Source organism: Microcaecilia unicolor, chromosome 7 (assembly GCF_901765095.1).
Source record: "Microcaecilia unicolor chromosome 7, aMicUni1.1, whole genome shotgun sequence".
In the NCBI taxonomy this organism is placed as follows: Eukaryota; Metazoa; Chordata; class Amphibia; order Gymnophiona; family Siphonopidae; genus Microcaecilia; species Microcaecilia unicolor.
This window is the reverse complement of record NC_044037.1, coordinates 308,186,182-308,330,360: the sequence shown is the minus strand read 5'-3', so window position 1 is coordinate 308,330,360 and position 144,179 is coordinate 308,186,182. Positions and strand designations below refer to the sequence as shown.

General features: G+C 45.1%; 2 protein-coding genes across 3 annotated transcripts; both read left to right on the top strand.

Moving 5' to 3' along the window:
• The first annotated feature begins 2,646 nt into the window (after positions 1 to 2,646).
• LOC115473722 (tubulin alpha-1A chain-like) lies at positions 2,647 to 17,799 on the top strand. Its single transcript, XM_030208774.1, has 4 exons — positions 2,647 to 2,752; positions 6,069 to 6,291; positions 14,754 to 14,902; positions 16,422 to 17,799. The coding sequence occupies exons 1-4, from the start codon at positions 2,750 to 2,752 to the stop codon at positions 17,403 to 17,405; spliced, it is 1,359 nt and encodes a 452-aa protein (XP_030064634.1). The 5' UTR covers positions 2,647 to 2,749; the 3' UTR covers positions 17,406 to 17,799.
• A 10,427-nt stretch (positions 17,800 to 28,226) lies between these two features.
• Positions 28,227 to 143,490, top strand: DNAJB2 (DnaJ heat shock protein family (Hsp40) member B2). 2 transcript variants are annotated; one of them, XM_030210590.1, is made up of 11 exons: positions 28,228 to 28,718; positions 65,966 to 66,059; positions 66,646 to 66,755; positions 68,409 to 68,462; positions 68,912 to 69,031; positions 78,059 to 78,151; positions 91,422 to 91,536; positions 100,641 to 100,711; positions 132,826 to 133,044; positions 140,039 to 140,091; positions 141,222 to 143,490. In XM_030210590.1, exons 2-10 carry the CDS (start codon positions 65,995 to 65,997, stop codon positions 140,065 to 140,067), a joined length of 876 nt encoding a protein of 291 aa, XP_030066450.1. In that variant the 5' UTR covers positions 28,228 to 28,718; positions 65,966 to 65,994; the 3' UTR covers positions 140,068 to 140,091; positions 141,222 to 143,490. The 2 variants fall into 2 exon arrangements, with proteins under 2 accessions (XP_030066451.1, XP_030066450.1); XM_030210591.1 differs by lacking the exons at positions 132,826 to 133,044; positions 140,039 to 140,091; positions 141,222 to 143,490 and adding an exon at positions 115,175 to 115,363 and having other exon boundaries at positions 28,227 to 28,718.
• The last annotated feature ends 689 nt before the right edge of the window (positions 143,491 to 144,179 follow it).

The following is a 144,179-nucleotide window of genomic DNA, read 5'->3' as shown; positions in this document are numbered from 1 at the left end:
AATCGGGGACAACCTCCCCTTACTCCCCCAGTGGTCACCAACCCCCTCCCACCCAAAAAAACAATTAAAAAAAACATTTTTTGCCAGCCTCAAATGTCATACCCAGCTCCATGGCAGCAGTATGCAGGTCCCTGGAGCAGTTTTTAGTGGGTGCAGTGCACTTCAGACAGGGGTACCAAGGCCCATCCCCCCCACCTGATACACTTGAGGTGGTAAATGTGAGCCTTCCAAAACTCACCCGAAACCCACTATACCCACAGGTAGGTGCCCCCCTTCATCCCTAAGGGCTATGGTAGTGGTGTAGAGTTGTGGGTAGTGGGTTTTGGGGGGGCTCAGTACACAAGTTAAGGGAGCTATGCAGATGGGAACAATTTGTGATGTCCACTGCAGTGCCCCTTAGGGTGCCCGGTTGGTGTCCTGGCATGTCAGGGAGACCAGTGCCCTACGAATGCTGGCTCCTCCCATGACCAAAAGCCTTGAATTTGGCCGTTTTTGAGATGGGCGTCCTCAATTTGCATTATAGGCAAAAACCAAGGCCGCCCATCTCTAAGGTCGGCGATCTCAACATGTAGGTCGACCTAAATGTTGAGATTTGGTCTGCCCCGACTGTATTATCGAAACGAAAGATGGACGCCCACCTTGTTTCGATAATACGGGTTGCCCCGTCCCTTTACGGAGCTGTCCTTAGAGATGGGCACCCTTATAGATGAGCGCCCCGTTCAATTATGCCCCTCAATAGCTCACGGTCAACTGAGTCAAAGGTACCTGAAATGTCATATTGTGAAAGTAATAATTGTTTTTGCGAACAACCGACGTCAGTGTTAATAAAAGGGTTTTTATGCTGTGCTGGGTTCGAAAACCAAATTGTGAAGGATGCAAACATGAAAATAGCTGTATATACTGAGTTAGTTGCTTACTGATAAAAGACTTCAGTAGCTTAGGCCCCCTCTTATCAAGCCCTGCCACGCAGCAATGCCAACAGAGCCCATTCAAAGTGAATTGATTTTGTCGGCCGTACCACACTGGCAACCACTATGGCGGCTTGATAAAAGAGGGCCTTAGTAAGTAAAGGAATCCCTGCGATAGGCCTGAAACTAGAAGTAAGGGACAGATCTGAACCTCTTGATTTTGGTACGAGAGTGAGTGCAGTGTGTCCTATCTGCAAAGGAAATTTAACAAGAGCTAGTAAATTGTTAAAGAAATACACACAGCCAATTAACAAGCCAAGAAATTATTGGGCCCTTTTATTAAGGCACGCCGAAAAATTGCCTAGTGTAGGCGCATGTTTTGAACGCACACAGGTCCATTTTCAGCACGCCTGGAAACAGGGCCTTTTTTTGTGGCCGAAAATGGACACGCACTGGTTTTAATTTTGCCGCACGTCCATTTTCGGCCTCAGACCTGAGTTAGCGGTAAGGTCTCATGTGCTAACCGCTCGTAAACTGCCAATTACTGCCGAGTAAGCGCCACGCGGTAGAAAATATAAAATATTTTCTACCGCGTGTTTTGAACGAGTGTCAAAAATAGAATTACTGCCCGGGGCACGCGGTAGCTGGGCGGTAGTCCCGATTTGACGCGTGTTGGACACACATAGGTGCCTCCTATATTAATTGGAGGATGAGTTAATAACGAAGAAGGTCCAGTACAGAGCAACGGTCGGTAAGTTTGGGCAGTAAAGAGCCAACATCCTCAGCAGTAATAGAAGCAACATTTTTCCAAACTTGATTAATGGGATCTGATGCAGATGTACAGGACCAAACTTTTAAAAGAACGCCACAAATTCTTTTTACAAAAAAACCCAGCAACCTCTTGAGAAGAAGGTTGGCATTTAGTAATAGATACAGGTGCTAATAAATTATCAACAATCTGAAATAACTTTTTAGAATTTCCAGGACCAACATCAATAATTTTAGCATACAAAACTTTCTTTGCTTCTGCAAGACAAAACTTATACAAATTAAAAACAGCTCTGCAATTCCATTTTATAGAAATATCTAAATGTTTCCAGCAGCTCCTTTCTGATCACCTACATTCCTGTCTCGTCTTTCTCACTAGCAATCATGAAAATGACTCATTTGAATTCTTTGAACAGTATTTGGAAGCTCAGAAAGCACCTCAAATGGCAGATATTATTATATTTTACAAGGCCTTTGTACTCTGCTTCCCAATCTCCTGGTGATGTGATTGTTGTGACTTGTATCTAAGTGCCTGGACGGATACACTTTTTTCTTTTAATGTTCAAATCAAGAGAGCAGTGGCTGAATTAGCTAATACAATCAGAGCAATATTTTGCTTTTTAGAACTTGTGGGTTATAGGAGTTCCAAATAAATCCTCATTCTTATTCCTCTGCTTGCCTCCTATTTGCAGGCTCTTTCCCTCCTTCTTCTCTCTTTTGTTCCTGCAGGTGAGACTCCTGGCAGCCTTTGCTAAGTGCTGGGCAAACAAACAGGTCACACAATGGGGAAGAATGTGGTGGCCCTGGTGAATCTGCAGCAATGTTTGAGGTATCCAAGGCCCTAAGGGGCCGCCTGCCCTGCCTCCCGGGGAGGAGGATGCATGGCCCAGGCCCAGGCTGTGGGCTAGGGCAAGCAGTGACCTGCACCCACCTCCTCTGCTGGTTTCTAACAACAAAACGGGGGCCCTTTTCTCCACCAGCTATAAAGAGAAGCAGCTGCGGCTGAGTTTTCATAACAGGATCTTCGTTTTCCGAACCCTTCGTCATCGGACCGAAGTCTAAGAACCTACAAAATGGTGAGATTCCAACAATGTATTTAAACTCTTTATCCTGGAACAGGTGTATGTGCATCTCCATACTCTGAGACAGGTTTGTGAGTGTGTTTATATATTCTTATCAGGTGTCTATAGATGGATCTGTGGTTTGTGTCACCTGCTTTCTTTTGTCTATTTATCTGTGTATGTACACTCTTTCCTTCCAATGGGTGCATGTGTCTATCTATCTATATATACCTGCTCTCTGGTGTCTAGATATTTATCTGTGTGTATATACGCTTTTGTGTGTGTGTGTGTGTGTGTGTGTTATATACACTCTGGGTTTCTGTGTGTATATATGTATTCCTTATCCCTGAGGCAGGCTTGTGTGAACGTGTGCATTTGCTTTCCTTATCTAGAGACGTGTTTGTGTGTATTTATATCCCTTATCCTGAGACAGGTGTGTATGTGTGTCTGTGTATTCCTTATCCTGAGACACATGTGTGTGTGTGTGCTTTTTTATTTTCTGATCCTGAGACAGTTTTCTATAGGTGTATCTGTAGGTACTGTAAGTGTCTATACCATACCATCAAGGGCCTTCTTATTCCGCCTATTTCACAGGATTCTATGCAGATTACGAAAGAATTACACCTCAACAATTGAGGGAATTACAAAAGACTTAAAACACCATTTATAAGACTCAAAGATCAATCAGAAAAAGATACTTCTAAACAATGAGTAGGGAAAGCAGTTCTGCAGCCCGGCACCATATAAAGAGTAAGATTTGACTCCTTTCAAGGAGGAACATTTGAGTTTCATCTTGTGAATCATTCGAGTAGATAGCAGATTGCCAGGAAACTTTAAAATCTGAATGAGCCCAGTGGAATTTGACCCATAGAATGAATTCAAAATTAAACCCAATTTAAAAATTGCACATCAATTAACAGGGAGCCAATGCAATGCGGTATATATATATGGCTATACAGTATTCCCATTACCCCAATATTGTGTGTCTGTTCTCTTTGTCCTGATAAAGTTGTGTGTGTGTATTCTTTATCGAGACAGGTTTCTGTAGAATCCTCCACAGGCACACTCTGTGCGTACACCTTATCTGCCTTCAGAATATGTTTGTATCTTCCTCTTTCTGTGATCTCTTGTTCTTTATAAAAGCTAACCTCTTTTTCCTTACCTTTCCAGCTACTACTTTTCAGAACCAAGGTGATCTTCTTTTCAAGTTTATTTAAAATGTACTGTCCACCCTAACAGACAAACCATCTGAGCGGCTTCCAATCTGAAATAGTGTAGTAAGATTGACGTACTAGATGAGAGAGGGGAGGTACAATATTTGTCAGGATAGCGGGGCTGGGGAGGAAGTTAAAGGTTGTACTTTGTCTGTCCTGATTAGATTCAAGCTCTTTAAACTGCCTCTTTATAGTAACATAGTAACATAGTAGATGACGGCAGAAAAAGACCTGCACGATCCATCCAGTCTGCCCAACAAGATAACTCATATTTGCTGCTTTTTGTGTATACCCTACTTTGATTTGTACCTGTGCTCTTCAGGGCACAGACCGTATAAGTCTGCCCAGCACTATCCCCGCCTCCCAACCACCAGCCCCACCTCCCAACCACTGGCTCTGGCACAGGCACAGACCGTATAAGTCTGCCCAGCACTATCCTCACCTCCCAACCACCAGCCCTGCCTCCCAACCACTGGCTCTGGCACAGACCGTACAAGTCTGTCCAGCACTATCCCCGCCTCCCAACCACCAGTCCCGCTTCCCACCACCGGCTCTGGCACAGACCGTATAAGTCTGCCCAGCCCTATCCCCGCCTCCCAACCACCAGCCCCGCCTCCCGATCTTGACTAAGCTCCTGAGGATCCATTCCTTCGGCACAGGATTCCTTTATGCTTATCCCACGCATGTTTGTATTCCGTTACCGTTTTCATTTCCACCACTCTTTATGTTCAAGTGTATAGCGCTGCGTACGTCTAGTAGCGCTATAGAAATGATAAGTAGTAGTAGTCTTTGGGATTCCGGAATCTTGCTACTCTTTGGGATTCAGGAATCTTGCTACTCTTTGTCCTTATCCCTTGTTTGTCCTGTTTGTCTGTCCTAATTAGATTGTAAGCTCTGTCGAGCAGGGACTGTCTCTTCATGTTCATCCCATCCCCTTCATCATTTTCATTGCCTTTCTCTGCTAGTTCATAGAGTGAGCAGAAGGAACAGTTGCAGGGCTTGCTTTGTCTTACAGGGTTCTCAGCTCCAGTGGCGTACCAAGGGCGGGGCGGTGGGGGCGGTCCACCCCGGGTGCACGCTGCTGGAGGGTGCAGAGAACAACCGCACGCCTGTCAGCTCCACTGGTTCCCTGCTCCCTCTGCCCTGGAACAGGTTACTTCCTGTTCCAGGGCAGAGGGAGCCAGTAGAGCCGACAGCTGCGTGGCTGCTCCCAGCAGCTAAGAATGCACCTGGAGGGGGGGGGGGGGGGGGCTTGATGCATCGGGGGGGGGGTGTCATTGTGCCGGGGGGGGGTGTCATTGCACCAGGGGGGGGTATCATGCTGTACCCGGGGGGGGGGTATCATGCTGTACCCGGGGGGGGGGGGGGTACGCAGTGGCAATCCACCCCGGGTGGCAGCCAACTTAGGATCACCACTGCTCAGCTCTCATTCACAACTCACCGAGATGAATGATGACCAGGGGTTATTTTCCAATTGCATCAAAGTCTTTCTCCTTGCAGCTTCTCTTTCTCTAGCTGTATTTCTGGGTGTCTTGCTTTCTTTCCCTGTTTTCTTGGATGTATCTCTCCCCTCAGTCCATATATATGTGTGTGTGTGTGTGTGTGTCTTTGTACTTTTCTCTAAGGTTTCATGTCTGTTCTTTCCAGTGCTTTTCTTCTAGCAAAAAAGGTGCCAGTACTCAAATGTCAGGCCACCCTTCAGGGATGAGGTGATCACTGAGGGACTCACCCCACAATAGCCAGGCCCCCTGCAACCAGTCACAAAATCTATGACAAGGCAGAATTGGTGTGTAGAGCCTGAGCTCTTTCATTAAAACTTGGGGACCATGGGCCAATTTCAGCACACAATGGAAAAGGTGCCGGTACTCAGTACCCCCAAGTACCCCCTCAAAAAAAGCCCTGGTTCTTTCAGAATAAGAGCACATCACATTCCTCTGTCAGTGTCACCCTGAAGGGTAGGATTTAGGATTATATCACATTATAGCTAGCAACATTTCTTCCAATCTGTGTATGAACCCCCAGCCACATTCCTGCAGCTTAGAGGGACTGCTGATAGGTAGTAACGATAGACAGTGCTAAACATGTCTCTCATGTGATATTTCTCTGCCTTTCTGTAGCGTGAGTGCATTTCTGTCCACGTGGGCCAAGCTGGGGTCCAGATAGGCAACGCATGCTGGGAGCTGTATTGCCTGGAGCATGGCATACAGCCTGACGGGCAGATGCCCAGTGACAAGACCATCGGAGGAGGGGATGACTCATTCAACACCTTTTTCAGCGAGACTGGAGCTGGCAAACATGTGCCCAGAGCCGTCTTTGTGGATCTGGAGCCCACAGTCATTGGTGAGTATGAAAAAAGAGTGAGTGGCTGCAGACGGCAGGACAGAGTAGGTCAGAGTAGGCAGTAGGTGGTCAGTGACTCTGATGTTTGGGGAGGCTAAAGTGGGTGGGGCTAATGTAGGGTGGAATGGGGTATGGTGTGGGCACTTTTGGACATAGCATGGAAGGGCCCCTTCACTGTGCTGCTCAGGCACCAGCTGCCTCCTCCCACCCCCTAGTACCTATTAGATTGTAAGCTCTTTGAGCAGGGACTGTCTTTCTTCTATGTTTGTGCAGCGCTGCGTACGCCTTGTAGCGCTATAGAAATGCTAAATAGTAGTAGTCTCTTGTAACCAGAGCTAATATTGTGATGTCATAATGCCTCAGGCCACCAATAAGAGCCAACCTCATCAGTGATGTCACAATGGCTTGATTGTCCTATACTTGGCTCACTTTTATTACATAGCTCTTTGAGCAGGGACTGTCTTCTATGTTTGTGCAGCGCTGCGTACGCCTTGTAGCGCTATAGAAATGCTAAATAGTAGTAGTAGTAGTCTCTTGTAACCAGAGCTAATATTGTGATGTCATAATGCCTCAGGCCACCAATAAGAGCCAACCTCATCAGTGATGTCACAATGGCTTGATTGTCCTATACTATGTTTGTGCAGCGCTGCGTACGCCTTGTAGCGCTATAGAAATGCTAAATAGTAGTAGTAGTAGTCTCTTGTAACCAGAGCTAATATTGTGATGTCATAATGCCTCAGGCCACCAATAAGAGCCAACCTCATCAGTGATGTCACAATGGCTTGATTGTCCTATACTTGGCTCACTTTTATTACATAGTAGTAGTAGTAGTGTTACTGATAGTAATATGTACACTGAACCCACTCCAGTGAATCATGGGCCACAAAAATCAAAATAAAGCACCAAAATAGAACACTTTAATATTTGCAGCATTCAAGAAATATATGCCGATATTCTTAACACTCCCAGTCAGCTCTAGCTTCCCAATCCAGCATCTTCCTTTTGGACATGTGAACAGTTTATCATTTATCATGTTTAACTAGCCCTTGAGCCCGTTAAAACGGGCTAGTATGGGGTTTTGGCAAGGCCCCCTCCCCTCGCTGCTGCCCCTCCCCCCACGAGGTCGCCGCTACCCGGGCCCCCCCCCCCCCCCGGAGTCACCGCCACCACCCCTGCACCCGGCCTGGGCCCTCTCTTCGGTATTGAACTTACATCGGCGAAACGCAGGCAGCACGCAGATCAGCTGAGCTCCCGTCGGCCTTCCTTCTCTGCCTGTGTCCTGCCCTCGTGTGACGTAACGTTGGCAAGGGCGGGACACAGGCAGGGAAGAAAGGGCGACGGGAGCTCAGCTGTTCAATACCGAAGAGAGTGTTCGGGCTGGGTGAAGGGGGGGGGGGCGGTGGTGGCGGCGACCTCACAGTTTCGCGCAGTTTCCCTCTCTGTCCTGCCCCCCTCATCACGTATTGACGCGGGGGTGGGACAGAGAGGGAAGTCTCTACTGCGCATTTGCAGGTGAGTACGGTCACTCGCCATTTATATGTTTGATATACTGTTTCCCATTGAAACAAATCAAAACGGTTTACAATAAATATAAAATTTGAATATAGGAAAGGAACGCCATAATATTAAAGGAAAGCATTCAGTCACTCAAGGCACAGATAGACAACAAACAGACATCCAAGCAATCAGGCCATCAAATTTAGAGAAGAACAGAACTCATCAGAATTTATATACACAACATTAAAACAATAGTTCCAGTGATGTTCAACACAGAAATCCAATGGTTACTGGCAGTGATAAAATCATTTGCTCATCAATGTCTAAGTAGGTTACCAAAAGGCCACCAAGTTTCCGAACTGCTGCTCTATATTGCTGAGTTACCAAATATGTTTGGATTATGTATTAGCTGCATCTTATGGTTAGAGCAGCAGGCTAAGAACCAGGGAAGCTAGGATTCAAATCCAACTGCTGCTCCTTCAGATCTTAGAAAAGTCATTTAACCCTCCATTGCCTCAGGTACAAACTTTGACTGTAAACCTCCAGGGACAGGAAAATACGTGGAGGGGCATTTTTGAAAGGGACGTCCAAGTTTTGATTTGGACGTCCTTGCAAAATGTCCTGATCCAGGGGCGGGGAAACCTGTATTTTCGAAACAAGATGGACGTCCATTTTTCGTTTCGAAAATACCGTCATGGACGTCCAAATCCTTAAATTTGGTTGTCCCTGGACATGGATGTTTCTGATTTTCAGCGATAATCAAAACCAAGGACGTCCATCTCAGAAACGACCAAATGTGACTGGATGGACCGTGCAGGTCTTTTTCTGCCGTCATCTACTATGTTATTTGGTCATGGGAGGAGCCAGCATTTGTAGTGCACTGGTCCCCCTGACATGCCAGGACACCAACCGGGCACCCTAGGGGGCACTGCAGTGGACTTCATAAATAGCTCCCACATACATCGCTCCCTTACCTTGTCTGCTAAGCCCCCCCCTCCCCGAAACCCAGTACCCACAACTTTACACCACTACCATATGGGTTTCTGGTGGGTTTTGGAGGGCTCGCTGTTTCCTCCACAAGCGTAACAGGTAGGGGGGGGGGTGGAGCTGGGTCCACCTGTCTGAAGTGCACTGCACCCATTAAAACTGCTCCAGGGACCTGATTATGACATCTGAGGCTGGCACAAAATATTTTGAAAGATGTTTTTTGAGGGTGGGAGGGGGTTAGTGACCACTGGGGGAGTAACGGGAGGTCATCCCCGATTCTCTCTGGTGGTCATCTGGTCATTTCGGGCACCTTTCTGTGCCTTAGTTGTAAGAAAAACAGGTCCAGGTGAAAAAGTCCAAGTGCTCATCAGGGATGTTCTTCTTTTTTTCGATTATGCATCAAGGACGTCCAAGTGTTAGGCACGCCCAAGTCCCACCTTCGCTACGCCTCCGACACACCCCCTTGAACTTTGGCCATCCCTGTGACGGAGTGCAGTTGGGGACGTCCAAAATCGGCTTTCGATTATACCGATTTGCACAACCCTGGGAGAAGGACGTCCATCTTCCGATTTGTGTCGAAAGATGGGCATCCTTCTCTTTCGAAAATGAGCCCATTAGTGCACCTGAGCTACTACCGACACTGCTATGAGCTAAATCCAAATTCTAATATTAGGCCTATTGAAAGTGTAACAGGATTCTCAGCTAGTGAATCAGGAGACAAGAGGCAACAGGTTCCAAAGGCAAGACAGCTTTTATTGCTAGCAATGTACAGCACTGAGTTCAGTCTCAGGATACTGTGTGTCAGAAATCAGCTGACACTCACATTTATACCTCTCCTATGGGCCTGCGCATTAGGCCCCTTATACATCTTACAAAAGTAATACAAAACCTTAAAGTTACTCAGGACCTACAAAGCAAATCTACTGTAGCATAAGAACAGCCATACTGGATCAGATCAACTCTCCATCTAGCACAGTATTCTGTTTCCAACAGTGGCCAATCCAGGTTGCAAGTACTTGGCAGAACCCCTAAGAGTATCAACATTCCATGCTACCAATCCCAGGGCATGTCTAGACTCTCGACGTTTCCTCTAGTAATAGGTGTGTGTGTGTGTGTGTGTGCGCTCTCTCTCTCACTCCACCCGACTCTGGCCTTTTCCTCCAGGAACAGCACTCCACCAGGATCTCTTCTCTGTCTCTCTCTCTCTCACCATCCAACAATGCACCTGTCTCTCCCCCTATGCCTCTCTCTTCACTCTACCATCACCCCTCCCCCCCCACCCAATATCCAGTTTTGTCCCTCTGTCTCTTCCCTCCCCTGTCATCCTCTCTCTTTCCTCCCATTTCCTATCTCCAGCATTATCTTTTCTCTCTCTTTTTGTGTATGTTTCTGTGTCTCTGGTGGAGAGAGTCTCACAGACATAGAGCTTCCCTTCGAAAATCTGGGCTAGATTGGAGAACTCCACTGCTATAAATGTACCTGTGCACATACTACGGGAAGGGAAGTTTTCAGCCCAGAGAATTTACCCTGCTCTTAAACTACCTGGGCAAAATTCCTTTCAACACTGTTGTAACACTGACTCCACTCTATATTCTTTTTAGAAGCACCAAAGAAAGCTATCTGCCATCTGTTACTAAACGTTTTGTCTTCTTCCATTTGTGAACCTTTTTTCATATGTATAACTTTGTAAATGTACACCTCAGACATACTGCCCTTAAATCACACTCTTTGGTTCAGTTCACCTTTGGCATCTCTGGTTTGTACCAGAGGCAATGGAGTGTGAAAATTAATTGCCCTGGTTCCTGGTTCTCATCCCATTCGTTACTGAAGTAGTTCCAGGAAGGAGACTTTTTTTGGCCAGTCCTGTTTTTGAACGTATTTTAATATCCCACGTCAGTGTGCTATTTGTACTCCCTGATACCAGCAACTGAAATCAGCACTTCAGGTCTCATTGGGAACCAGCATAGGGTTCTCAAACATTGAGGACTAGCTCAGAATTTCCCTTCTGGGAACTAGGTCATCTCTCTACCTGTAACAAATAAGTGACTGCACGTGAAGCAAGTGCTTGCATAGTCTCCGTGCTCATGCACTATTGGTGCCACCGTGTCCGCTGCTAGACTCTGCACTTTCCTTTGCTGCTTATGGAGAAGGAAAATATGCGTGTATGGAGGTGGGGGGGGGGGGGGGGGGGGAGGGGGGGGAAATGGTAGGGGGAATCGCAAATATATGTCGCCAAGGGCTGAATGTAGTGTTCATCTGTCCCTACCCATATCTTCCTTTGAGACTTTGTTGGAATACTTTTAGTTTCACTTATTTATTCTGCTATTATCTTTTGGCCATAATGTCCTGACCTGAGAAAAACTGTCAACTACTGCTGGATCCCAGTACACGGGACAGCTAGTCAAAAAGAGTAATACGTTATTCAAGAAAAAGGTATCATTGTTTTTGTTTTATTTTTATTCATTAAATTAAAAGGAACAAATTTTGGCAGCTCCTGCTTACTGTTCGAGGAGTTAATTTTATCCAAGGAAGTGCCTTTGAAAATTGTCCTAAAAATGCAGTGCACTGCTTCTACAAAACAGCTGCAAAGGTCTCACTTTCTTACCTAGTCTGAAAATCAGTTTTGTTTCCTCAGTGACTCTTCTCATCTCAGCTTCTCTCTCCTTTTTCTCAGTCTGGCCTTTTCTTCTTTCTCTTTCCATTTCACTACCAACTTCTACTACTACTACTATTACTACTATTTAGCATTTCTATAGCGCTACAAGGCGTACGCAGCGCTGCACAAACACAGAAGAAAGACAGTCCCTGCTCAAAGAGCTTACAATCTAATAGACAAAAAATAAAGTAATCAAATCAATTAATGTGTACAGGAAGGAGGAGAGGAGGGTAGGTGGAGGCGAGTGGTTACAAGTGGTTACAAGTCAAAAGCAATGTTAAAGAGGTGGGCTTTCAGTCTAGATTTAAAGGTGGCCAAGGATGGGGCAAGACATAGGGGCTCAGGAAGTTTATTCCAGGCATAGGGTGCAGCGAGACAGAAGGCGCGAAGTCTGGAGTTGACAGTAGTGGAGAAGGGAACAGATAAGAAGGATTTATCCATGGAGCGGAGTGCACGGGAATGGGTGTAGGGAAGGACGAGTGTGGAGAGATACTGGGGAGCAGCAGAGTGAGTACATTTATAGGTTAGTAGAAGACGTTTGAACAGGATGCGAAAACGGATAGGGAGCCAGTGAAGCGACTTGAGGAGAGGGGTAGTATGAGTAAAGCGACCCTGGTGGAAGACGAGACGGGCAGCAGAGTTTTGAACTGATTGGAGAGGGGAGAGGTGACTAAGTGGGAGGCCAGCAAGAAGCAGATTGCAGTAGTCTAAACGAGAGGTGGCAAGGGTGTGGACGAGGGTTTTGGTAGAGTGCTCAGAAAGAAAGGGGCGGATTTTACGGATGTTGTAAAGAAAGAAACGACAGGTCTTTGCGATCTGCTGGATATGATCAGAGAAGGAGAGAGAAGAGTCAAAGATGACCCCAAGGTTTCGAGCTGAGGAGACAGGGAGAATGAGCGAGCCATCAACAGAAATAGAAAATGGGGGGAGTGGGGAGGTGGGTTTGGGGGGAAAATGAGAAGCTCGGTTTTGGTCATGTTTAATTTCAGGTGGCGTTGAGACATCCAGACAGCAATGTCAGACAAGCGCGCTGAAACTTTGGTTTGGATGCAAGGTGAGATATCAGGGGTAGAAAGGTAGATTTGGGAGTCATCAGCATAGAGATGGTAGGAAAAGCCATGGGATGAGATTAGTGTACCAAGGGAAGAAGTGTAAATAGAAAAGAGGAGGGGACCAAGAACAAAACCCTGAGGTACGCCGACAGGCAGAGGGATAGAAGTAGAAGAGGATCCACCAGAGTGAACACTAAAGGTGCGGAGGGAGAGGTAGGAAGAGAACCAGGAAAGGACAGAGCCCTGGAATCCAAGTGAGGACAGGATATTGAGGAGTATGCTGTGATCGACAGTGTCAAAAGCAGCGGAAAGATCAAGAAGGATGAGGATGGAATAGAGACCTCTGGATTTGGCCAGTAATAGGTCATTGGAGACTTTAGTAAGCGCAGTTTCGGTTGAGTAGAGAGGGCAAAAACCAGATTGTAGTGGGTCAAGAATAGCATGTGAGGAGAGAAAATCAAGGCAGCAGTGGTGAACAGCACGCTCAAGTAATTTGGAGAGAAAAGGGAGGAGGGAGATGGGTTGGTAACTAGAGGGACAAGTAGGGTCGAGTGAAGGCTTCTTAAGGAGAGGTGTGACCACAGCATGTTTAAAGGCAGTAGGGACAGTTGCAGTGGAAAGTGAGAGGTTGAGAATGTGACAGATAAAATGAATAAGAGCAGGTGAGATGGCATTAAGAAGGTGGGTGGGAATGGGATCAGAGGAACAGGTGGTACATTTTGAAGAAGAAAGGAGAAATGTAGTTTCCTCTATAGTAACTTCTCCACCTTTCCCTCCCCCTCCATCGAATCAACATATAGTTTTTTCTCTCACCTCCCTTTCTCTCTTCCCTCCATCACCATAGTGTCCTGTCCACCCCTTTCTTTGCTCCACAACACCCCACATCTTTTCATCTATCCCACCCATCCAATTCCTCCCCACACCTTTCTACCCATCTTCTCATCTGGGCTGTGGTTTGAAAAGGAAATAGTTTATGTTTATCTCAACTTTAATTATGTGTCTCACCAAACCAGCTCACGGGCATTACAATAAAATAAAACATTACAATATAATAAACACAAAAGGTTGTAGATACAATGCCACTTAATTCCACCTACCACTTTATCTCCAACCCCACCCCTCCAATTTCAATGTTTTTAATTAAAATGTGCAATAATGCTTTATTGCAGCGTCAGACATTATATACTAATGTGCGCCAGGGAGGAGCTAGAGTTAGAAGAAACAAAGATTGAAGGTGCATTGAGAAAAGGAGGGGGAAGGGGTAGTGTAACGCGGATATACCAGGCCTTACTACAGAGGGGGAACCCTCAGAGATTCTATACAAATAGATGGGAGGACATTTTGCAATCCTCACATGCACAGCAACACTGGGTAAAATGTTATAGATTCCTATTTAAACCATCTTTAGCGCAATCCACGAGGGCGAATGGGTTCAAGATATATTACTGGATAGATTGCAACGCATATATGGGGGAACATCTGCTGACTGCTGGTGGGCGTGTGGTGCAAGGGGTACATTTATACACATATTTTGGGAGTGCCCAAAGGTGCAGGAATTCTGGAAAACAGTGTTGACTCAGATTAATAGGGTGCTGCAATGTGTATATCCCTGTAAGATAGAACACTGTTTGCTGCACTTCCCTCCCACAGCGATTAAAACAATTCACCATAAGCTGGCGACTCAATATTTGGTGGCAGCAAAGTTAGCAATAGCAAGAGCTTGGAAGCAGCCGAATTTGCCTGACATGAGTGTGGTAACTCAAAAAGTGGGATATTTATACCAGATGTCAAAACTAACAGCATTGAAAAGGGGTAAAATGGAAACGTTTATGAAAATGTGGCAACCATATGAACAATATATAAATGGTGGTCAGCCTCGCCAGGATGGGGGAGGGAAGGGTGGGGGGGCAGCAGTAGTAATATAATGTATTAGTATAGACGATCTAATTGTTGAGCATTTAGTAGAAATCAAGAGACTGTAACGCTAAACTTAGCAAGTGAACAAAGTTGGCATTTCTTGTTTGTAATTTGAGATCTTTTCAATTAATAAAAATACTTTAAAAAAAAAATGTGCAATAACGCACCTTTCAGTTACCAACCTGGCTAAACTGCATGCCTTGGCTTTTTTTTCTGACATGTTAGATAATTCTTTCCTAACGCTATTCTAGCAGTAATGAATTATGATACGCTAGATTGGTAATCTCAACATGAACAGAACTGAAATATAATGTACAGCAGGATAACAACCATTTCAAATTGTCAATTCCTAGATGAAGTTCGTACAGGCACATACCGCCAACTGTTCCACCCAGAACAGCTCATCACAGGCAAAGAGGATGCTGCCAATAACTATGCCCGTGGGCACTACACCATTGGCAAAGAGATCATTGACCTAGTGCTGGACAGGATCCGGAAGCTGGTAAGTGGCTTTCTATGCTAAAATGGGTCTTACTGAGTAGAGATCAGCTCTATAATTGAGAGTGCAGCAAAGATGATGCTGAGTTCCTGTCTTATCATTCTACGAGTGCTTCCAGTATAGTCTGAGGAATGTTTCCTCTGTGTCAGACATGAATGTGAGACACCTACTGGACTTTATAGAATGAGGGGCTTTTATTTATATGTAAGCCACACAGAACCTGAGCTTGTTCGGGATGATGTGGGATACAAATGTCATAAATAAAAATAAATAAATAAATAAATATGTCTCTAAAATGCTGTAAGCGTAGAAGTGCTTTACAAATGATGATACTAATAATATTAAAAATAATAATCAGAATAATGACCATGGCATATGAAGGTATCTTGTGCACTGGGATCCAGCAGTAGATGTCAGTTTAAGACAGGCTTAAAATAACTTTCTCTCTGCATTACCTTGGAAAAAAGTCATGGTAACAGCCATAATGTTATTACATAGCACCTATGCAATTTCCCTTAGGTGACCCTGGGTGTTATTCAGCAGCACCATCTAGATACTGCCACAAAACGTGTTTCTAAACTGCCTCAGCATTATCTGTATAGTGCTAGAATGATGTTTGGGCAGAGCAGGCCATTACCTGGAAAGACGTGAATCACTTGTTTACTCTTTCCAAAAATGCTAGGACTAGGGGGCACACGATGGAGCTACAAAGTAGTAAATTTAAAACGAATCGGAGAAACTTTTTCTTCACTCAATGTGTAATTAAATTCTGGAATTTGTTGCCAGACAATGTGGTAAAGGTGGTTAGCTTAGCAGGGTTTAAAAAAGGTTTGGCCAGCTTCCTAAAGGAAAAGTCCATTGACCATTATTAAAATGGACTTGGGGAAGCTCCACTGCTTATTTCTGGGATAAGCAGCATAAAATGTATTGAGCTTTTTTGGGATCCTGCCAGGTACTTGTGACCTGGATTGGCCACTGTTGGAAACAGGAAGCTGGGCTTGATGGACCATTGGTCTATCCCAGTATGGCAATACTTATGTACTTAAGTGATGACATCCATACTGATATCTGGATAATTGCCCAAACGTAGCACATAAAAACTGCTTTCTGGATAGTAATGTCACTCAGTGCTGTACCCAGATTTGCAATATCAAATCAAATCCCAAAATCAATGTAGGCATCTGAAGATGCAAATGTTACATGTGATGTTTATTTTGACCTAAATGTAACTCCTAGAGTGCATCTTTATAATGACACTAAAGGTATGTGCACTATGCAAGCTCACAAATACATTTGTCTGCTCTGGGTAGTTAGGGGGGGGGGGGTGGTGGTGGTGGTGGGGGGGGGGGGGGGGATTTTCAGCTAGGGCAATCTAAGTAATTTTTTACTCTGCTAAAGTACTTTGCACATAGTAAGATGAGCCACAAGGGATTGTAGAGCCTGGTACTTGGTACGGATGTGCAGTCTGGATAGCTGTATGGTCTTTAGCTGCTGTCATATTCTACATTTTTATTTTCCACAGGCTGATCAGTGCACAGGACTTCAAGGCTTCCTCATCTTCCACAGCTTTGGTGGTGGCACGGGATCTGGTTTCACCTCCTTGTTGATGGAGCGTCTCTCTGTTGATTATGGCAAGAAATCCAAACTAGAATTCTCAATCTATCCAGCTCCTCAGATTTCCACAGCTGTAGTTGAGCCCTACAACTCCATCCTGACCACTCATACCACACTGGAACACTCTGACTGTGCCTTCATGGTAGACAATGAGGCCATTTATGACATTTGCAGAAGAAATCTGGACATTGAGCGCCCAACTTATACTAACCTGAACAGGCTGATAGGTCAGATTGTGTCCTCTATCACTGCCTCCCTCCGGTTTGATGGTGCTCTGAATGTGGATCTGACAGAATTCCAGACCAATTTGGTACCCTACCCCCGGATCCATTTCCCACTAGCTACTTATGCCCCAGTGATCTCTGCAGAAAAAGCCTACCACGAGCAGCTTTCAGTAGCTGAGATCACCAATGCTTGCTTTGAACCAGCCAACCAGATGGTGAAGTGTGACCCACGCCATGGCAAATACATGGCTTGCTGCCTGCTGTACCGTGGGGACGTGGTGCCCAAAGATGTCAATGCAGCCATCGCCACCATCAAGACGAAGCGTACCATACAATTTGTCGATTGGTGCCCAACTGGTTTTAAGGTTGGAATCAACTACCAGCCACCCACTGTGGTGCCTGGAGGTGATCTGGCCAAAGTGCAGCGTGCAGTGTGTATGCTGAGCAACACCACGGCCATTGCTGAGGCCTGGGCTCGCCTGGACCATAAGTTTGATCTGATGTATGCTAAGCGTGCCTTTGTGCACTGGTATGTGGGAGAGGGGATGGAGGAAGGAGAGTTCTCCGAGGCCCGGGAGGACATGGCTGCCCTAGAGAAAGATTATGAAGAAGTGGGTACAGACAGTGTGGAAGGCGAGGGTGAAGGAGAGGAAGGAGAGGAGTATTAAAGATGATACCCTAGTCCTCATCGTGATAAATATGGCTGTCTAAAACTTTATTCCCCCATGAATAACAAAGATCCACTTTTCAATAAAATACCTCAGCAGGTTTTTCTTTTTAAATGTTCTGTTGTTCTCATTGAAATTTGACAAAATAATCATGCTAATAGCCAGATATTTCTCATTGTGTGGGGTTTAGTGGATCAGGAACTTTGTGTCCATCTCTGCTTTTCATGGAACATATTCCTAATGTTTAAGCAGGAAGATAGGGGAGAGCTACCTTATTGCACCCTTTCACTTGCCAGCATGAAGAGAAGGAGGGAGAAGGATGAGGTCTAATCTGCACATTACAAATCTTCGTTAACAAAATGCATGCTTCTATTAAAAAAATAAAAACCCTTCTCAAAAAATGGTGGGTGGGGAGGGAGATCTTCTTTATTGAAACCCAAACTTCTTAACACTTATACCCCCATGCCTCATTTTCTGTTACTGCTCCTGATCATTTCTACAGTGCTGTTGGATGAACAGAGTTGTCCTTTAAAGAGAACCAAGCCACTGACTGATCTCAACTAATTCATTGTACTTTCTGAAATGGAACATCTAAGTCTAAAGGAACCGGGCTAATGGACAGTCTAGCAAATTTGTGCCTCCTCAGGAAATTGTAAGCACAATAATATTAAAGAATCAATCATCTGCATACCTTCTTGGTCCCTGAGCAGTCCATGTCTTTTCTAGTTTTCCTTGCAACCTCTTTTCTTAGGATTGAAGCTAACGGTTTCTGGGTACCAATATGGCATTCACTGTTCAAATAAGCCCTGCCTTATTATTCAGATAGTGCCACTGAATATCCTTTCAATCTGCCTTGGCAATACACAGATATTCAGTGCCATTCAGAATCTGGATAGTGGTACTAAATATCTATATTTATTTAGCAGCTGTGGCTAGTATTTAATAATGCTGACCATGCTGGCTGAATATTGATGGATAATGCAAAATTTTTTTAATGCCCATTACATGCAAAATACTGGCTTGTTTTAGAAAAGTATTTAAGATAGGCACTTGGGGCTAGATGCACTAAACTTAACGAGCCAGCAACGTCGTTTTTAAACTGGTTCTAGCCAGTTTAATGCGCAAGTAGTAAACCAGGGCATGCACAAAAGGGCATTGTCCTGTCAAGGTAGCAGCTAACGAAAACAGAATGCAGATGAGCAAATTAGTATTATAATGCGTATAATTAGCATTATAATGAGATGCACTACCGTTTTCCAATCCCCTTACCGTGGAAAACCTAACGGGAGGTCTGCACCTCTTGTTGGGGCTGCTGTGAGGGAATCTGAAGGAAAAAAAAAAGAGAGGTTAATTGAGGGGGGCTTCGCACTCTCCACAACAGAAGATAAGCAGTGAGAACATTGGAAGTGTGAGCAATTTTTTTAAATTCTTTATTTATTAAATTTTACATTTATATCTATACAACATAAATGTGATGAAATACAGAAAATAAAATACAATGGAGTAAAACATTACCCTGAATATAACACAAAAAGAATTTTTTTTTTCAACATTTGTCCACAAACTTTTGGATCAAGAACTAAGAAATTCTAACATAGGAACCCCCCCCCCCCCCCCCCATGTTTAATAACAATAAAGAGCGGATGGGAGATAAAAGCCCCCACAGCCGATTTTTCCAGGATAATCATCATTATGGGTTCTGTTCTAGGGATAGAGCATTCCTTTCCTTTGCTTCAATGAAATCTAATAATTTCTTGGGGCTAAAGAAAAGGTAGTTTATCAAATTCAAGGTAATACAACACTTGCAAGGAAATTTCAAAATAAAAGTACCACCTAACTTTAGAACCCTAGCTTTATACATCAAAAATTCCTTTCTTTTCCTTTGAGTAGCTCGCGCCAGATCAGGGAAAACTTGAATTTTATATCCCATGAATAAATAATTTATATGCCTGAAATATGACCTTAAGATGTTATTGCGGTCAAGTTCAAGTGCGAATGTCACCAGCAATGTAGTACGTTCAGAAATAAGTTCAAGGGAGGATTCCAGGAATTCTGTCAAATTCAAATCAGTAGAAGGGGCAGCTTGAGCATTATCTTTAGGCAATGAAGATATCCCTGTGATATACTGGGTTCTCGTTATAGGAGGATATGCCTCCTCAAGAATCCCCAGTACATCCTTGAAATATTTTTTCAACATATCCAACGCATTTATTAAAGGAGACTTTGGGAAATTCAAAAATCTCAAGTTGTTCCTTTGTCCGTTATTTTCAAGGTATTCAAGTTTTCTATCCTGGATATCCCGTTCCTTGACTAAAACCTCTGTGAGATTTTGTAATTTCACAATTTGTTCTTCAGTTTTTTGAGATTTAACTTTCTGCTCCTGAATTTGTTCAGACATTAAGTAATTAGACTTCTTTAAATCAGTTATTTCATTTTTTTAATGAAGTACTTAGCAAAAGTAAGGTATTGTTCACACCCTGAATGGCGTCCCATAAGGCATTCATAGTTACCACTGCAGGTCTCTCTAATACTCCGGTACTCACGGTGCCGATCTCCAGGGCATTTAGTGCAGATCCTCGAACCGAGTCCTGCATCGGTATTCCTTTGCCCGGGGTAGAAGTACTCGCGGGTCCTCCTGCAACAGACACTGAAGAGCCGGGAGATTCCACGGCGTCCAAAGGGTGTAACCCCGCATGCAACAAATCGGCTCCAGGTCGTGGAGGTGCAGTGTGAGAGGGAGGGGTGAGCGTAACTCCCTCAATGCTGCACTCGGCCCTCAGCAGGGCCGAGTTAATCGAAGTGGGTGACTGTTCTCCGGGGATCCCAATCCCAAAATTATCCAAGGTCGTTTGGCGTGTGGAGGAAATTGATTGCGGGACCGCGGAGGTAGGAACCGCTATCTTTCCTTTTCTCTTCCCCATCGCTAGGTCAGAGAAACTTCTCACTCGCCAATTCGTCGGTGAGCAATTCGGGAGCTGGTGAACCCGACTTCCGCTCACGTCGCCATCTTGATCCCGGAAGTGTGAGCAATTTGGATTCTTTTTGTCTCTACCTTTCGGGCACCCTTGAGTTTGAAGAAAAGCCTATCCTGCTCGTCAGGGATGTCCTTTTCTTTTGTTGTTTTTTTGAGTGGACGTCCATAAAGGACGTCCTTGGCATTCATAGAGCAGACAGCATAACGCTTGGCTGTTCTGCGCATGCTCAGCTAGCCGACTGGCTTGGAAGGAAATCGCATGCAAATGAGCTAACAGCGAGCAGCTAATTTGCATGCGATTTCCTTGATGCATGCCCGTTTCTTACCGATTCGCTAAGGAATCGGTAAGGGAAGGGCTTTAACGTTTTTGTTAGTGCATCTACCCCTTGGTAGGCTTTAGAGGTCTTACTTCCAATATCCAAAAGGAGGTAAACAGAATTAGTCATTTAATTATGCAAGCTATTCAGTGTGCTTTGACTGATGTTCATGTCAATGTAGCAGAGATTAAAAAGTGGTTTGAAAGGGATGGCTTAAAGACAACATTTGTAATAAAGAACTTTGCTTTGGCTCATATGTGGAAGAAGGTAAAATTTGGTTTCCTTTTCTTGATTCATGCTAGACTAGTCCAGACCAATGAGTTACGTTACCCTCCCACAAGATGGAAGCAGAGGTGCTGAGAAACATCGAGTAATATCATAGATGCTCCATATTAGTGTCCCCAAGCCTCTTAGCCCCCCACCTCAGCCCCAACCACAACCTCCCTTCCTGTGTCAACTGACAGGCAGTAGTGCTATTTACCATACCTACCATTTTGATGTAGCATCAGTGCTAAAAGGTTCCTAGCCCTACAGTCCATCATCTTTATCTTCTTCCTTTCCATTCAATATTTTCCTGCCCCCTTCCAATCCCTGCACTGCTTCCCAGGACCTGAGGCACTGAAAAAAAAAATAAACAGCCAAAAGGCACAGAACCATTTTCTACAGGAACTGCTGATGGCTCTGCTGGTCCTGTCCCTTCTATATGACTTCCTATTCTTGAAGGAGCAGGACCATCAGCAGTCCAGCAGAGAGAGTAGCATCATACATACATGCCAGGTCCTGGAAGCAACATGGTGGAGAAGGAAGTTGCTGGACTGAATGCTGAGGGCAAAGATGCTGCACCAGAGGAGGCAAGAGTTGCACAGAGGGAAGAAAGGAAGACATTGGACCCTGAGGCGAGGGGATGGTAATGATGCTGGACTAGGGAGAGTGGACGAAAGGAAATATGGTGGCTTGAGGAGGGGAATATGAACACGGGGGGGGGGGGGTATTAGGCAGCTTGCTGGGGTCATGAATAGGGTGACATGCTGGCTTGGGGTGGGGAAAGGAAGGCAAGAGACACAAATGGGGATGTGGAGAAGAGATTACTATAAAAAGGGAGATACTAGACATGGGGGGGGGGGTGAGTACAGACAGAGGGTATATGCTGGACACAGGGAGACAGAGGGAAAATGCAGAATACAAGGAGTAGGGAGACATAAGATAGTTACTGGACACAGGGGGTGTAGGGAAGACAGAGGAGAGATGCTAGACGTAAGAATGAGTAAGAAGAAAGAGGGGCAATACTGGAGGAAAAGGAGGAAGAAAAGATGCTGGTAGGAGGACTGGGGAACTAGATGGAAAGTTGTAGATAGACGCAGTAAAAAGAAGCTTGAAAAGTGGATAGAAAGAAGGAATTAAATCCAAGTACACAGAGGCAGAAAATTTGGAAGAAAGTTGAAAGGGAAAGATCAAATGCCAGAAATAGATTTACAGTAGGAAGTGAAGGAGAGGAAAATGAAGAAGTGAACAGCAAACTGAAAAGAGAGTTAAAAGAAGATGGAGGAAAGCAGAAACCAGAGAGCAGTACCAACACAATCAGAAAAATGATCAGATAAATTTGTTTACTTTGTGATAGAGTCACATTGGGTTAAGGCAGTTTCAGTCTGAAATACAAGTCCCAGAAGGCATTGCAGGCAAGGAGCCAGGGGGTGAGATGAAGAGCCCGGACTGGATTCCTAGCTGCAATAGGGGAAGACATGGGTGTAAGCTGGCAGGATGTGTAGATTGGCTGCCACTAGGGGGAAAGAGATAGGAGACCCTGTGTGCAGGAGCTCATCATTAGTCTAATGCTTACCTCAGCTGGTATGGGTGTGGGGGAAGCTAATGGAAGGAGAATGATTGGCTGTGGTAGCAGACGCCAGGGATTGATTAGGCAGGTGGGAAGGAGTCCCAGGGAAGGGAGAAGAGAGAACAAGAAGAGAGAGCTGAACATAGTGGATTATAACTAGAGAATATGAGAGAGCAAGAAGAGAGAGCTGAACATACTGGATTATCGAGTCAGCAAACTTCAAACATATTACGTTCACCCACCCATAGAGCTCCGGTGTCCCACTGAGGAGTATTCAACGGTAACCAGAAGATCACATGGCACCAGCCCTAAGCTAAGTACTCAATTAGAAAAAGTAGATACGTTTGATGTCTACTTCTGTTACATCTCAAAGATACACTGTACGTATATATAAGGAGAGAGGGAGGGCTGAAGTGCAATGATGTTAGGTACTACATATTGCCTATCAGTTGACCAGCCAGAGTGATATATGTTTTACTGAGCACTTTAAAGATTACACATTAATAGATTTAGTGTTTATTTTCACAGCAAATTGAAAAATGTATAAAAAAGATAGGGCAGCAAACAAAACAGTTTCTAATAATTTCATATGATAGCATAATTTTGAAACCAGGACAACAGGTTACCCTAGGGTTGGCACAGTATTAAATTTTAACTGCCAGAACCTCGACCATTCTTCTAACTTTTGGAGATCCCTTCTCATCCTTTCTACTCCCTCCAGGGTATCCACTCTATTGGCTATCTTCATGTCATCTGCAAATAGGCAAACCTTTCCTTCCAACACTTCAGCAATATCTCTCACAAATATATTAAACAGAATAGGCCCAAGCCCCTGAGGAACTCCACTGCTCACCTTCCTTGTGCTCCTCCTCTGAGCAAGTCTGTCCATTGCTCTCGCTTAACTCCATACATTGCTCTTTTGCATTGACTCTTCTTCCTTCCCTGTGCACAGAATTATCCTACCTGAAGTTCAAAGAATCCTTGAAAACTAATTCTTTTCTTTGGCCTTCCCTGTCTTAGCAGCGGAGTAAACTATCGGTTTATCATCAATGATAAACCTACGTTCCTGTGCCCGCTCTGCTGAACGCCTTTGGCTGAAATTCCATGCCCATGCTGACTTCATACATTTCAAATTCTTGCTGACCTCCTTCCAGTCTGCTCTTTTACTTGTCAAACAGGACTATTACATCCAGTTGACAAATTCTCTTGGCTCAAACCCTCAACGTCTCTTTGCCACACTGAACTCTCTCCTCAAAGTGCCTTCACCTCCAACTCCCCCTTCACTTTCCTCCAGACTCTGGCTGAGTACTTTCATGATAAGGTTCACAAGATTAAACTTGCATTCTCAACCAGGTCACCTCCACCTCTCCTTCCCTTAGTCCACTCTCTCAACCCTCCAACCCCTGCCTCCTTTTCTTCCTTTTCTGAAATCGCTGAAGAGGAAAGTACACATCTTATTTCCTCCTCGAAACTAACTACGTGTTCCTCTGATCCTATTCCCACCCTCTACTTAACACTATCTCTCCTCCTACTGTCATCCCTTTTATCTGTCATATCCTCAATCTTTCACTTTCCACTGCGACTGTTCCTGATGCCTTCAAACATGCCGTAGTCACATCACTCCTTAAAAAACTTTCATTGGACCCTACCTGTCCTTCCAACTATCACCCCATCTCCCTCCTCCCTTTCCTATCCAAGATACTTGAACGTGCTGTTCACCGCTATTGCCTTGACTTTCTTTCATCTCAAGCTATTCTTGATCCACTTCAATCTGGCTTTCGCCCCCTTCATTCAACTGAAACAGCACTTGGTACAGTCTCCAATGATCTGTTCCTGGCCAGATCCAAAGGTCTCTATTCTATCCCCATCCTTCTCGATCTATCTGCTGCTTTTGACACTATTGATCACAGCTACTCCTTGATATGCTGTCCTCACTTGGGTTTCAGGGCTCTGTTCTTTCCTGGTTTTCTTCTTATCTGTCCCAGCGTACCTTTAGTGTATACTTTAGTGGCTCCTCCTCTACTTCTATCCCACTGTCAGTTGGTGTACCTCAGGGATCTGTCCTGGGACCTCTTCTTTTCTCCATCTATACTTCTTCCCTTGGTACTCTGATTTCATCCCATGGTTTTCAGTATTATCTTTATGCTGATGACTCCTAGATCTACCTCTCCACAGCAGAAATCTCAGCCGAAATCCAGGCCAAAGTATTAGCCTGCCTGTCTGACATTGCTGCCTGGATGTCTCAGCGCCATATGAAACTAAACATGACCAAGACTGAGCTTCTTATCTTTCCCCCTAAACCAACCTCTCCTCCTCCCCCATTCTCTGTTTCTGTGGATAACACTCTCATCCTCCCTGTCTCATCAGCTCGTAACCTTGGGGTCATCTTTGACTCCTCTCTCTCCTTCTCCGCACATATTCAGCAGACTGCTAAAACCTGTCATTTCTTTCTCTATAATATCACCAAAATTCGCCCTTTCCTTTCTGAGCACACTACCAGAACCCTCATCCACACTCTCGCTTAGACTATTGCAACTTGCTTCTCAGAGGTCTCCCACTTAGCCATCTCTCTCCTCTTCAATCTGTTCAAAATTCTGCTGCACGACTAATATTCCGCCAGTGTCGTCATGCTCATATTAGCCCTCTCCTCAAGTCACTTCACTGGCTTCCTATCTGTTTTTGCATACAGTTTATTTTTAGCATTTATATCCCACATTTTCCCACCCATGGGCAGACCCAATGTGGCTTACATCAGTCTGAAAAAAGGCATACAGTAATCCGGCAAAAGCAATCAAGTACATGGAAGGAGGAGAGATCAGTAAGTAATTACAGAGAAGGGAAAGGGGCAATAAACTTAAGCATGTCATTAAGATAGTTACAGTTCAGCAGTTATGGATGCAATGGTGGGACATTTGCGTAAGCAATTCCAAATAAGGTGGTCTTGAGGGTTTTCCTGAAGGTCAGATGATCGGGAATAGTTTTAACAGATTTAGGTAATCCATTCCACAAATGAACACCAACAAAGGGAAAGGTGGATGCGTAAGTGGCTTTATACTTGAGGCCAGAACATATAGGGTAATGGAGAGTTAAGTAAGAACGAGATGATCTGTGAGAGTTCCTTGGCGGTAAGTTGATCAGGTTATCCATATAAGCTGGAGCTTCACCGTAGAGGATTTTATACACCAGGGTGAAATCTTTAAAAGTTATCTGGTCTTTGACGGGCAGCCAGTGTAATTTCTCACGTAGTGGCCTTGAACTTTTGAACCTCGATATTCCATAGATCAGCCTTGCAGCTGTATTCTGGGCAGTTTGTAATTTGTTTTTAAGTATTTCTTTGCACCCTGCATAGATTCCATTGCAATAATCAAGGTGTCGTAATACTAATGTTTGAACTAGATTGCGAAAAACATCTCTAGGGAAATAAGGCTTTATACGTTTCAGTTTCCAAAGAGCGAAGAATGCTTTCTTGGCGGTAGAGTTTGTTTATTGCTCCAGTGTTCGGTTTCTATCTACTATTACTCCTAGGATTTTTAGAGTCTCAGAGATTGGTAAGGCAAGCTCAGGAGTGATTAAGGTGGATGGTTTGTACTTGTTATGGAAAGAGGAGAGTAGAAGGCAATGAGTTTTCTCAGTGTTGAGTTTCAATTTGAATGAGTTAGCCCAAGCATGGTGTGCAGCCCCAGTCTGATTTCATTATGTATTTCGCTTAAATCCTTTCTGAAAGGGATATAGATTGTGATGTCACCCGCGTAGATGAACAGGTTGAGACCAAGTTTGGAAAGAGCTTTCGCCAGAGGAGTCAACATTAAGTTGGAGTGTTGGGGAAAGAGGTGAGCCCTGAGGCACACCACAGTCTGCCGACTATGGAGGCGATAAACTTGTGCTGGATTTAACTTGGTAGGTTCTTGATGTTAAAAAGCCTTTCAACCAGGCAAGGATGTTTCCACTGGCTCCAAAGTAATCGAGTAGCTGTAGCAGGATTGTATGGTTCACCATGTCAAAAGCACTCAACATGTCAAATTGTAAAAGTAGAATGCTTTTTCCTACAGCTACTTCTTTTTTGAAGTTGGACAGGAGCGTGCTATGGTGCAGGCAGAAACCCGACTGTGAGTCATGCAAAATATTGAACTGGTTCAGATATTCGTTGTTTGTTCACCATGCTCTCCATCAATTTTACAAATAGTGGAATTGATGCAATTGGTCGATAATTGGTAAGATCAGTGCTTTTTTTCTTGGCATCTTTTGGAACTGGGGTGAGTAAGATGATTCCATGGTGTTCAGGGAATATTCCATTAGTAAGCAGGAAGTTAAAATGTTGCGTGAGATCAGCAGCGAAGCAGGTTGGAGCGCACTTGAGTAAGTAGTTTGGGAAAATATCCAATTTGCAAAATTTACTTGAAAATCTGCGTATCTCCTGTGTTACAGAATCTACTTTTAGAGGTGTGAAGTTTGAAAACATTTGGTCAGCTGGGTGCTCTCCAGGACTAGGATCCAGGCCATTGATAGTGTCATTAATGCACAAATTGTTCTGTGATAATGAATTCTGCAACCTTATAACCTCAAGTCATTTCACTGGCTTCCTATCCAATTTCGCATACAGTTCAAACTCCTCTTATTGACCTATAAGTGCACTCATTCTGCAGCTCCTCAGTACCTCTCCACTCTCATCTCTCCCTACATTCCCCCCCTCCCTCCCCTGGGAACTCCATTCACTGGGTAAATCTCTCTTATCTGCACCCTTTTCCTCCACTGCTAACTCCAGACTCCGTTCCTTTTATCTTGCTGCACCAATATGGCTGGAATAGACTTCCTGAGCCAGTAGGTCAAGCTCCATCTAAGCTAAAAGCCCACCTTTTTGATGCTGCTTTTAACTCCTAACCCTTGTTCAGAACCCTTATTTTATCATCCTCACTTTAATATTCCCTTATCTCTTCTTTGTCCTGTTTGTCTGTCCTAATTAGATTGTAAGCTCTGAGCAGGGCCTGTCTCTTCATGTTGGAAGTGTACAGCGCTGCGTACGTCTAGTAGCGCTATAGGTAGTAATTTCCTTTGTTTTCCTCTCTGTTGTCTTCCTAGATGGCAACTTATCCTTTTGTCTGAACGTTACATACTATTGCAGCTCTTATTTTTAAGGATTATTGAACTGCTTTGATCTCCCTCAACTGAGGTAATGGCTTCCCCCCTCCCCTTCCTAGGTCTGCTCACTTCTCCGGCGTTCACTCCAGAGAGTGCCTGTGCCTCCCTCTGCTCGCTTCGCCTCATCAACCGAAATAACGGTTTCCACTGCTAGGCTCCTCCCCCCCGATAGCTCTGCTCGCTCTTCTCCACCAACTAAAATAACGGTTTCTACTCCAGAGCTCCTCCCACTGCTCGGTTCTGCCTTAAAATTGAGGTAACGCCACGGCTTTCATTCCCACTAAGCAAACCTGACCAGGCTCGCGCCAGTGAAAGCCCGCCTTTTCTAGTCCGTAGCTCCTCCCTCAAGTCGCTCACTTTCTATTCCTGCGGTCCGTGCCTGCCTCCTTGCATTCTTCTTATTGGCGCATTCTGTTGTTGTTCTTCGTGAAGAGGCGGAGCGGAGGAGCGTGCCGGAGGTGGAGCTGGGTGGGTGGGCGGAGTCAGGGACGCGATTGGCTGCGCCGCCGCCGGTGACGGCACCCTTTCTGGACGTTTCTCTCAGCTGATTGTGACGTCAGCGGAGTCTGTCTCTGCAGAGAGAGAGTCAGAGAGTGGTGAAGCTGAGGAGAGACAGACGGAGAGAGGAGGTAGAGCTCAGAAGAGAGTGCACGAGAGAGACACCCGGGGTGGAGGTACAGCTCAGAGAGGAGTGTATGGAAGAGAGACAGCCAGGGAGAGCTCAGAGTGTATAAGAGACTTCACAAAGAGACGGCCGAGAGAGAAGCCCGGGAGCAGAGAAAGAGACCCCCCCCCCCCTAGGTCGCATGTGATCAGCTCTGGTGAGACTGACAGAGATGCTGCCCCACTGGGTTTGAGTGAGAGAAGAGATAGAGAGAGAGAGAGAGAGAGAGGGAGTACCATCGACAGGTCACGATGATGAGACAGTGAGAGACAGAGTGTCCAGAGCACAATACTCCACTCCCGGCCTAACCCCCCCCCCTCCCTGATATTTACAGAGACCTTGTGGCGATCAAGAGCTCCTGAGCCAGGCGCAGTCCAGGAGAGACCATCAGGTAAGGGGGGGGGGGGGGCGGTGGGACTGAAGATGGCAAGTGACTGACAGCAGGCAGTCTCTGCAGACTTCCTCAGCTAAGAAATGGGGGGGGGGTCTCCCCTCTTCTCCCCTCTTCTCCCCACCCCCATTTTCTTTTCAAGTCTTTTTATCTGTAACCCATGTTCAAATAATGCATAGAGATTATGTTTAGGGTTTCTGCCACACCTACCTGATGTTTGCCCCAGGGTATGTATCAGAGTTAGTATGTATGCTGTGGGGCAAAAGAACAGCTGGTGATGACTAGTATACTTCTGAACTCCATTTCCTTTAAAAAAATTTTTTTTCCCCTACTTCACTACCTTTCTGATTCTTGGGAGCGGTGTTTTTCTTCTGTTTTCTTACGCCATGCTTCTCTGGTTGATGCACTAAACTGCATCCAAGACTGCAGGAATGACCAGGTATTTACAAGAAGTTTCTCACCATCCTGAGTAGAGAGGTGTGGAAGCCGTGTTAGTCCACTTTTAAAGGTAATCAATAGAAATCAAACAAAATAAAACATGGAAAAGAAAATAAGATACCACCTTTTTTTATTGGACATAACATAATACATTTCTTGATTAGCTTTCGAAGGTTGCCTTTCTTCGTCAGATCGGAAATAAGCAAATGTGGTAGATGACAGTATATATAAGTGAGACATCAAAGCATTTCATTGACAGTCTAACAGGGTGGGGGTAAGTAGGAGGTATGCATGGGAACATCAAAGCATTTCAGAGATAGTCTAACAGGATGGGGGTGGATAGGTGAGAGGAGGGTGAAAGCTAATCAAGAAATGTATTAAGTTATGTCCAATAAAAAAGGTATCATCTTATTTTCTTTTCCTTGTTTTATTTGAGAATGGTGTACTATTTCAGCTTGTTAGTCGTTTCACATAAATTACTCCAGGGGAAATTCTACACAACTGTGCATTACAAACTTTGTGCGAAATTCTGCCTAGGCATACATGATGGTGGTTCTCTTTATTTATTTATTTATTTATTTGCATTTGTATCCCACATTTTTCCCACCTATTTGCGGGCTCAGTGTGGCTTACAATACATTATAAATAATGGAAGTACAATCGGTTGCAGTACAATAATGGGTTACAATGTGAAGAGTTATATAAGACAGAGTAAATGCAGGATATTATTAGGGGATGGAACAGTGGAATATAACAGTGGTGAGTTGAGAGGGGGACAGAGCAGTATCGAGGGAACAGGGAGGTCTGACAATTTTATCTGTGGGTAGGGTTAAGGAGTGGTGAGAGCACGGGAGAAGAGATTTCAGAGAGTGTATTGGCGCGTGTCTATGAGATTGTATGGGCTTCATGTGTTTTGATCCTTGCCGTAGATTTTCTCGAAGAGATAAGTCTTTAGTAGTTTGCGGAAGCCGGTCAGTTCGTAGATCGTTTTCAGGCTGCGTGGTAGTGTATTCCAGAATTGTGTGCTCATGTATGCGAAAGTCGATCCGTGCAGTACTTTGTATTTTATGCCTTTGCACTTAGGGAAATGTAGATTGAGGAAGGTTCGAGACGATCTTTTAGCGTTTCTGGGTGGCAGGTCAATTAGGTCGGTTGATCCCTCTCCTCTGCCCACTCCACACAGGAAGAGCTGTTGATTAGCTGTACATAAGGCTGCATCCACCTCCTTTACCATCATCGGCTTGACTGCTCACTTGAACCATGGGGACCCTATACAGTCATGCAGTTCAAATGAACAGTTTAGTTTAGGATGGCAAAAGAGAAGGAGGTGTAATCCGATATACAGTCATTGGCCAGTTCCTCCTGCCATGAGATCAGGGAAGGAAGACACATCAAGCCGTGATATGTACCGTGGGGGTGGGGGCCATGGGGCTTTGGGTTGCAGGAATGGTCAGGGAGGGGTTGTCATTGGGGAATGGGTGGAGAATAAACTATGGGCTGTGCCGTGTGGATGGAGGATAGAAAAAGCTTGAGGATATGTTATAGAGGTATGGGGGAAAAGTAGAGACAGTTTGCCATAGACAGGGGTTGGAAGTGAGAAACAATGAGAATTGCAGGTTAGGAAGATGGGGAGGTAGGATAAGTACTGGAGGAATTTGAATAGGAGGGTGAGGAAGAAAGAGGAAGCTAGAGTATGTACTGGGGGGGGGGGGGGCTTGGGGATAGACAGAGAAGAAGCAGACGTTCACAGTTAGTGTGTGGCGTTAAAGGTCACATAATGCAGAAAGGGTTTAGCATTATAGTTTTCAATGCAGTAGTCATTGAAGCGCAGCATATTAAAATGCACGGTAAAGAGTATTAGCTAATCTGTTGGAATGTAGAGACGCTTCTTAGCTGTGAACCAGTGTCTGCAATGTGAGAATGTACTGGTAAGCTTGAGACAGTGTAGAAAGGTTACGAAGAGCACCCTGACCTGGACATAGCCTTCTACATCAGCCCAGTGTTCCTGGTGTCTAGCAGCAATCCCATTTTAACCTCACTCGTTCCCTCCCTTCCAACCCTAGTGTCTAGAACAGGGGTGTCCAACCTTTGCCCTTGCCAGATTGGGTTTTAGTATTTCCCCAATGAATATGCATAAAGTCTTTTAGCACATGATGGAGACAGTGCATGCATATTGATTCGGTAAATTCTGAAAACCTGACTGAATTGTGGCCCTAAAGCACCAAGGTTGGAGAGCCCTGTTCTAGAGCCCCCCCCCCCCCCCCCCCCCCCGACATGACTGATCCTCTTTCTCCCATCTTAAAAGAAAAATTAACTGGTCTCTGTGGCATTCCCCGCCCTGCCATTAAAAACAAAAAATGTCCCTGGTGTATAGGGTACACCTCCCTCCCCTGCTGCGTACCTTCAAAGAGGCAAGGACGATGCTCCTTCGTTTCTGCCTTTGTGCTGCCTGTTTCTGGTCTGTTAAAGAGTAATATCTTCTTAAAGCAGGTATGTACTAAAATAACCAGACAGTATAACCTCAGCGCGGCAGCAAATACCAGAAGTCATAAGTACATAAGTACATAAGTAGTGCCATACTGGGAAAGACCAAAGGTCCATCTAGCCCAGCATCCTGTCACCGACAGTGGCCAATCCAGGTCAAGGGCACCTGGCACGCTCCCCAAACGTAAAACATTCCAGACAAGTTATACCTAAAAATGAGGAATTTTTCCAGTCCATTTAATAGCGGTCTATGGACTTGTCCTTTAGGAATCTATCTAACCCCTTTTTAAACTCCGTCAAGCTAACCGCCCGTACCACGTTCTCCGGCAATGAATTCCAGAGTCTAATTACACGTTGGGTGAAGAAAAATTTTCTCCGATTCGTTTTAAATTTACCACACTGTAGCTTCAACTCATGCCCTCTAGTCCTAGTATTTTTGGATAGCGTGAACAGTCGCTTCACATCCACCCGATCCATTCCACTCATTATTTTATACACTTCTATCATATCTCCCCTCAGCCGTCTCTTCTCCAAGCTGAAAAGCCCTAGCCTTCTCAGCCTCTCTTCATAGGAAAGTCGTCCCATCCCCACTATCATTTTCGTCGCCCTTCGCTGTACCTTTTCCAATTCTACTATTCTACTAGTCTCTTAAGTTTTCCTGAAATTTACTTTTATTGAATAAATGTAGCTAATTTACTCACAGTTAGTAGATTCTCAGAAGTTACTGCTCCAAGGTAAGAGACTGAGAGCTGTATCAGTGGGTGGAGATGGAAATTGAAGAGAACAAAGCTTTATGGCAGAGGTGAGAGTTGTTAGGTAGAAGAAGACGATTTCAGAGATCGGATGCTGATTCGTGAGAGAGAGGGAGAGATAAATACTGTACAGTTAAGTGCAAATTTGATGTAGCAGCTATTTACATAAGTATTGCCATACTGGGAAAGACCAAAGGTCCATCAAGCCCAGCATCCTGTTTCCAACAGTGGCCAATCCAGATCACAAATACCTGGCAAGATCCCAAAAAAGTACAAAACATTTTATACTGCTTATCCCAGAAATAGTGGATTTTCCCCAAGTCCATTTAATAACAGGCTATGGACTTTTCCTTTAGGAAGCAGTCCAAACCTTTTTTTTAAACTCCACTAAGCTAACCAACTTAGATGTTTTGAGCTAGACCTGTTTTTATGATGATTAGCTGCAGTGGGAATTGAACCCACTTCCCCAGGATCAAAGTCTGCTGCACTAACCACTAGGCTACTCCTCCACTCCACTCAAGAGGTGCCCTAAATGGGGGCATTGCTAATTGCAAAAAACTCTCCATGCCTCTGCCCCGCCTAGTCACTGCCCCTAAAAAAAAAAGCCCTAATAATGAATTAGTGCATGCTAATTGCTAAAATAATACAAAGCCAGTTACAGTATTTATGCAGAGGCAGTTAATGTGCATTCATTCACACATTAACTCCTGGATTCTTTATTAGTCGCCCAAATTTGGGTAACAAGGGCAGATATGCACGCAAATTGATTAGTTAATGAGCTGTCAATAATTGACATTAATTGCTACCAATTTGCAGTTACGTGCACATCTGCCCTAGGCGCTATTATATAACATTCTATAACATCTGCAACTTAAGTTTTATAGTGTGCAACTCCAAAGGGGTGTGGCTATTGGAAGAGCATGGGCGGATTAGAGGCCGACTGCATTTCAGTTTCAGTTTTGGTTTATGGCACTGAAACCAACTCATAATCCTTCTGCCTAGTTTCAGTTTTGTCTGAAAAGTTACTTTAATTTTCACCCATGTTTACTGTTTTCAAAAATACTAGGACTAGGGGGCACACAATTAAGCTCTTAAGTAGTACATTTTAAACAAACCGGAGAAAATATTTCTTCAATCAACATGTAATTAATTCGTTGCCAGAAAATGTGGTAAAAGCTGCTAGCTTACCAGGTTTTAAAAAGGGTTTCCTAAAAGAAAAGTCCATTAGCCATTATTAAGATGGACTTAGGCAAATCCACTGTTTATTTCAAGGATGAGCAGTATAAAATCTGTTTTACTGTTTTGGGATCTTGCCAGGTACTTGTGAATTGGATTGGCCATTGTTGGAAACAGGGTACTGGGCTTCATGGACCTTTGGTCTGTCCCAGTATGGCAACTGTTATGTAAGGAAGGTGCTGGTGTACAGTATAAATAAAACTCCCAAGTACCTAAATATGTACCCTAGTTCACAAAATCATTCATGGAGACGCTCCAGCCTACATGTCAGACCTGATAGACTTACCACCCAGGAATGCTAAAAAATCATCCCTCACATTCCTCAATCTTCACTTCCCCAACTGCAGAGGTCTAAAATACAAACTAACGCATGCGTCAACCTTTTCCTATTTGAGCACACAATTTTGGAACGCGCTGCCACGCAACTTGAAGACGATCCATGAACTAACCAACTTCCGCAAACTACTGAAGACCCATCTCTTTGACAAGGCATACCACAAAGATCAACAAATGTGAACCATTACACAAATACCCAGAACTGCTTAAAGAAATTCGACTCACAAAATTAGCTCGTTACTCTTCTATCCTGCTTAACTATTATCATGTTACCCAAGATCCTTAAGCAATACTAAAGTATATTGCTCGTTATTCTACTACCTTGCCTTACTATTATCATGTTACCCAAGATCCTTAAGCAACACTAAATGTATATTTTCTTTAGATTATCTATTACTATTATCATATTACCCAAGATCATTAAGCAATACTAAATGTATATTTTCTTATAGATTTCCACTATTCACAATGTAATGTAAGCCACATTGAGCCTGCAAAGAGGTGGGAAAATGTGGGGTACAAATGCAATAAATAAATAAATATACACTAACAAGGATATGAAACAAATCAGGCAGTGTTTGCAACCACCTGACTTTTGTTTTTCTACAGTATTAGTGATGTTCAAAGTATTAGCAGTTTTTGGTGTCTGAAATATGCTCACTATCCTGGTGTTGCACCTATTTTTATTTCTTAGGGCTGGTTAGTTGCTGTTCTCCTTAAGAACATAAGTGTTGCCATACTGGGACAGACCGAAGGTCCATCAAGCCCTATATCATAAGAACATAAGAATAGCCATACTGGGTCAGACCAATGGTCCATCTAGCCTAGTATCCTGCTTCCAGCAGTGGCCAATCCAGGTCAAAAAGTACCGTACAGAAACCTAATTAGTAGCATCATTCCATGCTACCAATCCCAGGGCAAGCAGTGGCTTCCCCCATGTTCATCTCAGTAACAGACTGTGGACTTTTCCTCCAGAAACTTGTCCAAACCTTATTTAAACCCAGATACGCTAACTGCCATTACTAAATTTCTCTGGCAATGAGTTCCAGAGCTTAACTATTTTTTGAGTGAAAAAATATTTCCTCCTTTTTGTTTTAAAAGTATTTCCATGCATGCAGTTTCATTCAGGCCAAGATGCATCAACCAAACGTAAAAGAATGTAAAACGTAAAAGTTCTTACCGAATTTGAAAAAACGAAGAATGCACTAAAAAAACACCTCAGAAATGTTCGGTGCGGTATTCAAAAGTCGGATGCATGAATACCTTCAGTAAAGTGTCGGTACGTTAAAAAAAAGTGCCTATGGACGTCCGTTATGGACGTCCTTTAAGGACGGCCTTCGCCCCCCCCCCCCCCCCCCCCCGCCCGAGGTCGCCGCTGCTCCCCGCCTCCTCCCTGCATTAAAAAAATCGTGATTTTAGGCAGCCCCGGCCCCCCTCCCTCCCTTCCTTCCTTCCTTCCTCTCTCTCTTTCTAAACAGCTCCTGCCATCCTCCGCCCCGTGCCCCGACCCCCTCCGTCTTACCGGGCCCTCGCAGCGCCTCTCACCTCTGTGTGAAGGCGCTGCTAGGGCAAGAACAGCTGATCCTCTTCGCTGAAGAGTCTTCGGACGTCCCTCCTTTCGTCCAGGGCCCGCCCTCGTCTGATGGTAGGGGGTCGGCAATGATTAAATTGTGTCACTGAAATTAGGCATAAGAAGTATGCTCATATTTGCAGCCTAAAGTGACGATGAGGCATATTTTCAAAGCACTTTGGGAGGCTAAGTTCCATAGGTTTCTATGGAACTTTGGGAGGCTAAGTGCTTTGAAAATGAGCCCGTATATGAGACTTCCCCAACATTAATATTTATTATTACTCGGGTGCACTAATTTCTGCCTGAAATATTTCTGAGTTGTGTTTATCCTGGAAATAAGCAGTGGATTTTCCCAAGCCCATTTTAATAACGTCTTATGGACTTTTCTTTTTGGAAATTATCCAAACCTTTTTTAAAGTCTGCTACCTGCTTTTACCACATTCTCTGGCAATGAATTTCAGAGTTCAATTACACATTGAGTGAAGAAATATTTCTCTGAGGACAAGCAGGCTTCTATCTTCTCAGAAGTGGGTAGACGCCGATCCATGTTGCCTGGTCCGGCAAGCCAAAGTAAAGAAGTAGAGCTTTGTGAAGCATGAGCTGTGCTCCATTACACATGCGTGAGTGCCTTCCTGCCCGTCGCGTGAATGCGGTCTCTGAAGCTGCATCTTTTTGGTCCTCTTCTCACTCGCCCAGTTCAGAGAGCTTTTAGTGTCTGGCTTTTTCTTTCTCCTATTTTTACTGTTATTTTTTTCTCTCTGCCTTTTCAAACCTGTCCTTTATTTTTTAGCGAGTTTTGCTCGGGTTTAAGTTTTTCTTTCTTTTTCAACGTCATGGGCCATTTTTAGGCCCTGACTCTGGTTGGGTTCTTCCCTTCTTTTCTCATGGCTTTGCACCTTTTTAGGCACCATTGAGTTGTTTAATTTGGCCGACAAGGTTTTCCCATCTGTGTCCACGAAGACTCCAAATGGCTTCAAGCACTGTACCTGGTGCAATTGGACTGTCTCAGGAACGGACGCCCATTCTTGTTGTCTGCAGTGTCTTGGGCTCGAACATAGCCCTGCCAACTGTGTCCGTCTTCGCATGAAGAAGAGAACCCAGGTTTCCCGAGAGGCTCAGCGAGAGAAGATTTTTGGAGCCAAGTCCGGTTCCTCAGCATTGGCATTGAGGTTGGAGGCGTCAGCATTGACGTCCAGCATTGTACCGGCATCAGGATCCTCAGTAAGCATGGCTGCTTTGAGACATTTAGACACTGGGAGCAGTGAGGCGTCGAGTGGGTCTCTACCTGTCTCGAGGCCTCCTGCTGTGCCCTAGGATGGTCCATTGTCGGACCCGATGTGAGGATTCAATGTTATCCTTGTCGGCACCAAGGAGCCTGGGTGACGTGCTTCAGGCAAAGGCCAAGAAGCATTGTCATCAGTCACCCTTGATACATGGTGCCAGGAGCTCTGGGGAGTCAAAGGATTCGGCGCCCGAAAAGCATCAGCGCCGGTAGGTCCGTTCTGCATACAGGAGGTGCTGATGCGACTGTCTCCAAGCAGCCGAGATCCTGCTCCCGTATCGACCTAATGGTTCTGCAACCTGCACCCCATCTTTTCCCGATGTCGGCCCTCGATGAGCGCATCCGAACCTTGGTTCCTGAGCTGCTGGATGGACTTATGCAGTGATGTGCATCGGTATCGGGGGTGCTCGTGCCTGCCATACTTTCCGCTGCAGCCCTGCCTGGCTCTCAGCCTGCGGTGCGGCCTCCAATGCCGGTGCCGCTTATGTCACTGGTATCAACTGCCACCAAGCCGGTACCCCTCGACGTTGCTGGAGGAAGCTTTGCCAGAGTTATGGCGGGAGCTGGTTTCTCGACGCCGCTGTCCAGGACATGGCTCCTCAGCATCGAGGTAGGTTCGGTTGGACATCCCATAAGGAGATCCTGTCTGACACTGAGGAGGAGCGCTCATGAGAGTCAGAGGAAGAATCCAAATACTTTTCCTCAGATGAGTCTTATGGGATCCCCTCTGAACCCTCCCCACCACTGGAAAGGAGATAGGCTCCACTGGAGAGCCTTTCTTTTCCATCTTTTGTCAAGGAAATGGCTGAGGCCATTCCTTTTCCTTTGCAGGTGGGGCATGAGCCCAGGGCCAAGATGCTCGAGGTCCTGGACTACACATCTCCTAAGGAGGCTGTGATGACACCTCTTCACGAGGTACTCAAAGAAGTCCTCATCAGGAACTGGGCGTCCCCTCTGTCGATCCTAATTGTGCCCAAGAAGGTAGACACCCAGTATTGGATCCACAGTGAACCTGGGTTTGTAAGGCCTTGGTTGCCTCATGATTCCTTGGTGGTGGAATCTGCTCTCAAAAGAACCAGGAGTACTAGGGACTGTGCCTTGGCGCCCCCAGGCAGAGAAACTAGAATCCTGGATTCTTTCAGGAGGAAGATATACCAGGCTTCAATGCTGATCTCCTGTATACAGTCATACCAGCTCTTCACGAGCATTTACTTGCAAAACTCAGTGAGACAGCTGTCAGACTTGGTTGATACGCTACCTCCGGAGCAGGCCAAGCCTTTTCGCCAGTTGGTCAAGCAGCAGAAGGTGTGTTGAAAGTTCTTGGCCAGGGGCACTTATGACTCTTTTGATGTGGCATCCAGGATCTCTGCTCAAAGTATAGCAATCTGCAGACTCTTATGGCTGCGTGTTTCTGACTTGGAACATTCTGTTCAGCAGAGGTTGGCAGATTCCCCTTGTTGGGGGGATATCTCTTCTCTCTCTCGCCAGACGCCTTCTGCATCTACCTCCTCATCTAGGAGGTTTTTTGACAAGCCACAGAGCGGTCCCTTCTACTATTCTAGGTATAGATACACTCCTGTGGCTTGTCAGCCCCAGCGTGCTCATTCACATCAACAGTGTGCGCCTAAGGCCCCTGCTGCTCCCCAGTCAAAGCATGGGGTGAGCTTTTGACTGGCTCCAGCAGAGCATAGCTGCAGTAAAAGTGTCCGTCCCGGATGACTTGCCGGTTGGGGGGGGGGGGGGGGGGCTAAAATGTTTTCACCTAAGGTGGTCGGATACTGATGGGTTTTTCAAATAGTCTGTCTTGGATACGCCCTAAATTGACTCTCCAAACCTCCAAATTGCCCACCGAGAGCTCATTATTTGAGCTCTCAGCACAGGCAGGTACTTGCAGAGGAACTCTCTGCCCTTTTAAAGGCCTGAGCGGTTGAATCCGTTCACCAGGGGAAGAAGGGCAGGGATTCTATTCCAGGTACTTGTGCAGAAAAAGACAGGGGGGATGCATTTCATACTAGACCCGAGCGCCCTGAATAAATTTTTAGTCTGAGAAAAGTTCAGGATGGTTTCCCTGGGTACCCTTCTCCCCACGATTCAGGAAAATGATTGGCTATGCTCTCTGGACTTAAAGGATGCATATACTCACATCCCGATGCTTCCATCCCACCAGAAGTATTTTCGATTTTGGCTGAGAACACATCACTTCCAGTATCGTGTGTTGCCATTTAGTCTCACGTCAGCTCCCAGGGTCTTCACCAAGTGTCTTGCGGTAGTTGCAGCATTGCTACGCGGACTGGAAGTTCATATATTCCCATATCTCGACGATTGGCTGGTGAAGAGCACCTCGGAGGACGGTGCTCAGGAGTACGTACGGATTACTGTTTGGGTGCTAGAGCTACTAGGGTTCATTTTAAACTATCCCAAGTCCCATCTCCACCTTGTTCACTGATTGCAGTTCACACGCAGATGGTTTGAGCCTACCTTCCGGAGACGCGAACAATCTTGTTTCATTAGCATCCAGGGTTCGTGCCTCTCAGGTCAAAGCTCTGCAGATGTTGAGATTGTTGGGCCACATGGCTTCCACAGTGTATGTTACATCCATGGCACATCTTCACATGAGATCAGCTCAATGGACCCTGGCTTCTCAGTGGTATCAGGCCACTGGGAGTCTAGAAGATGACATTCAGGTGTCCCCAGAGCTTTTTCGCTCTCTAGTGGTGGGCCATTCGATCCAGTTTGACTCTGGGACTGGAATTCCTCAGCCACAGAAAATGCTGATGACGCATGCATTTGTCCTGGTTTGGGGAGCTCATCTAGATGGGCTTCACACTCAAGGTGTTTGGTCCGCCCAGGACAGATGCATCCGTCATTGGCATCAGATCAACCTCCTGGAGCTTTGAGCGATCTGTAACACTCTAAAGGCTTTCAGAGATCGGCTGTCTTATCAAATTATTCAAATTCAAACAATCAGGTTGCAATGTATTACACCAACAAGTAGTGGGGCACCGGATCTCGCCCTCTGTGTGAGGAGGCCTTGCAGATGTGGCATTGGGCTCGCCAACACGGCATGTTTCCTCAAGTCACTTATCTGGTGGGCGCAAACAACACCCTGGCTGACAGGCTGAGCACGATAATGTAGTCGCACGAGTGGTCTCTCCATATGGGCATAGCCAACAAGATCTTCTGAGCGTGGGGCACCCCCTCTATGGATCTTTTTGCCACTCAATCACAAGGTCCCTCAGTTCTGTTCCAGGCTTAAGGCCCACGGCAGGCTAGCATCAGATGTGTTCCTCCTCAGTTGGGGACAGGCCTTCTATATGTGTATCCTCCAATACCTCTAGTGAGAAAGACTTTGTTGAAACTCAACCAAGATCGCGGAACCATGATTGTGATCACACCGTATTGGCCATGGCAGATATGGTTCCCTCTTCTTCTGGAATTATCCTCCGAAAAACCGTGGGCACTGGAGTGTTTTCCGACCCTCATCACGCAGAACGAGGGGTCGCTTCTACATCCCAGCCTCCAGTCTCTGGCTCTCACATCTTAAGTATATCAGTAAATTAAGTATTGCCATACTGGGACAGACCAAAGGTCCATCAAGCCCAGCATCCTGTTTCCAACAATGGCCAATCCAGGTCACAAATACCTGGCAAGATCCCAGAAAAGTACAATACATTGTATGCTGCTTATCCCAGAAATAAGCAGTGGATTTCCCCCAAGTCCATTTTAATAATGGTCTATGGACTTTTCCTTTAGGAAGTTGTCCAAACCATTTTTAAACCCTGGTAAGCTAACCGCCTTTACCACATTCTCTGGCAGTGAATTCCAGAGTTTAATTACATGTTGAGTGATGAAAAATTTTCTCTGATTCGTTTTAAATTTACTACTTTGTAGCTTCATTCCATAACCCCTAGTCCTGGTATTTTTGGAAAGAATAAACAAACGATTCACATCTACCCGTTTCACGTCACTCATTATTTTATAGACCTCTATCATATCTCCCCTCAGCTGTCTTTTCTCCAAGCTGAAGAGTCCTAGCTGCTTCAACCTTTCCTCATAGGAAAGTCGTCCCATTGCCCTTCTCTGTACCTTTTCTAATTCCACTATATCTTTTCTGAGATGTGGTGATCAGAATTGAACACAGTATTCGAGGTGCGGTCACACCATGGATTGATAGAAAGGCATTATAATATCTTCATTTTTGTTTTCCATTCCTTTCCTAATAATACCTAACATTCTATTTGCTTGGATGTTGAGAGCCTAGAATTCGCTTCTTTGAGTGTTTTCTGAGGGTGTTTCCTGGATCTTGCTGGCTTCCAGGAAAGATTTCACTAAGAGCTGCTGCTCTTTTAAATGGAGGTTTGCCATCTGGGCCCTAGATCCCCTTACTTGCCCTACACTGACCCTGCTTGAATACGTTCTACACTTATCAGAGTCTGGTCTCAAGACCAACTTAGTAAGGGTTCACCTTAGTGCTTATCATCAATGTGTAGAACGTAAGCCCATCTCTGGACAACCTCTAGTTGTTTGCTTCATGAGAGGTTTGCTTTTGTCAAAGCCCTCTGTGAAACCTCCACCAGTCTCTTTAACATTGCTTTTGACTCGTAACCACTCGCCTCCACCTACCCTCCTCTCCTCCTTCCTGTACACATTAATTGATTTGATTTGCTTACTTTATTTTTGTCTATTAGATTGTAAGCTCTTTGAGCAGAGACTGTCTTTCTTCTATGTTTGTGCAGCGCTGCGCACGCCTTGTAGCGCTATAAAAATGCTAAATAGTAGTAGTTTCAACATCATTCTCACCCAGCTTCTGAAAGCTCCTTTTGATCTACTGAGTTCCTGTCATCTGAAGTACTTGACCTGGAAGGTCATTTTCTTGGTGGCTGTTACTTCAGCTCGTACAGTCAGTGAGCTTCAGGCCTTAGTAGTGGATGCATCTTACACTAAGTTTCATCATAACAAAGTAGTCCTCTGCACTCACCCTAAGTTTCTGCCGAAGGTGGCATCAGAGTTCCATCTGAACCAGTCGATTGTCTTGCCAGCATTCTTTCCTGACCTCATGCCCATCCTGGCGAATACAGCTTGCACGCCTTGGACTCCAAGAGAGCATTTGGCCTACTACATGGAGTGGACAAGGACCCACAGACAGTCTGCCCGACTTTCTGTTTCTTTTGATCCCAACAGGATGGGGGTCGCCATTGGGAAATGCACCATTTCTATGTCTGATCTTCAAGGCCCTGAAAGGAAATGGCCCCGAGTATCTGAAGAATAGGATGATCCGCCACACACCTCCAAGGACACTTAGGTCCTCCCAAGGACTTTCACTAACTACACCCTCTCCAAAAGACATTACACAATGTGATACCCTCAAGCGAGCCTTCTCCGGAGTAGCCCCCACACTCTGAAATGCATTGCCTGAAAGGCTTCGCTTAACACAAGACTACCTCTACTTCAGGAAGCAGGTGAAAGCTTGGCTCTTCAACCAAGCCTTTAACGGAAGAAGTAACTAACTTATTAGTCTCATTCACACACACAAGGATTGGCTCGGGCCGCACATACTGCAGCGGGACATGTTTATCCAATCCTACCCTAGCTGAGATAATATTTAACCATCTCTCTGACCTCACGTGCAACTTTCTTCAAATCAATCACCTTACTTTCTAATTCTTCCTACTTTCTTACTCATCTATATGTTACAACTTTGCCTTACCCTTCACTACCAATTATAATGTTCTAATACATATTGTGTTCTCATTGCAAGTAGTATACCATGCCATACTTTGTATTGTTGTTTGAGTATTTTTACTGCTCTAATTGCCTCCTGCTCATGTTTGATCTATTCTTACTGTACACCGCCTTGAGTGAATTCCTTCAAAAAGGCGGTAAATAAATCCTAATAAATAAAATAAATAATTGGCTGGCAGATTGCATTTCCTTCACTTAATGCCCAGGTTTGGCTGGCCTTAGAGAGTCATGTCACGACTCATAATGTCAGAACCATGGCTGCATCAGTAGCCCACTTGAGGTCAACCTCTGTTGAAGAAATTTGCAAGGCTGCGACATGATCTTCAGTCCACACATTCACATCTCATTACTTCCTTGATAAAGATCTGAATGATCCATCCAGTCTGCCCAACAGTCACATTCATTATCAGTTCAAGATTTAAATCAACAATGAACATATTACATAAGTATTGTTCACTTGTCTTTAGATTGTTCTCTTGTCTTTTAGATTGTAAGCTCTTTTGAGCAGGGACTGTCCTTCTATGTTTAAATTGTACAGCGCTGCGTAACCCTAGTAGCACTTTAGAAATGCTAGTTAGTAGTAGTAGTAGTATTGCCATAATGGGACAGTCCGAAGGTCCATCAAGCCCAGCATCCTGTTTCCAGTGGTGGCCAGTCTAGGTCATAAGCATCTGGCAAGATCCCAAAACAGTAGAATACATGTTATGCTGTTTATCCTAGAAATAAGCTATGGATTTTTCCCAAGTCCATTTTAATAATGGCTTATGGACTTTTCTTTTGGGAAGCTATCTAAAACTTTTTAAAACCCTGCTAAGCTAACTTCTTTTACTACATTTTCTGTCAACTAATTCCGGAGTTCAATTACACGTTGAGTGAAGAAATATTTTCTCCGATTCATTTTTTTTTAATTTATAACTTAATTTTACAAGCACTAAAATAACTTGCCAGAAATACAGACAAAATAATACAATAATTATTTCAATCAGGTAATTCTATACTCCTTCCACAAAATATGGAGACTGAAACAAGACAAGGAGATCAATTAAACAACAGTAAACAAAGAAAACATTGTATTAACCTGATTATCCCTAGTTATTATTTATCTGAATCATTATTCCACATTGATCGTCTGGTTTGCTTCTTCAAACCCAAAACGATGTATAGTCAATTTATTTAGTTGGAAACATACTTATTGTCCAATATTAGTGGAAATAATACAACTGATTTCATTTTTTCTATTTTAAAACCAGAAATTATTTAACAATACAAACACTTGAGTCTCTAATCCAGTTCCCACTGATTAAGGTAATCCCAGTTTCACAGGTTTCACTCCTTTTGAATAAATATACTAAGAGGAATCATTTCAGAGGAAAAACTTTAGGAGTCATACCCGGAACTCTGGGAAAACAACAATCTCGATATTAATCATCTGTAATAATATTCATTTTGTTCAAATTTTTCTGGTCTATTATCATCTTCAAAATCTTAACCATTTCCTACTCCTGTAGAACTTCATTTGCCGTATCAATTTTTCATTCTCAAAGGATTCGATTAGATTATCCATGTGGCTCACTAATAAGATTATATCGGAAGCAAATTTATTTACTACCACCGTTAGGTCCTGGAGCGCCTTCCAGATGATATTCAATGTAACCTCTACGGGAGCCATAAGCTCCAAGCTGATAGCTCTTGCGGGTTTAGGAGTGGCACCGCTGACACGGGTTCAGCTGTAAAACGACTTCCGTTTCAGCATACACTCCTCTCACTCCACTCCTTTGGACATGGTGGTTAAATGATTCGGGAGCGATGAAGTTGTTTCCAGGACCAAGAGCGTTGACGCTCCTTCGCCGGCGCTAATCAAAGGACTCGCCAACCCAGTAATCTGTCGGCAGCTTGTCACGCGGTGGTCCCACACTTGCTGCACAGGGGACAAAACTCTGGCCGTCGGCGGCTGACCCCCGATTGTCCCCTTCCTCTCAGTTAAGGTAACTGCAATTGCAGAGAGGAAATTTCAAGTAAACAAAGAACTTCAGAGGTCAGCTGGGCTGTTAAGCTTACGAGCTTCAGGTCGCCATCTTTCCACTCCCTAGTTGGGACACTCTTTGTCTGGTTTCTCCTCAGAGGCCTGTCTGATATGGGTAACTCTTCAGCATAGCCATCTGAGTCATTGAAACACAGAAGCCTCTCCACCACTACAAGGTGATGTCCCTTTGGAGGGGTTCTCCGATTCATTTTAAATTTACTACTTTGAGAGATGGAGAGAGAAAACTTACAGGCTGTGTTTGGGGTATGGCATTAAGTAGAATTGTCATACCTGATATGCATTCAGGCTGCTTAAGTAGTTTCAAAATGGCGCTGGTGACTTTTCAGCTGTGTTTAAATACAGATCAACTGATTCACTATCCCCTATCAAACTAATGTCATCACTCCAGTTCTTCATTTAGACCATGTGGTGCAACAGAGTCTAATATAATATCCATGTTTTTTCCTTAGAATTTAGAGAACGTTCAAGATTTCCTCCCTCTATCCTCTCATCACACTATTTAATATCAGTAATAGAATGTTTTAAATTCTAGTAGGTCCCCAATGGTGCCAACTTCTTACCAGTTAGCATTTGTATATATCCTTCCCCATGAATATATCCTTGGTTCTAGGGTGTAAACATATGACTGAGAAATTCAGACATTAAAGCCTCTTTATTAGTACTGGAAATATGTGTTTGAGAATTAGGAAGCTCTGGGTTGTTTTTACTGACTGTGTACCTGTGCTAGTTGAATTTAGTGTACTTAGTTATGGCAGCCAAATCACATTCTGTATGCATGCGAGTATGGCTGATGTTACTGCATAGAACTGGTTTCTGTGAGGTGTTCGTTCCCCCCCCCCCCCCCCCCCCCCCAAAAAAAAAAAAATTGCTCAAGGAGTTCCTGTTGTAAACAATATGTGCAACTTGGACGATTCTTGTTGGCCCAAAGGGTGGAGCAATAACTCCTGTGAAGTGAACCATCAGCTTGGCTGACAAGAATGATCACAAAAGTGGTAGCTATTTTCCCTCCCTCCCTGGATCTGAGCTTACCAGCTCCTGTGGTAATCCAGACTACTTACTACTACTACTGGACACATTATATACAGGCACTTTTCTCTGTCCCTAGGGGGCTCACAGTCTAAGTTTTTTTGTACCTGGGGCAATGGAGGGTTAAGTGACTTGCCCAAGGTCACAAGGAGCTGCACTAACCATTAGACTACTCCTCCACTACAGACTTAACAGGAGATGTGAATGTGGATCCCTATAGTTCAGCAGATAGCCCTGGTCTGAACTGAAGCCAGCTTTCTCTTCATATAAAACTTCCCAGAGAAGGAAATAAATTCTGATCACTGGTTCTGAGGATTGTGGTGAAGGGCCTAGGGCATCAGTAGTACTACTGCTTAATATTTTCCCATTTGTCTTTGGTATATATTTAGTATGTTCATAGTCGCTGAGGTAAGGAGTAGCTTTTTTTAGTGGCCGTTCATCCAGTTTAGTCAGAGAACACTGCTAAGTGGATCATAGTTTGAACTGCCCTATAGCTGCAGACCTTGAATGGCTGGTCCAGAAGTAATTCGGGAGAACTGTGGAAAGTTGAAGCCTGGTGGGTGAAGAGGAGTGGCTTCTGAGTGCTGATAGTACTTTCCAGTCCTGCCACCACATGTCCAACCTTACTCGTTACATTCATTAAGGTCTATTTACTATTTTGTTGATTTTGCTGTTTTACCTTTTTGCTTATTAACAAATATCTTCTTATTAACTAATACCCCTTCTCTGCCTCCTATTTTTCCTCTTTCTAGCTACTTCTCCCTTTACATTTTTTTCTCACATTAAACTACTTTATTCTTCTCCATACCTTGTTCTATTAGATTTTTCTTGGGTCTTTTGTTGGCCATCTCTGCCTCCCTTGTTCTTCTCTTTATTGCTCTCTGCCCTCTGTTTCTCATTGACAAAGATAGTCTGTGAATATATATAACTGTGCAGTATGTGTGTACACATGCCTGAAATAACCCATCACTAGTCCTACGTTCTTTCTCTCTGCTGGGTGACATTTGAAAAGTAGTACCGTAGAACAAGCTAGCCAAGCACCTACAGTGGTAAAGTATTAAAAGTTATAGGGTCATGAAGGTGTCCACTAAATGCCGTTGCTTTAAATAAAGGCATTTAGTGCTGTCTGTGCTGATTAGTTGTTGTTTGCCTTTTTCTGTATATATGAAGTGTATATTTTAAAAAATTATTTTTATTTATTCAAGGTGTGGTATAAGATTGCCTTTTACCACATCTTGATTTTCCCAGGATTCATCAACCAATGGTATCTGTCCCTCAGGTAGCTCAATTCCATTGTAAAGGAATAATGCTACTTGCAAACCATTTCGCAAGCAACTTTATTCCAGTGGCCCGGGAGGTTTGGGATGCAAAGTTGCGGCACTGTGCTCTCAGGTCAGCAGGGCATGGTCCCCCCCCCTCCTTCCCCAAAGGCCATAGAGGCCCTACACCTGACTGATGGCCCCACCCATCCACCACCCTTCAAAATGTCCAAGCTCAACCCCATTAAAGGGTGTATCTTTCACCATTGCTGGTCCGGGGAGAGGGGTCCTTCAGACAGGAGTGATGCCCAGTCCGGCAGTGGCCGCAAAATGGCACCTGTAGCAATAGTCTTAATGTAATTAGCACTAGGGGTCATGTTTCCTTATGACACCTAGCTATAGTTATGCCATTTTGCAGTTGGCGCCAGACTTGGCAGACACAGCTAGGCAGTGCTCCTGCCCACTGACCTTGCTTGGACCACTAATGGTGAAAGGTAGCTCTTTCAGGGGGTTGAGGAATATCATAGTAACATAGTAGATGACAGCAGATAAAGACCTGTACAGTCCATCCAGTCTGCCCAACAAGATAAACTCATTCCATATGATATGATGTGATACTTCATATGTGTATACTTGATCTTGATTATTTCTTGCCATTTTCAGGATACATACAGTAGAATTCGACATGGCACTGACCTTGCTCTAAATTTCTAAAGTTGTCAAGCCCCTGAAAAGCTCCACTGCAGCCCATCCAAAACTATTCAGCCATGATCAGGGCATAGACCATAGAAGTCTTGCACAGCACTGGCTTTACTTCCCAATTAACGGTGTTGCTACTTAACCTCCGCTAAGCTTCTTTGGATCCATTCCTTCCAAACAGGATTCCTTTGTGTTTATCCCATGCATTTTTGAATTTCGTTACCATTTCCATCTCTACCACCTCCTACGGAAGGGCATTCCAGGTACCTGCCACCCTGTCAGTGAAAAAATACATCGTGATATTATTCCTGAGTTGGCCCCCTTTCAACCTCAATTCATGTCCTCCAGTTCTACCACTTTCCCGTCTCTGGAAAATGTTTGTCTGTGGATTTATATCTTTCAAATATTTGAATGTCTGTCTGTATCGTATCACCCCCGTTTCTCCTTTCCTCCAGGGTATACACTATCAGGTCAGCAAGTCTCTCCATGGCCTCCAAAACTGAACACAATACTCCAAGTGAGGCCTCACCAATGACTTGCGCAGGGCATCAACACCTCCTTTCTTCTGCTGGTTATACTCCTCTTTATGCAGCCTAGCATCTTTCTGGCTGCAGCCACTGCCATTCCCTCACTGAGAAGTGGGGTTGCTTTGTCTTTGAGGGTGGCTGGGAGGTAAAAGCCAGGGACATCCTGCTTTGCCAGCCTGGGAGCAACAGGCCGTGCTTTGCAGCTGGGTGGTGAAATAACTCCAGCAAAAAGCTGAGTTTATTTTACAATGATTTTTTGGTCTTTACGCAACTTGCAGTCTGTTAACCGCGAGTTGCCTTTGCTTTTCCGAGGACATGGAGGCATGATATTCTCACATGCGTGCGTGGGTGACATCACCCATGGAGCCCATTGCAGACACTGCCATATTGCATTCTCTGTAAAACTTCGAGGCAGTGCCTCAACGCCCAATGCTCGAGTGTAAGACCTGCAGTCTAGCATTTTCTACGGAGCAGAGAGGTTGGGTTTCAAATCTCTCCTCAGCATGTCAAACTTTGCCTTTTGGGTACCTTTCCTTTTAGGAAATTTTGTCTTCATATTCTTTTTCTTATTAATTTTGTTCATTTTATTGATTTTTTTCAAGTAATTTTTCATTTTTTTCTTTTTGGTCTTTGGGGAAGCATCAACCATTTTCGAGTATGGAACTACTCAAGATCCCCGGGCCATTGAGCCTTTGAACCTTGCGTTGGCCATTTTTCCCTACATGTCAATGAGGGTGCCAGGTGGCTTTAAGAAGTGTACTCTCTGCAGTAGGACCATTTCAGGCACAGACCCCCATAACTGGTGTGTTCAGTGCTTGGGTCCGGAGCACTGGGACATACAGTGAGGCCTTTTTCTGTGCATGCAAGCAAGGACATTTAAAGCCCAGAGCCCAGCATAAAAACCGTTTTGGTTCTGCATTGTCATTGAGCATTGCAGGAGATTCGACACTCGATGTGGAACCTGCAGTGGTATACTGGGTGCACCGATGCAACACTGAGAGGGTCCGATATTGGACTTGTGACTGTGTAAGGACTCTACGTCCTCTTTGTCGGTGCTGCGTGCATCAAGGGACCTGCAGCATAGAAAACTTAAGCATCACTATTGTTTATCGTTTATTGACTTAGTATACCACCTCTAATTGAAGCAAGTCAAAGTGGTTTATAGCCATTTAAAAACAATGTAGTAAATAAGAGAGAGAATGGAACTCCATAATTGATAGGAAAGAGCAGCCAGCAGAGACACTCAAAACAGGACAAGCACTGGCACACCACATGCACTGCAAACTTTGTATACAAAGAAACATCCAGCATTCTTTGTCGAAGGCCATCATACCCATCGCAGGCACTATTCATTAACAAATGCCAATTGAAAAAGAGAGGTTTTTAGGGAGGCCCTCCAGGCACTCTGCCAATACCTCCTCTGCATTCACATCCTCAATGCGTGGGAAGTGTCCATGCCACAGTGACCGCTCTCCTCTCCAACTTATTTCTCATTGAGTGCCTTCAAGGTCTTCAAGAGCTCCTATTCCTTCACAGGCTATAACTCAAGTTGCATCCACATTGCCTTCTCAGCCGGTACCGATGCCTACTCTACAGGAGGAAATCTGAGCTATGGTCAATGAGGAGCTCATGGCTACTGCTTACATAGTTTTTTCAGCCTTACAGGGTGCTTGTGCCAGCCTCAGCCCAGTCCGTAATACATCAGAGAGATGGGCACGGGAGAAGCCCCGTGGACCATCAGGAGCACCAGGAACCCAACTGACACACTTCGACGCAGAGTTGATGCTCTAGTCAACACTCTCTTCCACGTACTTCTCAAGAACAGTACTTCCATAGCATCCCACAGATCAATCCAGAGACTTGTGGGTTATGTCCCTCTACCAGCAGGTGGAGATAACTAACTAACTACTACTTAACATTTCTAGAGCGCTACTAGGGTTACGCAGCGCTGTACAAAATAAACAAAGAAGGACGGTCCCTGCTCAAAGGAGCTTACAATCTAAAGAACGAAATGTCAAGTTGGGGCAGTCTAGATTTCTTGGGTAGAGGTGTAGAGGTTAGGTGCCGAAGGCGACCTTGAAGAGGTGGGCTTTAAGCAGAGATTTGAAGATGGGCAGGGAGGGGGCCTGGCGTATGGGCTCGGGGAGTTTGTTCCATGCGTGGGGTGAGGTGAGGCAGAAAGGGCAGAGCCTGGAGTTGGCGGTGGTGGAGAAGGGTACTGAAAGGAGGGATTTGTCTTGAGAGCGGAGGTTACGGGTAGGAACGTAAGGGGAGATGAGGGTTGAGAGGTAAGGAGGGGCTGCAGATCGAGTACATTTGTAGGTTAGTAGCAGAAGCTTGAATTGAATGCGGTAACTGATCGGAAGCCAGTGAAGTGACTTGAGGAGAGGGGTGATATGAGTGTATCGGTTCAGGCGGAAGATAAGACGTGCAGCAGAGTTCTGAACGGGGGATAGGTGACTAAGTGGGAGACCAGTGAGGCGTAGGTTGCAGTAGTCAAGGCGAGAGGTAACGAGAGAGTGGATGAGAGTTCGGGTGGTGTGCTCAGAAAGGAAAGGGCGGATTTTGCTAATGTTATAGAGGAAGAAGCGACAGGTCTTGGCTATCTGCTGGATATGCGCTATGGCTAAAACACAAAGCACGAGTCTTCATGGAGCCCTAGGCTTTCAAGAAAGCTGAGCATATCGGTATTAAATGCTACTGAGCCACAGATCAGTACAAACGGTTTTCTTCTGCATGAGTCTATCACATTGCGGAGGATATCTCTGTTTACACGCCCAATGTGGGTGATGTCCCGATAACTCCATGGCATGTTTTCCACAGATGCTTCCTTGCTTAGTACATAAAATACGTTGATATTCCAGAATCGAGCCAGATCTTGGAGAAGAGATTTCATGTAAATCATGTAAATAGAGAGAACTTCATAGGTTTACTATATATGGTCATGTGCAGCCACCTTAACTTTAGTATTCTCTCTATCTAGAAGGAGGATGGTCATAACCGAGAAGCTCCTGGCCTGGTAGTCGAGCTTCTGGGGTCTGAGGTGTCCTGGTCCTGGGACTTGGGTGCACACCCGGTGGTGCCATGTTCCTCCCTTCCTCCCCCATCACCCCTTCCTCTCTGCCTGACTGGGGTTTGTGGTTCTCCCTCTCCTGACTTTAAAGAGTCTGAGGTTTCTTTTCCTCCGGCATCCTCTCCTGCCTTAAAAAAAAAAAAGCCGTGTGAGTGCTGTAAAAAAAAAAAATAAAAAAAGAAAAGTGTGGTGAGATGATGCCTGTTTGCAGTACCAGCTGAGGGGTGTGAGGACTGACTTGGCATGTGACAGCGATTCCTGAGGGGGTGAGTAGTCATTACCCTACCTGAGCTGGTGGGGGAGAGCAAAAATGGCTCCCGATGTGGGAGCCGCTGAGCTGCTGCTGTTTCCTATGCCGGGGCTCCACCGTACAGCCTGACTGTGGAGCGTTGTGCTCCTTCCTGGCTCATTGCGATGGCCGCAGGACAGCTGTTTTCTTGGGCACACCATCTTTTCTGCTGTGCCACATGGCAAGGCTGAATCGCCGGTGCTCCCTTGGGGCCCGATTCGCCTGTGATTTTGGCCGTTTTATGTGCAGGCGTTTCAGAAGCTATGACTGGGAAGCTGGTGTGATCGCTCCCAGTTTCTTCTTATTTGGTATTTAAGGGCTTCTGAGAAGGATGCCTGGGGCAGTTTGAGACTCCTGTGGGAGACCTTGAGACTCCTGTGGGAGACCTCGAGTCTCCCACAGCTTTGGGTGTCCCGCAGCTTCCTAAGGGCGAGTTCAGAGGCCCAATAGACCCATGTGGCTGTTCTGTGGCAGCGAGAGCCTTAAGCTGCAGCTTGGAAAGTACTGACTATCTGAAAGTCGTCTGGTGCACATGCCTGTGCCTCGCTAGGTGATTTATGGTTTGAGTGTACCCTCTTACAGTTGCACTTGCACTAAGAATATTTCTGGACCCTCCATGAGGAGGTTCAGGGTGTGTGTACATCATTAATGGAGGGGAGAAAGGGATCAGGATTAGGGATCCTACTGTTTTCCACTCTTTCCCTTTCTCAGAGCATGGCAGTACAGATGGGGTTTAGTTAGTCAGACTTAGAGCTATTGACTCCATGTTTTCTGTGAGAAATGTTACATTTTGAGGCTAGTGCACTCTTCTCAGGTTTCTCTTGTTCTCCATGGTAATCCTGCACTCTCATTGAGTGCCTTCAAGGCAGTGGTGTGCTGGAGCCGGCTCGCACCAGCTCGCAAGAGCCGGTTGTTAAATTTTGTTCCGACTTGCGAGCCGGTTCTCCTTCCTTCCTCCTCCCTCCCTCCGGATCTGGTCCCTCACCTGGCTGAGTCACCCTTGTCCAGAATTCTTCGGGGCAGGCAGTCTTGCCTGCCTGCTGCCGGCGCTAACCCTCCCCCGCTGCCGGATCGCTCTTTAAAAATGGCTGCCGAGACTTCCAGGGGCGGCCTCTTGAGACTTCTGCTGAAGTCTTGGAGGCCATTTTGAAAAGCGATCCGGCAGCAGGGGAGAGTCAGCACCGGCAGCGGGCACGCAAGACTGCCTGCCCCGAAGAATTCGCTGAACAACTCGGTGAGGGGGTGGCAGGGGAGAGAAGGGAGTCGCTGGACATGGGTGGCTGGAGGAGGAGGAGGGGGGCAAGGGAGAGAAAGGAGTCGCTGGGCATGGGTGGCTGGAGGGGAGGGCAGGGGGAGAGAAGGGTCGCTGGACATGGGTGGATGGAGGGCAGGGGAGAGGAGGGTCGCTGGGTATGGGTGCGTGGAGGGCAGGGGAGAGGAGGGTCGCTGGACATGGGTGGATGGAGGGCAGGGGGAGAGAAAGGTCGCTGGACATGGGTGGATGGAGGGCAGGGGAGAGGAGGGGAGAGAGAAGAAATGCTGGACATGGATGGAGGGGAGGGAAGAGTGAGGAAGGAGATGAGATGAGGGAAAAGGAAGAGAGGAGAAAAACTGCACATGGATGAAGAAAATAGGCAGAAGCTGGATCCACTGGACAGTCAAGTCTGTGGAGGACCAGAAATGAAGAAGAAAGGAGGAAAGGAAAGAAATAAATGGAAAGGAAGCCAGATAGCAAACGTCTTGACGGTACTATGCAAGCCACATTGAGCCTGCAAATAGGTGGGAAAATGTGGGGTACAAATGTAATAAATAAATAGCAGCAGATTCGGATACTGGGCCAGCATGATCAGAAAAGCAGTCACCCGACAACAAAGGTAGAAAAAAATCATTTTATTTTCATTATAGTGTTTGGAATATGTTCACTTTGAGAATCAGGTGCTCAACATTAAAGTTTATATTTATTTACTTATTTATGGCATTTTATCGCACATTAAACATGAATTAGATTGGAACCTGGGATCATTAAATTTTTTTTCTTGGAGTAATGCATTGCCAACCCCCCCTCCCAGGCTCTCCCCGGCTATAGCCAGCTGTGCAATTTGGGGGGGGGGGGGTGCAGAGGGGACCGGGGAGAGAGCCTGTTGTTAAACATTTACCAGCACACCACTGCTTCAAGGTGTTCGAGATCTATCCCTTCACAGGCTATAACTCAAGCTGCGTCCACATTGCATTCTCAGCTGGTACCGATGCCTACTCTACAGGAGGAAATCTGGGCTATACTCAAAGAGGAGCTCTCATGGCTACTGCTTACATAGTCTTTTCAGCCTTACAGGGTGCTTGTGCCAGCCTTAGCCGAGCCAATAGATACATCAGAGAGACGGTCATGGGAGAGGTCCCGTGGACCATCAGGAGCACCAGGAACCCAACTGAAACACTTTTGATGTAGAGCCAATGCTCTAGTCAACACTCTCTCACTTCTACATACTTCTCAAGAACAGTACTTTGAAGAGTCAGACCTCTCCTGGGAGACGAGCAGGACCCACGGCTCTATTATCCAGGCCACAGACCTGCTGCCTCTTCTTCTAGAAGATTTACAGGAGGATTTTGACACTCTAATTACTATACATCTAAGTGGTGTTACTCTCCCACTCCTCCTCCACCTCTAAGGACTGCGCTCATGTCCGCGGCAACAGCAGGGATAAAAAATCTCGGACTCTTCCGTCTTTTCTGGAAAGCATTGCCACTGCCCAGTTGTCCATGCCAAGCGACCTACCTGCTGGAGGATGACTCATACCCTCAGACTGTTTGGTGCTACCGACCATCTACCAAGAGTTTCATTTCAGCTCCCTCCAGATGATAACTTTTTCAAGAGGAGCTCTCTGCCCTCCCCTACCAGAATACAGTAGAACTAGTTTTTTTTTTTGTTTGTTACATTTGTACCCCGTGCTTTCCCACTCATGGCAGGCTCAATGCGGCTTACATATTGTATAGGTACTTATTTGTACCTGGGGCAATGGAGGGTTAAATGACTTGCCCAGAGTCACAAGGAGCTACCTGTGCCTGAAGTGGGAATTGAACTCAGTTTCTCAGTTCCCCAGGACCAAAGTCCACCACCCTAACCACTAGGCCACCCCTGTTCCGGAGAGGGGTCAAGGGTTCTACTCTAGATGCTTTCTCATACCAAAATAGATGGGAGGAGTATGGCCAATTCTCGACCTGTGAGAATTAAACAAATTTCTACTCAAAGAAAAATTTTGCATGGTTTCCCTGGGATCACTTCTTCCCATGATATAACTCGGTGACTGGCTTTGTTCTCTAGAACTAAAGGTGGCATACATGCATAGAAAACGTTCCTGCGCTTCTGCTGTGGGACTCTGCATTATCAGTACAAAGTCTTGCTATTTGGCTTGGCTTTGGCCCTGCGAGTCTTCACAAAGTACCTGATAGTAGTAGTTGCAACGCTCCGCAAGTGGGGCATACATGTCTTCCCCTACCTCGAGAGACAGTGTACACAGCGCACACACACCTCAATTCAATCTGCCATACGGCTCCTAGAACTTGGGTTTGTGATCAATTACCCCAAATCACATCTTCAACCTGTTCAGTCCTTAAGGTTAATCAGGGCTCTCCTAAACATTACTCAGAGCTGAGCCTTCCTCCCTCAACTGAGAGCAAACAACATAATGCATCTGTCCTCTCAGGTGTCCAAATCCACCCAGGGATCTGCTTGTCAGATGCTCCGCCTACTCGGTCACATGGCTGCAACAGTCCATGTAACACCATTAGCTCAACTCCGCTTCCTGATTCCTCAGTGGACACTCTCCTGTCCTCTCAGTGGTCCCAAGCCACAGGATTGCTTTTGGCCTGTATTCAAGTTACTCCACAGCTGTGCCACTGTACAGTGGTGGATGGTATCCCAGAATCTCACCTGGGGTCTTCTGTTTCAGCCCCTTCCACATCACAAAAGCCTCACAAAGAATGCCTCCATGGTAAGTTGGGGTGCTCGCCTCCATGGTCTCCACCAACAGGGTTCTTGGTCCCCATGGGAGAAACAACAACATATCCATCTCCTAGAATTGCTAGCAGTCTAGAATGCCCTCAAAACTTTCCAGCACCATGTACTTGACCAGATAATACTCGTTCGCACAGGCAACCAGGTTGTAATGTATTACCCAAGCAAGGAGGAACAGGTTCTTATTCCCTCTGTCGACAGGAAATCCAGATATAGGCGGCAGCTTCTAAAAACATCTCTATAAGAGCTGTTCACCTAGCCGGCAAACAGAATGCTGTGGCAGACGAATTGAGCAAAGTCCTTCGACCTCCTGAATGGTCCCACAGCATGCCTATAGTTCATCAACTATCCCAGCAGTGGGGAAACCTAGCAGTAGACCTCTTCACTTCTCCTCAGAACAACAAGCACCCCTGCTTTTGTTCTAGTCTCTATTCTTCCAGCTGTGTAGACCTAGATGCCTTCTTGCTCCACTAGGAACAGGCCTTCTATACGCCTTTCTTCCACTGCCTCTCCCTAGGGAAAACTCTTCTCAAACTACGTTGAGACCAAGGGACCAAGATTCTAATTGCTCCCTACTGACCATCAAATCTGGTTCCCTCTTCTCCTAGAGTTATCGTCCAAGAAACCGTTGAGGTTAAATCCCTTTCCATCCCTAATAATATAGAACGAGGCATTCCTCCTCCATCCTGACCCTTGGTCTCTGGCCTTGATGGCTTGGTTTCTGACGTCATAGATTTATGTTCCTTAAACCTTTCAGATGGAGTCTCTAGGATGCTCTATGTTGGAAACCTAATAAATTTTCCATTTATCTCTTAGTAGTGTCATGAAAGCTTTATTTCATCCAAACCTCCTATCAGACCACCTCTGGTGGTGTGGGATCTCAATTTCACCCTCACAGCTCTCATGAAACCTCTATTTGAGACACTCCATTCCTGTTTTCTGAAGTTCTTAACATAGAAAATATTGTTCTTAATCGCTTATTCTTCTTGCAGAACTGTGTGCTAACTTCAAGCCCAGGGGGCAGACCCTCCTTACACCAGGTTCTACCATGACAGGTTTGTTCTCTGAACCCACCCCAAATTCCTCCTAAAGTGGTATCAGAGTTCCACCATTGTCAGTCCATTGTATTTCCTGTCTTCTTCCCTAAGCCACACTTTTACCCTGGAGAAACAGCACTGCATACCTTAGACATCAAGCGTGCTCTATCTAGCGTATTATGTGGAGGGTATAAAACCTCCCAGCTTTTTGCGTCCTTTGATCCTAACAGATTAGGGATTCCCCATCACCAAAAGCGCTGTCTCCTACACGTATGCTGGGGCTGGGCAGACCCTTCATGACCGTGTCTGCTCACAGTGTAAGAATCACTGTGACTTCAGTGGCCCATTTCCGCTCTGCCTCCATTGAGGAAATTTGCAAGGCAGCAACATGGTCTTCTAGCCACACCTTCGCTGTTTACTACTGTCTGGAGCACCATTCTTGGCAGAATAGCCAGCTTGGGCAAGCAGTCCTGCAAAAGTCAACTCCACCCTCTGGCCTTTTTTTTTTTTTCCAGCCAGTCTCACTTTCTACATAGTTGCCAGGTTCATTATTGTTTGTGAGCCTGGCAGCTAGTGAATCCCACATGTGAGACTATCGTGCCTGCGTGTCCTTGGAAAATGCTAAGTTACTTACCTATGGACAACAGGCATATATTCTCACATCCCTCCCACCTCCCCTTGGAGTTATCTTCTTAGCTTTAGTACTGTACTGCTGGTCCTCATGTTCAAGCATTGGGCAGGAAGGCACCTGTGCATGCGCAGTGAGGGCACTGCCTGAAAGGTTTAAAGTGACAGTGCACTGTGGTAGTGTCCACCCTGGGCTCTGTGGATGACACCCTCCACATGTGAGAATATATTCCTGCTGTCCTCTCAGAGCATCTGCTACAGGTCAGTAACTTAGCTGTATTTGTATAGTAATGAGAAACATGCATTTGCAGTGACTTAATATTGCCATGGTAACATAGTAACATAGTAACATAGTAGATGACGGCAGAAAAAGACCTGCACGGTCCATCTAGTCTGCCCACGATAAACTCATGTGTATACCTTACCTTGATTTGTACCTGTCTTTTTCAGGGCACAGACCATATAAGTCTGTGCAGCAGTATTTCCCGCCTCCCAACCACCAGTCCCGCCTCCCATCACCGGCTCCGGCACAGACCCCGTATAAGTCTGCCCTCCCCCATCCTAGCCTCTCAACCACCAACCCCTCTTCCCCCCGCCACCCAATTTCAGCTAAGCTTCTGTGGATCCATTCCTTCTGCACAGGATTCCTTTATGCCTGTCCCACGCATGCTTGAATTCCGTTACCGTTTTCATCTCCACCACCTCCCGCGGGAGGGCATTCCAAGCGTTCACCACCCTCTCCGTGAAGAAATACTTCCTGACATCTTTCCTGAGTCTGGTAAATTAAGCCAAGCTGTGCTAAGGCCCTCTAAGTCACGTTAAGGGGCAAATAACGCAACTTTAAAGCCCTAATACAGCTTGACAACTCCCTCCCTACCCTCAAATCTCCTTCCAATTTATATTATCAAAAGCTTTTCCTCTTTGTCTTGTCCCTTTCTGGCCTCCTAAATGCATTGCTTCGCATCACATCACATCACATCTGCAGCACCCACTTTCTGACTTTGCTACTGTCCTATCTGAAAATGGATTTTCTCTTTCACTATTTTAACATTTGGTGTAAACTGCTCAGAAAGGTATCTTATTTATTTTTACATTTAATAAAATTTCAAAGAAACTCTTACAGTGAAGTTGGGTGAATCCTGGTGGTTTATTAAAGCGGGCTTTTTTAGTCCCTTTTGGAATGAAGGGTACCAAGCTTTTGTTTTCTCTTGGCAAGCCCATCAGATCACAAGTGCTTTAAATAGAGCAGAATGTGCTAAGATTGCATTACAATGGGGATATGACTGAGGGCATTTGTTTTCAGAACAGTAAAGTGTTGCAAGTAAAAGAATGGAGGAGGAATATTGTGTTTACAGAAGAGAGAAATTTTGAGGAGAAAAACAGCTGTATTTTGGACTACTGGATAAGATAAGCAAGAGGTAAAAGGGACATTCAAGGAGAGCGTAGTCATTTTGGTAAAACTAAGAGGAGTTGTTGCTGAGCTGTGGTAATATATGGCGTTTTACCATAGCTCAGTGTACCATGGGAATCACTAGTCTGGTAACTCAGTACATTGTTACTGGCTCCCATGTTAAATGAATATTTCTGATGGCAACCAACATTACAAGCTGCTGCATGCAGCATGAGGCAGCTAAAGGGATTCTCAGTGTTCCCAGGGAGACTTCTTAAGTGACCATAACTGTTCTAAATTAACAGTGCTCTCCCCTCCTCCTGAAGATCTCTCCACCCACTCCCCCAAGCCTATTATCCCCCATTGCCGGTCAGGTTTTCAGGATAGCCACAGTGAAAATGCAAGAGATTCATATGCATACATTGTCTCTGTTGTATATAAATTTCATGCATATTCATTCTGGCTAGCTTGAAAACCTGACTGGCAAGGGGGTACTCCAGGACTGACTTGGGAAACACTGGTCTAGGGAGGTCTGTGGCAGAAGCAGTCCCAGTAAAAAGGCCCTTGATATCTAGTGGTAGAACCATGACACCACCACTAGAGGTTGCTGATTCCATTTTGAATGCAGCACTGGTAGGGGCAGTAGTAATTGGGGATTGCTTCCCTGGATACGTTAGACCACTAGGAATTAGAGGTAGGCCTCGGGGAGGGAGGGAGTGCTACAAGGTGATGGGATTCTTCAGGGGGAAGGGGATGGGCTACTACTCATTTTTTGAAATTAAACAAGCAGAAAACCAAACTCGTTTGGTTTAGGGCTTTTGATTTGCTTTCAAATTGGTTTCCTGAAAAAGTTTGATAGAAGATCACTTGAAAGTGCTGGGCATTATTCTTGATTCAAAATTATCGTATGAAAGACAAATCAACGCTCTTAAGAGTTTTTCTTTTTTTCTTCCCCCCCCCCCCCCCCCCCCCCCCCGACTGAGACAGTTGAGAGCAATTAGATCCTCATTAACACAAAATAATTTTAGATTGATAGTCCAGGCAGTGATACTTCCGTATCTGGACTATTGCATTTCTCTTTATTGTGGTATCTCATCCGAATTGCTGAGATGTTTGTAGTTTTTGCAAAATACAACAGCTAGATTTATCTATGGATTAAATAAATTTGATAGAATCTCTCCGGTCTTACATGATTGGTTGATGGTTAAACAGCGTATACAGTTTAAGATTATTAATATGATTTACAAAACTGTGGATTAAATTCTGAGGGGGTAGCTGATTTATTAGCTGACTTCATTGCAAGGCTGACAGAAGTTTTTCAAGGACATTACGTTTGGGATTTTCACACACTAAGAACATACGTTATAAAACTATATATGATAAGCAATTTTCAGTCCAAGGAACTAGATTCGGAATTTATTACCAATAAGTCTGAAAAAAGTTCAGTCACCTTTACAATTTTGAAAACTTTCCTCTGAGTTGTCTTAGGGTTTTTGTGGGTTTTTTTTTAAGGATTTTTAAGAAATGTTGTCTTATTGTTGTGTTGATAAAATTTGTTTTGTTCTCTCTTGATGAGAAGAGCTTTTCTTATTGTGATCTGCCTAGAAGTTTTTTTTTTTTTTGGATTGTGTGGTATGTAAAACAGAAAAGCTACGAGAATAGTATGGGATTTGCGTTACAAGACGTATGAGGAGAGACTTGCTGAACTGAACATGTATACTCTGGAAGAAAGGAGAAACAGGGGTGATATGATACAGACGTTCAAATATTGGAAAGGTATTAATCCGCAAATGAACCTTTTCCGGAGATGGGAAGATGGTAGAACGAGAGGACATGAAATGAGATTGAAGGGGGGCAGACTCAAGAAAAATGTCAGGAAGTATTTTTTCACGGAGAGAGTAGTGGATGCTTGGAATGCCCTCCCGCGGGAGGTGGTGGAAATGAAAACAGTAACGGAATTCAGACATGCGTGGGATAAGCATAAAGGAATCCTGTGCAGAAGGAATGAATCCTCAGGAGCTTAGTCAAGATCGGGAGGCAGGGATAGTGCTGGGCAGACTTATATGGTCTGTGCCCTGAAGAGCACAGGTACAAATCAAAGTAGTGTGTACACAAAAAGTAGCACATATGAGTTGTCTTGTTGGGCAGACTGGATGGACCGTGCAGGTCATTTTCTGCCGTCATCTACTATGTTACTATGTCACTGTTTATAAATGACTGTGGGGCAGTGCGTATGATGTGCCTAAATGACAATATGCGAGATAGAAAGAAAGATTTTATAATGCAAGCTAAGAAACAACAAAAAATATTTTTAGGGTTTTTTTTGATCCATGATTATTTTTTGCACTGTGTACAGAAGAATCGCTAAACAGAGCATTTTGTTCAATTAATTGCCATAGTTGTATGAGATCCTTTTCCCCCCTTGCAAAGTCACTCTTCACTGGTTGGGTTTTGATGAATATTTATTTACTAGTAAAAAAGGCCCGTTTCTGTTAGAAATTAAACGGGCGCTAGCAAGGTTTTTCTTGGAGTGTATGTTTCAGAAAGAGTGTGTGTTTGTGTTTCTGTTTGTGTGTTTGTGTTTCTGTTTGTGTGTGTGTTTATGTGTGTGTTTGTGTTTGTTTGTGTGTGTTTGTGTGTGTGTGTGTGTTTATGTGTGTGTTTGTGTTTCTGTTTGTGTGTGTTTGTGTTTGTGTTTGTGTGTGTTTGTGTTTCTGTTTGTGTTTCTGTTTGTGTGTGTTTGTGTTTGTGTGTGTTTGTGTTTCTGTTTGTGTTTCTGTTTGTGTGTGTTTGTGTTTCTGTTTGTGTGTGTTTGTGTGTGTGTTTGTGTTTCTGTTTGTGTGTGTTTGTGTGTGTGTGTTTATGTGTGTGTTTGTGTTTCTGTTTGTGTGTGTATGTGTGTGTTTCTGTTTGTGTGTGTATGTGTGTGTTTGTGTTTCTGTTTGTGTGTGTGTGTTTATGTGTGTGTTTGTGTTTCTGTTTGTGTGTGTATGTGTGTGTTTGTGTTTCTGTTTGTGTGTGTGTGTTTGTGTTTCTGTGTGTGTTTGTGTGTGTTTGTGTGTGTGTTTATGTGTGTGTTTGTGTGTGTGTTTATGTGTGTGTTTGTGTGTGTGTGTTTGTGTTTCTGTTTGTGTGTGTTTGTGTGTGTGTGTTTATGTGTGTGTTTGTGTTTCTGTTTGTGTGTGTTTCTGTGTGTGTGTTTCTGTGTGTGTTTGTGTTTCTGTTTGTGTGTGTTTGTTTGTGTGTTTGTGTTTGTGTGTGTGTGTTTGTGTGTGTTTGTGTGTGTGTTTGTGTTTGTGTGTTTGTGTTTGTGTGTGTGTTTGTGTGTGTGTTTGTGTTTCTGTGTGTGTTTGTGTGTGTTTGTGTGTGTGTTTATGTGTGTGTTTGTGTGTGTGTTTATGTGTGTGTTTGTGTGTGTGTGTTTGTGTTTCTGTTTGTGTGTGTTTGTGTGTGTGTGTTTATGTGTGTGTTTGTGTTTCTGTTTGTGTGTGTTTCTGTGTGTGTGTTTCTGTGTGTGTTTGTGTTTCTGTTTGTGTGTGTTTGTTTGTGTGTTTGTGTTTGTGTGTGTGTGTTTGTGTGTGTTTGTGTGTGTGTTTGTGTTTGTGTGTTTGTGTTTGTGTGTGTGTTTGTGTGTGTGTTTGTGTTTGTGTGTGTGTGTGTGTGTGTTTGTGTGTGTGTGTGTGTTTGTGTGTGTTTGTGTGTGTTTGTGTGTGTGTGTTTGTGTGTGTGTGTGTGTGTGTTTGTGTGTGTGTGTGTGTTTGTGTGTGTTTGTGTGTGTTTGTGTGTGTGTGTTTGTGTGTGTGTGTGTGTTGTGTGTGTTTGTGTGTGTGTGTGTTTGTGTGTGTGTGTGTGTGTGTGTGTGTTTGTGTGTGTGTTTGTGTGTGTGTGTGTATGCGTGTTTGTGTTTCTGTGTGTGTGTGTTTGTGTTTCTGTGTGTGTTTATGTGTGTGTGCGTTTGTGTGTTTGTGTGTGTGTGTGTGTTTGTGTGTGTTTGTGTGCGTGTTTATGTGTGTGTTTGTGTTTCTGTGTGTGTTTATGTGTGTGTTTGCGTGTGTTTGTGTTTCTGTGTGTGTGTTTATGTGTGTATGCGTTTGTGTGTTTGTGTGTGTTTGTGTGTTTATATGTGTTTGCATGTGTGTGTGTTTATGTGTGTTTGTGTGTTTATATGTGTTTGCATGTGTGTGTGTTTATGTGTGTTTGCGTGTGTGTGTGTTTATGTGTGTATGCGTTTGTGTGTTTGTGTGTGCGTTTGTGTGTGTGTTTGTGTGTGTGTGTGTGTGGGGTTGCGGGTGGCTTTTGTGGTCATGTGGTTGGGGAGTTTGCCAGCAGTCTGTAGCGATTCCTAGGCAGGGGGAGGAGTATGGAAACACTCCCCCTGCCTGGGTCGTTGTTTGTTGGAGGGGGTTGCCAGTTGGTAGGGGTGCCTTTTTGGATCCCTTTACTCTCTGTGTTCCGCAGTGTTGCCAGGTGGGCGGTTTTACCGCCCAATTGGGCGGTTTTCCGCGACCCGCCGCGGGAAATTTTTGCCCGCGGCGGGTTGCGGTTTTTTGGGCTCCTTTTTGGCTTCGGGGCGGTTTTTTCGCCGGCTTTTGCGGTTTTTTCGCCGGCTTTTTTCGGCCGCGGTGGGCGGGGTTAATGACGTTTCTGGGCGGGGTTAGTGACGGGGGAGGCGGGGTTAGTGACGGGGGAGGCGGGGTTAGTGACGGGGAGGCGGGGCCGATGACGGGGGAGGCGGGGCCGATGACGGCAGGGGCGGGGTTGATGACGGCGGGGGCGGGGGTGATGACGCGGGGGCGGGGGTGTCAGGGGCGGGGTTTGAGTTTGGGCGGGTTTTGGGCTGGATTTTGGGCTCCTTTAGGCTGGAAAAAAATTTTCCACCTGGCAACCCTGGTGTTCCGCCCTTGAGGGCGGGGCAGAGATACATGGTGAGTTGGATGGCTTCACCACCATGAACTTACGAACTGTTTAGGGATTTTGCAGATGGCTTCAGCAGGTTGTTCTCAGAATGTTAAGGTAGCGTTTTATGTACAGACTAGTAAAAAAGCCCCGTTTCTGATGCAAATGAAACGGGGGCTAGCAATGTTTTCTTCTGTGTGCATGTGGGAGTGTGTGTGTCCCTGCCCTCTGGCCTCTCTCCCCTCCCCCCTCTGAGTCCTTCACTGTTACAGAGCCAGCGATTTGATTTCGTGCTCTGCTGTTTTCCTTCACTGACTGTGTTACAGAGAGGGCGGGGCAGACACTCATAGGGAAACCGGATATCTTGCCCCTTCACACTTCCGGCTGGAGGCTTCATAGAAAGTTGGTGTTGCTTTTTATATAGAGAGATGGGGCGTGGCTGAGGGCGGGTCTATGAGTGAGGGTGACTGGTCCTAGCCTATGAAGACTACAGGATTTTTGTGCTTCTCTGCCTTGGAGTGAGCTTCTCTGCCTTGGAGTGAGCTTCAGAACGTTCAAGGTGGGATTTATTAATACTAGCCGTTAAGCCCGTTAAAACGGGCAAGTATTGGTATGCTCTATTTTGATGTATAACTCCCTCCCTCCCTCCCCTCGGCTCCCCGCCCTTCCTCCTTCCCTCCCTCCCAGCTCCAAGGCCCGATTCCCTCCCAGCTCCATGGGCCCCCCCTCCGTCCCTCCCAGCCAGCTGCAAGGCCCCCCTCTGTACATCCCTCCCAGCTCCAAGGCCCCCCTACTTCTGACCTCCTATGTCCAGCATCCTCCCTCCTTCCCTGCCAGCTTCAAGGCCCCCAGTCTTTCCCTCCCTCCCTAGCTCCAAGGCCCCATTCCCTCCCCTCCCAGCTCCAAGGCCCTCCGTCCCTCCCCTCCCTCGCAGCTCCAAGGCCCCCTCCTCCTTCTGAGCATTTATCCTGCCTTCCCCTCCCCCCCCGAGGTCGCTGTTGTCGCCGCTACCGCTCCCCCCCCCGAGGCGCCACCGGCCCCTCCCTCCCAGCTCCAAGGCCCGATTCCCTCCCAGCTCCAAGGGCCCCCCTCCATCCCTCCCAGCCAGCTGCAAGGCCCCCCTCTGTACATCCCTCCCAGCTCCAAGGCCCCCCTACTTCTGACCTCCCATGTCCAGCATCCTCCCTCCTTCCCTGCCAGCTTCAAGGCCCCCAGTCTCTCCCTCCCTCCTAGCTCCAAGGCCCCATTCCCTCCCCTCCCAGCTCCAAGGCCCCCCCGTCCAAGCCAGCTCCAAGGCCCCCTCCGTCCCTCCCTTCCCCTCCCTCGCAGCTCCAAGGCCCCCCTCCTCCTTCTGAGCATTTCTCCTGCCTTCCCCTCCCCCCCCCCGAGGTCGCTGTTGTCGCCGCTACCGCTCCCCCCCCCCCCCCGAGGTCGCCACTGGCCCCTCCCTCCCAGCTCCAAGGCCCGATTCCCTCCCAGCTCCAAGGGCCCCCCTCCATCCCTCCCAGCCAGCTGCAAGGCCCCCCCTCCTCCTTCTGAGCATTTCTCCTGCCTTCCCCTCCCCCCCCGAGGTCGCTGCTATCGCCCCTCCCCCCCCCCGAGATCGCCACCGGCCCCCTCCACCCGGGCCCTCTGTTCTACATTTAACTTACAGCGCCGAAACCGCAGGCAGATCAGCTCCGTCGGCCTTCCTTCTCTGCCTGTGTCCCGCCCTCGTGTGACGTAACGTCAGCGAGGGCGGGGCACACAGGCTGGGAAGGAAGGCCGACGGGAGCTGATCTGCCTGCGGTTTCGGCGCTGTAAGTTAAATGTAGAAGAGAGGGCCTGGCCTGGTGGAGGGGGTTGGCTGCGACCTTGGGGGGGGGGACGGCAGCGGCGACCTGCAGGGGGGGAGCGGCAGCGGCGACCTCCGGGGGGGGGGGGGTAGCGGTACCATTAGCGGCAGCGTCGACGGTCCGTGTGGCAGTGACTGCACTCCTCCTCAGCGCAGAGTTTCCCTCTCTGTTCCGTCATCACGTCTTGACGTGGGGGCGGGACAGAGAGGGAAGTCTCTACTGCGCATTTGCAGGTGAGTCGGTCACTTGCCATTTATAGGTTTGATAGATTTATTACATTTGTACCGCACTTTCCCACTCATAGCAGGTTCAATGCGGTTTACAAGATTGCAAAGTGTAGTGGAGAGAATACAGATTAGGCTTAACAGAGTAATGGTGATGTGTAGAGAGGTAATGTTATAAGGGAGAAGGGTAGAGGGGGTAGGAGGAGGTGTTATCTACAATTGATTTCATTGAAGTTGATCTGTGTTGTGGTTTGTCTAGTTAAATAAAACAAACTCCTATTTTAATGCATTTTGAATGGTACTTCTTAGTAGGATATGAAAAATGCCCAAGAGTGTGATGACTTTTACAAGACATTTTGAGTTTTTTAGATGTGCAAATTTAATTTTTCCTAACAAATAGGAAAAATGATCAGTGAAGTAATGTTGGAGATACTGCTTTATGCTTCCTTGTTTGCCTTGCATCTTCCAGATCTCTGACCCATCTTGGCAGAGGACGTCATGGTGGATTACTATAAGATTCTTGGGGTGTCGAAAGCTGCCTCGAAGGATGACATCAAACGGGCGTAAGTTAATCTGTGTGTCTTCTATAGCACTGCCTTCCTGCTTTATGCAGAGCAGGAAAGGTGTGTAGAAAAAAAGTAAATCATTGACCAGTGAGATGAGTGTGAAATGCTTTAACTAGGATGACTAGACACATCATGGGTGTTGGTTCTCAGACCTTTGCGCAACTGCTGCTTTGTATCTTTCTACCTTGTAGCTAATTTTCAAGGAGAAGCTAGGTCGTTAGTTTCCTTTTGAAAATTGTGTGTGAGGGAAGAGTATTTGGACTTTATACCTGATCTTTCTGTGGACAAAAAAAATGATGGAAGTACATCTGCATATAATTTTAGCCAGATCTGGGATGGGGGAGTGCATCAAGATTGTGTAACTCCCCCTAATCATGCTCTTTCCCCATCTCCGAGAATACCTTCTCTTCCCCCAAATCTTGCTAAAAGTATGTGCACTGTGCATAATCATGCAAGCACATTTTTCAGCCTAGCTAATTATCCAGGTCAATAGCATTAAAAAAACTTTTTTCCAGATGTTTGTCACACAAACTCTGAGTGATGAAGTGCAGGCTGTGTTACTGATAGATACGTGTTTCTGCAGGTACAGAAAGCAAGCTTTACGGTGGCATCCAGACAAGAACCCGGAGAACAAGGAATTTGCTGAGCAGAAATTTAAGGAAGTGGCAGAGGCATATGAAGTGCTCTCTGATGGTATAGAGATTCCCTTTTTTTAAATGTGATTCTCTATTCTGTTTTGCTTTCTCTTATTTTACTCCTTGTCTCCCTGCCCTTTTCTCTCACCTTCATCCTTATTTTTTTATTTTGCATTTCATTTATGTCTCTGCTATTTCACTGTAGTGTTTTGTTCTGTCATAGTCTTTGCTGTCATTATTCACACTTGCTTTTGTATCTTTGGAGAAAAATGTTTTCTGTATCACCAACTAGATCAGGCCAGTCCAGATGTATGGCTTTTGATCCACTATCAGCAGATAATGACAGAGTAGAAATTCTTGTGAGCCTTTGCAGCTTAATAGAGGCAGGCTGAATTTCGGTTACCAAAATTAACTCGAAATCTAATTCAGTCTTGTTTTAGCTGAAAATGCAAGTATGTTTTTGGCTGAAACTGTGATGCAGCTCCCCTCGAAACAAAAGCAACACCCCTTCCAGGATCCACACCACCACAACCTGTTTCCCCCTCCCCTGGGCCTATCTTGATGGTCCAGTGGTGCATTCGGGGCAAGAGCGATATCTACTTGCGTCTGCCTTTATTGGCTCTGTTGTCAAAATGGGTGCTACGACTTCAAGTGGCTGTCTCATGAGACTGCTGCCAGAGGTTGCAGCAGCCATTTTGAGATTGGAGCCCGCATGGGTAGGAGTGATGCCTGGGGGAGAGAGGGGGACCAGCGGGGAGTTGATCCTGTTTAGAGAGTGAGGGAGGGGATGCAGCTTGGTTTTGAAACCGATTGATGAAATTTGGTTGCAGGTTTAGTTTTGGCTGAAACAGTAAAAGATGGTTTTGGTTGTCCTGTTTGACTTAGCCAGCATTCTCTGTCTTCAGCAGATGGCAGATGGGTGACTTGTGTGGCTGCTTTGTGGTGGAAGATTTTGGCTGGGCTCCTGGGGATCGGTTGGAGATCTGTGTTTGTCATGTTGAGTGAGGTAGGATGGGGGGAGGGTCCTTTCGGTCATGTCTGGGGATAGCCTCTGTTCTAGGGGGTGATTGATAACTGGAAGATTCTGGGTCCTTTTCCCTTGGCAATTGGCAAAGATCAGACTTACAGCTTTCAAAAGACCACAACCAAAGACACATAGAGCAAACTTTTTTTTTTTGGTGGGGTGGTTTTTTTTTCTGTTTGTTGTGATGATTAGTGTTGTTGGTGCTACACTATTCTTGTGGTTGGCAGCCATTGGACTGTGCACTCCCCCCCCCCCCCCCACCTGCTCTTTAGAGGGACCAGGGGAGTTGTAGTTGCGGCTTTTACAGAAATATTGAGAAATTGCAGTCTGCCAGGTATTTTATATAGGGTAAGGTCTGTAAGCTTGTTTTCTGTCTCCATCTGCTGGTAGAGGATTGAAACCCATATGCCTGGACTGGATGGGTAGGACTTGAAGAAACAAACTTAGCAGGTAAGACTGTTTGGGGTTTTTTTTTTTTCTTCCCCTTGTACATTTTGGCCTCGTTTCTCTGACTTTACTCTAGTTCTCCTCCCTCCACCATTTTCATCTCTACTTTGTTGCTCTTTCTGTCGTGTTCATGCTCATTTGGTCTTGATAATTCTGTTTCCCATCTCCCCATTGTGTGTGTGTGTTTTTTTTAAATTATTTCATCCTATTCATTAATATGGTCTTGTTTTCCTCTTCCAGAGCGGAAGAGAGATATCTATGACCGCTATGGGAAAGATGGCCTTTCAGGATCAGGTGAGTGAGATCACCAGAAGCTGAAGCCTGTTAGCAACTTTTCTGACTTTGTCTTATTGCTGTATTGCCATCACCTCTACACAGGGCCATCCTTGACGGAGAGGAGGCAAATCTAGGATGCTGCTCCAGACCCTGCACTTTAAGAAATATTGCATGGAGTAGTTCAGCTGGTGTGTTACTTGCACGCCAGCTGGTGGTAGAGTCCTTCCTTGTGGTGTGGGCCATGGCAGTAATCGTCTTTTTCACTTACAATCTATACTTCTTCCCACGCAATATCCTTTTTTAAAAGTACAGTTGGGTTTTAAATCTAGTATAGCTGGAAGTTTCTTTTTTTCCCTCTTAAAAAGATTAATCTGTCTAGTTAGAAGAGATTGTTTGACTGATTGTTTTAGTATGAGAATGACTTAAGCTGCGTTATTAATATGAAAAATTCCATTTGGCCTGAGCAGCAGGTGCTGGTGAGCAGAGCTCACAAACTGATTTCCCTGGATTCAAGTTCAGCTTCCGCAGTGCTGATGAAGTCTTCAGAGAGTTCTTCAGAGGAAGAGATCCTTTTGCTGAATTCTTTGGTAAGTTTAAGATGTTCTTTTATTATTTTCTTTTAAGGGTCAAAGTGTGGATCGTCTTATTTTGCAGCTACCACCTCACCCACTCCTGCCTTTTCCTATGACTGTCATTAGAATGCTTTTATGTTTGATGTATATATTCTGATATGTCGTCATTTTGCTTATTTTTGATCTAAAAAAGGAAGATATTGCTTTTGAAAGCTGATCAAAAAATGTATTGTTAGTCCAATAAAAAATATATCATCATATTTTCTTTGCTTTGTTGTATTTCTATTTATTACCTTTAAAAGTGGACTAACACGGTGTGGTAAGGTGAGCAAGGGTGGGCTGTGGGGCCAGGTAAGACGAGCCACACACATTCAACAAGTTCTGGTGAAACAAATAATAATTATTGGGTAAGGGCTCCTGTTAACAGGAAATGATAAATCAATACTCAAACTAGTTCAGTATTATAATAGTGTCCTCGGGTGGCCTGCTCCTGCAGGGACCCAGTATACATGAATGCCTTTCTCTCAGCAGTAGTTCTTACTGGTCTCTGACCTGGTCCCTGGATCCAGAGTTATCAGCACAGTCTCTAGCAAGGCTGGCCTGCAGCCGGCCAAGTCGAAACCAAAAATTCTTCCAGGTTCCAAGCTGAACTCGGCCTACTTGAACGTAGTGGTTGCAGTTTCTCAGCTTCATGGTAGAGGCATCTGTGGTGGGTATCGCTGCTTCCCTCTGGGCCTTGTTAACCTAGCTCTGGCTCAGCCTCATGCCTCTTGGTTCCACCTCTCCCATGTCACGTCCCCCTTGGGTGGAACTAGGGGTTTAAGGTGGCCCTGTGTGTCATGTGTGAGGGAGCGTTCTTAAGAGGTAGTGGCAGCGTCCTATGGACTCGCACACATGGCTGCCACACTATTTCACTCATTCTTGCAGAAATTGAAAGATATTATGTATTCTCCAAGGACCAGCAGGCCATATTCTCACTTGTGAGTGAAGTCATCCACGTCGCCCGTTACAGAGCATAAAGGGAAAGGGAATGGGACTTGTATACCGCCTTTCTGTGGTTTTTCCAACTACATTCAAAGCGGTTTACATTTTGTATACAGGTACTTACTTGTACCTGGGACAATGGAGGGTTAAGTGCATAGGCGCCCGGTATAAGAGGCTTGGACAGGCTAAGCCTCCCCTGCTGTGCTCTGAGGGGTTTAAATTGTTGATTTACCTCCATCCTCACAGCAGGAGCTGCAGTGAAAGCCCTCTAGCCTTTTGTAAGCAGTTGTAGAAATTGGTTTATGGTTTGTTTACCTTACTGCTGGGAGAGTGGGGGGGGGGGGTGTCCTGTGTTGCCAGGGAGATATTTAACGAGGATGACTTCCTGACCTGCACTGAGGACAGATAGCTACAGAATCGGATACTGGGCCAGCATGATCAGAAAAAGTCACCAGACAACAAAGGTAGAAAAGATCATTTTATTTTCATTATAGTGTTTGGAATGTGTCCACTTTGAGAACCAGGTGCTCAACATTAAAAGTTTATATTTATTTACTTATTTATGGCATTTTATCCCACATTAAACATGAATTAGGGTGTTTTGTGGCTCTACATGAGAATTGTGGTATTATGATCCCTTGTTTCATATTGTTGACGGTCTGCATTTTCCGTATGGGTGGTATATTTGGTGTATTAGGTTCTGCCCAGTGTAATATTTATGGTACAGTAAGGTTCTGAGTGTGTTTTTGGACAAAGTTGTGCATAGTGTTTGCAGTTGAGCGATTGTACTTAGAATATGCTTTGAGCAACCACTTTATTCTTTGACATATGATACATATCTAATATCTAAATGTAATAAAAGGTATTAATTGTGACTTTTATTTTTATTTATTTTTTCTGTGTGTTATCAGACAATTATGGATTTAAGCTCCACCTCTGACCCTGCCCCTTTTAGCCTCCCCAAACAGTTGGGCCACCAACCGCCTATGGTTAAGTGACTTGCTCAGAGTCACAAGGAGCTGCAGTGGGAATCGAACCCAGTTCCCCAGGATCAAAGTCCACTGCACTAACCACTAGGCTTCTCCTCCACTAGCAACATTCCATCTAGAATCTCCAATAGTAGCAACATTCCATGTAGAATCTCCAATAGTAGCAACATTCCATCTAGAATCTAGAACCTGAAATAGGGAAAGGGAACAGGGACTTGATATACTGCCTTTGTGAGGTTTTTGCAACTACATTCAAAGCAGTTTACATATATTCAGGTACTTATTTTGTACCAGGGGCAATGGAGGGTTAAGTGACTTGCCCAGAGTCACAAGGATCTGCAGTGGGAATCGAACTCAGTTCCCCAGGATCAGAGTCTGCTACACTAACCACTAGGCTACTCTGCCCCCCCCCCCCCCCCCCAAAAAAAAAAGCTGATATTGCTTTAACAGCAAATTCAGTGTCCCCACTGCACATGCACGAGTGCCTTCCTGCCCACCGCAAGAGCGCAGGACCATCAGTCTCTTTTCATCCGTTGTGAGGAGGGGACGTGCTTTCCGCGGCTCCTTACACCATCTGGTGCGCAAGTGGTTTTTTTTTTTTTCAGAGCATATAGCACCTTCCTAAGGAGATTTTTCTCCTGTTGTTTTTCTTGCCTTATTATTTTTGGTCCCTTATTTCTTTAGATAGGTCCCCCCCCCCCCCCCCCCCCACCACACACACACACTTTTAAGTTTCCTTGTTTTTTTTTTTGTGTGCTCTTTAGGCCTTCTTAGGACTGAGCTCTGGTCGGAATTTGTTCCTCTAATTTTTTCGCGTACCTATTTGGCTATGGCTGTTTTCACTTTCATGTCTGGAGGACATGGTTCTTCTCTATCGATACTGGATCAGTCTCTGCCCTCCCAGGAGGAGTTCTTTGCCGACACCGATGAGGAGTTCTCATGGGTGTGATGAGGATCTACGGTACTTCTTGGAGGAGGAGTTCTATGATCCATCTAACCCTTCCCCTCCTGAGGAAAGAAAATCTCCATCTGAGAGCCTTGAATTTCCATCTTTTGTCAGGGAAATGGTGGCTGCCATTCTAATTTGTTTAGAAATGGAGGATGAGCCTAGGGCTGAGTTGTTTGAGGCCCTGGACTTCAATTCTCCTCTTTGAAAGGCTGTGATGGTTCCACTTCACAAGATCCTACTGGATTTGCAGGTGAAGAACTGGGAGTCCCCTCTGTTGGTCCCTGTCCTGCCCAAAAAAAGATTGACACAATGTTTCGGATCCAGAACTCCCTTGGATTTGATAGTTCCAGTTGCTTCGCCACTCCTTGGGGGTGGAATCTGCACTCAAGAGCCAGGAATTATGCTTTGGCACCCCCTTGCAGAGAAGCTAGAACTCTGGATTCTTTTGAACGGCAAATGCATTAGGCCTCTATGCTATTCTCCTGTATTAAATCTTACCAACTCCCCATGAGCCTATACTTGCCGAACTTGGTGCGCAGTATGTCTGATTTGGTGGATTCTCTTTCACAGGAGCAGGCCAAATCTCTTCGCCAGTTGATCAAGTAGCACAAGGCGTGGAGAAAGTTCTTTGCCAGTGGTGCCTTTGACACCTTTGATGTGGCGCCCAGGATCTCTGCCTTGAGTATAGTGATGCGCAGATTCTCATGGCTGCATATCTTTGACTTGCACCCTGCGGTCCAGCAGAGGTTGGTGGATACCATATGCCGGGGAGATAATCTTTTTGGAGACAAGGTGGAAGAGGTCGCTGACCACATCAAGAAACGCATTGACACTTTCCCGCTGGACGTCTTCTGTACCTTCCTCCTCATCTAGGAGGTTTTTGGGCAAGTTGAAGAGGGGATCCCTGCTACTCTGAGACGTAGGTATGCTCTTTCTTGCCATCCTCAGCAGGCTTAGTCCCAGCTCACTCATTCTCATCAACAGCATGTGCCCAAGGACCAGCCAGCATCCCAGTGAAAGCTGGGGACGAGTTTTGACTGGCTCCAGCAGAGCAGTAACAGTAACCGTCCCAGATGACCTACTGGTTGGGAGAAGATTGAAGTTTTTTTTCCATGAAAGGTGACCCCTGGTGGGTTCTTCAAATAGTCTGTCTCGGTTACACTCTGCATTGGCATCAAAGACCAACAAATTGCCTACCGAGAGTCTCTGTCTCACTTTAGCTTTCAGCACAAGCAGTTACATGCAGAGGAACTCTCTGCCCTTCTAATGGCCCATGTGGTTGAACCCATTCCACCAGGGGAAGAAGGGAAGGGATTCTATTCCAGGTACTTCCTTGTGCTGAAGAAAACAGGGGGGGGGGGACACGTCACTTCCAGAACCGTGTGTTGCCTTTTGGCCTTGCGTCGGCTCCCAGGGTTTTCACCAAATGTCTTGCAGTAGTCGCAGTGTTGCTACACAGACTGGGAGTCCATGTGTTTCCTTATCTGGACAATTGGCTGGTGAAGAGTAGGTCGAAGGACGGTTTCTCTGGGGTGTTTGAGCTACTTGGGTTCATTTTAAACTACCCCAAATCCCATCTCCATCCCGTTCAGCAATTGGAGTTCATTGGACCCTGCTCAACATGCAACAGCAATTGGCTTTTCTCCCTGTGCTGAGGGCGGACACTCTTGCCACTCAGGCCAAGCTAGCCAGCAGGTCACAGTTCAGCAAATGTTGAGGTTGTTGGGTCACATGGCCTCCATGTCATGCCCATGGCGCCTCGGGGAACCTAGCGGATGTCATCCGAGTAACACCAGAGTTGGTTCAGCCTCTATTTTGGTGGACAATTCAATCCAGTTTTGATTGTGGGACTTCAGATTCCTCAGCCCCAGAAGGTGCTGATGACAGATGCATCTCACCTGGGTAGGGAAGCTCACTTGAACGGGCTTCACACCCAAGGTGCATGGTCAGCCCAGGAGACAGATCTCCACATCAACCTTCTGACGTTCCAGGCAATCTGGAACACTCTAAAGACTTTCAGAGGCTGTTTGACCAAACTGTACTCATTCAAACAGACAATCGGGTTGCGATGTACTTCACCAGCAAGCAAGGGGGCACCAGATCACGCCTACTGTCAGGAGGCTGTCAGATATGGTACTGGGCAGCCCAGCACATAATGCTCATCAAAGCCAGTTACCTGGCAGGCAAATCTAACAGCCTGGCCGACAGACTGAGCAGGGTCATGCAACCATATGAGTGGTTCTGAGTGTGGGGCACCCCCTTGGTGGATCTATTTGCCACTCAATTCAATCACAAAGTCCTTCAGTTCTGCTCCAGGCCCACAACAGTCTAACGTCGGATGGCTTCCAGCCTTCTATATGCGTATCCTCCCATCCCTCTTGTGGGGAAGACTTGCTGAAGAGTCCTAGCCGCTTCAGCCTTTCCTCATAGGAAAGTCATCCCATCCCCTTTATCATTGTTGTCACCCTTCTCTGTACCTTTTCTAATTCCACTATATCTTTTTTGAGATGCGGTGACCAGAATTGCACACAGTATTCAAGGTGCGGTCGCATTCTCACTTTTGTTTTCCATTCCTTTCCTAATAATACTTAACATTCTATTTGCTTTCTTTGCTGCCGCTGCATACTGAGCAGAGGGTTTCAACGTATCAATGATGACACCTAAATCCTTTTCCTGGTCAGTGACTCCTTATGTGGAATCTTGCATCACATAGCTATAGTTTGGGTTCCTCTGTTGAAGAAATTTGCAAGGCTACATTGTTGTCTTCAGTCCACACGTTCACATCTCATTACTGCCTTGAGCAGGACACGCGACGAGATAATCGGTTTGGACAGACAGTACTGCAGAATTAGTTTGGGGTCTAGAATCCAACTCCACCCCCCCCCCAGGCCCATTCTGTTCTGTTCCAGGCTGCACTCTCACACAGTTGTCACCAATGTCACCAATGTTGTAAATTGAGGGGTCCCGAGCCCCCCCCAAGAAGGCTGGAGTGACCTTAAATCTGACTCCATCTCTAAATAGCACTAGTACTGGGGTAATCAAGGAGTTGTGAAGTTCTAAAAGGAATTGCCACCAAGAGAGATGTTAGGTCTAAGGAAAAGATACCAGCCTTATGACAAACTGGATTTAGGCTACAGGTTATACAATGCAGCGAAAGATAGCCTGATACAGCAAAAGCATTTATACTTACAGCCTTTCATCATTAAGTGAAGCCCACAAATCATCATTTGGGATGAGGAGTTTATTTACCAAGATACAAGTCAAATCAGTGATTGACAACAGGCACGTACAATCAATTAGTTATAGGAATATAATAATCCAGCTGCAAACAGGTGTTAATTAGTTCCTAATCTTTTATAATTTCTTTTACCAATTAGAGGTTTTACAAGGGAAAGCAATTAGGTAATTTGTCAATTCTGCTGGACACATTGGTTTCCCTTGGAGAGAGAGAGTGGCAACCCTTTTCTCTCTAACTTAAACCAGGAAATACCCTGATTTTTATAGGTGCCCTCAGGATATGGATAATATGACAGTAGATATACCTGATTGGATCTATGCTAATGTCATGGTTGTCACTGATTGGCTCATGCTAATGAGTAGCTTCTATCTTGCTAACATGGTTTTGTCTTTAGCTCGCTTGACCACAAATCTTAAGCAAGACCCTGCATCCAGCTACACCTTTCCTTTCTCACACCATGGCTGACCACAATCCTGCTCACAGGAAAGTCTCATTTCTCAACTTGTTTTTCTAACTTACATTAGAGAAAATTCCACTTTGCAACAGACACGGCTTCCATTTTGTGCTGAAATCCTCCATTTTGTTTCCATATCTATTGACCTAACTTTTCCTAATTTAGCTTATTTAGGCCTCAATCTGGGCTACAAACTAGGCCATACTTTTCCAGTAAGCTCCCAGTTATGTCAGCCATCAGATTTCTGACTCAGCCAAGGTCTGTAATAGCCTGAGCTCTATGACTGGGCCCGCCACCATTCCAGTGGGGGGGGGGGGTCTCTGGCTGTACCATAATTATACAAGTTTCAGGTTAATTACTATTTTGTTCTTGCCTTTGTGAGGCCCAATTGACAAATGGTGGTTGTTTCTAGTGAGTCTGGTAGCTAGGGATTCCCACATGTGAGAATATGGCCTGCTTCTTCTTGGAGTAAGTGAATATACTTACCTGTAGCAGGTATTCTCCGAGGACAGCAAGCCATATATTCTCACATACCCTCCCACCTCCCCTTGGAATTGATTCCATGCTATAGTATTGTACTTATGATCCTGTACATACGCAGTGAGAATGCTGCGTGTGCTCTTAAAGCGACATTAGCTTTATTATGCTGCGCATCGGGTGACGTGGATGATGTCTCCCACATGTGAGAATGAATGGCTTGCTGTCCTCCGGAGAATACCTGCTACAGGTAAGTATCTTTGCTATGTTTGTAGACAGTCCTTCTTGAACAGTTTTACCTAAATGACCAGCAGAAGAAAGGGGGTGTTGATGCCCCTGTATAAGTCGTTGGTGAGGCCTCACCTGGAGTATTGTGTTCAGTTTTGGAGGCCGTATCTTGTTAAGGATGTAAAAAGAATTGAAGCGGTGCAAAGAAAAGCTACAAGAATGATATGGGATTTGCATTACAAGACGTATGAGGAGAGACTTGCTGAACTAAACATGTATACTCTGGAGGAAAGGAGAAACGGGTGATATGATACAGACGTTCAAATATTTGAAAGGTATTAATCCGCAAACGAACCTTTTCCGGAGATGGGAAGGTGGTAGAACGAGAGGACATGAAATGAGATTGAAGGGGGGCAGACTCAAGAAAAATGTCAGGAAGTATTTTTTCACGGAGAGAGTAGTGGATGCTTGGAATGCCCTCCCGCAGGAGGTGGTGGAAATGAAAACGGTAACTGAATTCAAACATGCGTGGGATAAGCATAAAGGAATCCTGTGCCGAAGGAATGGATCCTCAGGAGCTTAGTCAAGATCGGGAGGCGGGGCTGGTGGTTGGGAGGCGGGGATAGTGCTGGGCAGACTTATACGGTCTGTGCCAGAGCCGGTGGTGGGAGGCGGGGCTGGTGGTTGGGAGGGGGGGATAGTGCTGGGCAGACTTATACGGTCTGTGCCAGAGCCGGTGGTGGGAGGCAGGACTGGAGGTTGGGAGGCAGGGATAGTGCTGGGCAGACTTATACGGTCTGTGCCAGAGCCGGTGGTTGGGAGGCGGGGATAGTGCAGGGCAGACTTATACGGTCTGTGCCAGAGCCGGTGGTTGGGAGGCGGGGATAGTGCTGGGCACACTTATACAGTCTGTGCCCTGAAGAGCACAGGTACAAATTAAAGTAGGGTATACACAAAAAGCAGCAAATATGAATTATCTTGTTGGGCAGACTGGATGGACCGTGCAGGTCTTTTTCTGCCGTCATCTACTATGTTACTGTGTTACAAACAGAGGGCCTGTACCGGTTCCAAATGATTCCAGAATGCAGCAGCAAGAGTAATAGAAGGCTGCAAGCGATGTGACCACATCATACCATTTTTTTCAAAAACTTCACTGGCTACCAGTACAGTACAGAGCTAAATTTAAAACTCTGATCTTCAAGGTCCTTCAAGGAAATGGCCCCAAATACCTAAAGATTAGGATGATCCTCTACACACCTTCGTGGACATTAAGGTGCTCTCAAGAACTGTCACTAACTACACCCCCTTCAACAGACATTACGCATTGGGAAGCTTGCCAGGTGCCCTTGGCCTGGATTGGTCGCTGTCGTGGACAAGATGCTGGGCTCGATGGACCCTTGGTCTTTTCCCAGTATGGCATTACTTATGTACTTATGATTCAAATGACTCACAAAATGTTTACTGTTGTATTTTGCTTATAAGGTTTATTTGTTTTCAAAGTGTTCAATAAAAATACATTAAAATTAAAATCTTTCATATTCTTGCTTTTTCTCCCCTTGTTTTTCCCTTTTTCTTCTCTAGTCTGATGGGGCTTCTCACTTCTATGTTGGGCTCATTCATAAGGTTGTCACTTGAAAACTTGCTTCTCCAAGAGGCATTGTCCCTCGTTTCAGTGGTAGTAGACATAGATAAGATTATTTAACTTTCTTTTATTTCCTTTCAGAGGACTTTGATCCATTTTTGGAGCACAGCAGAGGCAGGACGAGACGTCAACCACCCAATCCTTTCTCTTCCTTCTCCTTCCCAGATCATTCAGGTAAGATACAAAAATGGAGCACCTTTCAGTATTCAATACCAAGATTTGTTAGTGATCAGTGTCCATGCATGATGCAAATCATGTTAGAAAATCTAATGCCAGTTCACCATGTGTGGCAAAATTCATCCTACAGTAATTCATGCCAGTTTCTTCTATTTATTTAAAATATCCTTGATTCTAGGTGGGGTACAAATCTATATACATAAAATAGTGCAGAGCATTGCCCCTGAAGGATTATCAGGAGGCAGAAGCTGGCTAGCTTCTGGTGTGTGTGTGTAGCAGTTTATAAAATAAAGAGACAAAAGAGCCTCAAGATAAGCCAATGTTCAGGTACACAGATATGTTGTGAATACATAGTATGCTAGTTGCATCCTGTGTCCTGGTGGGGACGGTTTCCCTTAGCTGAGCTGCTGTCAGTTTCTCTGGTCATTCCTACATTTTCTGATGTTGGTTTGTCAATATCGATCTTGTTATACCTAATGTTTTATTCCACTATGTTACTCATATTCTTGTGTTATTATTAATTATATTTCTATTCTGCCATGGCAATAGCCAGGGTAGAGCAATGTAAGCCACATTGAGCCTGCAAATAGGTGGGAAAATGTGGGATACAAATGCAATCAATCAATTGAAATAAATACAGTTGCAGTAAACAAAGTAAAAAAAAAACCAACACAACTTCTTCTCTAGCTGCTTACTAAAACTTACGATATTTCTCACGTTATTCAAAGAAAACTGTTTTGGTGATTTAAAGGCTGACCAAATAAAAACTTCTTCACCTGTTTCCTAAAGTCTCTGATTTTTGCTGCCAGTTTATTCCACTCAGATGGCCCAGCAAAAGTTACATTTATGCATCTCTGTCAACTGGTTTTGTTCATGTGGAGGGCAACTGCAACAACCTGTGCTCTGGAAGGCATGTTCAGCCTCAAAGATGTTACGGATAGGACTAATGTGCCCAAAACAGGGAACACTAACATAGTAACATAGTAGATGACGGCAGAAAAAGACCTGCACTACTACTACTATTTAGCATTTCTATAGCGCTACAAGGCATACGCAGCACGGTCCATCCAGTCTGCCCAACAAGATAAATTCACATGTGCTACTTTTTATTTGTGCCTGCCAGCACTATCCCCACCACTAGTCATAACATTTCAGCTGTTACCATGATCAGTGTCCATGTTGTGATAATCAGTACTAATTTTACAGAATTGCATGCAGAAAAGAGGTGCCTGCTTTCCGCAGTTTGTAGGTAGGTAGTCCAGGGTGCTTAATTTGGGTTGAAAGGAGGTGCAGTTGTGATGTGCATGCACAAGGTACATGAATACATTTATTCCTTTTTCAGTATAGCTGTAAATCTATCAGTGGGACTGATTCTGGGAGCCTGTTTTATAAAGAAGCAAAGGTGCCTGTGTTGGCTTATAAAAATAAGTTTCTCAGATATGCATTCCATTATAAAACTAACCTCCATGATATCTGTGAGATTGCAGTCTATAAAAATAAGATGTACAATATACGTAAATGTGTTTAATTTCTATTAAGTACATAAGTAGTGCCATACTGGGAAAGACCAAAGGTCCATCTAGCCCAGCATCCTGTCACCGACAGTGGCCAATCCAGGTCAAGGGCACCTGGCACGCTCCCCAAACGTAAAAACATTCCAGACAAGTTATACCTAAAAATGCGGAATTTTTCCAAGTCCATTTAATAGCGGTCTATGGACTTGTCCTTTAGGAATCTATCTAACCCCTTTTTAAACTCCGTCAAGCTAACCGCCCGTACCACGTTCTCCGGCAACGAATTCCAGAGTCTAATTACACGTTGGGTGAAGAAAAATTTTCTCCGATTCGTTTTAAATTTACCACACTGTAGCTTCAACTCATGCCCTCTAGTCCTAGTATTTTTGGATAGCGTGAACAGTCGCTTCACATCCACCCGATCCATTCCACTCATTATTTTATACACTTCTATCATATCTCCCCTCAGCCGTCTCTTCTCCAAGCTGAAAAGCCCTAGCCTTCTCAGCCTCTCTTCAGCCTGTACTTATGCAGTTTGTCATTAGAACATAAGAATAGCCATACTGGGATCAATGGTCCATCTAGCCCTGTATCCTGCTTCCAACAGTAGCCAATCCAGGTCACAAGTACCTTGCAGAAACCCAGTTAGCAACATTCCATGCTACCAATCCCAGGAGAAGCAGCTTCCCTCATGTCCATCTCAATACAGCCTATGGACTTTTCTTCCAGGAACTTGTCCAAACCTTTTTTTAAACTCGCACTAACTGCTGTTACCACAACCTCCGGTAACGAGTTCCAGAGCTTAACTATTCATTGAGTGAAAAAATATTTCCTCCTGTTAGTTTTAAAAGTATTTCCATGTAATTTCATTGAGTGTCCCCTGGTCTTTGTATTTTTTGAAAGAGTGAAAAATCGATTCACTTCTACCCGTTTTACACCACTCAGGATTTTGAACACCTCAATCATATCCCCCCTCGTCCATCTTTTTTCCAAGCTGAAGAGCACTAAACTCTTTAGCCTTTCCTCATACAGGAGGAGTTCCATCCTCTTTACCATAGTAAGATATAAATACAGTTTAATAAAACATTAAAGGGGCAATTCTGTAACTGGGGGTTTGGTAGGAGTATATTATAAAACAGAACCCAGGATCAAGGCGCTTACACTTAAAGCAGCTATAGAGCTGTTGTGAGTGTGAGCCCTAAATGTGGCAGGGATGTGTGTAAAGTTTTGTCTATAAGCGAGAACCCTGCTTGTGTCCTGCGCATGCTCTGCCCCTTGTGTTCGCTCTCCCTTGCAAATAAGTGCTATGGAAGTTAAGTGGGTATTTGCAGAATAGAGCTTAGGCAGCTTACTAGGTGTACCGAGGGCGGGGCGGTGGGGTTGGCCCGCCCCGGGTGCATGCTGCAGGGGGGTGCAAGGAGCAGCACGCAGCCTGCTCCGTCTGATGTTACTTTCTGTTTTGGGGCAGAGGGAGTAGGGAACCGGCGGAGCCGACAGCTGCATGTCAGTTCCCAGCACCCCAGGAGGTAAGAGGCAGTGCACCCGGGGGGGGGGGGGGGGGTGTATGTCCTGAGATGATGCTGCACCCAGGGGGAGACAACGCTGCATTGGGGGGGGGGGGGGGGGGGTGCAGCGGCTATTCGCCCCGGGTGCCAGCCAACCAACCAACCGCAGAAGGAACACCACTGCTGCTAGCGTTTACACACATCACTGTGTATATCTGCATATATATTTGCTAGTATACTAGACACATATCTGTAACATGCGCAAAAATGTGAGCACCTAGGTAATACAATTACCCTGCAAATTCATACCAGAAATTTACAAAAGAACAGACGAGATAAAAAAATCAGCCTATACCTGGGAATACTGTACAATTTACGATTAGAAATTCTGCTTCAAATTTTGCAAAACATCATGTAGTAGTTCTCCACCTTTAAAGCCACTTGACCACTGCTGTATAACGTGGATTTCTCAAAATTAGATTGAAGAAGAAATGCGTTTGCAGCAGAAAGACAGATTTTCTACAGTTGGCTTGGTCTAGTCAGTATAGTAGAAAATGATTGCTGTCATATAGTAAATACAGCCAGATACAGATACCATCCCATACGGAATTCTAAAATAAAAAGGCAAAGTTCTTTTTTTGCTTTAACAGGCTCATTTTGGATTTTCAGAACCTGTGCAACAGTTGTGTCATGAACCAACCAGCAGGTGGAGCTAGAAAACTGAGCTGAGGCCATAGCGGAGAGTTTGCTTTGGTTTTCACTGAGGAAGTTGTGGGAGAAATACCAGTGCCAGAAATGGCATTCAATGCTGATGAGTCAGAGAAACTGAAACAAATCTCTGTAAACCTGGAACATGGGCGGCTAAATGGCAGATGACGTTTAATGTGAGCAAGTGCAAGATGATGCATGTGGGAAAAAAAGAACCCGAATTATAGCTACGTCATGCAAGGTTCCACGTTAGGAGTTACGGGCCAAGAACGGGATCTGGGTGTCGTCGTTGATAACACACTGAAACCTTCTGCTCAGTGTGCTGGTGCGGCTAGGAAAGCGAATAGAATGTTGGGTATTATTAGGAAAGGTATGGAAAACAGGTGTGAGGATGTTATAATGCCGTTGTATTGCTCCATGGTGCGACCGCACCTTGAGTATTGTGTTCAATTCTGGTCGCCGCATCTCAAGAAAGATATAGTACAATTGGAAAAGGTGCAGCGAAGGGCGACTAAAATAATAGCGGGGATGGGACGACTTCCCTATGAAGAAAGACTAAGGAGGCTAGGGCTATTCAGCTTGGAGAAGAGACGGCTGAGGGGAGACATGATAGAGGTATATAAAATAATGAGTGGAGTGGAACAGCTGGATGTGAAGCATCTGTTCACACTTTCCAAAAATACTAGGACTAGGGGGCATGCAATGAAACTACAGTGTAGTAAATTTAAAACAAATAGGAGAAAATGTTTCTTCACCCAACGCGTAATTAAACTCTGGAATTCGTTGCCGGAGAACGTGGTGAAGGTGGTTAGCTTAGCAGAGTTTAAAAAGGGGTTGGATGGTTTCCTAAAGGACAAGTCCATAGACCGCTACTAAATGGACTTGGGAAAAATCCACAATTTCAGAAATAACATGTATAAAGTTTGTACGTTTGGGTAGCTTTCCAGGTGCCCTTGACCTGGATTGGCCGCTGTCGGGGACAGGATGCTGGGCTCGATGGACATTTCTCCAGGCAGGCCTTCAGAAATTATTGGCATTGGATACTCTAAAATTTCAGGTTGCAGCTTTGGCCTATTTCAGGGGCCGACTACAGAAGACATGTCTTGCAGCTCATCCGGATATCATTCGATTCTTGTGGGGAACATACTTCTTTTAGCCTCCCTTTTGTACACTGTGTCCAGAGTGGAATCTTAATTTAGTCCTTTGAGCTCTTCAGAAGCCTCCTTTGAGCCACTCTAAGGCCTCCTTGAAAGATCTTAGACTAAAGACAGCGTTCTTGGTGGCTGTTGCGTTGGTACGTAGGATTTTGGAGCTTCAGGCTCTCTCTCGTCGGGATCCCTTTCTTTGCTTTTCGGAGGCAGGGATCTCCCTGCTCATGGTTCCTTCCTTTTTTCCGAAAGTGGTATTAGCATTTCATCTCATCTAATCTGTGGAGTTTACGTCCTTTTGCATAGAGGATTAAGAGGCTCAGTATTGTTCCTTGAAACTTCTCAATTTGTGTAGATTCTTCAGATATCTGGAAGTCATGAATAAGACATAAGCATCGCCACACTGGGACAGACCAAAGGTCCATCTAGCCCAGCACCCTGTCTCCGACAGTGGCCAATCCAGGTCACAATCACCTGACAAGATCCATTTTGTACTGCTTGTCCCAGGAATAGTGGATTTTTCCTATGTTCCTTTAATAACATTCTATGGCCTTTTCCTTCAGGAAGCCGTCCAAACCTTTCTTAAACTCTGCTAAGCTAACCGCATTAACCACATTCTCCGGCAACGAATTCCAGAGTCTAATTATGCGCTGAGTAAAGAAAAATTTTCTCTTATTTGTTTTAAACTTACTGCACTCCAGCTTCATCGCATGCCCCATTGTCCTAGTATTTTTGGAAAGCGTAAACAGACGCTCCATATCTATCTTTTGCACTCATTATTTTATATACCTCTATCATATCACCCCTCAGCCACCTTTTCTCCAAGCTGAAGAGCTCCAGCCGCTTTAGCCTTTCCTCATAGGAAAGTCGTCCCATCCCCTTAATCATTGTCGCCCTTCTCTGCACCTTTTCCAATTCCACTATATCTTTTTTGAGGTGCGGCGACCAGAATTTAACACAATACTCTAGGTGCGGTCGCACCATGGACCGATACAGTGGCATTATAATATCCTCATTTTTGTTTTCCATCCCTTTCCTAATAATACCTAACATTCTATTTGCTTTCTTAGCCGCAGCAGCACACTGAGCAGAAGATTTCAACATATCATCAATGATGACTCCCAGGTCCCTTTCTCGTTCCGCGACAGGAGCTACATCATGCTGAACCTTGCATGACGTAGCTATAGTTCTCCGAGGACAAGCAGGCTGCTTGTTCTCACTGATGGGTGACGTCCACGGCAGCCCCTCCAATCGGAAACTTTACTAGCAAAGTCCTTTGCTAGCTCTCGCGCGCCCGCGCGCACCGCGCATGCGCGGCCGTCTTCCCGCCCGAAACCGGCTCGAGCCGGCCAGTCTTCTTTTGTCCGCACTCGGTACGGTCGTGTTTCGCCGTGTCGGGCCCCGGAAAGTTGACCTCGCGCGTCCAAATTGTTTTTTGAGCGTGTTTTTCTCTTAGGAAAAGCTTTTCTAAAGTCGGGAAGTGTTCCGGAAACCCTCCACCGGGTTTCGTGTCAATCCTCCCCGTACTTCCAGCTTTTTGCCCCGGTAAGTTTTCTTTCGTCGTCGGGGTAGGCCTCTTTTTGGCCTCGGTCGAGATTTTTCTCCCTCTAATTTTTGGTGCTTCAATATTCGCCATTTCGGCTTTTGATTTCGCCGGCGTGATTTTTCCGCCCATGACATCGAAGCCTTCCAGCGGCTTCAAGAAGTGCACCCAGTGCGCCCGGGTTATCTCGCTCACTGATCGACACTCGTCGTGTCTTCAGTGTCTGGGGGCCGAGCACCGCCCTCAGAACTGCAGTCTGTGTTCCCTGCTTCAAAGGCGGACTCAGGTAGCGAGACTAGCCCAGTGGAACGTGTTGTTCTCGGGCTCTTCGTCGGCATCGGCACCGGGATCTTCGAGTGCATCGACGTCGTCAGCGTCCAGACCATCTTCCTCGGCCGCCCTTGCATCGAGTGCATCGAGGCATCGGGCCTCTGCATCGGCGCCGAGACATCGGATAGCTGCATCGACGTCGGTGGTCCCAGGACCTCGTCTGCTGATGTCGTCGGACGGTGGTGCATCGGGTGGAGTGCAGGTGAGGGCTGTCCATTCCCCTGCTGGTGGCGGTGAGCCCTCGGGTGGGTCTCCTCCTACCCTGAGGGCTCCTGCGGTACAGCCCCCCCGAGATCGACCCTCGTCGGTCTCGGCCCCGAGGAAGCGACGGGTGGATTCGACGTCCTCCTCGTCGGTGCCGGGGAGCTCCGGTGACATGCTTCGGAAGAAGTCGAAGAAGCATCGACACCGGTCCCCTCCCCGCGTCGGCACCGAGAGCTCTGGGTCGCCGAGGGAGTCGGCACCCAGCAGGCATCGGCACCGAGAGGACCGCTCACCCTCTGTTCAGGAGGTGTCGATGCGCTCCGCTCTGGACAGCCCGGAACAGCCTCCACGCCCGGAACAGGTACTGACGTCGACGCCTGCATCGACCTCCATGCCTTTCTCTGCAGCCGCTCTGAACGAGAGCCTCCGGGCCGTTCTCCCAGAGATTCTGGGGGAGCTGTTGCGCCCTACCCCTCCGGTACCGGCGGTGCTTGCGCCTCCGGTACCGTCGAGCGTGGCGCCGGCTGGCCCATCGCCCGGGGTGAGGTCCCCGATGTCGGTACCGCGTGCGGTGCCGACTGCGGCCACCTCCCAGGAGGGCTCCCCGACTACGTCGGCGGAGGGAGCTTCGCCGATGCGGGCGAGGGAGTCTACCTCTCGACGCCCCCATCGTGGACGTGGCTCCACGGAGTCGAGCCGGGCCCGGTTGCAGACGCAGGTCCGTGAACTTGTGTCTGACACCGAGGGTGAGGCCTCGTGGGAAGAAGAAGAAGATCCCAGATATTTCTCTGACGAGGAGTCTGAGGGTCTTCCTTCTGATCCCACTCCCTCTCCTGAAAGACAGCTTTCTCCTCCCGAGAGTCTGTCTTTTGCTTCCTTTGTCCGGGAGATGTCTACGGCCATCCCCTTCCCGGTGGTTGTGGAGGACGAGCCCAGGGCTGAAATGTTTGAGCTCCTGGACTATCCTTCTCCACCTAAGGAAGCGTCCACTGTTCCCCTGCATCATGTCCTCAAAAAGACATTGCTGGCGAACTGGACCAAGCCTTTAACTAATCCCCACATCCCCAAGAAGATCGAGTCCCAGTACCGGATCCATGGGGACCCAGAGCTGATGCGCACCCAGTTGCCTCACGACTCTGGAGTTGTGGATCTGGCCCTAAAGAAGGCTAAGAGTTCTAGAGAGCATGCTTCGGCGCCCCCGGGCAAAGACTCTAGAACCTTAGACTCCTTTGGGAGGAAGGCCTACCATTCCTCTATGCTCGTGTCCAAGATCCAGTCTTACCAGCTCTACACGAGCATCCACATGCGGAACAATGTGCGGCAGTTGGCGGGCTTGGTTGATGCTCTTCCCCCTGAGCAAGCCAAGCCTTTTCAGGAGGTGGTCAGGCAGCTGAAGGCGTGCAGAAAATTCCTGGCCAGAGGAGTTTATGACACTTTGATGTTGCGTCCAGGGCCGCTGCTCAAGGTGTGGTGATGCGCAGGCTCTCATGGCTGCGTGCCGCCGACCTGGAGAATAGAATCCAGCAGCGGATTGCGGACTCGCCTTGCCGTGCGGATAACATTTTTGGCGAAAAAGTCGAACAGGTGGTAGAGTCTCTCCACCAGCGGGACACCGCATTCGACAAATTCGCCCGCCGGCAGCCTTCAGCTTCTACCTCTACAGGTAGACGATTTTTCGGGGGAAGGAAGACTGTTCCCTATACTTCTGGCAAGCGTAGGTACAATCCTCCTTCCCGACAGCCTGCGGCCCAGGCTAAGCCCCAGCGCGCTCGCTCTCGTCAGCAGCGTGCGCCTCAGCAAGGCCCCGCGGCTCCCCAGCAAAAGCAAGGGGCGAGCTTTTGACTGGCTCCAGCAGAGCATAGCCGACATCCAAGTGTCAGTGCCGGGCGACCTGCCAGTCGGGGGGAGGTTGAAAGCTTTTCACCAAAGGTGGCCTCTCATAACCTCCGATCAGTGGGTTCTCCAAATAGTCCGGCAAGGATACACCCTCAATTTGGCCTCAAAACCTCCAAATTGTCCACCGGGAGCTCAGTCTTACAGCTTCCAGCACAAGCAGGTACTTGCAGAGGAACTCTCCGCCCTTCTCAGCGCCAATGCGGTCGAGCCCGTGCCATCCGGGCAAGAAGGGCTGGGATTCTATTCCAGGTACTTCCTTGTGGAAAAGAAAACAGGGGGGATGCGTCCCATCCTAGACCTAAGGGCCCTGAACAAGTATCTCGTAAAAGAAAAGTTCAGGATGCTTTCCCTGGGCACCCTTCTCCCCATGATTCAGCAAAACGATTGGCTATGCTCTCTGGACTTGAAGGATGCCTATACGCACATCCCGATACTGCCAGCTCACAGACAGTATCTGCGATTTCAGCTGGGCACACGCCACTTCCAGTACTGTGTGCTACCCTTTGGGCTCGCCTCTGCACCCAGGGTGTTCACAAAGTGCCTAGCTGTGGTAGCAGCGGCGCTTCGCAGGCTGGGGGTGTACGTGTTCCCATATCTCGACGATTGGCTGGTGAAGAACACATCCGAGGCAGGAGCCCTGCAGTCCATGCAGATGACTATTCGCCTCCTGGAGCTATTGGGGTTTGTGATAAATTACCCAAAGTCCCATCTTCTCCCAGTGCAGAAACTCGAATTCATCGGAGCCCTGCTGGATTCTCGGACGGCTCGCGCCTATCTCCCAGAGACGAGAGCCAACAACTTGTTGTCCCTCGTCTCGCGGGTGCGAGCGTCCCAGCAGATCACAGCTCGGCAGATGTTGAGATTGCTGGGCCACATGGCCTCCACAGTTCATGTGACTCCCATGGCCCGCCTCCACATGAGATCTGCTCAATGGACCCTAGCCTCCCAGTGGTATCAGGCCGCTGGGGGTCTAGAGGACGTGATCCACCTGTCCACGAGTTTTCTCGAATCCCTGTTTTGGTGGACGATTTGCTCAAATTTGACTCTGGGACGTCCCTTCCAAATTCCTCAGCCACAAAAAGTGCTGACCACGGATGCGTCTCTCCTGGGATGGGGAGCTCATGTCGATGGGCTTCACACCCAAGGAAGTTGGTCCCTCCAAGAACGCGATCTACAGATCAATCTTCTGGAGTTGCGAGCGATCTGGAACGCTCTGAAGGCTTTCAGAGATCGGCTGTCCCACCAAATTATCCAAATTCAGACAGACAATCAGGTTGCCATGTACTATGTCAACAAGCAGGGGGGCACCGGATCTCGCCCCCTGTGTCAGGAAGCCGTCAGCATGTGGCTCTGGGCTCGCCGTCAGGGCATGGTGCTCCAAGCCACATATCTGGCAGGCGTAAACAACAGTCTGGCCGACAGGTTGAGCAGGATTATGCAACCTCACGAGTGGTCGCTCAATTCCCGTGTGGTGCGACAGATCTTCCAGGCGTGGGGCACCCCCCTGGTGGATCTCTTCGCATCTCAAGTGAACCACAAGGTCCCTCAGTTCTGTTCCAGGCTTCAGGCCCACGGCAGACTGGCGTCGGATGCCTTCCTCCTGGATTGGGGGGAAGGTCTGCTGTATGCTTATCCTCCCATATCTCTGGTGGGGAAGACTTTGTTGAAACTCAAGCAAGACCGAGGCACCATGATTCTGATTGCTCCCTTTTGGCCGCGTCAGATCTGGTTCCCTCTTCTTCTGGAGTTATCCTCCGAAGAACCGTGGAGATTGGAGTGTTTTCCGACCCTCATCACGCAGGACGACGGGGCTCTTCTGCATCCCAACCTCCAGTCCCTGGCTCTCACGGCCTGGATGTTGAGGGCGTAGACTTTGCCTCTTTGGGTCTGCCAGAGGGTGTCTCCCGCATCTTGCTTGCTTCCAGGAAAGACTCCACTAAGAGAAGTTACTTCTTTCATTGGAGGAGGTTTGCCGTCTGGTGTGACAGCAAGGCCCTAGATCCTCGCTCTTGTCCTACACAGACCCTGCTTGAATACCTTCTGCACTTGTCTGAGTCTGGTCTGAAGACCAACTCCGTAAGGGTTCACCTTAGTGCAATCAGTGCATACCATTACCAAGTGGAAGGTAAGCCGATCTCAGGACAGCCTTTAGTTGTTCGCTTCATGAGAGGTTTGCTTTTGTCAAAGCCCCCTGTCAAGCCTCCTACAGTGTCATGGGATCTCAATGTCGTTCTCACCCAGCTGATGAAACCTCCTTTTGAGCCACTGAATTCCTGCCATCCGAAGTACTTGACCTGGAAGGTCATTTTCTTGGTGGCAGTTACTTCGGCTCGTAGAGTCAGTGAGCTTCAGGCCCTGGTAGCCCAGGCCCCTTACACCAAATTTCATCACAACAGAGTAGTCCTCCGCACTCACCCTAAGTTTCTGCCAAAGGTCGTGTCGGAGTTCCATCTGAACCAGTCAATTGTCTTGCCAACATTCTTTCCCCGTCCTCATTCCTGCCCTGCTGAACGTCAGCTGCACACATTGGACTGCAAGAGAGCATTGGCCTTCTACCTGGAGCGGACACAGCCCACCAGACAGTCCGCCCAATTGTTTGTTTCTTTTGACCCCAATAGGAGGGGAGTGGCTGTAGGGAAACGCACCTTATCCAATTGGCTAGCAGATTGCATTTCCTTCACTTACGCCCAGGCGGGGCTGGCTCTTGAGGGTCATGTCACGGCTCATAATGTTAGAGCCATGGCTGCGTCGGTAGCCCACTTGAAGTCAGCCTCCATTGAAGAAATTTGCAAAGCTGCGACGTGGTCATCTGTCCACACATTCACATCTCATTACTGCCTGCAGCAGGATACCCGACGCGACAGTCGGTTCGGGCAGTCAGTTCTTCAGAACCTGTTTGGGCTTTAGGATCCAACTCCACCCCCCGAGGGCCCTGTTTGTTCTGTTCCAGGCTACACTCTCAGTTAGTTGGTAAATTTTTTAGGTCAATCTCAGTTATGTCCTCGCCGTTGCGAGGCCCAATTGACCAATGTTATTGTTTTGAGTGAGCCTGGGGGCTAGGGATACCCCATCAGTGAGAACAAGCAGCCTGCTTGTCCTCGGAGAAAGCGAATGCTACATACCTGTAGAAGGTATTCTCCGAGGACAGCAGGCTGATTGTTCTCACAAACCCGCCCGCCTCCCCTTTGGAGTTGTGTCTTCCCTTGAAGTGTATTGTCTTGCTACATACTGGACTGGCCGGCTCGAGCCGGTTTCGGGCGGGAAGACGGCCGCGCATGCGCGGTGCGCGCGGGCGCGCGAGAGCTAGCAAAGGACTTTGCTAGTAAAGTTTCCGATTGGAGGGGCTGCCGTGGACATCACCCATCAGTGAGAACAATCAGCCTGCTGTCCTCGGAGAATACCTTCTACAGGTATGTAGCATTCGCTTTCGGGTTCCTCTTTCCCACATGCATCACTTTGCACTTGCTCACATTGAACGTCATCTGCCATTTAGACGCCCAGTCTCCTAGTCTCGCAATATCTTCTTGCAACTTTTCGCAATCTTCCCGCGATTTGATGACCTTAAACAACTGTCATCAGCAAATTTGATAACCTCACTAGTTTTTCAAATCAAGCAGACTGTGCTTTTTGGTAAACAGAGGTTTGGCTTCATGGCTTCCAAGCCCACAGTTGCTAGGTGGTTGAAGGAGACTATCATGTCAGCTTATTTGCTTGAGGGGCTGTACAGGCCTCGTGGGCTCATTCTACGAGATGTATAGTGACATCCTGGGTGGAGACTACCTTTTTGTTTCGGTCAGATATTTGCAAGGTGGCGAACATGATCGATTCTGCATACCGTTTGCCAAGCACTACAAGATGAATGCTGTGGTGCGCTTGGAAGCCAGTTTTGGAGCTTCAGTCCTCGGGATGGCAGCGCCATGACCCCACCCACTGTAGGGATTGCTTTTGAACATCCCACAAGTTCTGGAATAGTGGGAAGCTGTGTAATGAAAGGAGAAATTAGGTCTTACTTGCTTAATTTTCTTTCCATTAGTCCTTCCCACTGTTCCAGAGGCCCGCCCGAGGTTTCTGAGATGTTTAGTTGGTGCGAAGTAACAGGTCAAATAACAGTTGTCACCTTCCTGCATATCTTTTGTTCTCTACAAGATGTCCAGAGATGAGAGAGGTCCACACATGTTTCTCCTTACTGCTTGTCTACATAAATACTGAGGAGCTTGACTGAATGCCAAGGGAGATGTCTCAGCTCAGTTTTCAGTTCTCTATCTACTCCTGCTGGTTGGACACAACTATCCCACAGGTTCTGGAATAGTGGTAAGGACTAATGGAAAGAAAAATAAGACCCAATTTCTCATTTCTAGCAATCCTTTACAGTTAAACTACACTTCCTGATGAATCTTGACAACTTGTGCTTTATTTCAGGCTTCTCTTCCTTTATCTCATTTGGGAACGCTGGTGGTATGGGTATTGGCAACAATTTTCGATCTGTATCTACTTCTACCAAGTATATTAATGGCAAAAGGATCACAACTAAAAGGTAAAGCAGATGCAAAACATAATATCTTGTAAAGCCTTCGTACCCTTGTACATTTTTCTCATTCCTCTATCTAAAAATATACAATTCAAAATGCGTTAGAGTAGGAGTATACTTACTTTACGCTTTCAACATGAAAGAGCAATTACAATTATATTCAAAATAGGGCTGCATTCTGTTTAAAATTTTTAATTTCGAGATTAAAAGATGCTTGCCAGCATCTTATTTCTGCCCTATGCCTATCTCTCCCTCCCCTCTGAACCCCCGGACCAACATTGCTCTCTCTGTGCTCCCCTCCACCTCTCCCCCCGGGTCCAGATTTTCCTCTGCTCTCCTCACCCCCCCTGGGTCCAATATCACTCCCTCTCTTCTCCTTCTCCCCCCCCCCCCGTACCTTCCAAGTTGCTTAGAGAGCAGCAGCACAGCAACATCTATATGCTATCTTCCCCCTACTCCAGAGGCTCCCTCTGATCCATCCCGTCCCTAAGAATACAAGAAATTATGTCAGAGGAGAGCAGGACAGGTCAGAGGGAGCCTCTGGAGCAGGGAACTTCTAGATGTTGCTGCATTGCTGTTGGCCTCTGAGCAGCTTGGAAGGTACGGGGGGGGGGGGGGGGGCGCAGAATAATTTGTTTTTTAATCGCAACTAATGTGTTAATTGTGACATTAACTGCTATTAATCTGCCACCCTAAATCAAAAGCAATAAAGAATAAGAAAACACTCTGTTATTTCAAACTCATAATAGCAATCAAAAAAACTATGCATAATGTTGCTTACTAGTGACCTCTTCACCACCGTATATAACAACATTTAAAAAAAAGAAACCTTAATGCTCCAGAATACAAGTATATATCACATTCACCATTCTTAATGGAGTCCCAGTATTCTCATTGTTTTCAGTCTGAAAAAAGGGAACACTGGAAAAAATTCCCTGGCTTTAACACTTGTACTGCAAGGGAGAAAACCCATGGTCTCTCCCCCCCCCCCCCCCCCAAAAAAAAAAGAGGCACAGACGTGCAGGGAACAATAGAACCAGCCAGAATCTAGAATAGTTCCACAAAAAAATTCAGCATTCAAAAAAGAGAAAGAGCAGCTTTTAAACTAGATATGGGGGAAAGGCCGACAGTCACACAACAGCGCATGGTTCGGGATAAGGTATCTTGCAAGGATACCTCACAAACAGGGAAGATAGGGTTTCTGGATAGTGAGGTTGCACAAGAGACCGTGGTAGGTCAGGTGCCCTTAAATACAACTAAAGATCAGACAAAAGATGGGAAATCAATAGTGTCAAGCACTAAGCATCATGCAAATAGGAACAACAAACATACTCTGAAATATCTATATGCAAATGCTAGGAGTCTACTACTACTACTACTTAACATTTCTAGAGCGCTACTAGGGTTACGCAGCGCTGTACAATTTAACAAAGAGAGACAGTCCCTGCTCAAAGAGCTTACAATCTAATAGACAAGTGAACGGTCGGTCTGATAGGGGCAGTCAAATTGGGGCATTCTGGATTCACTGAACGGTAAGGGTTAGGTGCCGAACGCAGCATTGAAGAGGTGGGCTTTAAGCAAAGACTTGAAGACGGGCAGGGAGGGGGCTTGGCGTAAGGGTTCAGGAAGGTTGTTCCAAGCATAGGGTGAGGCGAGGCAGAATGAGCGGAGCCTGGAGTTGGCGGTGGTGGAGAAGGGTACTGAGAGGAGGGATTTATCCTGTGAACGGAGGTTACGGGCGGGAACGTAAGGGGAGATGAGGGTAGAGAGGTAGTGAGGGGCAGCAGACTGAGTGCATTTGTAGGTAAGAAGGAGAAGCTTGAATTGAATGCGGTATCTGATCGGAAGCCAGTGAAGTGACCTGAGGAGAGGGGTGATATGAGTATATCGGTTCTGGCGGAATATGAGACGTGCAGCAGAGTTCTGAACAGACTGAAGGGGGGATAGATGGCTAAGTGGGAGGCCGGTGAGGAGTAAGTTGCAGTAGTCCAGGCGAGAGGTAATGAGAGCGTGGACGAGAGTTCGGGTGGTGTGTTCAGAGAGGAAAGGGCGAATTTTGCTGATGTTAAAGAGGAAGAAGCGACAGGTCTTGGCTATCTGCTGGATATGCGCAGAGAAGGAGAGAGAGGAGTCAAAGATGACTCCGAGGTTGCGGGCAGATGAGACGGGGAGGATGAGGGTGTTATCAACTGAGATAGAAAGTGGAGGAAGAGGAGAAGTGGGTTTTGGTGGAAAGACGATAAGCTCGGTCTTGGACATGTTCAGTTTCAGGTGGCGGTTGGACATCCAGGCAGCAATGTCGGATAAGCAGGCCGATACCTTTGCCTGGGTCTCCGCGGTGATGTCTGGTGTGGAGAGATACAGTTGGGTGTCATCAGCATAGAGATGATACTGGAAACCATGAGATGAGATCAGGGAGCCCAGGGAAGAGGTGTAGATTGAGAAGAGAAGGGGTCCAAGGACCGATCCCTGGGGAACACCAACAGATAAGGGGATGGGGGTGGAGGAAGATCCATGAGAGTGAACTTTGAAGGTGCGGTGGGAGAGATAGGAGGAGAACCAGGAGAGGACAGAGCCCTGGAACCCAAATGAGGACAGTGTGGCAAGAAGTAAGTCATGATTGACAGTGTCAAAAGCGGCGGATAGATCCAGGAGGATGAGGATGGAGTAGTGGCCTCTGGATTTGGCAAGGAACAGGTCATTACAGACTTTAGAAAGTGCTGTTTCTGTCGAGTGAAGAGGGCGAAAACCGGATTGAAGCGGATCAAGGATGGCATGAGAGGAGAGAAAATCAAGGCAGCGGCTGTGGACTGCGCGCTCAAGTGTCATGGAGAGGAAGGGTAGGAGGGAGATGGGGCGGTAGTTGGAGGGACAGGTAGGGTCTAGTGATGGTTTTTTGAGGAGGGGCGTGACTACAGCATGCTTGAAGGTGTCGGGGACAGTTGCAGTGGAGAGAGAGAGGTTGAGGATATGACAGATGGAGGGGGTGATAGTAGGAGAGATGGTGTTAAGTAAGTTGGTAGGGATGGGATCAGAGGAACAAGTGGTGCATTTTGAGGAGGAAAGAAGGCGGGCGGTTTCCTCCTCGGAGATATCAGGAAAGGAGGAGAAGGAGGTCTGGGTTGGTTGGTTGAGGGAGAGGGTTGAAGGGTGAAGAGGAGGAGGTGGCTTGGTAGTGAACTCAAGGTTGATCTTTTGCACCTTGTCGCGGAAGTAGTCAGCCAGTGATTGAGGAGAGAGTGACGGGGGGGTGGGAGCGGAGGGCACTTTGAGGAGGGAGTTAAGGGTGGCGAAGAGACGACGAGGGTTAGAGCTGAGAGAATTAGTCAATTGGGTGTAATAGTCCTGTTTGGCAAGGAATAGTGAGGACTGGAAGGAGGATAGCATGAATTTGTAGTGAAGGAAATCTGAATGGGTGCGAGATTTCCTCCAGAGGCGTTCAGCAGATCGGGCGCAGGAGCGAAGGTAACGGATGCAAGGGGTCAGCCAGGGCTGGGGATTAGTACGCCTTGTGGGACGGGAGGTGGATGGTGCAAGGGTGTCCAGAGCAGAGGAGAGAGTGGCATTGTAAGCGGAGACAGCCTCGTCAACAGACTCGGAGGACATGATGGAGGGGAGGAGATTAGAAATACTAGATGATAAGGTGGGAGGGTCAATAATCTGGAGATTCCTGGAAGTAGTGGTTAATGTTGGGCGGGGCTGAGGGGGAGGGTGAAGAAATAAGATGGGAGAGTTGGAATGTATTGCAGTTAATGAAAAATTGGATATAATAGGCATTACTGAGACCTGGTGGAAGGAGGATAACCAGTGGGACACTGTCATACCGGGGTACAAAGTATATCGTAGTGATAGGGTGGACCGGACTTGTGGAGGGGTAGCATTGTATATTAATGAGAGCCTTGACTCAGGACACAGATCACACCTTTGAATCATTGTGGGTTGAAATTCCATGTATAAAAGGGAAAAGGACAGTGGTAGGAGTGTACTACCATCCGCCTCGCCAGGATGAGCAGGAGGACGCGGAAATGATAAAAGGAATCAGAGATGCAAACATAATGGGCAATGCGATAATAATGGGTGACTTCAATTACCCAAATGTAGACTGGGCCAATGTGACATTGAGACACGCTAGAGAGGTACAATTCCTTGATGAAATCAAGGACAGCTTTATGGAGCAGCTGGTGCAGGAGCCGATGAGAGAAGGAAAAATTCTAGACTTGGTCCTTAGTGGAGCGCATGATCTGGTGAGGGACGTTATGGTACTGGGGCCGCTTTATAACAGTGATCACAATATGATCAGTTTTGATATCAACCTTGAAGTAACTATACATAGGAAGTCAAATACGTTAGCGTTTAACTTTAAAAAAGGAGACTACGATAAATTGAGAAGAATGGTTAAAAAAAAACTTAAGAGGGGCAACTGAGAGGGTAAAAACTGTACAACAGGCGTGGATGCTATTCAAAAATACCATCCTGGAGGCCCAGGCCAAACATATTCCACGAGTTAGAAAAGAAAGAAGGAAGTCCAAAAGACAGCCGGCGTGGTTAAAAAGTGAGGTGAAGGAAGCTATTAGGGCTAAAAGAAATGCCTTCAGAAAATGGAAGAAGGAACCGTCTGAAAATAACAAGAAGCAGCATAAGAAGTGTCAAAGCAAATGCAAGGCGCAGATAAAGAAGACCAAGAGGGATTATGAAAAAAGATAGCAGTAGAGGCAAAAATACATAGTAAAAAAATTTATTTCGGTATATTAAAAGCAGGAAGCCGGCAAAAGAATCGGTTTGGCTGCTGGATGACTGAGGGGTAAAAGGGGCGATCAAGGATGACAAAGACATAGCGGAGAGATTAAATGAATTCTTTGCTTCGGTCTTCACTGAGGAAGATTTGGGTGGGACACCGGTGTCGGAAATGGTATTTCAAGTGGACGAGTCGGAGAAACTTACTGAATTCACGGTAAACCTGGCGGACGTAATAGGGCAGTTCGTCAAACTGAAGAGTAGCAAAATCACCTGGACCGGATGGTATTCATCCTAGAGTACTGATAGAACTGAAAAATGAACTTGCGGAGCTACTGTTAGTGATATGCAATTTATCCTTAAAATCGAGCGTGGTACTGGAAGATTGGAGGGTGGCCAATGTAACGCCGATTTTAAAAAAGGTTCTAGGGGAGATCGGGAAATTATAGACTGGTGAGTCTGACGTCGGTGCCGTTGAAAATGGTAGAGGCTATTATTAAAAACAAAATTACAGAGCACATCCGAGGACATGGATTACTGAGACCAAGTCAGCACGGCTTTAGTTTTGGGAAATCTTGCCTGACCAATTTACTTCAATTCTTTGAAGGATTAAACAAACATGTGGACAAAGGGGAGCCGGTTGATATTGTGTATCTGGATTTTGAAAAGGCGTTTGACAAGGTGCCTCATGAAAGGCTAGAGAGGAAATTGGAGGGTCATGTGATAGGAGGTAATGTCCTATTGTGGATTAAAAACTCGTTGAAGGATAGGAAACAGAGAGTGGAGTTAAATGGGCAGTATTCACAATGGAGAAGGGTAGTTAGTGGGGTTCCTCAGGGGTCAGTGCTAGGACCGCTGCTTTTTAATATATTTATAAATGATTTAGAGATGGGAGTAACTAGCGAGGTAATTCAAAGTCGTTAACTCGCGAGAGGATTGTGAAAAATTACAGAAGGACCTTACGAGACTGGGAGACTGGGCGGCTAAATGGCAGATGACGTTTAATGTGAGCAAGTGCAAGGTGATGCATGTGGAAAAAAAGAACCCGGATTATAGCTATGTCATGCAAGGTTCCACGTTAGGAGTTACAGACCAAGAAAGGGATCTGGGTTCGTCGTCGATAATACACCGAAACCTTCTGCTCAGTGTGCTGCTGCGGCTAGGAAAGCGAATAGAATGTTGGGTATTATTAGGAAAGGTATAGAAAACAGGTGTGAGGATGTTATATTGCCGTTGTATCGCTCCATGGTGCGACCGCACCTTGAGTATTGTGTCCAATTCTGGTCGCCGCATCTCAAGAAAGATATAGTGGAATTGGAAAAGGTGCAGCGAAGGGCGACGAAAATGATAGCGGGGATGGGATGACTTCCCTATGAAGAAAGACTAAGGAAGCTAGGGCTTTTCAGCTTGGAGAAGAGACGGCTGAAGGGAGACATGATAGAGGTATATAAAATAATGAGTGAACAGGTGGGTGTGAAGCGTCTGTTCACGCTTTCCAAAAATACTAGGACTAGGGGCATGCGATGAAACTACAGTGTGTAGTAAATTTAAAACAAATCGGAGAAAATGTTTCTTCACTCAACGGCATAATTAAACTCTGGAATTCGTTGCCAGAGTACGTGGTGAAGGCGGTTAGCTTAGCAGAGTTTAAAAAGTGGTTAGACGGTTTCCTAAAGGACAAGTCCATAAACCACTACTAAATGGACTTGGGAAAAATCCACAATTCCAGGAATAACATGTATAGAATGTTTTTACGTGAAGAGATTCCAAGATGGCGCTGTGAATAGACGCACCTGTGTTTGCTCCTGGAGGCTGCTGTGTTTGTGAGTTTCTCTCGGTGCCTCTGTAGCCTCGTTAACCATGGGGAAGCGGAGGGGGAAGGTAAAGGAATTTCCCTCGGTTCCTGTGACCTCCTCGACGATGAAACAAACAACCCTGCAATTTCCCAGGCAGCAACCGGGTCCTCAGGGAACTTCGACCCCCACTGCAGCTCTCGGCCCTTCGGAGTCGATTGAGAGTTGAAACGGGGCTTCCTTGAGCCCTATGGAGCGATTTGCACCTCCCCAGCCTGGAAGAGAGTTGCTGGCTGTTCAAACAGAGACAGACGCCGAAGTGGCTCAGCTGGTCCTGTCTGAGGGTGTGACTGCAGCAACTGAGATAGATTCTCAACTTCAGGAAACATTACTACAACAGGCTTCAAAGGTATTGCCTCAAGCTATTGTTTCCAAGTTAGCTGGGGCTGATAGTCTACCTCAATCTCCTCCTGTGGCTAGTGGAGTGATTAGACCAGCAATTGTGACGCTGGAGTCACTATGGGATATGGTTTACAATATCCAAACCTCTATGCAAACTACTTTAAAGCAGAATTCTTCTGATATTGAAGTTCTTTCTGAGGCTGCCCTGCTTCAAGCACAAGTGACTGCACAGCAAACCCAGAAATTGGAACGTGTGGATATCAAAATTCAAGAAATGGGATCTATAGAAACAGCTTTGGTTAAAGACAATAATTTCCTGTATAAACGACTTGAATACCTTGAAAATCAGACTAAAAGGCTTAACCTTAGGTTTCTTAATTTTCCCAAATCGCTGTTAATTTCTCCTTTGGAGATGGTTAAAAAATATTTGGTGGACATCCTGGGAATGGACAAGGACTCACTCCCTCCCATTACACGGGCTTATTACATCGGGAGTACTGGAGTGGTGGTAGGAACCCCCCCCCCCCTGTAATAGGGGAGGGAATGAATCTTACCTCATTCCTAGAAAGGTCATTAGAAATAGTTACTCAGAGGTTAACTCTGCTTGCCACTTTTGCGTTGGAGTCTGATAGGAATGCCGTACTACGGCTTTCGTTGAGACACTTAGAAAATCTGTTTTTGGGCTCAAAGGTCCGTATCTTTCCAGATCTCTCACGGCCTACACAGATGAGACGAAGGGCCTTTTTGGAACTTCGCCCCAGGGTGGTGGCATTGGGAGCAAATTTTGTTTTGCGATTTCCTTGTTTTTGTAATGTGATGCTTGAGGGTAAACATTTTCAGTTTGTAGATCCAAAACAGTTGAAAGAGTTTATTGATGCAAGAGTTGATGTGAATATAGTAAACCTTCCCTAATTTAGTAGGCTGGGGTCTGAACCAGAGGAAGCATCTATTGATTGTTAATTTTTGTATTTTTTTTCTTTTTTAATTTCCTTAATCTTGGAATCAAATTTCTTTAACTTGTGGACAAATGGGCTGTAAAGATATATACTTATCATTTTTGTTTCCTAATGTTAAATAATGCCGATTGCATATTCACTTTATGTGGTGATATATTGGAAAATTTAAATAAAAAAAAAAAAAAAGAATATTTTTACGTTTGGGAAGCTTGCCAGGTGCCCTTGGCCTGGATTGGCCGCTGTCGTGGACAGGATGCTGGGCTCGATGGACCCTTGGTCTTTTCCCAGTGTGGCATTACTTATGTACTTATGGACAGCATGTGACTGGAGATACTATTAAAAAAGGTCCCTTATTTCAAACAGCTCGTATATCTCTTTGGTGGAGTCGACGTGGGCCGTGTTTTCAGCTACATCACCTGCATCAGGAGTCCAATTATGTCTGTCTGCTTTCCAGTATAATTCCAGGACAGGGAAAGAGGTACTGAAGCTTCCTTCCATATTCCTTGCCTCATCCTTAGCTAGTGGAATGGGAAAAGTAAAATCCTTTGGGAATTATATTAGAAAGCAGTCAGATATAATTGGACTCCTGATGCAGATGATTTAGCTGAAACACTGCCCATGTTGAATCCACCGAATAAATGTGTGAGCTATTTGAAGTGAAGGACTTAATTTTTTTTTTTTTAATAGTATCTCCAGTCGCACGCTGTCCACCTTTGTTCCTTTTGGTCATATTGGCTTTTCACTCTGATTTTATTGGTTTCATTTTTTGTTTAATTTGTGTGATGTCTGCCTCGTGTTTTCTGGTTATATTATTGTTTTATATTTGTATTTGTATTTTAGACATCTGTCCAAAGAAAAACATAAAATACAAATGAATAAATACTCACACAAGTGAGTAATGTGTCTAGGAAATTTTCAAAGCAGTTAAAAAGTAACTGCAAATTCTCACCTATCCAGGGAGTCTTAAAATTCCTCATCTAGTCTTCGTTAGGATGTATAGATGATCAACGAAAAGCCTGACTGTCAGTGATCTTTGCAGTAAGGAAAACCAAGATATTGGAATAAGTTAGTTATCTGTATTCTGAAGAATGTACAAGTTAAGTGAAAAGTTTCTTTACACTGTGGCATACAGAATGAATCCCTGTACATGGCTATATATACATGTGAAAGGCTGGGCTGGTATTAGACCCTTAATAGATTCCCATCTTGCTCTTTTGTTTTCTAGGATCATTGAGAATGAACAAGAGCGGATAGAAGTGGAAGAGGATGGACAGCTGAAATCAGTCAAGGTTAATGGTAAGGAACTGTCCCTCGACCATCGGTAGACACGAAGGCAGCTGGTAGGACAGGGCAGGAGAGCAGACAAGCAGCTGTTTCTTTCAAATTTCAGCCACTGGAATAAAAGCTTTTTTTTAATGTTGCTTCCCTCTCTTTGACATCTGGGATTTTTTCTGTATTGCCTCATTGTGTCTTATCTTTTCCATTGTCATCTTGAGGGCCACAGATATTTTTCTTCTGGATGTTCATACTTTCTGGGTTTAATTCATCCTGCTCCTCCTTAAGCCTTATAATGACCCAGAGCCTGTGGTAAAATCTCTTACTGTACACCCACTACTGACTTACAGTTTTACAGATGATGGGATGTCCAGTTAAAAGAAATAGAATTCTGTTTGTTCATTGATAACCTTGAGAAGTGCTGATTTTCTGCATTCCTGTAGTTCCATCAGTATATACATATATATGGAGCTGCAGATAGACCAGAGGCCTTTTCCCCATTGTTCCAGTATGCATTTAAAATATAAAAAGGATTAATGTTTTAAAGAAATGCTTCTTTCACAACCAGAGCTTTCTGTGGTAAGTAATTGCAATGTTATTTGTAGCAACAGCCTTAAAACAAACTATTTGTGGGAAAATCACTAAGGGGACAGTTTTCAGTTTTGAGTATCTAAGTTACTCCTTTTGAAAATTATAATAGACTGAGTAGCTAAATCACAAGATACTTAATATAAAAAAAAATGAGTGGGGCCAGAAGCAAGGAAAGAAACACTAGCTGCCTAACTTGGCATAAGTAACCACTGTCAAAACACTCCTAAACTTGGTTGACCCAACAGTCGCCTGCTTTCCCCCAAAACTACAGTAAGACCTACCACTCCTCCTCAGTTACCACCAGCTTCATTTAAAGAAAAAAGAAAGGGGATGGGACTTGCGGTTTTTGCAACTACATTCAAAGCGGTTTACATAGTATATCTACTTAGATTTCAGCAAAGCTTTTGACACGGTTCCCCACAGGAGGCTCTTGAATAAATTTGACAGGCTGAACACAGCACCCGACGTGGTGAACTGGATTAGGAACTGGTTGACGGACAGATGCCAGAGGGTGGTGGTTAATGGAATTTGCTCGGATGAGGGAAAGGTGAGTAGTGGAGTGCCTCAGGGATCAGTGCTGGGGCCGATTCTGTTCAATATATTTGTGAGTGACATTGCTGAAGAGTTAGAAGGTAAAGTTTGCCTTTTTGCGGATGATACTAAGATTTGTAACACAGTGGACACCCAGGAGGGAGTGGACAACATGAAAAAAGATCTGCGGAAGCTAGAAGAATGGTCTAACGTTTGGCAATTAAAATTCAATGCAAAGAAATGCAAAGTGATGCACTTAGGGAGTAGAAATCCAAGGGAGACGTATGTGTTAGGCGGTGAGAGTCTGATATGTACAGACGGGGTGATAGTATCTGAGGATCTGAAGGCAATGAAACAGTGTGACAAGGTGGTGGCCGTAGCTAGAAGGTTGCTAGGCTGTATAGAGAGAGGTGTGACCAGCAGAAGAAAGGCGATGTTGATGCCCCTGTATAAGTCGTTGGTGAGGCCCCACCTGGAGTATTGTGTTCAGTTTTGGAGACCGTATCTTGCTAAGGATGTAAAAGGAATTGAAGCAGTGCAAAGAAAAGCTACAAAAATGGTATGGGATTTTCGTTACAAGACGTATGAGAAGAGACTTGCCAGCTTATTTTCGAATGAGAAGGCCGGCCATCTTCTGACACAAATCGGGAGATGGCCGGCCCGGCCTCTCCTGAAGCCGGTGAAATGGGTATAATCGAAAGCTGATTTTCACCGGCTTCAACTGCTTTCCGTCGCAGGGCCAGCCAAAGTTCAAGGTGGTGTTTCAGCAGGGTATGGAAGGCGGGATGGGGGCGTGGTTACGAGATGGCCGGCTTTGGCCAATAATGGAAAAAAAGAAGGCCGGCTCTGAGGAGCATTTCGCCGGCTTCACTTGGTCCATTTATTTTTAGGACCATGTGTCAAAAAAGTGCCCCAACTGAGCAGATGACCACTGGAGGGAATCGGGGAGGACTTCCCCTTACTCCCCCAGTGGTCACCAACCCCCTCCCACCCCAAAACAAAAAATTAAAAATCATTTTTTTGCCAGCCTGAAATGTCATACCCAGCTCCATGACAGCAGTATGCAGGTCCCTGGAGCAGTTTTTAGTGGGTGCAGTGCACTTCAGGCAGGTGGATCCAGGTCCATCCCCCCCCCCCCCCCCCCACCTGTTACACTTGTGGTGGTAAGTACTGAGCCCTCCAAACCCCCCCAAAACCCACTGTACCCACATGTAGGTGCCCCCCTTCACCCCTAAGGGCTATGGTAGTGGTGTACAGGAGTGGAGAGTGGGTTTGGGGGGGGATTTGGGGGTCTCAGCAGTGCCCCCTAGGTTGCCCGGTTGGTGTCCTGGCATGTCAGGAGGACCAGTGCACTACAAATGCTGGCCCCTCCCTCGACCAAATGCCTTGGATTTGGCCGGGTTTGAGATGGCCGGCTTTGGTTTCCATTATCGGCGAAAACCGGGCATCTCAATCCCAGCCATCTCTGACATTTGGCCGGCCTGAACCGTATTATCGAAATGAAAGATGGTCGGCCATCATTTTCGATAATACAGTTCGGGACTGCTGTTTGTGGTGCTGGCCATATAGATGGACGGCGCTGTTCGATTATGCCCCTCTTGCTGACCTGAACATATATACCTTGGAGGAAATGAGAAACGGGTGATATGATACAGACGTTCAGATATTTGAAAGGTATTAATCCACAAGCAAACCTTTTCCGTAGATGGGAAGGCGTAGAACTAGAGGACATGAAATGAGATTGAAGGGGGCAGACTCAAGAAAAACGTCAGGAAGTATTTTTTCACGGAGAGAGTGGTGGATACTTGGAATGCCCTCCCGCGGGAGGTGGTGGAGATGAGAATGGTAACAGAATTCAAAAATGCGTGGGATAAACATAAAGGGATCCTGTTCAGAAGGAATGGATCCTCAGAAGCTTAGCAGAGATTGGGTGGCAGAGCTGGTGGTGGGAGGTGGGGCTAGTGGTTAGAAGGCAGGGCTAGTGCTAGGCAGACTTCTACGGTCTGTGCCCTGAAAATGGCAGATACAATTTAAGGTCAGGTATGCACATAAAGTAGCACATATGAGTTTATCTTGTTTGGCAGACTGGATGGACCGTACAGGTCTTTCTTTGCCGTCATCTACTATGTTAACTATATACAGGTACTTATTTGTACCTGGGGCAATACAGGGTTAAGTGACTTGCCCAGAATCACATGGAGCTGCAATGGGAATCAAACCCAGTTCCCCAGGATCAAAGTCTGCTGCACTGACCACTAGGCTACTCCTCCACTGACTTCAGTGCCTCCTGTCTGCCTATGGCATATTTAAGAAATGCAGGGCCAAGCTGCCCCTGTTGAGATGGCAATTTACTTCCTACTCACTGATCATCCTGCATTGCTGTTAGGGTGGCCAACGTTTTGCCAAAAAGAAACCTGACACTACCCCACTCCATTCTTTCCCCAATGCTCCTCCCTTGCTCCGCCCTCATGCCATTCCTACTGTTGTACCCTTCTCCTGCCCCTTTACAACCAACTGTCCACACTGGGGTTGCCATCTCAAAAGAAAAAAAAACAGTCACATGTAGATATGTTGTATGATTATTTCACAAACTTTACAAAACAGAAACAAGCACATTACAGACTTATATATTTTGTAGAAAACCTGTCATCATAAAGCAGCTCTAATGTCCAGGGCAGGGCATAGGTGTAGCCTAATGGTTAGAGCAGCAAACTGGGAATCAGAGGGCCCAAGTTCATAATTCCACCATAGCCCCTTCTGGCCTTAGGCAGGCCAGTTAACCCTCCATTGCCCTGGAATGGCCAGGGGGTGGCACTGTCGATCTCTCACCATTCAGGGTCTACCATCAGTCATCACACTTGTAGTGGCCATTACATTACATAAAATTTCTAGACCGCCTTTTCCATTATGTTCTAAGTGGTTTACAACATTTAAAAACAGAATACCAAAACAAAACTCGGGAATTACAATAGCATCATATAATCAAGTGAAGGAGAATGTTAACATACAAATCTTTTAAAAGAATAGTCTTCAAATGTTTCTGAAAATGGATATAACTGTTCAAGCTTTCTGGAGAGACCAGCAATTGCTCAAATAAGCCAAAACTTTTTATCCTCTTAGGAGAGGGAACAGAGAAAGGTGAAGAGTAGTAAGACGATCTATTCCTCCTAAGATCCTTGAACTCTTCATGTGCTATTAAATAACTTGGACAATCTCCTGTTAAAATCTTAAACAATATACAAGCAAATTTAAATAAAATCCTGACTTCCACTGGTAACCAGTGTAACTGTAAATAAAATTGAGAGATATGATCAGGTTTATTTAAAGAAAAAAGTTAATATCACTGCCGTGTTCTGTATTGATTGTAATTTTCACAATTGACATCTGGGGGCACCCAACAGCAAAAGGTTGCAGTAATCTAATTTTGGAAGTAATAAGGATTGAACAAGCAAAAGGTTGCAGTAATCTAATTTTGGAAGTAATAAGGATTGAACAAGCAACCTAAATAAAGAATTTCCCTATTCATTCTCCAGAAAGCTTGAACAATTATATCCATTTTCGGAAACATATGAAGACTATTCTTTTAAAAGATTTGTATGTTAACATTCTCCTTCACTTGCTTATGTGATGCTATTCCAGGAACTAATAAGTTCTAAACAATTGTTATCCAACAACAAGACCTGTTTTAAAGAAGGGTAAATGAGAATTAAAACTGATATGTCATCCACATAACTGTAGATAAAGCCATTTGGGGATAGTTATAGTCCTAGTGTGTGGAGAAAAATATTAAACAGTATAGGAGAGAGAGGAGATCCCTGAGGGAACTCCACAGGGATTACTCCATCTCTCAGTTCACCACACTTCTTAACTCTATAAGATCTTGACGTTAGAAAGCCTCTGAACCAATTTAACAATGTTATCAACAATCCTGACTTTGTTCAATTCAAAAAGTAAAATATCGTGTTCTACTACATCAAAAGCTGAAGATAAATTAAATTGTAATAAAAGAGCTGTCCTGTTCTTACTCAGTATGTATCTAGCCTTATCCACTATTTAAGTTAATACTGTTTCTGTGCTATAATTAGGTCTAAACCCCGACTGTGAAAAATGTAAAATATTATGTTTATCTAAATATTCATTCCATTGAGAACAAATCAGACACTCCATTATTTTAGTAAACAGCAGAATTGAAGCCACTGGTCTATAGGTAGTGACCAGATGGCAAGATTCCTTTGTATCTTTAACTATAGGTGTGATAATAATCTCCCCTAGTGAAGATGCAAAGTGACCTGAAACAAATTGCCCAAAAACACAAGCAGAGAAACTTCCATCAAATAAGGTGGACAAGTATCCAAAATACAATGATTTGGAATATCTGTGAAACAAACTATTAATAGAATCCCAATCTAAAGAACTAAACTTAAGACTAGACCCTATTGCTTGCTATTTCTTCTGACCTAGCATTATTATCTAAAATAAGCTCGTTCCCTGAATGAGGGAACAAAGATCTAATCTTAACAATTTTAATTTGGAAAAAGCTGCTAGTGCAGAAGCAAAAGGAACCTTGTCACTATTTTGTTGTGAAAATTCAGAAGTATCTGTTAATTTAGAAACCATGAAAAAGGGTCTTAGTATTCAAAACATCTGCACCGATTTGCTTTGAATACCACATTTTTCTTATACAGTGCAGATTTATATTGATAGCTTGTTTCTATTCATTCCTCACCTGTAAGCTACCAGTTTTTATCCATTTATGCTCTAATCTCCTACACAATTGTTTCATCAGAACATAATTCTGAATCAAACCTGTTATGGTCCCAGGCTCTAAGCAACAGTCACGGACTCTTGGGCTGCTGACGACGAATGGCAGGCAGCAGGCAAAACCCTCCAACTAGGACTGGACTAAAGAAGCAGGAATGGAGCAGACTAGAAGTGCAATAAGCACACAGGCAGAAACAGACTAGAAGTGCACAGAGCAGAGGCTGTACTAAGACACAAACCAGGACTGGACTAGGCAGGGAACACAGGGACAGAACTAAGTAAAGCCAGAAGAGAAAACACTCAAATGGGCCGCAAGGCCGACCTGGAACCGATGCACACAGAGCCCCCTCAAGCGGGCCGCAAGGCCGAACAGGAACCCAAACACAACAGCAGAAGAAAGAAGAAACTAGGCAGAGCTCTGAGCGAAGCAGACTTGGCAGAGCACTAGATGAGGCAGAGCTCAAGGCTGGGCCACATGGCCACACAAACATACAACAGAACAAACAGTCACAAACCAAGACAGAAGTGCTAACACTAGCACACAGACAAGCTGAAGAACTAAGGCAGGAGTGCTAACCTTTGCACACAGACAGATAACCAAGGCAGAAGTGCCACACTAGGAAACAAGACAGAAGAGCTATACAAGCACACCGACTAGGAAACAGGGCAGAAGTGCTACACAAGCACACTGACAAACCTGGAGACGCATCATGGAGCGATACAAAAGCATTATAGTATTTTCGATCTTATTCACCATCCCTTTCTTTCCTAATAATTCCTACCATCCTGTTTGCACACTGAGCAGAAGATTTCAGTGTATTATCTAAAACGACACCCAGATCTTTTTCTTGAGCGCAGACCCCCCAATGTGGACCCTAGCATCAGGTAACTGTGATTTGGATTATTCTTTCTAATGTGCATCACCTTGCATTTGTCCACATTAAATTTCATTTGCTATTTGGGCACCCAGTCTTCCAATTTCTTAAGGTCTTCCTGCAATGTTTTACAGTCCACACGTGTTTTAATAACCTTGAACAGTTATCTGCAAATTTGATCACCTCACTTGTCATTCCGATTTCCATATCATTTATAAATATGTTAAATAGTACTATTCCCAGTACAGATCCTTGTGGCACTCCACTGTTCACCTTCCTCCACTGAGAGAAATGACCATTTAACCCTACCCTCTGTTTTCTGTCCAATAACCAATTCCTAATCCACACTAGAACCTTGCCTCCTATCCCATGACTCTTTAATTTTTTCAGGAGTCTCTCACGAGGAACTTTATCAAAAGATTTCTGAAAATCTAGATACACTACATCAACTGGCTCACCTTTATCCACATGTTTATTCACACCTTCAAAGAAATGAAGCAAATTGGTGAGGCAAGACTTCCCTTGGCTGAACCCATGTTGATTCTGTCCCATTAAACCATGTTTGTCTATGTGTTCTGTAATTTTATTCTTTATAATAGTTTCCACTATTTTGCCCAGCACCAATGCCAGGCTTACCGGTCTATAATTTCCCGGATCACTCCTAGAACCCTTTTTAGAAACGGCGTCAATTGGCCACCCTCCAATCTTCAGGTACTATGGATGATTTTAACGACAGGTTACTTATTACTAACAGCAAATCAGCAATTTCATGCTTGAGTTCTTTGAGTACACTTGGATGTATGCCTCTTGTACTATTTATTTATTTATTTGTTACACTTGTACCCCACATTTTCACACCTATTTGCAGGCTCAATGTGGCTTACATAGTACCTTAAAGGCGTTCGCCAAGTCCGGTAGAGAACAAATACAAGGTTATATTGTGGTCGAATAACATCGGTGTGTTTCAGGCACCATGAGGGTCTGCCAGATGTAGAATGGATGGTTCCATCTGCGGAATCGGAAAGAAGTAGAGAGATTGTGGATGCTTTCCAAAGTGCTCTGCTCAGACAAATGGTCATGGAACCCACGAGGGAAGGAGCGACGCTGGATCTGGTGCTCACAAATGCGGATAGCGTGTCAAATGTCCAAGTGGGTGCCCACCTGGGCAGCAGTGACCATCAAACGGTTTGGTTTGATATGACGGCTGAAGAGGAGGGTGGCCACTCAAAACTCAAAGTCCTGGATTTCAAGCATGCTGCCTTTAGTAAAATGGGGGAATACCTAAGGAAGGAGCTGATGGGCTGGGAGGATGTACGAGAAGTGGAAGGACAGTGGTCCAGACTGAAAGAAGCTATAAATAGGGCCACAAACCTTTATGTAAGGAAAGTAAATAAAAGCAAGAGAAAAGGAAACCGCTATGGTTCTCCAAGCAAGTGGCTGAGAAAATAAAGGCTAAGGAGCTGGCGTTCCAGAAATACAGAAAAACTCAACACGAGGAACACGGGGAGGAATACCGGAGGAAACTGAAAGAAGCCAAGAGAGAGGTACGTCTGGCGAAAGCAGAAGAACAAATGGCTAGAAAGGTAAGGAGGGGTGACAAAAATTTCTTCAGGTATATTAGTGAAAGGAGATTGACTAAAAAGGGAATTGTGAGACTAAAAGATACTGCAAACCGCTATGTAGATAATGATGTAGAAAAGGCAAATTTGCTAAATAGATACTTTTGTTCTGTTTTTACTGAAGAAAATCCGGGAGAAGGACCACGATGGACTGGCAAAAGTTCATTTGAGAATGGAGTGGATATAGCACCATTCACGGAAGAGAGTGTGTATCAACAACTAGAGAAACTAAAGGTGGACAAAGCCATGGGACCGGATGGGATCCACCCCAGGATATTGAGGGAGCTCAGAGAGGTTCTGGCGGGTCCTCTTAAAGATTTGTTTAATAAATCCTTAGAAATGGGAGAGGTTCCGAGGGATTGGAGAACGGCGGAGGTGGTCCCTCTTCACAATAGTGGTGATAGGGAAGAAGCTGGAAACTACAGGCCGGTAAGCCTCACTTCGATTATTGGAAAAGTAATGGAAGCGATGCTGAAGGAAAGGATAGTGAATTTCCTGGAAGAAAATGAGTTGCAAGATCCGAGACAACATGGTTTTACCAAAGGCAAATCGTGCCAAACGAATCTCATTGAATTCTTTGATTGGGTGACCGGAGAATTGAACCGTGGATGTGCTATAGACGTAATCTACTTAGATTTCAGCAAGGCTTTTGACACAGTTCCCCACAGGAGGCTCTTAAATAAACTGGATGGGCTGAAGATAGGACCCAAAGTGGTGAACTGAATTAGGAACTGGTTGACGGACAGGCGCCAGAGGGTGGTGGTGAATGGAGTTCGCTCGGAGGAGGGAAAGGTGAGTAGTGGAGTGCCTCGGGGATCGGTGCTGGGGCCGATTCTGTTCAATATATTTGTGAGTGACATTGCCGAAGGGTTAGAAGGTAAAGTTTGCCTATTTGCGGATGATACTAAGATTTGTAACACAGTGGACACCCCGGAGGGAGTGGAAAACATGAAAAAGGATCTGAAAAAGCTAGAAGAATGGTCTAAGGTTTGGCAATTAAAATTCAATGCGAAGAAATGCAAAGTGATGCACTTAGGGAGTAGAAATCCAAGAGAGGCGTATGTGTTAGGCGGTGAGAGTCTGCTAGGTACGGATGGGGAGAGGGATCTTGGGGTGATAGTATCTGAGGATCTGAAGGCGATGAAACAGTGTGACAAGGCGGTGGCCGTAGCTAGAAGGTTACTAGGCTGTATAGAGAGAGGTGTGACCAGCAGAAGAAAAGAGGTGTTGATGCCCCTGTACAAGTCGTCGGTGAGGCCCCACCTGGAGTATTGTGTTCAGTTTTGGAGGCTGTATCTTGCTAAGGATGTGAAAAGAATTGAAGAGGTGCAAAGAAAAGCTACGAGGATGGTATGGGATTTGCGTTATAAGACGTATGAGGAGAGACTTGCGGACCTGAACATGTATACCCTGGAGGAAAGGAGGAACAGGGGTGATATGATACAGACGTTCAAATATTTGAAAGGTATTAATCCGCAAACGAACCTTTTCCGGAGATGGGAAGGCGGTAGAACGAGAGGGCATGAAATGAGATTGAAGGGGGGCAGTGTCAAGAAGAATGTCAGGAAGTATTTTTTCACGGAGAGGGTGGTGGATGCTTGGAATACCCTCCCGCGGGAGGTGGTTGAGATGAAAATGGTAACTGAGTTCAAACATGCGTGGGATATGCATAAAGGAATCCTGTGCATAAGGAATGGATCCTCAGAAGTTTAGCTGAAATTGGGTGGCGGAGCAGGTGAGGGGAAGAGGGGTTGGTGGTTGGGAGGCTAGGATAGGGGAGGGCAGACTTATACGGTCTGTACCAGAGCCGATGATGGGAGGCGGGACTGGTAGTTGGGAGGCGTGAAATACTGCTGGGCAGACTTATACGGTCTGTGCCTTGAAAAGGACAGGTACAAATTCAAGGTAAGGTATACACATATGAGTTTGTCTTGGGCAGACTGGGTGGACCATGCAGGTCTTTTTCTGCCGTCATCTACTATGTTTACTATGTTTAAGGGAGGGAAGGTTGTATATTGTCCAGTATGATCATTGGTTTTGCTGTGTTGCCGGGAGTGGGGATTTACTATGCCCTGCGTTCCACTAAAGATTAGATCCAAAATCGCTCCCCCTCTTGTTGGTTCCTGGACCAGTTGCTCCAAGAGGCAGTCATTGATTTCATCTAGCAATTTTACGTCCCTAGCCTGCCTCTTGGGTCCTGTGTGTGAAATGGGGATCATTTCTGAAAATGTTAACCTGGAGGTTCTGGGTTTGAGTTTTTTACCTAAGAGCCTAAATATGGCTTCCAGAACTTCCCTCTCACATTTTCCTATGACATTGGTATCCTCATGGTAAGAAAGCAAGCTTCTCCCCAGTACTGTCTAGAATCTTGGTGATGCATGAGGTCTGCCACCTTCGCACCAAGCAGTCTTGAGTTCCACCAGCCACCCAGCTATCTGTATGCCTGATGATCACATCTCCAACTTCAACTGCTATTCTAATCCTTTCCTCCTGGGTAGAAGCCCCTGGAGACACATCCTTGGTACAAGAGTATATTGCAGGTCCTGGAGGCAGGTCCTGACTTCAGCATCACTTCCTGCCTCTCCACAGTGATGCTCTCCATTCAGGAGACCTTTCTTCTCCACGACAGCACAGAGGTTGCCAGACTGGGGTGGGACTTCTCTACTGTATCCCTGTAGGCTGCCTCTATAAACTTATCTCTCTGCCTCAAGTATTCTTAGTCTGCTTTTCTAGTCTCCAGAGATCAGACTCATTCCTTTAGTGCTAGGAGCTCTTGGCATGGAGTGCACACATACGACTTTGGAAATAATCAAACATTTGACAGTGTAAAAGAATGGATAGCCACTGTCTCGCTGCTGGACTGCTGCCTGCAGATTATTATTGGTGATTTCTTAATTAAGTTACTAGTGGAGTAGGAATATGTAAACTAAAGTCCCCTAAGATTTTAAGATACCCGCAAACGAGCCTTCTCCTTAGTAGGCCCCACGCTCTGGAATGCAGTCCCTGAAAAGCTTCGCTTAACACAAGACTATATCTACTTCAGGAAGCAGGTGCAAGCTTGGCTCTTTAACCAGGCCTTTAACGGAAGAAGTAAATGACACCAGCTGCACATACTATAGCAGGACATGTGTATCCAATCCTACCCTAGCTAACGTTCATGCACCTTTCTGACTTCATTTGCAACTTTCTTTAAACTAGTCCCTTATTTTCTTACTCCTGTTTATCTATCTTATCTATCTATATGTTCCATCTTTGCTTACACCCTATGCTGTCTATTAAAATGTTTTATTGTGCATTGTGTTGACATTATAATGTAGCATGCTATGCCATACTTTATATTGTTGTTTGAATATTTTTAGTGCTGTAATTGTCTCTTTCTTTGACTTATTCTTGCTGTACACCTCCTTGAGTGAATTCCTTCAAAAAGGCGGTAAATATTGTAAAGAGGAGGTGGAACGGTCTAGGGGACAAGAAGAGAAAAGGAGAGAAAGAGACTACAAATCCCAACATGCACTAAAGGAACCCAGTGGTAGGAGAGGGTACGTGCATTCCCGAGAGTCACCAGAGGAGGGCTGCAGGGAAAGGAGTAAGGCCGAGTCTCCAACCTGGTGGAGGAGGTGGTGGGACAAGTGGGCGGAGAAAGAAAAGATACAAAAGATCCTTAATGAAGAAAAGGGGAGGCAGCTGAGGGAAGGGCGGGGTGAAGAGAATATGGACTGGGCCCCTGAAAAGGGGGAGGAGGAGGCGGACCCATGCCCTATGGAACTGACTGAACCGGAGAACGCCCAGGAAGAACCGATGGACTTTTCAGCGCTGGCTCAGCGAAAGCCCGGGAGATAACGGATGCCAAAGTGGGTCCAAGCGGGAGGAGGTCAGGTGAGAGTGTGACTGACCAAGAGGGTGGAGGCCCTTGGCTTTGTTCCCGCGCAGAGCGAGAGAGAGAGAGAGAGAGGTACGGCGTGAAGGACTTGTTACGTGTTTGAAAAGCTAAAGAAGGACTGGGCTGCGGCTCAGGGTTTTTTTGTTTCACAAGAGCCACTTACCTGTGAAGAGAGAACAGGCCAGAAGTTTAATGTGGGGGGGGGGGGGGTGTTTTTTTTTGCTACAACTCTCCAGGAGAGGGAGAGGGGAAGCAGCCGAGAAACACCGGACTGTAGTATTGATTTGTTTTTGTGGCGAATTTTCCTCTTCTAAGAGCTAGAGGGGAAGTAGCTGCTGAAGCCTGGGCTGTGTATCACCCGGCTTGAAGAGAGTAAAAGTGTTGGGGGCTGGGACTTGAATAAAAAGCCAGACCAAACGAGAGACTCTCTTCCTATCCCCCTGAACAGTTTTTTTGTGGTTTTTTTTTTAATTGAACTGTACCTGAATTTGTTTGTGATTTTTGGAGCTGCGACGGAGGAGTTAAGGAGGAGCGAGCTTACAATATGCAGGGCTATGCTAATATTTAGCTTCTATTATTATTATTTCTGATGTTATTAGTTGGTTCTTTACTATGGATCTAAGTAGACTATATTTCTAAGCGCTAACAACATTGCAGAGAAAAGATAAGATATAAAAGTTTAGTTTATTTGGTGTCTTGATGTTGATCTTTCAAACTTGAACAAGGATAAAGCAGAGCAATTTAAAATACAATACTGAAAGAAAGGAAATACAATGAATAAGTAAAAAGAAAAGAGTAATGTTGATGTTTATCCCAGATCGTTGTTCCATGACTTGATGGGTTTTCAAAAGCTCCTTAAAGTGGGGTATGAGGAGGCATGGTTGTAATACTCCCCTGCCAGCAGTGAAGAGAGGAAAGGAAAGGAAGGTGTTAGGAATGATGATGATTAAATGTGTGGATGAGATGTGTTTGTTTGGTCTAGCGTTCATAGGAGGATAGATGACTAAAGAAAGACAAGTGGCACAGACCTGAGAAGCAAAATAAACAAGAAATGAGGAAGCTGGAGGCAGCTACTAGTATATAAATGTAATCAAAAGCAGTCTCATACATATGTTGTTGTAAATTAAGGACTAGATTCTGGAAATAGCACCCAAATTTGGGTGCCGAAAAAAAAGAGCGCTATTGTATAAACAGCTCTCTGAGTTGGGTGCCATTTATAGAAGTAGCGCTGGGATCCATCCCAACATTGGGGGTGAGGATTTACACCAACGAAAGCCTGGTGTAAATCTTTATGTGTAAATTAGGCACAGATCCCCTGAATCCTATAATAGTATGCACATCTTTAGTAAAAACCCTTGGCTTGCTTATGCACCTCCCATGTCTATGCCCCCTTTTCAGTTGCATGGCAGAAGATTGACACGCACATCTTTATAGAATAACGCTTAGCAAGATGCTTGCATAAGTCTAAATTGTTGCTAATTAATGCCAATAATTGATTAACTCATTACTTAAATTTGAGCACAATTTTGAATGCCATATACAGAATCTAGGGATAAATGGGAAAAATCACTGCATGTACATGTAAGGTGAAGTAACCTTGTAAATAAAGATATATTCAAAAATAAATTGCCACAGAGACATGTTGAATACTCAGCTGGTAGATATGAAAACCTCCTAGGGCTCCCAATGTTTTGCAGTTCTTAGCTAAAGTTAGCCCTTTCTGTGATGGTTGTGTCATATTTAGTAGCAAGACAAAACAGTACTCCGCCAAACATTAAAATCTACATGAAGACCATTCTTCCAATTAGTAAGAATGATTTTGAAGCTAAAGAAACCAGTATTACCAGATTTTTTTTTTTACCAAAATGCTGGACAAGGTCTGAAGACAAAGTTAGTGATCTTCAAATATTATGGGAAATAATTATTCTATCAAGTCCAAAATTTTGCAGATATCACATCTGCTGCCAAAATGGCTTACAGTTTGGGATGGAAATATAACATATGAGAGCGGGTGCCTATCTTAGAAAGTCAAAGTCAACACACCTGTTATCAGCCTTTGCAAACATTTTCACTAGCTTATGTTGAGTCTAAATAGTTCAATATGCAATTTTAAAAAATGTTTGTGTAAGCAAAGCAAATAATGAGATTCTTAATGACTTGTCATCAAGCAAACTACTTAAGCCTCTCTCCCAGACTTATTCAGTACCCGTAATACTTCTCTCCCCAGGCTGCAGAAGGAATATGTAAGATTGGAAACCTGAACTTCACAACGAAGCAGCTTTATTACAGAAACCCCTGCAATCTGGATCATCAGATAAGGCTGTATTTCTCCATAATCTGGAAAATGCCATAAGCATATCTCCATCCAGTAAATGTCTTAAAGTCAATGTGCCTTTTGATTACCGCTGAACCCAGTCGATTAGGGGATACTCAGGAGTAATCTAAGGAAATACTTCTTTACAGAAAGGGTGGTGGATGTGTGGAAAGGCCTCCCGGTGAGGTGGTGGAGATGAAGACTGTGTCTGAATTCAAGAAAGTAAGTGACAGGCATATAGGATCATTAAGAGAGAAGAAGAGAGAGATGGTATGGATCAGCAGACAGGAATAGGCCATGTGGTCATATTTATAGATTTGCCAAATTGGAGAGGATTTGGTTTGGGACTATCTCTATATGAAATTTGGAACTGAGGTGTTTTATAGCCAAATAAGAGGGCTGTCTAATAGGGTGGACTAGTAATCTGTTTGAAAGAATTGCAGTCAGGTACAAATGCAAAAGATATTGCTTTTTCTCTAGCCATTGAGGCAAGCAAGAAAATTGCAGCACAAGCTACAGTGGCTCAGGGGGTATAAGACAGATGGTATTCATGGAAGGTGAACCCCTTCTTTATCTTTACCGGCCATCAATTTTTGTAGGGTGATTTAGGGAGTTTTGCTCTTCCACAAAAATTGAACTAACACTGCTGTATACAAAGAGAAAAGTTTTGGGTCTAGTAAGATTGGAATCATATTCAACATATAGTTTACTTTCAGAATGTTAGCCATCTTTTCCAACCTGCCCCACCATGATTAAGGGTTTGTTTAATGGCTCTTGATATACGCCTTCTTCAACAAAGAGGTCAAAGGGTTTACAATTACAGTGATAATAATAAAATTACAACAAAAGAAAAGAACTACAATTATAGACAGAAAAGATACATTCAACAAGAAATCCAGTCATATAATTCATAGTAACATAGTAGATGATGGTAGAAAAAGACCTGCACGGTCCATTCATCTGCCCAACAAGATAATTTCACGTGTGCTACTTTTTGTGTATACCTTACCTTGATTTGTATCTGCCATTGTCAGGGCATAGACCGTACAAGTCTGCCCAGCACTAGCCCTGCCTCCCACCACTGGCTCTGCCTCCCAATCTCGGCTAAGCTTCTGGGGATCCCTTCCTTCCGAGCAGGATTCCTTTATGTTTATCCCACGCATGTTTGAATTCCGTTACCGTTTTCATCTTCACCACCTCCCGCGGGAGGGCAATCCAAGCATCCACCACTCTCTCCGTGAAAAAATACTTCCTGACATTTTTCTTGAGTCTGCCCCCCTTCAATCTCATTTCATGTCCTCTCGTTCTACCGCCTTCCCATCTCCTGAAAAAGTTCGTTTGTGGATTAATACCTTTCAAATATTTGAACGTCTGTATCATATCACCCCTGTTTCTCCTTTCCTCCAGGGTATACATGTTCAGGTCAACAAGTCTCTCCTCATACGTCTTGTAACGCGAATCCCATACCATTCTTGTAGCTTTTCTTTGCACCGCTTCTATTTTTTTAACATCCTTCGCAAGATACTGCCTCCAAAACTGAACACAATACTCCAGGTGGGGCATCACCAACATCTTATACAGGGGTATTAAAACCTCTTTTCTTCTGCTGGTTACACCTCTCTCTGTACAGCCTAGCAACCTTCTAGCTACAGCCACCGCCTTGTCACACTGTTTCGTGGCCTTCGGGTCCTCAGATACTATCACCCCAAGATCCCTCTCCCCGTCCGTACCTATCAGACTCTCCCCGCCTAACACATACGTCTCCCTTGGATTTCTACTCCCTAAGTGCATCACTTTGCATTTCTTCGCATTGAATTTTAATTGCCAAACGTTAGACCATTCTTCTAGCTTCCGCAGATCTTTTTTCATGTTTTCCACTCCCTCCGGGGTGTCCACTCTGTTGCAAATCTTGGTGTCATCCGCAAATAGGGAAACTTTACCTTGTAACCCTTTGGCAATGCCACTCACAAATATATTGAATAGAATCGGTCCCAGCACTGATCCCTGAGGCACTCCACTACTCACCTTTCCCTCCTCCGAGCGAACTCCATTTACCACCACCCTCTGGCGTCTGCCCGTTAACCAGTTCCTAATCCAGTTCAACACTTCGGGTCCTATCTTCAGCCTGTCTAGTTTATTCAAGAGCCTCCTGTGGGGAACCATGTCAAAAGCTTTGCTGAAATCTAAGTAGATTACGTCCATAGCACGTCCTTGATTTAGTTCTACGGTCACCCAGTCAAAGAATTCAATGAGATTTGTTTAGCACGATTTCCCTTTGGTGAAACCATGTTGTCTCGGATATTGCAACGTATTTGCTTCCAGGAAATTCACTATCCTTTCCTTCAGCATCGCTTCCATTACTTTTCCAATAATCGAAGTGAGGCTTACCAGCCTGTAGTTTCCGGCTTCTTCCCTATCACCACTTTTGTGAAGAGGGACCACCTCCACCGTTCTCCAATCCCATGGAACCTCTCCCTTCTCCAAGGATTTATTAAATCTTTAAGAGTACCCGCCAGAACCTCTCTGAGCTCCCTCAATATCCTGGGGTGGATCCTGCCCGGTCCCACTGCTTTGTCCACCTTTAGATTTTTAAGTTGTTCATACACACTCTCTTCCGTGAACGGTGCTATATCCACTCCGTTCTCATATGTACTTTCGCCAGTCAATCACGGTCCTGCTCCAGGATTTTCTTCTGTGAAAACAGAACAAAAGTATCTATTTAGCAAATTTGCTTTTTCTTCATCATTATCTACATACATATTGGTTCGCAGCATCTTTCAGTCTCACAATTCCCTTTTTAGTCTTCCTCCTTTCACTAATATACCTGAAGAAATTTTTGTCACCCCTCCTTACATTTCTAGCCATTTGGTCTTCCACATGTACTTTCGCCAGACGTCTCTCTCTCTTGGCTTCTTTCAGTTTCATCCGGTATTCCTCCCCGTGTTTCTATTCTTGAGTTTTTCTGTATTTCAGGAATGCCAACTCTTTAGCCTTTATTTTCTCAGCCACTTGTTTGGAGAACCATATCGGTTTCCTTTTTCTCTTGCTTTTATTTACTCTCCTTACATAAAGGTTTGTGGCCCTATTTATAGCTTCTTTCAGCTTGGACCACTGTCCTTCCACTTCCCGTTCATCCTCCCATCCCATCAGCTCCTTCCTCAGGTTTTCCTCCATTTTACTAAAGTCAGCATGCTTGAAATCCAGGACTTTGATTTTTGAGTGGCCGCCCTCCACTTTAGCCGTCATATCAAACTAAACCGTTTGATGGTCACTGCTGCCCAGGTGGGCACCCACTCAGACATTTGACACACTATCCCCATTTGTGAGCACCAGATCCAGTGTCGCTCCCTCCCTCGTGGGTTCCGTCACCATTTGTCTGAGCAGAACACTTTGAAAAGCATCCACGATCTCTCTACTTCTTTCCAATTCCGCAGACGGAACTTTCCAATCTACATCCGGCAGATTGAAATCTCCCAGCAACAGCACCTCTCTCTTCTTTCCCAGCTTATGGATATCTGTGACCAGATCTTTATCTAGATCTTCCAATTGTGTCGGAGGTCTGTAGACAACACCCACGTGTACAGAAGTTTTATCATCTCTTTTTAAGGTGATCCATTTCGCTTCTTCCTTTCCCCAGGTCCCTGACATTTCAGTTGCCTCGATGTCATTTCTTACATGCAGAGCTACTCCTCCACCTTTTCGACCCTCTCTATCCTTCTTAAATAGATTATAGCCCGGTATGTTTGCATCCCATTCAGGGGAACCATTTAGCCACGTCTCCGTGATTGCAACAATGTCTAAGTCTGTCTCCAACATCAGGGCTTGAAGGTCATGAACTTTATTGCTTAGACTGCGAGCATTTGTGGTCATCGCTTTCCATCTACATTTTCTGGTATGTGTTTCAACATTTGAAATAGGCAAGAACTGCTGTACTTGTACTACATTACAGGAGGAGCAAAGAAAAAGTCTCTTAATTTGGAAGGCTATCAAAGGTCAGTTGAAAAAAACAGGCATTTTAAAGCGCAGGAGTGAAAGCTCAGATCTAAGTTCTGAGTTTAAGTTATTCCATAAGTACAGTTCCAGAAAGTAATGGGCTGCTTTCCTAGTAGACTTGTGGTGCGCGACTCTAGAGGAAGGAATGACCAGTTGATTGGAATCCAAAGATCTGAGTGCTTGAGCTGGGGTATAGGGGATGATCATGGAAGATAAATAAGAAGGTTTTCCTTTATTTAAAACTTTATAGGTAAGGAGAAAGATTTGAAATTGCGTTTGATATTTCACAGAAAGCCAGTGAAGTTGTTTCAAAAAAGGGGTGATATGATCACATTTCATTACATTGTAGCTGAGCAGCAGTAATATGCAGGGTTTGTAAGCAGCACAATTGGAAATGAGGAAGGCCATTGTAAATCACATTGTAATCGAAACAGAATGCATGAAGAGATACTGAGTCAATATAATGGGAAATGGAGCGGAAATGACATAAACCAAAAAACCCAGTCTTTATAACCTGTGAGATTTGTTTGTCGAAAGAGAGATTGGTGTCAGTAAATGATACCAAGGTATCTGAAAGAATCAACTGTTGAAATAGTTGGACCAAAATAGGAAAGGCATCAAAGAAGGCTTTACGTGATTGCCAGTAACTCAATAAGTAGTGGTCTTTGCAGGATTGAGGACAAGCTTATGATATAAAAAGCCAATCAGAAACTGAAAAGAGTGCTGTTTGAAGTGGGGTTAGGTCTGGAGCTGAACTTGATGTGGGAAAGATTATGAGAATGTCATCAGCATAAATATGGAAACGAAGATTAAAGTCCTGAGCAAGTTTGCTAATGGGCTGATAAAGATATTGAACAACAGTGGTGATAAAATGGAGCTTTGTGGAACTTCAACGTGTAAGGTAGAAATGTGGACTGTATAAGAGCGATCAGTGAGAAATGATGTAAGCCATGTAAAGGGAACCCCTTCTATCTCAATATCTTGAAGATGTGTAAGAAGAAGAGCATGATCAACAAGGTTAAAGGCTACAGAAAGATCTAAAGATACTAGAAGAGCAATGTTACCCCTATCTAAAGTAGAATGAAGATCACCAGTGAGTGCTGTAACAGTAGTTTCAGTACTCTCTTTGAGGGAGCTGATCAAAAACGACCTTTTCAGTAATTTTAGAAACTGGTCTATAATTGGTGGCTCAGATGGCTCTAAGGTTGAATCCTTAATTAAGGGCTTAACTACAGCCTTTTTACAAACAGATGGGACGATACCTGAAGTTAAACTTAAAGCAGGTGAAGCAGCAATGGTGTGAGACCATGATGATTCATTTTTAACCAGCTGGAGGGTAGAGGATCCAAAAGGCAGGTGGTTAGGATATGTTTTAATGGTACTTTCTAAGGACACCAACGAGGGGATGGAGAAGGAGTTCCACTTCGATGGTACAGTGAAGTCAGAGGGACTGGAAGCAGTGCCTATAGAAGGAAGAGATGGACTGCACAGGACATGGTAAAGAACTGCGGAGCATAGTCACTTTATCCTGAAAGTAAGTAGCTAAGGTGGCTGCTGAAGGAATAGACAAGTTGGAAGAAATGGGGCCTGGGGTGATGTCAAGAGATTGTAGAGCAAAGTTCTCTGGCAGAGTCATTTGAATTAATGATATGCGAAGAATAATAGTTCTGTTTTGCAATTTTAACTTCCTTATTGGATGAACCAGATCAGGCAAAGCTCTAGCTAACCTGTTTGCCAAAACATTTGCCAATATTTTAACATCAGAGTTCAAAACGGATATGGGATGATAAGATGCACAATTAGTCTTAGGGATAACTGCTATCCATGCGTCCATCATGGATGGCGGAAAGGATTCTCCTCAAATTTCATTAAGAATATCCGTTAGTAGTGGAGACAGTTCACCAGGAAAGGCTTTATAGAACTCATTGGGAAGCCCATCAAGCCCCGGTGATTTACCAGTAGGAAGATGTTTAATAACCCCTCGAACCTCGTCTATGGTTACTGGGCTCTCCAGTAGGGACAGGTGAGCTGGAGATAAAGCTGGAAGAACACGAGCCGATAAATAGTCAACTATGTCTGCAGAAGAAATAGAGGAATCAGCCGTATACAAGGACTGGTAGAAGTCTTGAAAATGTTGACAAATCTTCGAAGAAGTGGTCACAAAGGAACCCCTATCATCGTCAATTTTGAGAATCGTTCGATCTACTCTCTGTTGTCTCAACTTAAGCGCCAACTGACGGCCCAGTTTATTACTGTGGACATAATGGGTCTGAAGGCCCCAATGAATATCAAACTGTAGTGGATCGGAATAAATACCATCCAGGCGTAAACATATAGCCTTCATTTCCCTCAGAACAGCCTTAGATCCAGTGGATTTATGCTGTTCTTCTAGCCTCTGCAAACTAGGTAAACACATCCTCTAGTAACCGTCTTTAACGCATCCCAGACAACTCCCAACGAAGAAACCAAATGTAAGTTATCTTTCAAATAATCTTGTAATAGAGAGCGGTAACCCACTACCGTCTCAGTTTCTTGTAACAGAGTGATATTCAGAGTCCATCTCCTATCCCTTTCATCATCCGCAAAAGAGGAGAAAGTTACCCAAACAGGAGAGTGTGATGAACCCTATGCCAGAATCCACACCTCCCTCTGCCAAATGAGTATCAGCAAACACATAATCAATTCAAGAGTAGGAATCATGGGAATGGGAGTAAAAAGTATAATCACGTGAATTGGGGTGAAGCCTACGCCAGGGGTTGCAAAGTCCCAGGTCCCTAAGGAATTCAACCAAAGACCTCGAAATCTTAAAATATTTGCAACGGGAGACCTAAACCTATCAATAGCTGGAAGGAAGATGGAATTAAAATCCCCCCCCCCCCCCCAACAATAAGATGATCCCTTTGTAAGGAGAGAACTCTGGAACACAATGAATGAAAAAAAGATTCCTGGGATTCATTAGGAGCATATACAGAGGCTAAAGTCACCTGCCTCCCTCCAAGACACAGGTCCAGAAGCAGAAAACGACCTGCAACATCTCTTGTTATGTGTTCCAGCTGTACCTGGAGAGAAGAATGCAGCAAAATGGCAACCCCTTGCTTCTTAGAACCATCACCCGCAGAGGCACAGTACACATGGGGGATAATGAGGATGGGCAAGAAGTTGCTCATGTTCTCTCTTGAAGTACATCTCCTGCAAAAACACCACCTGAGGGTTAAAATGTAAAAGTTCTTTGAACAACCTCTGACGCTTTTGAGGACAGTTCAATCTCTTAACATTGTTTAACAACACTTTTAACTTAGCAGACATATCGTAAATGAAAAACTACACAGATAATGGGTAACAAAAGTTAGAGTATTGGGATAGGTAATCAAGAATCCCAAAAGCCCAATAACCCACTTCAGTCCTGCTCCCCACCCTGGGCCAAAATAATGCACCCAAACCCCAGCCCTTAAAACACAACCTCTTTCTCAACTCCCCCACCACACCACCAAACAGACATCCATAAAGACCCCTGATTGGGAATTCAAGGAAACAAGTCAAGACACAAAACACACCACCAGCACCTCCATACACCTAACACTCCCCCACCTCCCTCCCCCAATACCAAATCCTGAACTGCCAAACATTCATCCATCAATCCTTTCCCCATAGCAGGTCCATATTGAACCGTCACAATATTTAAATGTTCAACAAGACAAAAAGTCACACTGTTGGACTGAATTTCTTGCTTTTCAGAGAAACCTGCTGCCACTGCTGAAACTTCACCTTAAGAGCTGGAGCTACCAATGGTTTAGGCATCGGTGAATTTGTAACACCAGTTTCCAGCAAGATGTTCCATGCCTCTTCTAACCGACGGGGTCTATATGCTTTCACTTGGATAGTGAAGCACAAAGCGAACGGAAAAGCCCAGCGGTACACAATCTTCCCCTTGGTCAAAACATCTAAAGCCAGTCTCATGATGCGTCGCTGGGCCAGAGTGAACTGCGACAGGTCTTGGAACACGGTCACCTTGGAGTCATTAAACTTCAAATTAGAAACCTGCCAAGTTCTTGGTAAAAGGCGTTCCTTGTCTGCAAAATGAGCAAAGCGAACAACTATATCCCTGGGTTGAGAACCAGCTGGCTTTCCCAGGGCACGATGGGCTCTTTCCAGAGTAATGGATTCTGCACCACCCCCATCGCCCAGCAGTTGTTCACAGAGAAGGCGGATAATAGTAGAAATGTCCTCTGATTCTCCCGATTCAGGGACGCCACAAAATCTTAAATTCTTCCTACGTCCCCGATTTTCCAAATCATCCAATTTATACTGTAAATCCTCCATTTGTTCTGCAAACCGCCCTGCTTTGATTTCAGATTGGTTTAATTGCTCAGCATGGTCGATCATACGTTCTTCCAGCTCTTCTACTCGCCCCCCAGCTCCCTAAGAACGCTAAGGACATCCATTCTGTCCAAAATCTCCTCTTTAGATGTTTTTATTTCTGCCTGGATATACACCAAGCATTGTTGAAGAGACTTAGAAGAAAGGCACTTGGGCTGCGAGGCACAAGTGTCAGCATCTGATACTGCCAAGTCAGAAGGAGAAGGGGGAGCCGGTGAATTGTGAACAGTATGGCGCTCAGCGTCCTTACATTCAGAAGATGGAATCTTACTCATGACCACCGGTAAAAGTCACAGTTATAGACCGGTGAGTCTGATGTTGGTGCCTGGGCAAAATGGTAGAGATTATTAAGACATATTCAAAAGCATGGATTAATGAGACAGTCAAAATGGATTTAGTGAAGGGAAATCTTGCCTCACCAATCTATTACATTTCTTTGAAGGGGTAAACGAACATGTGGATAAAGGTGAGCCGGTTAATATTGTGTATCTGGATTTTCAGAAGGCATTTGACAACTACTACTACTACTAATCATTTCTATGACAAAGTACCTCATGAAAGACTCCAGTGGAAGTTGGAGAGTCATGGGATAGGAGGTAGTGTTCTATTGTGGATTAAAAACTGGTTAAAAGATAGAAAACAGAGAGTAGGGTTAAATGGTCAGTATTCTCAATGGAGAAGGGTAGTTAGTGGGGTTCTTCAGGGGTCTGTGCTGGGACCGCTGCTTTTTAACATATTTATAAATGACCTAGAGATGGGAGTAACTAGTGAGGTAATTAAATTTGCTGACGACACAAAGTTATTCAAAGTTGTTAAATCTCAGGAGGATTGTGAAAAATTACAAGAGGACCTTACGAGACTGGGAGACTGGGCGTCTAAATGGCAGATGATGTTTAATGTGAGCAAGTGCCAAGTGATGCATGTGGGAAACAGGAACCCGAATTATAGCTACGTCATGCAAGGTTCCACTTTAGGAGTCGCAGACCAAGAAGGGGATCTAGGTGTCGTTGTTGATACGTTGAAACCTGCTCAGTGTGTTGCTGCGGCTAAGAAGGCAAATAGAATGTTAAGTATTATTAGGAAAGGAATGGAAAACAAAAATGAGGACGTTATAATGCCTTTTCGCTCCATGGTGTGACCGCACCTTGAATATCATGTTCAATTCTGGTCGCCGCATCTCAAAAAAGATATAGTGGAATTAGAAAAGGTGCAGAGAAAGGTGACAAAAATGATAAAGGGGATGGGACGACTTTCCTGTGAGGAAAGGCTAAAGCAGCTAGGTCTCTTTAGCTTGGAGAAAAGGCGACTGAGAGGAGATATTATTAGAGGTCTATAAAATAATGAGTGCAGTTGAACGGGTAGACGTGAAGCAACTGTTTATGCTTTCCAAAAATACTAGGACTAGGGGGCATGCGATTGGAGAAAAATATTTTTGCACTCAACGTGTAATTAAACTCTGGAATTCGTTTCCAGAGAATGTGGTAAAGGCGCGGTTAGCTTAGCAGAGTTTTAAAAAAGGTTTGGTTGGCTTCCTAAAGGAAAAGACCATAGACCATTATTAAATTGGACTTGGAGAAAATCCACTATTTTTGGGATAAGCAGTATAAAATGTTTTGTACTTTTTTGGGATCTTGCCAGGCATTTGTGACCTGGATTGGCCACTGTTGGAAACAGGATGCTGGGCTTGATGGACCTTTGGTCTGTCCCAGTATGGCAATACTTGTGTACTTATGCACTGATTAATGCACTTATGCACTGATGATATTGATGGATGCTTGATTAAAGCTGAGAAGTAGAGGAGCTCACAAACTAGGCAGCCATTCAGAGCCTTGACTTCACTTCCTCCTTAAAACGGGTATTCTTTAACGAGGAAAAGCAACTTCAGTGTTCTCCTCTGCCTCCTTTTCTTTCTACCCTATCCTTCTTGAATAGTTTATAGCACTGTAAACTATATCTGTCTTGGTTCTTTGTAAACCACATCGCTGTGGCAGCCACTAAATGCATGTCAACTTCTTCTATTACAGCTTTTTGGTCCAGAACCTTAAGGCATTAGTATATACTGCTTCCCAGATATTACTGTTTTTCTTTCTCATTTCAGTAGGCATATTTATTTATTTATTTTGTTGCATTTGTATCCCACATTTTCCCACCTTTTTGCAGGCTCAATGTGGCTTACATAGAGGGGCCTAATCGAACGCCCATCTCCATGGGCGTCTAAGTCCAAAAACGGGTATGTGAAGAGGCGGGACAGAACGTATTTTCAAAAAAGATGGGCGTCCATCTTTTGTTTCGAAAATACGGTTTAGACGGACCAAATGCCATGGATTTGGTCCTTTCTGAGATGGGCGGGGTTTTTTTTTTGAGATAATGGAAACTAAAAATGCCCAGCTTAGAAACGTCCCAATCCAAGTGATTTGGTTGTGGGAGGGACAAATGTACAACACTACCATAGCTCTTAGGGGTGAAGGGGACAACTACATGTGGGTACAGTGGGTTTTAGAGGCCTCCCATTTACCACCACAAGTGTTACGGGTGGGGGGGATGGGCCTGGGTCTGCCTGCCTGAAGTGCACTGCAATACCCACTAAAAGTGCTCCAGGGGCATGACTTGTTGCTGCTGTATAACCTTGGCACAGCAGTTCACACCTGAAGACTAAGCTTGCTGAAAACCTCCTTTATTTGAATAAGCATGTTTACTCACAGTTAACTGCAGATCAGAGGTTGTGCCCCACTGGCAACGAGTCTCACTGGTACTGAGATTAGCAGTAGGTCCGAGCTGGCAGAATGATGTACAATGCCCTCTTTCAGCAACATTCAAGGTAAGAACTAAGTGCTGTAACTTGGCTAACACATGAAAGGGATCTAAAACTGGCTTACAGAAATGGCCCCTACCTCATGGACTACCGGAAACAAAATAGGGCACACTCTGACCCAGTAAGCAGAGGGAAAAGCACCATAGGAGTAGAGCCTACCAACTACCAACATCGTGAGCATTTAACACAAGCTAGTGGAATCACGGAGCTCAATAACCTACACCCACCACAATGCATTGCTGATGTGACTCTGCAGTGCCCTTAACAGAAAAGGTGTCACACTCACCCGAGAGCCACATCAGAACCAGGGAAAGGCTGTCAGAGGATAGAACACATTCTGCTGTCATGGAAGTGGGTACGGCATTTGAGGCTGGCATACAGGCTGGGAAAAAAAGTTTTTAAAGTGGGTTTTGTTTGGGTGGGAGGGGGTTAGTGACCACTGGGGGAGTCAGGGGAGGTGATCCCCGATTCCCTCCGGTGGTCATCTGGTCAGTTGGGGCACTTTTTTGGGACTTGGGCCTGAAAAAAAAGGGTCCAAATAAAGCGGACCAAATTCTCGTCAAAAACGCCCTTCTTGTTTCGATTATTAGCTAAAGACGCCCATCTGTCCTTGGCCGATAACCACACCCCAGTCCCGCCTTCGCCACGCCTCCGACATGCCCCCGTGATCTTTGTTCGTCTCCGTGACGGACTGCAGTTGAGGACGCCAAAAATCGGGTTTCGATTATACCAATTTGGGCGCCCACGGGAAAATGACGCCCATCTCCCGATTTGGGTCGAAATATGGGCCTCTTTCTCTTTCGAAAATAAGCTGGATAGTATCTTAAACAGCATTAGCCGATTCCGATATGAACAGATAAGTTACAGATAATATTATGGTAGAATGAATTACATGTATGGTAAATACAATTGGGGGCTTAATGAGGGAGAATTTTCTTTGGTTACGTTGAATCGCAGGTGCCAGTTTTTTTATGTTGGGTCGGTGGGGCATGCCCTTTTGAACAGATGTTTTTTAGTGCTCTCCGAAAATTCAGGTAGTCGAGCGTAGTTTTTACTGCTTTAGGTAGTGAGTTCCACAGTTGTGCGCTCAAGTAGGAGAAGCTGGATGCATATGTGGATTTGTATTTGAGTCCCCTGTTGTTTGGGTAGTGGAGGTTTAGGTATGATTGTGCTGAATGTATAGTATTTCTGATTGGCAGGTCGATGAGGTCTGTCATATATCCCGGTGCCTCACCGTAGATAATTTTGTGAACTGTTGTGCAGGTTTTGAAAGTGATACGTTCCTTAATTGGAAGCTAGTGCAGTTTTTCTCGGAGTGGTTTGGCGCTGTCAGAGCGTGTTTTTCCGTATATAAGTCTTGCTGCTGTGTTTTGGGCAGTCTGAAGTTTCTTTAAAATTTGTTCTCTGCATCCTGCATAGATGCCATTACAGTAATCTGCGTGGTTAGTACCGTTGACTGTACCAGGTTATGATATATTTCTCTCGGGAAGAATGGTTTCACCCGTTTGAGTTTCCACATTGCGAGAAACGTTTTCTTTATGGTGGTTTTCGCTTGGGTCTCTAGTGAAAGGTTTCGGTCGATTGTGACTCCGAGAATTTTCAGGTTGTCTGAGATAGGAAGGGTATGTTCTGGGGTGTTGATATTTGTGGGTTTGTATGTATTATATTGGGATGTGATGATAAGGCAGTGTGTTTTTTCTGTATTAAGTTTTAGTTGGAATGCGTTTGCCCATGAGTTCATGATGCTCAAGCTGAGCTTGATTTTTTTGGTGATTTCTGCCAGATCATGTTTGTAGGGGATGTATAATGTAACGTTATCAGCGTAAATAAATGGGTTAAGGCCTTGGGTGTTAAGGCCTTGGCTAGTGGGACCATCATGAGGTTGAAAAGGATCGATGATAGTGGTGATCCTTGTGGTACTCCACAGTCTGGTGACCAGGGTGGCAATATGTTTGTGCTTGATTTCACTTGGTATGTTCTGGTGGTTAGAAATCCCTTGATCCAATTAAGAATGTTTCCACCAATTCTGAAGTAATCTAGGAGTCTTAGCAATATGTTATGGTTAACCAAGTCGAACGCACTGGACATGTCAAATTGGAGGAGGAGAAAGCTTTTGCCTATTGCTATCTCCCGCTTGAATTTAGTTAGGAGAGTAAGTAGTACTGTTTTGGTGCTGTATTGAGGTCATAATCCTGATTGTGAATCATGTAGTATAGTAAATTTGTTTATGTAGTCATTGAGTTGTATGGTCACCAATCCTTCCATAAGTTTAACTACTAATGGGATAGATGCTACTGGGTGGTAGTTGGTGATATCGTTTGTTTGTTTTTTTTTCTTGTTGTCTTTTGGTATTGGGGTGAGCAGGATGTTACCTTTTTCCTTAGGGAAAATACCCTGCTGAAGCATGAAGTTTAAGTGGGATGTGAGATCTGTTATGAAGCATTGGGGGCAGGTTGTATTAGGTAGCTGGGGCATATGTCCAGTTGACAGTGGCTGCTGGAGTATCTTTTAATCGCATGGGTAACTGTGTCGACGGTGAGGAGAGCGAAGTTTGTCCATAATCGATCCGGCAGGTATTCACCAGAGGTTGGGTCTAGCCCATTAATGAAGTTTTCTATGTTCATGTTATCCAAAGGTATAGTTTTGCGTAGGTTTATAATTTTGTCGTTGAAATATTTAGCCAGGTTTTCTGCAGATGGGATGTCAGTGTTGTTTGTGATGACCGGCGTTGTGTCTAGTAATTTGTTCATAAGATGGTATAATTTCTTCGTATTATTGTAGTCCGGCCCAATTTTAGTTTTGTAGTATGACCTTTTGGTCTGTCTTATTGCATATTTGTATTTCCTTTGTATTTGTTTCCATGCGTTGAGTGTGTGTTCTTTTATTTTTTTCCATGTGCGTTCCAGTTTCCTTGATTGGGTTTTTAATTTTTTCATTTCTTCGTTGAACCACGAGCTTGAGTGGAGGAGCGGCCTAGTGGTTCGTGTAGCGGGTTGCGGACCTGGGGAACTGGTTTCATTCCCACTACTGCTTGATGGGTCAGCAGTGGGTTGAGATCCAGGGGAACCAGTTTCAATTCCCTCTGCAGCTCCATGTGACCCTGGGCAAGTCACTTATCCCTCCATGCCCCAGGTAAAATGTACTACTTAGATTGTGAGCCCACTAGGGATCGATCCAGTACCTGTAAAATGAAAGTGTAAACCACTTAGGTCTAAGTGGTATATAAATACTGAAATGAATGATTGCAGTATTTTGTACAAGTTGCAAACGCCAGCGCCATATGTCCTTGGTGGTTAAGCCTTTGTATAGTCAAATGTACTAAATATCAAGATCAGATTTATGTACGGACAACGAAAAGAACAGATCTTCAGCCTGAAAAAACAGTGGCTAATAAACAAATGAAATCTGAGACCAAAAGTTCAGAGTAGAATCGAGTATAACCCCTAAGTCCTTAACAGAAGGGATACCATGGGGACCTGAGTATTGAGAAAAACAGTTGGGGTGGAAGTGGTGTTGTCTCCACATTTCAATATCATGAGTGTTTTAGATCTATTTGAATTAAGTTTCAGCAAGTGGTTGCTCAACCAGTCAGTGATTCTGGTAAGTTATAAGTTAAGACCAAGAACTTGGTTTAGATCAGAGGGGTGAGAATTTGGATATCATCTGCATATATGAAAGGTGTCAGGTCAAGGGACTGAATGAATGGAAGCAGAGGAGCCAGGAAAATATTTGTGACATCTACACCTGAAAATGCTCCTGCTTGGAGGGTGGGAGGAAGGATATTCAGGGTGGCCAATAAGGAGACAGAACTGGTATCGACAGCCTGATGAGGATATCGGAGTAAAGCCCATCCCATGGGGGCAGGACAAAGTAGTTAATAAAATAGATTGCTTGGAGAAAATTCTGGTCTTTGGTAGCCCCCTCCCCATTCCCCCACCAAGACCCATAGTACCGAAGGGAAAGTCCTGAGAACCAAAACAGGAGAAGTGTGCAAGTGTGGTATTTGGAAGCCTCGGTCGCAGTAGTGTTCCTGACTTGGAAACAAAGTAGGAGTGCCTGGGTATAACCGCCCCAGGTAGGAGAAGTGGGAAGTGGGTGTGCCTCACTTCTGGCGGGACTCACATTGTGCTGGTGAATAGACCCTGGTCCAAGATGGGATAGAGAGTAACTGAGATTATGTGAAGAGGACTGAAAGGATCAGTGTGGATACCGTGTGGTGATGCCTGGCAGCAGATAGAGGAGATTTGATATGTACCTTATTCTGGTTGCAAATAGAGGAAATTTAAGATGGAACTGAACCGTGAGTTTGAAAGGCTTGATATCATGTGGAGACTGTTTTGTGCTGTGCTGACCATCTGCCTACCAGATTAATTCTGGCCTTGACCTGCACCCAGCTCGAGTGAACCAGCCAGTGGGAACTGTGTGTGTGCAGAAGTATTCTGTTTGTATGACCTCTGTCCCGGGTGGAGTGTGGAGCGAAAGCCCCAGGGTGGAGCTGAGCTAGACGTTTGCTCTGGATTACATATTGAAAAGGACAAGGACCAAAATAGATCCCTGATGTACACTGCAAGTGTATGATGTAGGAGTGAAACCATTCAAGTGCAGTATCTGAGAGTCCTGTAACCTTTGGAACAACAGAGAATGGCCAACAAGACCAAACGCGGCAGAAAGAACAAGGGACAGAAGAGATACTTGTTCACCTCTCACACTCTACCATAGTCTTCAGCTGAAGGTGGGAAGCTCAGACTCCATGATCAAATCATGACTGTTGAGAATTTAAACTTTTTTAATGTGAAGTTATATAGTTGCTTATATGGAAAATCAATAAACAAAATTAGAAAAAATAAGTTGGTTTCTTTTGTGTGTTTTTTTTACTTTTTACTTGATTTTGTTTATCCTTATGTGGGCACTCTGTGTTTTCTGCTCCTTACAGTATCAAAATAGTTTTAAAAACGAAGGATTCAGCAGTCAAAGCACTTTATGAGGCTAGTAGCATGTGCCAACAACATAGGTATATTTTTCTAAAAACTTGATAATTAAAGACACAGTGATGATACACCTTTTAAAGTCATTGTGGAATTTTGGATGGGCCAGGAGTGTAGCCTAAAGATGTCCCACAGAGTGTTGATATTCAGCTGCTGTATGTGTAACGTGCTTTCAACTGTGAACATAGCTATAAAGTTGTGTTGGAATGTTCTTTGTTCACAGCTCAGCATGTTGCTTGGTTGGAAATCTGCATAAATTTACAATTTATTTATTTGTTGCATTTGTATCCCACATTTTCCCACCTTTTTGCAGGCTCAATGTGGCTTACATATTACCGTTAACGGCGTTAGCCGATTCCGGTCTGAACAAGTACATGGTTTGGATTAAGAATAAACAGGCCAATATTCAAAAGCACGTATCTGGATAAGTGTTACTAACCGGGCTGTTCTGGACTGTGCCTCTGCTCTCGGCAAATATTGCCAGGCAGAGTGTGGCAGTCTATCTGGATAGCTTGTCTGGAAGGCTTAAGTTGTCCGGATAGTGGCAAATGAATAAGTCCAGTTGTTCAACATAACCCATTATCCAAATAGTGCTGCTTTTGAGTACTGCAGCCAGCATTTTAAAATAGCAGCGAAATATTGACCAGAAAGTGGCACCTGGCAGAATGTCGCTCCCAAAACTTTTGACATTCTGTATTTTATGAACAAAAGCTGCGGCCTAACTTCAGCATCTTGCTCTCTTGCTTCTGCCTCCCTCTGCCCTTCACACCCTTTGCTTTAATGGCATTGTTCAGTTACAAATTTTGACACTGTACAAAATGATCTATAAAGTCATCCTCCGGAAATTTTTATGCAAACACATTAAAAATAGAAGAAACACATCTTTACAGGAAGTGGTAGAGTTTAAACATATGGTTGGTGTTTCAGGGACTCTAGCAGCTTGGAATAGAAGCCAGACTGTGTGACTGACCCACAGGTTCTGTCAGCCGAGGCTGGAGCCCAAACTCCCTATTCATGTCCCAAGGATTCACTTTTCTAAGAATGTAGCCCATGCCTCCCGTTGTCTGGGGGAATCTACTAGCTAAGGATAGAAGATAGCCTTTCTCTTTTACTTTGTCAGGGACTCTTAAATAGTGGGACAAAAATTATGCTGCTTTTTATTGTCAGGGGCTCTACCAGCTGCAGATAAATTTGTGCTCCCTTGCTTGTTATCCATGAAATTGTGCTTGGTAGGTGCTGGACCCATTATTTTCTTGATCTGCTTTGTAGGTTGTCTCAGGAGCTTTTCCATTGGAGTATTGTATGCAGGCTTTTTGGTTAACTTCCATGCTTGTCTATTGAGCACCAGAATTGTGTGCAAATTGACCTTTCTTACTATTGATTATTATTGTTTGTAGGTGTGGAAGATGAATTGGCACTTGGGATGGAACTGAGCCGACGAGAGCAGCTGTCCATGCAGAACAGTTCTTCCCATTCCACCCCTTTGCAGCGCTCCCAGAGTGCTACACCTACATACTACTTTGTGGACAGTGATGATGAGGATGACGAGGATCTCCAGCTTGCCATGGCTTACAGTATGTCTCAGATGGAAGCTGAAGAACAACAACACAGAACAGGTGTGCATGGAATTAGCTCAAAGAGAAGTAGAGAGGGAAAGAAGCCTGTTCCCCAGGCAGAGAGCAGGAAGCCTGTTCCCCAGGCAGAGAGCAGGAAGCCTGTTCCCCAGGCAGAGAGCAGGAAGCCTGTTCCCCAGGCAGAGAGCAGGAAGCCTGTTCCCCAGGCAGAGAGCAGGAAGCCTGTTCCCCAGGCAGAGAGCAGGAAGACTGTTCCCCAGGCAGAAAGCAGGAAGGCTGAAAGGAGGGTGCTGGAGCCTAGAGAGAAAGTGGGTATTCCCACAGTACAGAAGAGGGAAATGGAGAAAATACAGAAACCAGAAGAAGGGCAGAATGAGAAGCAGGGGAAAAGTGGCTCACATGTGAATGAGAAAAATGGTACCAAAGCTACAGAGAAACAACAGAGTACAGAGGAAGGACAACATAAGCAGGGAGTGACTGACACATGTCCTGATGCAAGAAATAATACTCATGCCACGGAGGAGCTACAGAATGAGACGAGAAGGCAGAATATGCCTCAAGGAGGGACTGGCCCAGCTCCCCCTGAACAAAATAGTGCCCAGGCTAAAAAGGAGCATCCAATTGAGAGAGCAGAGGTGAAGGAACCGAGGGTCAGCTGTTTCCTCTGCTGATCGTAGACACCATAAAGGCCCTTCCATGCCAAGCTGAAGAGAGAATCCCCTTTGCTTCATGATGCTTTGTCAGAACTTCCCAAAAGAAATAACCACTGGAAGAGGGAACCTGGTTCTAATGGGGAGGGGGCGAAATTATACACAGGAAATTGTGTGTACACTTCTGTTCCCTCCCTGGGGGTATCAGGTGGCTCTTCCAAAAAGATAGACCTAAGTGGACATTCCATTAGGAAAGCAGCACCATTTTCAGATACAGAGCTGTGCATAAGGGTTGAAAGCACTCTGTCTTTGGAGTGTAACAAAGCTTAGCCTGCCAGTATTGGTGCCAGCCTTGGTTTTTCTGCATGTGAGCACATTTCAAATTAGTGTTTTTCCTGTCACATGAACACGCTTTAATATTGGGTATCCTGGTGTCACATGCTGATGGGACCCATTTTTTAGTGCCTGCTGCTATTTCTTGTTGTGTGCCTGTGTGTGACGACTTGATTACAGAATGACATGTTAGATTGAAAGAAAACCCGAAAGCTATTAAGCCCAACTTTATTACTATCACTATACAGTGGGGGAAATAAGTATTTGATCCCTTGCTGATTTTGTAAGTTTGCCCACTGACAAAGACATGAGCAGCCCATAATTGAAGGGTAGGTTATTGGTAACAGTGAGAGATAGCACATCACAAATTAAATCCGGAAAATCACATTGTGGAAAGTATATGAATTTATTTGCATTCTGCAGAGGGAAATAAGTATTTAATCCCTCTGGCAAACAAGACCTAATACTTGGTGGCAAAACCCTTGTTGGCAAGCACAGCGGTCAGACGTCTTCTGTAGTTGATGATGAGGTTTGCACACATGTCAGGAGGAATTTTGGTCCACTCCTCTTTGCAGATCATCTCTAAATCATTAAGAGTTCTGGGCTGTCGCTTGGCAACTCGCAGCTTCAGCTCCCTCCATAAGTTTTCAATGGGATTAAGGTCTGGTGACTGGCTAGGCCACTCCATGACCCTAATGTGCTTCTTCCTGAGCCACTCCTTTGTTGCCTTGGCTGTATGTTTTGGGTCATTGTCGTGCTGGAAGACCCAGCCACGACCCATTTTTAAGGCCCTGGCGGAGGGAAGGAGGTTGTCACTCATAATTGTACGGTACATGGCCCCATCCATTCTCCCATTGATGCGGTGAAGTAGTCCTGTGCCCTTAGCAGAGAAACACCCCCAAAACATAACATTTCCACCTCCATGCTTGACAGTGGGGACGGTGTTCTTTGGGTCATAGGCAGCATTTCTCTTCCTCCAAACACGGCGAGTTGAGTTCATGCCAAAGAGCTCAATTTTTGTCTCATCTGACCACAGCACCTTCTCCCAATCACTCTCGGCATCATCCAGGTGTTCACTGGCAAACTTCAGACGGGCCGTCACATGTGCCTTCCGGAGCAGGGGGACCTTGCGGGCACTGCAGGATTGCAATCCGTTATGTCGTAATGTGTTACCAATGGTTTTCGTGGTGACAGTGGTCCCAGCTGCCTTGAGATCATTGACAAGTTCCCCCCTTGTAGTTGTAGGCTGATTTCTAACCTTCCTCATGATCAAGGATACCCCACGAGGTGAGATTTTGCGTGGAGCCCCAGATCTTTGTCGATTGACAGTCATTTTGTACTTCTTCCATTTTCTTACTATGGCACCAACAGTTGTCTCCTTCTCGCCCAGCATCTTACTGATGGTTTTGTAGCCCATTCCAGCCTTGTGCAGGTGTATGATCTTGTCCCTGACATCCTTAGACAGCTCCTTGCTCTTGGCCATTTTGTAGAGGTTAGAGTCTGACTGATTCACTGAGTCTGTGGACAGGTGTCTTTCATACAGGTGACCATTGCCGACAGCTGTCTGTCATGCAGGTAACGAGTTGATTTGGAGCATCTACCTGGTCTGTAGGGGCCAGATCTCTTACTGGTTGGTGGGGGATCAAATACTTATTTCCCTCTGCAGAATGCAAATAAATTCATATACTTTCCACAATGTGATTTTCCGGATTTAATTTGTGATGTGCTATCTCTCACTGTTACCAATAACCTACCCTTCAATTATGGGCTGCTCATGTCTTTGTCAGTGGGCAAACTTACAAAATCAGCAAGGGATCAAATACTTATTTCCCCCACTGTATATTGTTGAATTCCTCTTGGCAATTCCTCCATGCAGCAGAATATTCCTTAATTGCAGCAGCCTGAGCAAGACTTTTGTTGCTCCTAGAGTGCTGAAATAATTTGCCCTGTGACCTGAGAGGTTGTCCCCATTTGTTGGCCTGGGATAAAAGGATCTCCAGTAATATTCCCAAGGAGCCTCTTTGTCTTTTTGGCTGAAATCCACATTTAAGGTCAGAGCCAACAACAGACAATGATTCCATTTGTCCTTTGGGTGGGATTCAGACCTATACACTTGTGTGTGTGTGTGTGTGTGTGGGGGGGGGGGGGGGGGTTGGAAAATATGATCATTGCTAAAACAGAGGAATTACACTTCTGTGGGAAACAATGAAGAAAATATATTGATATAGTGATTCAAGGGTAATTTTTTCCACCTCCCAATTATGTTACATAAGTACATAAGAAATGCCATACTGGGAAAAGACTAAAGGTCCATCGAGCCCAGCATCCTGTCCCTGACAGCAGCCAATCCAGGTCAAGGGCACCTGGCAAGCTACCCAAACGTACAAACATTGTATACAAGTTATTTCCGAAATTGTAGATTTTTCCCATTTAGTTGCAGTCTATGGACTTGTCCTTTAGGAAACCGTCCAACCCCTTTTTAAACTCTGCTAAGCTAACTGTTTTCACCACATTCTCTGGCAACGAATTCCAGAGTTCAATTATGCGTTGGGTGAAGAAAGCTTTTGAAGAAAGCTTTTCTCTATTTGTTTTAAATATACTACACTGTAGTTTCATCGCATGCCCCCTAGTCCTAGTATTTTTGGAAAGCGTGAACAGACGCTTCACATCCACCTGTTCCACTCCACTCATTATTTTATATACCTCTATCATGTCTCCCCTCAGCCATCTCTTCTCCAAGCTGTAAAGCCCTAGCCTCCTTAGTCTTTCCTCTTAGGGAAGTCGTCCCATCCCCGCCATCATTTTTGTCGCCCTTCGCTGCACCTTTTCCAGTTCTACTATATCTTTCTTGAGATGCGGCGACCAGAATTGAACACAATACTTATGGTGTGGTCGCACCATGGAGCGATACAATGGCATTATAACATCCTCACATCTGTTCTCCATACCTTTCCTAATAATACCCAACATTCTATTCGCTTTCCTAGCCGCAGCAGCACACTGAGCAGAAGGTTTCAGTGTATTATCAATGATGACACCCAGATCCCTTTCTTGGTCCGTAACTCCTAACGTGGAACCTTGCATGACATAGCTATAATTCGGGTTATTTTTTCCCCACATGCATCACCTTGCACTTGTTCACATTAAACGTCATCTGCCATTTAGCCGCCCAGTCTCCCAGTCTCGTAAGGTCCTTCTGTAATTTTGCACAATCCTGTCACGAGTTAACGACTTTGAATAACTTTGTATCATCAGCAAATTTAATTACCTCGCTGGTTACTCCCATCTCTGAATCATTTATAAATATATTAAAAAGCAGCGGTCCTAGCACTGACCACTGAGGAACCCCACTAACTACCATTCTCCATTCTGAATACTGCCCATTTAACCCCACTCTCTGTTTCCTATCCTTCAACAAGCTTTTAATCCACAATAGGACATTTCCTCCTATCCCATGACCCTCCAATATCCTCTGTAGCCTTACATGAGGTACCTTATCAAACGCCTTTTGAAAATCCAGATACACAATATGAACCGGCTCCCCTTTGTCCACATGTTTGTTTACTCCTTCAAAGAATTGAAGTAAATTGGTCAGGCAAGATTTCCCCACATTAAAACCGTGCTGACTTGGTCTCAGTAATCCATGTCCTTGGATGTGCTCTGTAATTTTGTTTTTAATAATAGCCTCTACCATTTTCCCCGGCACCGTCAGACTCACCGGTCTATAATTTCCCGGATCTTCCCTGGAACCTTTTTTAAAAATCGGCGTTACATTGGCCATCCTCCAATCTTCCGGTACCACGCCCGATTTTAAGGATACATTGCATATCACTAACAGAAGCTCCGCAACCTCATTTTTCAGTTCTATCAGTACTCTTGGATGTATACCATCCGGTCCAGGAGATTTGCTACTCTTCAGTTTGCTGAACTGCCCCATTACGTCCTCCAGGTTTACTGTGAATTCAGTAAGTTTCTCTGACTCGACCGCTTGAAATACCATTTCCGACACCGGTATCCCACGCAAATCTTCCTCGGTGAAGATTGAAGCAAAGAATTCATTCAATCTCTCCGCTACGTCTTTGTCATCCTTGATCGCCCCTTTTACCCCTCAGTCGTCCAGCGGCCCAACCGATTCTCTTGCCGGCTTCATGCTTTTAATATACCGAAAAAATGTTTTACTATGTTTTTTTTGCCTCTAATTCAATCTTTTTTTTCGTAATCCCTCTTGGCCTTCTTTATCTGCGCCTTGCATTTGCTTTGACACTCCTTATGTTGCTTCTTGTTATTTTCAGACGGTTCCTTCTTCCATTTTCTGAAGGCATTCCTTTTAGCCCTAATAGCTTCCTTCACCTCACTTTTCAACCACGCCGGCTGTCTTTTGGACTTCCGTCTTTCTTTTCTAATTAGTGGAATATGTTTGCCTCCAGGATGGTATTTTTGAACAGCGTCCACGCCTGTTGTACAGTTTTTACCCTCTCAGTTGCCCCTCTAAGTTTTTTTTTTTTTTTTTACCGTTCTTCTCATTTTATCATAGTCTCCTTTTTTAAAGTTAAACGCTAACGTATTTGACTTCCTATGTATAGTTACTTCAAGGTTTATATCAAAACTGATCATGTTATGATCAGTGTTATCAAGCGGCCCCAGTACCATAACGTCCCTCACCAGATCATGCGCTCCACTAAGGACCAAGTCTAGAATTTTTCCTTCTCTCGTCGGCTCCTGTTGTGACTTAGCCCCAGTTTGGACAATTTTAGTGACTGCTTTTTGTAAGTTTTCTAGATTTAATATGATGATAGAGAGCTGCCTAGCTGTAGACTTCACTTTGTATGTTTCTAAACATACCATGCTGGACCACGCTAACAAGCATGTCCCTGTTCTGTGCCCATTTGCTCTTATCTGCACTGGCACGCTTTTCATTTTCCCCAGTTTGTCACAAGTCTCCAAATAACTGCAAGTCCAGGTTGGCATAAATAGCAGTATTGATAGTTAAAATTCTGAACTAATAGCAATGAAATGCAGAGTGCAGTATGATTGTCAGCTCTTGATAGACTGATTTTCCAAGCCCTAATGGAAAGGGGCTAAGCTGACATGCAGCTCATAGACCAGCGTCACGAAGACAGCAGGAGACCGTATTAAATGGTAGTGGTCTAAACCTCTTGGCACATAGGTATTTTCATAAAGAATTGTTCTTCCTGTAAATTAGCAGGCTTTTCCTCCACCTTTTCTTTGGAGGAAGCTAGCTAGTGGCCCATGTTGACCATTTTCTGCCTGGAGCCTCCGTGGCCTAAAATGTGAGGGCTGGTAGGGATGTGGACATCCTTGTGAAGTTGGAGTCTAGTGTCCTTCTTTGTACAGAGGCTGAAATGTCACAGCTTGCTTTCTACCTTTTAATTTATACATTTTTATGAGGACAGATAAGATACACTTTCTCCTCCTGCTTAGGCAGTCCATCTGTGCCCAAGGAGCGTAGTAGAGCATGCTTCTCAAGCCTGTCCTAGGGTAAACTACCCCTCCTCCCTTGCCATATCTGGCTTGAATATGCAGGAGAAATTTGCATACACTGGAAATAAATCTCATGCACATTCCCTGCAGCTAACATGAAAACTAATTGGCTGGGGGGAGGGAGGTTTGAGTACTACCAATTTGGGGAACTAACAAGGATGTTGTGAACTAATTTTGCACTTTGTAGGGCATATCCCTCTGAACTGTGCTTTAAGTGCAGTTACTGATTTGAGACTATTCTTGCTTTCCTGGTTCTGCCCCTTTCCCTGGAGACCTGTACTGAGGTGAGGGCCTTGAAAGCTCAGTTCTTTAGGTACCGTTAATGCATCTCCCAGTCTGAAATCTCTTGCTTGGAAGCTTCTTCCTTACTGCATGCAGTTCTGTTTTTTTGCAGAGGTTGCAGCCTATGTTCAGGTCCCAGGGTATGAGTGTGGTTGGTTTGTTTCGTGTTTACTAGCTTGGGCATGTGGAAATAAATTGGTGGAACTATTTGGTTATCTGGGACTCTCATAATCGCTTTACTTCCCCTCTCCTGCTTTCTTTTGTTCTAGACCCTGATTTCCAGGCCTATTCAGGCTGATTACGCCCAAAACCCTTTTTCCAGGTAATGTTTTGTCTCTTTAATTTGCTGATAGGCTGTGACATCATAAGATGGTGGTGCAAGGCAAAGCATTAGAAAAGAGCTGAAATCACTACTGGTCCTCCTCATTGTGTGTGTGAATGTATAGTGTGCAGGGCAGGGTTATTCCTGCCAGAGAAATCCTTTCCTCCAAACTGCTCATGAGCATATTGCAAGAAGTTATGTAGAACTTGCTTGGCATATGTAGTTTTTCAGGAAGATTGTGCCCCTGCTTTCTCTGTGCAGGAATGACTCGGTTGTCTGTTTTGCAATCTGCCATCTGAGGTGAGGGCTGAGATTCCACCCGAGATGAGGGCTGAGATGGCGCACTCCCCACCCCCGGCCGTGGTCTGCCATCTCCCCCCCTTCCTTCTTGAACCCCCTTCCCCGAGCCTATCTTTGTTTTCCAAAAGACGGCAGTGGCGAATTCCATAGGCTACCCTCTTCTCTCTAAAGCAGTGTCGCAGCAGGGCAACCAATGGGAATCGCTGCCGCCGCCTTTTAATAAAAGTAGGCGCGGAGAAGGGGGGAGATGCCAGACGGCGGCTGGTGTGGGGGGATGTGACGCTTCCTGAAGAGTGCCGCCTGAGGCCCCCACCTCAGTTGGCCTTAATGGTAGGGCTGCCACTGAAAAGTAGATTGTATTCAGACTACTGGAAAGCCTTCTTGAAGTGTGCCTCTGTGTTGGCAATTGGAGGTGAATAACAAGCTGAGGCCTGCTTTATTAAGAAGGCAATGTTTCACTTAAAAAGGGCAAGGAGGCAAGAATAGAGGGAGGGAAGGAAGTGGCATGCAAAGCTAGAAGTATGAATTTGTTCAGGAAGGGCTGTCTGGAAAACTGGACTTGAGGACGAGAATTGGGTGATTGGGGGGAAGTTAATGCAGTGCATAGGGCAATATAGCAGACAGGTGATAGAAGAATGGTTTAGTTGGTGGCTATTCTTATGTAAGTTGGTTCATGTAAATCCCATGAAGGGGAAGAGCTGAGGCATTGCTGTGCATTATTGTCCTGGTTGCATTAAGATGTCATCACTGTGTTCTGTGCATTGTCATGATCACATTTTTCTCCAGGCTACTCACTCATTTTCTGTGTGGTTATTTGCTTTTCTCACCAGGAGTGGGCTTACTGTGGAAGACTGACTGCTTTGCAATAAAACAGCTTAGGGGAGGCTGTGCTAACACCCAGGGCATCACTTCCAGGCTCCTCCCCCTTTTTTTCTCTTTAATTTTGGTACTTTGGACAAGCACTTTACTTCTCTCTCTCACAAAGGATATGGTAATATTCTGCCTGCTGGAACAGATCGAAACCATGCATGCCAATCTTGCAATCTGAAACACAGCCAAGGGAGCCCCAGGGAGCAGTGTGGTTCCCAACAGGAATGGACTTCAATCCTTTGAACTCTGGACAGCGGTTCTCTGCTGTTGCTGGACATTCACTGTGGCTGTGGTGGAAGGATGTATTCAGTGTTTATGAAGAGCCTGTGTTCTGGTTGCTTCAGGGCTGGAGATTTCTGGGAGAGGATAGGTGGAGTGGGGTTGAAGACGCATGTGGATGGTTGGATAAATGGGCTTTTACCAAAGTGTGTGTGAAAATGAACTGTTAAGAGCCGAATCATTGAATCCTCAGTGGGGATAGAGAATTCATGGTGCATTATTTATTCTTTGCCAGCCACCCCCCCCCCCCCCAAAAAAAAGGAAAAGAGTGGAATTTGTATAGGCACTATCTCTTTGAGTTTGCTCTTGTCTCACACTAATATTACGGCATACTTGTAGGTATTCAGAGCTGAAAACTGTCTCTCACACAGATGGGCCTGACATAGCTTTTCTGCTCTCTTCCTCCAAGAACTGGTTCTAGCTCAGAGTGTGGCAAAGCTGGACTCGGGCCTTGGTATGACTGAACCTTGGACATTGTTTTAGTTTGCTTTCTTTAACTGTACAATGTTAAAAGTGGCTCTTGACTGGCTAAAGTGGAATTGAAGCTGTGTGGATCTTCAGGCCTGTAGTAGAACGGGCTTGGTAGGTGGGGGAGGAGGACTATGTGTTCAGGGTGGGGGCAACATTTGGTTCTGGCTTGCTGTCTCAGAGTTTTGGTTCAGCAGTCTTTGTGTTTCTGTGATCATGTTTTAATTGAAGACTAAAATCATCCAGAGAAGTGGCCTTAGATTCCACATATCCATGTGCTTCATAATGCAGAGCGTGCGAGGGAAGCATACATGCGCTGCTACAGTGGGAGCATGGGTCACTGATTGACGCTTTGGGATGTGGATATCAATGCTTGAAGCCTGAAGAAATGCCCTGCTCTAATTACAACACCCTTGTATCTAAACTTGAATTTTATTATTCAAAAAAAATAGAAACTTAAATGCGTGTGTGCTATATACTAACCTCTACCTAGTAAGAAATGAACCAAAGTCAGCACATACTGCTGCTGTCAAATGGTAATACGTATGATTCAGTTTGTCAAGGTTAGTTTATCACTAAAAAATCAATAAATAGTGGTCACTTCAAACGCACTTGTCTGTTCAGGGAATATTTCTCAAACACTCCTTAATATTTCTTTATTTTTAAATCTATTAATGGAAGGAAAAGAGCCTCAGTTGTTGCTGAAACCTCAACGGCATTCATAGGAACTGCATGTTATAACGTTCTCTGCTCAGCTATATTCAATCATCAGCTCAAAAAACCTCCATATCAGTTATATAAATTATTTTCTTTTTTATTTGGTTTATCCAAAATTTAAATTTCTCATTTTCTGAACAGATCTGATCCAATTGAAAAGCCTTATATTTTTTCAATCATTGGGCGTGAGAGATACTTATCTTTTAATTGGACAATCCCAGCGGGCGCCTGTTTCACTACCGCTTCTTCAGGGGTGGTCCTCTGTCTCATTCTCTAAAACACAAAGAAAATATAGAATCAGTCCACTCAAAAGTACTCTTATATTGGATTAAAATATCGGGCATATGTATTCATCAGCAACTAGGCTGTCTACTCATGTTGCTCTGCAGAAATCAAAAAATGGCACTGGGTTTATCACAACGCTAGCACCTATGCAGCAGCAGATTATCTATTTAAAGAAATTCTGACCATTCCACCATGTTATTTAGACCCTGAGGATCCAATGTGTTCAAATAGTATATCCAATGTTGTTCTCGTGTCAGTCTTTTATCCACATGGCCTCCTTTGATGCTGGGTAATAACTGGTCTATGAATAATGCAGGTAAAGTCATCGAACAAGTATTTTGCAGCTTTACAATGGGATACCAAAGGGGCTGTCTCCTTTTGGTGTAAGATATATTCATTCATTCTGATGTGTGCTTGAACGTATTGTAGATTTTGCCACAAGGAAACTGTAGTGTATAAACCACATGACTTGATTTACAATTTGTTTGATGTTTCAGTTGATATATTTTACTATCAATGGGGTTGATAAACTCCAGGTAACACTATTCAATCGGGGAACTCCTGCTTGAGTAAATAACATCAACAACAAAAATACAAGCGGGTTTACAAAACAGGTACACTGCTTAAGTGAGAAATGGAGACAAAGGCGAAAAGGACCTCAGATAAGTGACATACAGCGATCACGCTGAAATATTTATGCTCATATGAGCGTCACTACTTGTCAATCATAGGTCACTTTCCCGCCTTCCTCCACTTTGCCAATTATATATCAAAAATCTTTAATTTACAAAAATCAAGTGTTATATGTCCACAATAACAAAACTCAATGCCACTTAGCTGTAAAGCGGTTGCAATCGGGCTTCCCTGCCCAACGGTCCCGTTTCGCCCACAACCGGGGCTTCTTCAGGGGAAAAACGGGGGACCCTCAGCATACCCCGCTAAAACAACTGGACAATCTCGCCTGCAACACAAAAGCACAGAATGTCATACACACTCCTTCAAGCAGGAACCCTCCCAAGCTAGAAGATCGTATACTCACAAACTACTATCCCCACAGCCAACTCCGCATGTGGGGACAAAAACAGCGCACACCGGGAAAAGGCTTCAAAAATACCACGCTGCCCCACCCAGTGTTACCTACACAATCAACATCGCAAGCATCTAAACCT

Bases quoted from the DNA above. Each gene is read 5' to 3' on its own strand.
- LOC115473722 (XM_030208774.1), top strand. The intron at 6,292-14,753 runs GTGAGTATGAAA...GTCAATTCCTAG, and splicing joins TCTGGAGCCCACAGTCATTG to ATGAAGTTCGTACAGGCACA. The intron at 14,903-16,421 runs GTAAGTGGCTTT...TATTTTCCACAG, and splicing joins TGGACAGGATCCGGAAGCTG to GCTGATCAGTGCACAGGACT.
- DNAJB2 (XM_030210590.1), top strand. From the start codon at position 65,995: ATGGTGGATTACTATAAGATTCTTGGGGTGTCGAAAGCTGCCTCGAAG. The intron at 66,756-68,408 runs GTATAGAGATTC...TTCCTCTTCCAG, and splicing joins ATATGAAGTGCTCTCTGATG to AGCGGAAGAGAGATATCTAT. The intron at 91,537-100,640 runs GTAAAGCAGATG...TTTGTTTTCTAG, and splicing joins AAAAGGATCACAACTAAAAG to GATCATTGAGAATGAACAAG.